This window comes from Juglans regia, chromosome 2, assembly GCF_001411555.2.
Source record: "Juglans regia cultivar Chandler chromosome 2, Walnut 2.0, whole genome shotgun sequence".
In the NCBI taxonomy this organism is placed as follows: Eukaryota; Viridiplantae; Streptophyta; class Magnoliopsida; order Fagales; family Juglandaceae; genus Juglans; species Juglans regia.
In genome coordinates, this window is record NC_049902.1 from 14,900,934 (window position 1) to 15,045,112 (window position 144,179).

The 144,179-nt window shown below is 36.4% G+C and overlaps 3 protein-coding genes across 17 annotated transcripts; 1 reads left to right on the top strand and 2 right to left on the bottom strand.

The window, feature by feature from the left end:
* Window positions 1–6,357: 6,357 nt before the first annotated feature.
* On the bottom strand, window positions 6,358–67,442 carry LOC108995674 (protein RRNAD1). 13 transcript variants are annotated; one of them, XR_004800829.1, is made up of 14 exons: window positions 67,261–67,442; window positions 67,081–67,176; window positions 66,581–66,664; window positions 64,533–64,607; window positions 64,309–64,389; window positions 35,125–35,264; window positions 34,249–34,494; window positions 26,923–27,097; window positions 17,569–17,652; window positions 13,918–14,107; window positions 13,387–13,592; window positions 11,516–11,752; window positions 7,180–7,228; window positions 6,358–6,888 (listed from the first exon to the last, which is right to left on the bottom strand). XR_004800829.1 is itself a non-coding variant. In XM_035687308.1 (13 exons), exons 1-12 carry the CDS (start codon window positions 67,384–67,386, stop codon window positions 7,184–7,186), a joined length of 1,548 nt encoding a protein of 515 aa, XP_035543201.1. In that variant the 5' UTR covers window positions 67,387–67,442; the 3' UTR covers window positions 6,358–6,888; window positions 7,180–7,183. The 13 variants fall into 13 exon arrangements, 11 of the variants coding, with proteins under 11 accessions (XP_035543201.1, XP_035543202.1, XP_035543196.1 ...); XR_004800830.1 differs by lacking the exon at window positions 34,249–34,494; XM_035687308.1 differs by lacking the exon at window positions 11,516–11,752.
* A 29,763-nt stretch (window positions 67,443–97,205) lies between these two features.
* On the top strand, window positions 97,206–108,654 carry LOC108995661. Of its 2 annotated transcripts, none has more exons than XM_018971263.2 (7): window positions 97,206–97,591; window positions 98,114–98,441; window positions 98,526–98,576; window positions 98,817–98,868; window positions 99,348–99,406; window positions 101,393–101,438; window positions 108,295–108,654. In XM_018971263.2, the coding sequence occupies exons 2-7, from the start codon at window positions 98,373–98,375 to the stop codon at window positions 108,420–108,422; spliced, it is 405 nt and encodes a 134-aa protein (XP_018826808.1). In that variant the 5' UTR covers window positions 97,206–97,591; window positions 98,114–98,372; the 3' UTR covers window positions 108,423–108,654. The 2 variants fall into 2 exon arrangements, with proteins under 2 accessions (XP_018826808.1, XP_018826817.1); XM_018971272.1 differs by having other exon boundaries at window positions 97,222–97,599.
* Window positions 108,655–108,678: 24 nt separating this feature from the next.
* LOC108995648 (myb-related protein 2-like) lies at window positions 108,679–111,765 on the bottom strand. 2 transcript variants are annotated; one of them, XM_018971251.2, is made up of 7 exons: window positions 111,582–111,765; window positions 111,265–111,481; window positions 111,090–111,166; window positions 110,178–110,235; window positions 109,961–110,045; window positions 109,777–109,846; window positions 108,679–109,679 (listed from the first exon to the last, which is right to left on the bottom strand). In XM_018971251.2, exons 2-7 carry the CDS (start codon window positions 111,476–111,478, stop codon window positions 108,909–108,911), a joined length of 1,275 nt encoding a protein of 424 aa, XP_018826796.1. In that variant the 5' UTR covers window positions 111,479–111,481; window positions 111,582–111,765; the 3' UTR covers window positions 108,679–108,908. The 2 variants fall into 2 exon arrangements, with proteins under 2 accessions (XP_018826796.1, XP_018826788.1); XM_018971243.2 differs by having other exon boundaries at window positions 111,265–111,486; window positions 111,582–111,744.
* Window positions 111,766–144,179: the final 32,414 nt, after the last annotated feature.

The following is a 144,179-nucleotide window of genomic DNA, read 5'->3' on the forward strand; positions in this document are numbered from 1 at the left end:
GAACCAAACTCAACCCCAGTGTGCTATCCCAGAAAATCCAAATCTTTCCCCCGTCAATCTCATTTGAAATGAAGTTATCAAATTTCAGAGTACGTGTCAATCTCCTAGCAACATCCAGATTTTGAAAAGACTCCAAGAGAGTAATGGTTTTCGGTCTCAACTTACCAAACAGCTTTTTTAATCTAACTTTAAAGGTCCCAACTCCCCTAATGTTCCATACAAAAATGGGATCAATCATTGAGAAGGGTTAGAGACTCGAGCAAGAACCCGAGAAGAACTTCTCATTTTAACAAAACTCTTTTTCTTATATTTTCTTTTACCGTCATTGGCCTCAGATTCTGTCAGATAATTTTTATCCTGTGGAAAAACTTCAAGATGTAATTATGTCTCTGGTTCGGAAACAATGACATCCACACTCAGGTGCTCCTCAACAGGTTCTACTTCCTGTTCCTCGGCATCCAATTCAACCTTCTGGGCTACAAACGTGACAACGGGCGTAGACTCCTTTGCAAAGGCCATCTGCACTGGTTCACACTCTGTTTCATCTTCCATGACCGAGATCATTGTACTGTCTGTAACTCATGGTTCGGCATCATTCTCCTTAGCGACATCATTGTCAGGAATTATTGGAACTTCCCCATGAACATCTACCTGTACCATGGACAATATAGGCACTGAAACATCTTATTTATGTGGATTACCCCCTCTAGATCAGACAACAGATCATTCACAACTAGACTCGGCACCGTCACATGACTGCATCAGGTTCCCCATTCGCATTTGTGTCTTTCAGGCCTTTCTTCCATGCCCGAGTCTTCCCCAACTCCTCAAGTTTCTCAGCACGGCAGGTCTGCAAATTATGGCCTTGCATCCGACACTTACAACAATAGGCAGGGAGAGTCTCATAAACAACTTTTTGTTCCTACTCGAAGGCAAGCCCGGTGCTCCAATCCAGAAATGAGTTAGAGGATGTTTTGCCGCATCAACCTCAACACACAACCTCGCCCCATCCATTCTCGTGGCACAACACATCGGATTATCCCGACGAATTAATGTACCAATAGGAGCCATGAGAATACTAAAAAATGCTTCACTATAAATATTTGGAGAAAGTCCCGGGAGAGAAATCCATACCGAAACCTGGGAGGGCTCGTCATCCTCCGTGAATTCTGGTGTCCAACAAAAAGCTCGATAGAAAATCCCATTGATCTCGCAAACATCCTGCAATAAAGCTTTTGTGAAATCAACCTCGTTTGTCATATGTACAAACACGTTCCTCAGCCTAAGCATAGAAGAGACAATCAGAGTGGACGAAAGGCCCCAACGATTGTGTATGAACGCACGGACTGCATCCAGGGATGGACGTTGTTTTAAAAACTTGAGAATCACCGAGTAACGGAAGAGCTCTGCTGACTTGATAATCTCTTCACGGGAAAACTAAAAGTAAACCTCACCATCCAAGACCTTCGAAGGTCTAGGCGGCAGCACCATCTCAGGTATGGGCTGTGGGATAGTAGCCACCAAGTCGGCAAAGGAAGTCCGACTGATGCCCCCATCTATGGCTGCCATGCAACTAGCCGTGGAGGACCACGCATGAAACAAACGGAAATCGTAAAACTCACGTGGAGAGAAAAATGGCAAAAATGGAAACTTGTTACTTCAGAAACACTTTAGTGATATTCTTCCTACTAGCCTTTTATAGCCAAACATGAAGAAAAACTCAACTTTTCTATGTAAAAAAGTCTTTTTAAGGGCGGTTTGGACACAAAAATCCCCTCATCTTAACTCATCTAATAATTATAATTTTTTCAAATTTCCACACAAAACATAATAAACAATTCAAAATTTTTAAATCTCAAAATAATAATAATATTAAAAAATAATATTCTAATAACATTTTATTCAACTTTTATCTCAACTCACTATCTAAACTTCCCCTAAGTTTCTATAAGAGGGGTTTTATTTAAAACCTCTTTCTCCGACCATATTTGGAGGTATGTGAAAAGTGCAACTACTTTACCTAAGATGAATCTTACTGCTCACAAATTTCTTTCTTTCCATCTCTATCACGACCTATCCAAAGCTTCATCTTCAATACTTTCTTTCCACCATTGTCAATCTGTAGGAGAGCTCAAGTTAGATTCTGCTTATTTCTTCCTAAACTATTTAGCCTACCTGTGTGTTGCTAGGTTAATCTATGGTAGACCTACCATCAAGCCCTCGCCATCAACATATTATGCAACAAAAAATAAAACCGCATTTGTATCATCGACTCGTAGCTACTTTTGTACGCAAACTCAATCAAATGTAGATGATCCACTTAGTTTTCTTTAAATTCCAATGCATATACCCTCAACATATCTTCTCATGTCTATATAGTGCACTTTTATTGACCATCTATCTAAGGATGATATGCATTGTTAAACTTAAAATTATTTATCAATCCCAATTAAAAACTTTTCCAAAACATAGAGGTGAACTATGAATCCTACATCTCTATTGGACACAATAGCCTTGGTACCCCTATGCAGATGTACTATTCTTTTTACATACAACTATGCCAGCTTCTCTATTGATTCAGAGTTACTGATAGATATAAAGTGAGCACTCTTTGTTAGTCCACCAATATCCACCTAAATTGAGTTATTCTCACTCTTCGTCCTGGGTAACTCGATTATGAAGTACATTACAATCTCATCTCATCCCTCTTCCATTCTAGGATGGACAAGGCTTTTAGAGTTTCTGCTGTTTCTAATGTTTTTCCTTTAACAATTGGCAAACTTGGCACTTGCTAACATATTCAGCTATTTGCTTCTTCATCCCGTCCCACCAATAACTCTATTTCAAATTCTGGCACATCTTGATATTGCTTGGATGCATAGTGTAAGGAGTGTCATGAGCTTCTCACAAAATTAGCTCTTTAATTTCCATATTAATCAATACCATCTTCCAATCATTGTACATAAGTATACCATCTTCCAATCATTCCAATCTTTCACTACATCAACCCTTCTTTTTATTTTATCTAATATGGGATCTTTCTTTTTAGAAAATCCACCAATTAGGATAAATTCATTAATTGCAATTCATGGGCCACTACGAATAGACATTTAAGTGGGGAGTCTTCTAGTGTTAACTCTTGTATACCTCATAGGATTAAGGACATGTATGTAGGCAGAGTAGCTAGGTATGGGTGTAACTTTTGACTTAATGCATCAACTATCACATTCTCATGTCCATGATAGTACTTAATTTCAAATTGATAGTCGCTAATAGTTTTCAGTACATTTTTGCCACATGTTCAATTTTCTTTCGCTGAATGAATATTTCAGACTATTTTGATTTGGATAGACCACACAATTTTACCATATAATTCTTGTTTCTTCCTCAAATGAACTTACTCTTAAGTATTTTAGACTAATAGTTGCGAGTTTGAGATTGTGTGCAAGAAAATTCTTTTCATGCCCCTTTAGCTATCGTGAAGTCTATGCTAATACTCGTCCCTCCTGCATCAAAACACGTCCAAGACCATACTTGAACGCATCATTGTGACAAACCTAGTTGATTCATCTCATACTGGTCACGTGTTCCATTTTAATGCCTCAAAACCTAAACATCATTTTAATTTAACAAATGATTTTTAAATAAGTCAGTTAATTTAAAAGTTTTAGAGAATTTTTAATATTCAACATTATTTTAAATGAGGTATTTTTAGTTTTATTGAAACTAAACCTAATTTTTAAACAAAACATGTTTAATTTTGGAGCCCAAAAATAAAATGATTTTTACTCCTATTTACATTTCAAAATTATGAGTTTTAATGTCCATAAATCTTTTATCATCCATTTCTTATAAATTTATTTTATCCTGAGAAACACTTTTAAAACTCCACTATTTATTAGTGTATATTAGGCTTTTGAAAAGTGAAGGAAAAACTCAAGTGTAGCATCGGAAATGCCCCTCACATCTTCATTTTTTTCCTTTATTTTTCCCCAAGTTAATTCCTCCTCCACACAATTACTAAGCTGACAAGTCAAAAGTCTTTAAGAACCAAGAAACTTTAGAGTTCAAGCCTTGTTTTTTTTTTTTTTTTAGATGAGATAAAATGAGTTGAGATAAAAGTTAAAAATTAAATAAAATATTATTAGAATATATATTTTTTAATATTATTTTTATTTTTGAATTCAAAAAAGTTGAATTATTTATTTTATTTTGTATGAGAATTTTAAAAAAATTATAATAATTAGATGAGATAAAATGATATGAGTTGAGAAAAATTGTAAAAACAAATGAAGCCAACTCTCGTAGAAAAGTACTAAGAGGGAAATCGAAATTAGAAGACTCCGTAACATTCTTTTGAAATCTTTTTAGATAAAAAAAATATGAATTTATTATATTTAGGATTCTTATACCTAAGAAAAAAAATGCGTGTGGTGCCACTAGCAGTCACGTGGCAACTCCTAGAATGCCACTAGGTGTTGCGCCATGTTCCTCAATAAAAGGTCTGGCGAGGATCTTTTCCACAATTGCAGCAAATAGGTGGTGGAACTAGAGTTTGGTGTTGGTCTCCCCATGACAATACCCTTTCCTTTATCAGCACTAACCACCATCCTTCTCTTATCATCATTTCCTCTAGAAAAAGAAGGAAAAGCTCTCTTTCTTCTCAGATTTATAGGTGCAATCAAACTTCCTTGCTTAGTCTCGGCTAGTGGCAACATCCACCAGTTCTTAGAAATTCTCAATATGCAAATAAGCAAAATGACTATGACAAATTCTTGGTTGCAAACCTCTTTAGAACTTCTGGGCTTGCATTTTCTTAGTGGTAATCAGGTAGGGCAAATCTCTCAAGTTTCATGCAACAGGTAATGTATTGTTCCACGAACATGTTCCCTTGCACACAAGTGTTGCAAACTCTTGTGGCTATTGTTTAATCGATTCTAGAAGAAATGATTATCAAATTCTTTCTTGAACCTTTTCCACGCCAACGCTGCTATGCTTCCCAACTGACTTATCAACAATTGTTGCTTTGTATCCCACTAGATTCTGGCCAATCCATGTAACAAATGTCCAGGATATTGAAGTTTCTGCTCCTCTGTACATCCACTAACCTCAAACTTCTTGTCGAAATCGATCAGCCATTTGTTAGTCCTAATGGGCCCTTTAGTACCCATGAAACTAGGGTATCTGTAGATTAGGAACTTTTCATAGGAACAGGTTCTTGCCTCAGCTCTCTATTGTTCATGTCCTTGGGCTTGTTGTTACTCCATTTGCCTATGAAACAACTCCTATTGTTATCTCATCATTTCCGTCATCTAACGGATGATTTCAGGTATTGCTTGTAGGATTACGCTCATTCCTATCTTCTTATTTGTGGTTTTCTTTTTGTCTATGAAGTTGTGTAGAAGATGAGTAAGTGAGATAGATGAGTTCAGTGTTCCGTCAAGCAACAGATTACAAGGAAGCTATGGACGAAACGGTGCCATGTTGTAATACTAGTAGCGTGGGTATGTAAAATAGCAGATGGGGGTCACGGTTCTGAAGGGCAACGTGGGCTTCTTTGTAATTGTAGTGTAGTTAGTCTATTAAGTTTTAGACTCGGTGGTTAGAACGGGACTATTAGAGGGTCCAATGTTTCAAGAAGTAGGGCCTCTTTTGATTACACAATCAAACATTTTAGATGAGAGGATATGTTTTGTTAAAAATTAAATAAAATATTATTATAATTTAATTTTTTTAATATTATTTTTATTATAAAATTTTAAAAAATTAAATTATTTATTATATTTTACGTAGAAATTTAAGAAAATTATAATGATTATATGAGATGAGATGAAATAATTTAATTTTGTATAACCAAATTAGCACTAATTGACGAAGTTTAGATCAATTTTCCCTCTCTCTCTCTCTCTCTCTCTCTCTCTCTATATATATATATGTATATTATATTTTATCTATTATTTCGGATAGTGACTCAAATCAGTAAATTTATTTACAGACTACAAGTTGCACAGGTTTTGTTACGAAAAGAGTAGCTTCATTGGCCTTTCAGTTTCGATGTGTTTTTTTCTTGATAATAATAAGCAGTTGAATTGTAATAAATTGGCCTTCGCAATTGCAATTAGTGTATAAATTGTATTTACCCTATTTTGATAATAAAGGTTTTAAGATTTAACATGAGGGATTGGAATCACTATTAAGGTTCAAGAGTCTGAAGTTCAAACCAGAAAATGCCTTGAACTTTGTTTTTGATCAAGTTCTGGACAAACTATAATTGTGTTGTGCAGTTTGTTACTTTGAACAAGTTGAGAGGTGTAACACCTCCAGTTGCCAGGTATAAAACATTCCACAAGACCGAAACAATGCAAATTTTATTAAATGAAGTGTACAAACAGTTCAAATTGTTCATGTCTAGTGTTGATTCACAAAATTTCCTCACTAATTACGAAAACATAAACTGAAAATCTCTTGGAAAGCTGTAAAGTTCTAAGATCCAGCCTCATCTACAAAAGCTTCACCTGGTCCTAAAGTCCCTACTCATCATAAGATTGTTCACTTGGGACGATTAACATATGAAACAATGGTAAGTAACCACTTCGAACAGTAAGCATCATAACAACATACGACTTTTGTTTAGAAAAGAACATGTTCATACAGGATTTGTCGTACATACATGCATACATAATCTGGTGAGAAAAAGTTGTACCGTTTGAAAGTTGGGAATAGTTCTGTTTTACCACTGGCCAATATCAGCCTAGGCACCAAGAGAAAATTGGCGTGGTTTATTGGCATGGGCAGTGCCCAAGTGTGGTGGGGAGTGGCTCGGGGGCACAGGAGCTATGTTCGACGAGATGGAGAATGGTTGGAGACAAGTTGTGTAACGTCCAAATTCTGAAGGTCCGGAGATTTAGCTCTTATTACTTAATATCAACTTCAATATCACAACTATAAAATTCAGAAAACTCTATAAAATATTAATTCATTTACTCAACCCAAATATCCATGTTCCTTCGTAGGGATAACAAAGAAATTCTCAATAACATAAATTAAAAATTTCTCAAAAACTCGAAAATATCCTTAACTCATCAAATCAAAATAACCGAAAATAAATCAACTTACTAACTACGACTCTCAAATAAGCACTTGTACTATCAGACACTTATTCCACTACAGTCATCATACCTTACTAAAACTTCATATTCTTGTTCTTCAACTGAACCATCAAAATTATCTGAAAAATATTTGGAGATAAGAGGTGAGTTATCAACAATTTAGTAACCAGAGAACATATACAGTGTAAATATGAGTATTTATAGAGTTCAGAATGCATAACAAAATACTTTCTTTCAGAATGAAGAATTAGAATATTTGTTTTCAGAATACAGAGTCAAAACATATTATCAAAAATATCAGAGCAAAAGTTCGAAAATATTCATAATCAAAATCCTTTTGGCATAGCATAAATTGAAACATCACATCTTATCTTATCATATCAAAACAGAGACCATGTTTAACCCCCGTAGTAGGGTTGTGTAAATCCCGGCGGCCAACCGAGCAGAAACATAATGTGAATTTTTTCCTTATTATCCTCGAACCTCCGAGTGTGCACACATGAAAGACCACGCAGAAAACCACTTTGCTTCTAAAGTAGGTGTACTGGAAATAGAAAAGTTGGTACCAACCCGAACAGAGGCCATAGTTTTACACCCGTGGTAAGGTCAGAACGGAACAAAAACAGAAAGAATGTTATGCCAGAGGTTTTCAGAAATCACATCATATCATATTAGAGTACAGAACATTTTCAAAACAGAACAAAATCAAATCACAAAAACATAACTTATGCACAAAATTTCATATTCGCTCTCTTTTGCACAGTTCAAAAACAAAATACCAAAATAGCTCATATCTACACCAGTCATGCCAGAAAAAAAATACTTTATTCTTAAACAGAATCTCATGAGTAACAGAACAAATAACTAAGGTAGTTCAAATTTCATTTCATAACAAAACATGCATACTTTTCAAAAATCAACCTCAGCCCATTTTATTTTTATGCAAAAGTCTAGCATAGGAATCCCACTTACCTAGACTTCTTAGCTTATCAGAAATTCCCCACAACAGTACTGAACGAAAATCAATCATTACCAATAAAATTGTCATGTAACTCCAATAAATTTCAATCGAACAAGTATTTCGATTCTTAAGCCTGAAATACTAAAATAACCTATTTTTCCTAAATGTCTAAAATTCTCTTAATCCTAAAAATACCAACACTTCTCAAATTCATCAATATTCACTTATGTCTCTGACTAAAATATTAAAACCTAACTTATTTACTATTGAAAACAAACTATAAAGTTTAATACTAGATAATATAATAATCCCAAAATAAAGTTTACTAAGTTAGGTTTCTCTTAAAATAAATCTTTACTTAATAACATGTTAAATTACTTAAATGATTTATGTAATCATAATTAAAATAAAGTTTATTAACATTAAAAATTTTAAAACACATTAACACAACTTGCAGTTCATAGGGTAAAAAAAAGTAATTAACGATATTAGTGTAAAATATGGCTTAGAAGCATGCAATTACACTCACGTAAAAACCAAATTCTTTGAATGAAAACAGAGGTTACGTATGCAATGGAGGTTCACCGCGAAGAGTGGAGCTGTGACAAAGTTCGGTGCGGTGGGCGGCGGTGGTTATTATGACCGTGCACTGGAAGAGAGAGAGTGATGAGCGAGAAATAGAGAACAGAGAGTGAGAGATGCGCGAGCGAGAAATAGAGAGCGAGATTACCGTGAGGCTACAAGGCTGAGGTGGCGTGAGGCGGAAGGAGCTCTTGGTGGAGGACGGTTGCAGTGGCTCTTTGCTGCGCTACGGTGGTGAGGAGTACAACTGAGTGGACTGGGTTGCGCTCATGTGAAGACCTGCGGTATTACACGCTACCGACACCTTGCATCCGGTGGCTTGCAATGGAATGCTCTCGAAATGGCCCAAAGAGGTGGCCAGCGCTGCTGGTGGGGACGCCAGGAAGGGTCTGCAGTGGCTATTTGCCGTGCTTGGAGGAGCAACTGTTTGCTCTGATTTTGGGTTGTAAAAACAGACTTGCGGTTTTACAAGGGCAGGGCAGTGGCCAGTGACAACGGGGAGAGGGAGAGCTGGAGCTTCCATGGTGGTCAAGTGGAGGTGGCGCACGACGCAACGCTGAATGAGGGCTGAGCCGAGAACGTGGAGAGGCAGCGGTGCACTGTTAGATTTTCCTGGTGGACAGTCACGCAAGGGCTATGTGCATGGATGGCTTCAAAGGGGTGTGACTTAGGGTTTCGGTTTCATGCAGGGGTGAGCTTATTATAATAAGGCGGTTTCATGCAGGGGTGAGCTTATTATAATAAGGCGATTTAGAACCCAAAATAAAACCTAGATAAAAAGAGACATGCATGAGAGTAGAAACGTGCGTGGCGGCGAGATTGATCATAAACTGATAGTTGGTTTTCATGGTTTAAAACAATCGGGTGTGGGCATGGGTCTTGGGCTTTTTCTTGAGTCATGAGTCTCGACTCAATTTCTAAAAATAATCCAACTTGTCTTAGAAAATTCTCAGCTCAATTCTCACCTTGGCCCTTTAGAAAAAAAAACCTAATTATCAAGTCCAATAAAATCATAATCCACCAAAACAAAGATTTTAGGCCCGTAATCTATAAAAAAAATACTTGAAAAAATTAACTGGACTCTTCATACGTATAAAACCAAAAACAAGACTTTTAGAAAACAGCTCGTTGTTGGACCTGGGTGTTACATTCTTCCCCCTTTGAAAAAATTTCATCCTCGAAATTTGCTACACCTAAAGCAAAGTCCAAATATTTAATCCTTCACACTTGTTTGCACACATTGTCTTGCACTTCGAAAGATCATATTTAAACTATAAACCTCAACAATACAATTAAAAACCTAAAACAATTCCAAACTCTCCACATAATCCATGAATCTTATACATATAGCGAAATAGACTCTCAAATTATCACATCACCAAAGCCACGCTTCCGCTGCGCACTCTAACAGCTTATAGCCCTAAAAACATTGTATCTCAATCACATACATCGGAAAAGAACTAACCTCGACATTTAACCAGTCCATACATTTTTTTTTCTTAGCTAAATGTCACAAATAACTAATAGATAACTCCCAAAATAATATTTAAAAGCTCCGAATAATAGTATAATCAAAAGTTCCAAACTTAAGTCTTGAATAACTTCAATTCACAAATTCTGAATCCTCATAAAATCTACTTTCAACCAAACTTCAATATTCTAAGCTATACCATTAGAAAAGTTCCATGTAAGCATGATTAATCTCGATTCAACTAAAAATAAAAAGCTATCAAGGAGAAAAGAGTGGGGTACCTATGATCTCAAATGGTATAAGAGCTTATCCCAACTAGAAATGTGGGACTTGAGTCGTGCCACCTACAACGGATAGGCCAGACAAAGACATCGGGAATTTAAGAGGGGAGATTGTGATACCCCATATGATAAGGATAAGGATAGGTGGTGAATGAGATCCCACATTGCTTGGGAAGTAAAAGTTCTTGTTCTTTATAAGATTCTAATGGGGTTCCAATTGTATTATTGACTAGCTCTTTTGGAGTAGAGACCATGTGGTTTAGACATTCCATTGGGGCGTTAGGTTGTGTGCTAGCTGGCCTGTCCAACTGGTGGCTGGTCAACAAACTCACCATCAGCATTGCACAGAGAGAGGGCCGTGTGAGACAAAGTGAGACAGAGAAACACAGAGAGAGCAAGAGAGCAGGAAAGCTTGAGGAAGAAAACTCATCTGGGTTTGTCAGTTCAAAGGTATGTCATGAGTTCGAGCTTGCGCTGGTCTCATCAGTGTGCGCAAAGCTTCAATTGTTATTGCCAATGCAGCAATGGGTAAGCCGGTTGGTTTTCATGTGCAGAGAGTTGGACGTAAGCTTGAGAGCTGACCTTTGCTCACAGCGAGAATGAATGAGACGGGGTAGAGGGAGAAACAACAAAAGCTTCAGAGAGAGAGAGAGAGGAACAAATGGAGAGCTTTGTGCATGAAGGGTTGTTTTTAAAGGGGAGGAAAGGGCGCTTGGCATCAGATAAGCAGAGTGGAGGGCTTGATCATAGCGGGAGAGAGTTGAAAGTGGTTTCCTACGTTGTTGGGGTTCCAAATGCCTAGAAGGCAGTGTGCTAGGGACGATTAGGCAAGTCTTGAGGACTAACACTGAATGGTTCAGATCCTGTTGCTGAAATATCAAATCCATTCATCAACCCAATATACCACATCAAAGAGATTTGAACAAAATTATAGGCCTGACGTCCTAAATCTAAAAATGCAGTCCTAACCCTAAGATATAGGTCTTGGGGTGTGACAAAAGGTCAGCCTGCTGAAGAATTAAGGAAGACAGGAGAACAAAAACATTTCCGAGAAATACACAAACAAACAAGAGAGACAGTGGTTTTTTGGGGGGGGGTGCTTAGATGTTACCTGTTAATACTGCAGAGTTTTTCCCCTCTTTTGGCTAAGTTATCATATTTGTGGCAAATTCTTTCTTGCAATTATAGCAACATTTCTTGGGGATACCTCTGGATCAAAAATAGGTAACATCATAACCTCAACTGAATGGCCTTGCTCCTGGAGGAACAATAATCGATCAAGCAGAAGAAAAGTTTCCAAAAGAGGCCCCAAAGCAGCTCTAAGGGACCAGTAAGGTCCTATAAGTTCCTGTATGCCATTGGTAAATAAATCAGTGCTTGCCCAGAATAGGCTCAATAAGGCATTTGCACCCAATTAATGTAACGAAACCTTTAAAAAGAGTAGCCTAGTGACTGTTGTGCAACCGGATCCTACAATCCAAGAAATCAAAGTGCAATGATTTTCAACAATCAAATCTTACACAAAGATTTGCGGTTTATAAGAGAATGCAATATCCTGTTCATGTTATGATAGGTGACCTCAGTTCCAAGCATATAAGGTTTTCGAAAAGATGGCAAAGCATAGACTACAAATTGTGAGAGTATAACTAATAACACAAACCTTAAAAGTTATAAAACAATTATTCTATTGAATACTTATCTAGAAAATCTAATGCAAGATATATGGTCATGTATGGGAACAAAACGTTTCTCAAAATTTCCCAACTTGCAATCCAAAGATCTTTACACCAAAAAATTATCAATTATCAAAACTTCTTACCTCCATTTAAAAAATCTACCACAAAACTAAAAACAAATGCCCCAAATTAATGGGCCCACCATCTTTTAAATCCTGATAAAAACATCTATAAAATCTTCCTCCATCCAAATATATTTTTAATGGGTCCCATCACTTTTATAAATCTTCATAAAACCCATCTTTAGAAGTCTTCTCAAAAGTTTCACAAACTGACAAGAAAATTTTACATCCATACATTTTGGAGGGTCCTTTTCCCCCCTTTTTCTGATTTTTTTCTTTCCTTTCCTCTTTTTTCTCCCTCCTTTAGAATGATGGAAGAGCTTCTGTTTCAATATCATATATATATATATATAAGTAGACATGTATTCGAAAAAACTGAAAAACAAGGAGTAAACCCGTGTGCTTGGATGACTTACAAGAGCAGCATACACTCAAAAGTTAAAAAAAAAAAAACAAAAAACAAAAAAGAAAAATAATAAATAACAGAATACTCTTAACTATAAGAATTGAAGTGTTCAAGAAACTCAAGGAAAGTACAAAGGGAAACGATTAGTAACAGCTGTACTAAAGAGATGTAGAGATACTGCATAAGAAGCAAAAAAAGCAAAAAAAGCAGCAAGATACTGAAGCATGGAGGTCAAATAGATTTCTCATGGCCCTTCCAATGAATTATTTTATGCTATGCACATAATTTTTTTTTTTTAATAAGTATGCACATAAAAATTAAGGTAAAAGAAAGGTGCTTCAACCTCAATGAAGGTAACTCACAACCCTCAAAAGTTTTGAGCATCCCCCTCTCTCCAAATGCAAACGCATAATGGAAGGAACCACCTTATAATCTCCTTCTAAATCTATCCACTTGCATAATTTCCAAAGTGTTCCTTCCAACAAGCCAAGTGCTCAAACACCATCCTAGGCATAACCCAATCTCCCCAAACAATTAAATGACAGGAGAGTAATAAAAATAAGACTACAATCCCAATCTAGTCATAGGCATCACGTATGCATGCCAGTACAACTTTGAAAGTGATATACCAATCTATTGTATTGATACAGAATGCATACAAATGTTACAAACAAGACTGAAATTATATACTTTCCAAAATAGATGCATCCCAGTTTTTAGATCGGTTGTCAGAATGTTATGTAAATGCAATAGCAAATACTAGGGATCAGTAACGTACAGTGAATGGCTCTGCTTCCTTCCATATTTCATGAAAATTTATCCTCTCCAAAGGTTTGAGACCAAGACGACATAATCCAGACCGGGTGAACTTCTCAAAATGTTTATATTTGTCAACAGATTTAGGCCCTACACATCTTGTACTCTCACAGGATGAAATTCCATTCAATAAGGCATCTTTGTCTGTTGCCAAGCGTGATGTTTCATCTGCAGCATATTTTAAGTAAGTATGTAGATGCTACCCATCAACACAGTAAATAACCTGAGCTATAAGCATTTCAAGCATGACACACCCATAAATCGCAACCAAGCTGTTTGAGAATTCATTAATTATATAACTATGCTGCCGATAAGGTTTTTGCTAAGCTAATCAGTTCAAGCTTCTCTTCTTGTCATATAATTTTATTTTATTTTTTCTGTTCTAAGTTATTCCCCCCCATGGAGTAGGGGTGAAACAGAAAGCATAGGAGGGTGATCTATTTCTACTGGATTTCTGATAAACCTATATTAACTAAACTGAACTTTCATTTACCTGTTTCAGGTTCATTGGGGTCTATGTTAGGGAAACTTCCTTTCTGGTTTGGATGAAAATGTGGACATGCAACTTCTTTATGATGCAATGGAGCTTCCACTTTCCTCTGCTGTCTGCGACGCAAAGCCTTTCCTTGACGACCAATAGAAGGGCTTGTTTCCATGACTTCTGGATAATATTTAGAAAGAACCTTCAGGAGGAAAGATCAACAAAATATAATTTTCAGTATGATGGTATGGAACTAGTTACAAGGACAACATACATACGTAAAATGTACTGCTCTGAAAATAGAGTCACATAAATAAAGCAGCAGATGGATTTGCCTTACTCTTTTTTAATGAAAGCTTGTGACACCATTTTGAAAATATATTCTTATAAAAATTCCACATAATAGGAGACTTCTGCCAGCAAAATAAGGGCATTCACATAAATTCCAAGAAATACAATATGGATCATAAAAAAATCAAGACTGCTAAAGGTTTCTAGTGCAACACAAGACGTACAAATGGAAAGATCAAGTTAACAAGACAGTTATTCCAAATAACTTGAAATGTAACACCCGACCCTAGTCCCCAAGGGCTGGGATGAAATATTTTATCTTTGGCCACTGGCCTATGATCTCTTGCACCATGGACTGAGTGACTTCCATGTATATTGGGCTAATTCTTGGCCCAATCTTGAATGTGGGCTGCCGGCATAATGACTAAATTAGAGTCTTGCAAAACTCTTGTATTTGAAGCCCAAGAATCCTACCAAATGCACTGGCTGAAACTCCCACCCTATGAGGAATCAAGTACTAGCAAGAATCCAAGGGCACTAGAAATCCAAGCCGTTCTGCCTTGCAAAGTCTCGGCAGCCACACTAAGGACTTCTAATCATGGTAGGAAACCAAGAAGCCCAACCTGGCCGATACATTTAGGTGGATTAGGAGAAGAAATCCTCACAAAACACTCAAGCCATCAAGATCATGTACTGCCAGCACCTCTGCCACCCCTTCTGCCTCTATAAAACCCTAAGGATCAAAAGCACCTCCAGTTACCAATTTCAAAAGCTACAGTTTCAGATTTTAGAAAAAGATGCTAGATGCCACAAGACTCATCTTGGTATCATGATCAAACCAAATCACCTCCCTGCCACACCCATCATCCTAGAATTCTAATCCCTAACGAAACCCTAAGATCCAAACCCTATAAACACAGTCTGCCGCCCCTTTCATTACGAAAAAACTAGAAAGACTTCTGGGAAACAGCCCCACAAAGCTGCCACATCCTCCTCTTGAATAACTGTAAAAATTTCAACTCCCTTCAATCAGGAAAATCTTCAAGAACCAAACCCTACAGCCCAGCTTTGCACTGCCAGCCCTAAGATAAGGTAAGATCTGAAATTCTCCCTTTCCTTATAGTCTTAGCCCTTGAATACCAAGGGAGAATGGCACAGCATCCTCACTTTCTTGAAGATTTCTTGACAAGTCTTTCTCAAGAAGCTCAAGGAAAAGCTGCTAACATCCTAGGAAAAAACATAACTCATAGAAAATTTCTCCTTCTCTCTTGTATGTATCGAACATCCCAATTAAACTTCGCATTTAGATTAACCAGGATCAAGAAGCCAAGAAGTGGAATGTGTAACCTGCCTGCTGTCTCATTCCTTTGCTTTTCTTTTCTTTACCTTATCTTAGGGTTGGGCAGCGGGGGCCCGCCTCCAACTACCCTGCCCCCATCCGCCCTGCATAAATGATACTAGTGGGGGCGGGGGGCGAGTTGACCCCAGCGGGGCCCCGCCCCCCGCTCCACCCCCATTTAAATACTTAATATTTATATATATATTTATATTTTACAAATTGTATATATATAAATATATATTACAATTTGTTAAACTTGTTCACAAGAGTGTAAAACTTGCTTACAAGATGTACATGTATTGCATTGGGCACCTAGGCCAACCATTATATGGGAGGCCAAGGCAATACAAGAGTCTTACTTGAGCAATGTGGGACTCACTATTGAGTCCCACATTGCTCAAGTAAGACTCTTGTATTGTCTTGGCCTCCTATATAATGGTTGGCCTAGAAGGCAAATCCAATGCAATATTGTAAACAAGTTAACACACTTGTGAACAAGTCTAACAAATTAGCATATTGACAGAATATATAGTTTCCATAGAAGGCTAGAATGCTAGAATCACTCAGCAATTAGTTTTTTTCCATGTATAGTTCTCTTGTAAAGTTCATATATAATATACAGATCACTCAAAGGCTATTCATTTGGCTATTCACACAATATTTTGACTTACTTTGACACACCCTCCATAAAGCTCCCCTCTCATCGTGGTATCTCTACAACCATTTACCCAATAAAGCCTTATTGAAAACCAACAAGTTCGGAATTCCCAGCCCACCTTCTCGTATAGGGGTACAAACCAACTTGAATTCTTCGTCTATTCCCCAAATGGGAATTCTCCTTGCAATTTCTCTATCCGGTGAACCACTTTGCATGGTATTGGAAATAAAGATAAGAAGTAAGTTGGCAGGTGGATAGAGTACTTTTTATCAACATAACTCTACCACCTTTGGACAAATAAATCTTCTTCCAACTCGCCAGTTTATGCTCCATTTTTCCAACACTCCATCCCAAATAGACAACGATTTAAAGGAAGTACCCAATAGAAGACCGAGATACTTCATTGGAAAGGTGGAGACTTTGCATCCCAAAATATTGACCAAGCTCAAAACACTTGGAACATTTCCAACCAGAACTAATTCTGACTTGGCGAGATTCACTTTCAAACCCGAAACCACTTCAAAGCAAAGTAAAAAAGGCTTGAATATGATTATGACTAGCCCCACAAAAGACAAGAGTATCATCTGCAAATAAGAGGTGAGTCATCTCAAGTGTGCCGATTCTGGCATCCCCTACGACAAATCCAGATAGAAATCCACCTTGCACAAGACCTGCGATCATTTTACTAGAAGCATAAAATGTTCATTTCGAACGTACGAAGGATTCCCAAACAGAGGAAGAGGGCCAGAGTGAGCTGGCGACCTTCTTTGACACAGTTGGAAGTCCTATAGCTGCTGTGCTTGCACAGGAGGATTCCAAATGAACATTAATGACCATGGCTTCATAGACCACGTAAGACGTTTGACTGCACACATATCCCTTACTTGGATGTTACTGATTTCAAAGCTCATAATTGAGATAAGTGCATGGATTCTTCCATTTTGGCTGGGTAATTAATAAAATACTAAAATTTCAAGCAATGTTTCTTGTAAACTGGAATGAAACAATAAAAATATTTGGCACTCCACAGTATTTTGATGACAGACATAATAAATTACAAACACGTGCAAAAATGCTGCATGGCCAAGCAGAAATGTGACTACATCACACATGTTCACAGAAACAGACCTAGAGCAACACTTTGATTACAAAACTGCCAAAATGTCAAAAAGACAGATTTTCACACATACATGTGCACACATAGAGGGATCCCAGGCAGCACAAAAAAAATAGCATTAAATGTAGCATCCCGCATATTCAATATTAAGTATTGAAAAATAATAATATAATAATAATAATAATAACAACAACAACAACAACAACAACAACAACAACCAAACAATAAAAGAAAATGGAAAATATTAATATTGCATACCAACTGGAAAGCAGCACGAAAAGAATGCAACTCAAAATTATGAAGGCCGTCATCTTTTTCCAGGCTTCTCCATCGCTCAGCACTCTAACAAGATAAAGCAGGGTCATGAGTTTATGTTTACATGGAAAAAAATAATATTGCTACGAGCAGCACCCATAGAAATAATTCAAAAAATCTTCAGTTGATACTACTTTCCAACTGACTGAAGGGCAAACATCGAGGCAAGAGCTCCATATCGTTTAACTTAAACAACCAATACAACCAGATATGGTAAAATTTGATGTGGATACAGCCATATGGCAATTCTTGAAAAAAAAAAGGGTAGAATCTATGTCATTAAATAGTTAATTAATACAGGGTTTTTGGTGCAATTATCATAATGTTTTAACAAGTAACATGTACCAACATAAAAAAAACACGTCTAATATTAAATTCGAAACAATAATAGACAGCAAAAAAGTATATTTACATTGACATAAAAATAAACTGAATATAAAATAAATTGAATATAAAATAAAGCTAATACAAAATGCCATGGGAACATAATTCATTTCCCAAGTAAGCCTCTTCAGTTCTCTTTCTCTTTTTTAGACCGAATTAAAAATACGGTAAGATATTGGATGGGAACATCCTGCCTCACATGAGACACCTACACAATGCTTAGTCTCCATTGCTTTCTGTATTACCCAATAGGACACATTCAGGTGAAACGAGCTCAGAGGGAGTGGCTCCCCCTTCGTCTACCACCCTGCCTATTGAGTTTACTGACCCATCATGCTCCCTCCCTTCCCCCTCCACTGCAGATGCATCCTGCCTGTCCCAATCTCTATTTGAATCAAACAACACCAATTTTCCTTCAATTTCAGCATTCATCGCACTACTCTGAGCTTCCCCAAGCTTTCCTTGTATTCATCACGGTTTTGAACATATAAAAGTGTAGCACGATCCACCTCAACTTTTGTTGGCTCTGTCTGGCCTCTGTCAGGCAGAGCACCTTCGTGCACTGTGATCTAGCTTCCTGCCTACAGGTTTCTTGATTAATTTGATCTTTGTCTATCCGTGGTGCCCCCATCTGCACTTCCTCTATCTTGTTTAGGCCTCTAATACACTTCTCAGCATCAGACTGCTTTTCCTGGGCTGAACCATCTGTTGCCGGCATCAGTACCGTTGACATAGCGGCAATGATGCCAGTCATTGTCCCTTACGCCTCCAACGAAGGTTTCTGTGCCACCCAGACCACTGGCGGTTCCGCACTTCCACAATCACTTTTGCATTCACAATCGTAAAGCCCATTTTGTTCGTTGAGAATCAAACCCGTTTCAGGACCAATTTCTTTATGAAAGATAGGATTGAGAGTGATTGAGCCATTCCAATTTTTTTTTTTTTTTTCCTTTCCTCTATCAAGCCTGTTGGGCTTCAACCCTTTAACTTTCCTCCCTTCCCTTCCCTGGCCCAGACCAATATTGACTTTGTCTATTAGACTCTACCGCCTTCTTCAGCTATTTCAGCTCCTCTTTCAAACATTTTAAGACACTCTGCTCCTCACTTTCTGCTGAGCCAACCTTGGACAGACCACCACCATACCCTGTTGTGTAAACTCAGGGATTGAAGACTTCATGCATGTCAGAGCTCCTTAGCCTGTACCTCTCTTCAACAATAACACTCTCCCCTGCCCATCTTCCCTTTCTACCCCTACTCTTTTGCTGTATCATGGATGCATGACCTGCTCCTCCCATCGCACCCCCAGCTTCCCTACTGTTGCGGAGGCTACCACTTCTGCCCATGCTTTGTGGCCACTCCACCAATCACTGCCTCTGCAAATGACTTAGCCCATTTCCCCTTGTTTAACGTCATGCCCGAGACATTTGTAAGTAGAGAAGACAAGGCTTGAGATTCATGCTTGCCCTAGTTTAAAGCCGTACCAGTCGAGGCAGTATGCAAAGACAAAGCTCGCCTTAGCCCTACTGCAAAGCTTTTCCACCCCCTTCCCTCCCATCCTTTTGTATTACCAGAAGACCCAGTTGTCCACCTCCACCATATTCTTCCATCCCCAAGTAACTCCCATAAGCATTAGAGCACCTTTGTGCTATATATGATTTGATGTTGTTGCAATACGTTTTTGTGACCAACCGGCCCAACTTCTTTAGGGTTGGTCAAGTATTCTATTTCAAGCCACATATCCTAAGCCCCATTTTAATTTTAGTAGATATTTCCATGAACCAAGCAATATAATTTTTCCAGAAAAACTTTAAAGCCCAAAATTTATATTTAGTGGGGCGTTCTAATTTTTGTTAAACCAAAACCACATTAGGGTTATGTTTGGGCACTTAGATGAGATGAGATCACCTCATCTAATCTCAAAACCTTTCATAATTTCCTTCCCAAAGATCACTCAAAACACAAAATATTTTTCAATTTCAAATTTTAAACTTTTTCATCTGATCATTACCTAATCAATAGCTCTTTCCCAAACTTCTAAAAAAAACAAAAAACAATACAATTTTTTCAAATTTCAAACAAAAATAATATTAAAAAATAATATTCAAACATTATTTTAGCTTTATAATATTTTATTCAATTTTTTCTCCCTCATTTCCCAAAACCCAATAAAACATCTTAACTCAAAAAATTTCACTACTACACTTAGAATTCTCATATCATCTCATTACCCAAGCATGCCCTAAATTGAGCCTATTCAATTTTAAAGCCCCAAAAATAAAATTATTTTCACTGAAACATTTTTAAGAAAATTGATTTTATTTCTTTTAGATACTTTTTACAAAATTAGATTTTTTGCATATTACTCTATTTCCTTCTTCCCTTTCTTTTTTTTCCTTCCTTTTTCCTTATTTCCCTACTTCTATTCTCAACCACACAAAGTCAACCAGTGACTCACTTGAATCACCTTCTCCCTTATCCCTTTCTTCTTCTCTCCATCTTCTCTGCCAACACACACAGCAGCTCTCTCTCACTTTCTCTTTTCTCCTCCATCTTCTCTTCTTTTCACTTCTCTCACTGCAGACAAATGCTTCAGCCAGCTCTCTCTCTTTTCTACCTTCCATTGATCAGCAGCAGCAGCTCGAGGAAAGTTCACCATGGAAGTTCACAGACAGCTTAAGCGAGCTCCATCCCCACACGACAGTAACTCCTCTGGTTTCTCCTTCCTCAAGCCACAGCAATGCCACCTTCCACCACCATGGAAGCACGGAACTTAGCCTCTCCTCCCACTGTTTCTCTCTTCATCGTGGCCAAGCCTTGCAGCAGTTAAACAGCCAACACACAGCCTGAATCGGTTTGCTCCCTTCTCCTCTCTTTTCCTCTTCTCAAGTCCCTCATTCTCTCTTTAATTATCTGCCCCTTAAACTCAGTCTAGTGCACTGAGAGCCACCGACAGAGGGCCCACTGTGAAGAACAAGCAGCAAGAGGTTCAGCTCATGGCAGCAGTAACTGTCCAGACCTGTTAAATGCAGCAACTTCAGACCCTACGACTCTCAGTTTTGCCTTCAGTTTCTACTTCTTCCTTTGTTTCTTCAGCTTCTACTTTGATCACTCTAGTTCTTCAAGCTATAGCAGCAAGAAACCAACCCCTGCGAACTGAAATCAGCCACAGCACTGCCATCACCTGGGCCATGAGAAACAGCAACAAAGTGAAGCCCGATTGCTGCTGCTCCTCTGCAGTAGAACCATGAAAATGGTAAGCCTCTTCTCCCTGAACAGAACTGTGAATCCCCCAACCTCCACCTCGCGCTGGCATGACAAATAGTATGCAATGCACCTAGTATGCTTCTAGCAATAGAGCAATAATCACAGCAGTTTTTTTTTTTTTTTTTTTTCAAACATAAGTTGCACCAGATAACTAAATCCCAAAATAACTTTCATAATATTAATACTTAAACAAGTTCATCATCCATTCAACATGTCTTTAACACAAAAGAGGCATCGTACTGGTGTAAGAACTCCTTAATTACATACATCATAGAATTCTTAACTACAAGCCAAGCCGCTCGTGCAGCTCGGCTATCAATGTCAAAATGACATTCAGAAACTGGAGTATGATCTCCAAGAGCTCTCCTCCACGCTTGTTCCCATCCTATTCAACCTCATCCAAATGGGGAATGTTGTGCTCCATGCGGACTTGTCACGGCTTCTACAATTCTAGGTGGGAATAGTAGTTGGGACTACCACTGTGAGATTTTTAATCTCAGCAAGTTAACCTCTAAGCTACCATCAGTTTATAAAGCCTGCATGATAATAAACATGACATGTAACGCCATCAGAGTTTTCATACTTCATAACATCCTCATGCAGGTATTGATCATCTTCAACCAAGACCTAGGGTTGTAGCAAACATCAAGAGCTTTTCCCTTCACGCATGGAAACAACAACCTCACATCCCATTCACCGTAGCCCTCCTCTCCACCATGTAAACAGCCACAAGCGCACGCCTACCTCACACTTCCACCAACCACGACCAACCTCAAGCTCTCGATGGTTTTCTCCCCACTGTGGGTTGAAATCGAAGGCAATCACCACGGCAGAGCCTCCCCATCCCAGGGCAACACCCTTGACCATCTTGGTGCCTCCACCGCATGATGCTCTTCTACGTCCAGCAACCCCGAGGCATAGGAAGCCACCAACAAGCTTTACACGGCCACCACACACTCAGTCTGCCTGGTTCTTCCTCACAGCCCACAGTCAAACCATTCACAGCACACGTCTGAGATCCAACCTCCACACCGCTGCCACCTTGCACCACCCTCCATGTAAAAACCAAAACCACCTCCTAGTGAGATAGGCACAGCCCCTGTTTTAAGCAAGAAAAACAGAGCATGACACTTTCCTCCAAGCACTGCAAACCAGCAAGCCACAACCCTCCAAGCATTGGGGTTCTCACATGAAACCCAAGTGCCTTATATCTAAATTACAAAAATACCCCTGCCCAATACGTGTTGATAGTAGGATTTCTATTTTATGATATTTTTACGATAAAAATCAAGGGAAAATATAACTTTGGACGTGGAAATATTTTTATGGGTTTAATGAGGAATATAGGTTAATTTTAGGGTTACGAGGATTTTAGATATATGGAAATATAGGTTATTTTAGTATTTTATGTTTTAATTATGAAGTACGTATTTAATTAGAAATTTAGCTAAGTTACTTGCCTATTTTATAGGAAATCAGTCACGCCCTGGAAATATTGGATTAACGCTACAAGGTAAGTAGCATGATCATGCCCTTACACGTATGAATAGTAAACATGTCTTTTACAATTTTATGGATAAGTTTCATGTTAGTTGTATGACATATACATCAAGATATATTATGAAAATCCATAATTTTATGTGAAGACTTATGCATCAAAATATTTATGAAAATCCATGATTTTATGTGAAGATTTATGCTTTAAAATATTTATGAAAATCCATGATTTCATGTGAAAATCTATGCATCAAAAGATTTAAGAAAAATCATGATTTTATGTGAGAAAACATGTATTACGACATTTTATGAAAGATCACAATTTCATTTGAAATCTATGATATGATAAAACAAGATATGACAAGAAAACATGCATGTATGATTATGATGAAGTTGAATGTTAAGATATGTAACGGCCTATGTTATGATATGAAGACGGTACCATATGTTATGAGCATATTGCATTGCCAGGTTGTACATTATGGTAGTGCACCCAGTGTGTCTTCCTTATGTATGGATTCAACAATCCGCGGCCAGGGACGAAATCGGAATCTACTTAGATTCGCTAACCCTAACTCATGGGGGTCAATAATCGGTACCGGCCTATGACAAGTGCAAGGCAAGTTAATGCATTTCACACACAGATAAGGTTCATGTTCATGTTATTTACGTATGTAACTATGAGTATGCATGATTTTCAAGAAACCTTATGTTTTATTATGTTTCCTATATGATGTGTTGCTTATTGAGTATTCAATTCATTTTTGTATTTTTTTATGTTTTAACCACCCCAAATGAGGATCTTTATGGGGATGGAGCTGCAAGATAGGACTTGGCCTAAGGAGGCGAGGCAGAGGCCTAGACAGTTTATGACATGCTCAGTGTTATGATTTTTAATTTTAATAAGACATTTTATTAAGCACAGGGGACTTGATTGATTTTAAATAAGTGCTTTTGTAGACTCTCTTTTGGATTTTAAGTATTTTAATAACGATGGACTTTATTTATTTTATGGAATCTTTTGCATTTGGTGCTTCGTTAAGAAGAAAATTTTTAAGTCAAGTTTAGTCGCACACTGTTTTCTCGAGATTTTTAAAAATGACTTTATTATTAACCCTAGGGGAATGGGGTGTTACATGCTAGTTACTACATCACATCACAAGTTCGTCCACCAGTTGTATGTAATCAGAGTCTTACCTCATGGTAATTCCTTACCATGAGTCATGGGTGGCACCCACAAGTGTTAGGTGCCTTTTTTACTTCACTCCAGAAATCTTTTGGTCCCATTCGAAGTTCGTTGACTATTTTTCATCAACCTAGGGGATTTCACTCCATTTTATTCACTCTAGAGTGAACAGGGGTGTTCCACTAAGATAATTCTTCGTCCTAGCATTTGGGGTCATGATCAAACTTAACATTTCATGCTTGACTCAAAAACGTGACAGACTCACATGCTTCATGACATAAGTTTGTGCTATGTAATATAAAGTTTAAATTTGGGATGCATTTATCTGGTACAAAATTATTAGTGCATCTAACTTTCCACTGCGAATTATTTCATATAGTTAGTTTCATGCTAGGCGCATGCATCTTTATTGTCAAAGGCATGGGATGTGTAACCAATGTTGCATATATCGACGTCACGATTACCCGTCAAATCCCAAGCAGGGGTCAAGGGCATTACATATATACAAATGTGTGTGGGATGCACCCTCTTATAATAAGCGTGATGCATGAATACGATGGACTGGATGTTTCTTGATTGTTATCACAAGGTTATATAGAATTGCTATAAAATTAATGGAATGGATGATGAGGAAAATGCAATCAAAGATGTGGAAAGGAATGAAATGAAAGGCCTGTTTGGGGTTGCGTTAGAGGTCGTAAAAAATGTTTAAATAGATTCAAAAGCTCTTTAATGATAAAATTAAATTGTTTGGTTGTTACATATTAAAGTACTTTTTAATCTCAAAAAAACTAAAAAGTACGTTTCAAGAAAAACATCATTTTGATATTTTCCTCAAACGTGTTTTTTCCAGATAATGCGGAACGTTGTTCTTATTTTAAAAAATACTGTCTATAGGTGAAAATACCTATACAACTTTCAGATAATTACAGCTTTGCTCTTTGTCCTATGAATATTGAGCATAATTGTATTGCTATTTCACTTACGAAGCATTGAAAGATTTTTTTTTTCATTATACTTACTGAAAATTCTATTAGACTATTTTCATTGTTATTTGATTATACGATTTGATTTCTATTAATAATATGGTCATAATCTTTAAAAAATCAAATGACTCTCTCTGTCATTTCTACATCAAAAAATACTTTTTTATATTGTTTCTAAACAAATGTAACATGCTTAAAAGTGTTTTAGACATATGGTTACCAAACAGAAAATATCTTTTTAATAGTAGAGCATATTACTTAAGCTCTAAAACTAAAAGACTTAAAGCTAAAAGCTATATTACCCACTGCAATCCCAAACATGCAAGAAATGAAGGATTAAAAGCATGACAGCTTAAATGGGGGCCGCATGAAAGTTATGATGTTATGGTACCAACTCAATGGGCAAATTCCCAGGTGGCTTATTAGGTGCACCTAATGATGACCATCTCGATGGGCTAAATTCCATTAGTCAGTCCTAGGTGGCATTGTGGACACAAGGATTGCTAACCTAACACACGGGGTGTAACAATGCGTATTGCCAATGAAAAGGAAAACTTTTAATGTATATGTAAATGAATGTTGAAGAATTGAATTTCTTTTTATAAAGAAATGAATTATTTGAAGTGACAAAGGATTTATATGCACTAATAAGACTGAAGTGAAAAATGTGACAAAATGTGACTATGAATGAAATTGTAAAACTAGAAAACTATGTTTATATGTTTACAATATGAAGTAATACTTACTAATTCAACTCATTTCGTTTTAATGTGTGAATGTCCCAACTTAAAATTGTAGTCGAAGCTGCAGTACAGGACTTGGCCAAGGGAGAAGGGACAGAGACTTGGGCACACTTACATAAATTTGTAAAATAATTATTTTTTAAGTTTTTAACAAATGCTTGCGCACACTCTTTTAATTTTAAAGTATGTATTAGTTTTATTTATGAAATCTTCTATTCCTGGTGCACAAGAAAAAGAAAGAAATATTTTAACAAGTTAGTATCATCCGGTCCCTCACGTTTCTAAAATAATTGTTTGTATCACTCCCAGTAGGACGGACGTTTACATTTTTAGAGCACCAATGCTTTGAGATCGAAATGAATTCAAAAGAGGAAATTGAATGGAATCAAAATTGCAACCATTCCAGCGAATGGCGGAAAAATATGGTGTGGAATAAAAAATGTGGCGTCCGCACTAAAGAAATATCATCCAAAGAAAAAATCTAGTAGCGACACCATTTCGAGTGTGAGAGTAACCAAGGAAGAAGCATTTAATAGCATGAGGATTGAGCTTGTCAATCCGGGACCAAGATCATGCACAAAGCAAATACATCTTAAAATATTAGTGTATAGAGAAGATTGAAGTAGTAGGCAGTAAGAGTGAAAAAATGCCCCATCAAGTACAGAGGAAGGCATCTGATTAATTAAAGAAAATGCAGTAACAACTTCATACCACATTTAACAAATGTTTTGGGGACATGCATTTGAAATATCAAAGTTCAATAGCAATTCTTCAGTTCAGCAAAACCATTTTGTTGTGGTGTGTGAACACGAGATGTTTGATGAAGAGTCTTTCTCATACATATAGGTTGAAAAAAGAAAGAGACCCATACTCTTTGGCATTATCATAACTTAGAATTGAAATTTTGCTACCCAATTGGGTTTTAACTCATAGTGAGCAAATGATTCCCCTTCTTTTTCCCATTGGACTTCCCAATTGTCACAACACTCATAATGACCAACTTTACGAAGATCCCATTATATTCCGGAAACTATCAACATTGGTCCTGATAAACCCCAATTTATCACTTATACATTGGGTTTGATAATCATGTTAGATAGGAATGACCATCCACAAATGTAACACAAAAGTGATTCAAATTAGTTTTACAAAAGAAAAATGGATTCATGCATATAAAATTCGTATGATGTTGCTTTAGTATTGAGAAAAAAACAAGAAAAGCAAGATATGCTTATACCTGGCAAGCAAGATCACGAGAACTCTTTCCAAGTGGAAAGACAGCTGACTTAACACCACTACTCATAGGAAATCCACAGTGGGTTTCAATATTGTCAGCACCTTCTTCGGACAATAAGTTGTAACAACACCCAATGCTAACAACAGCTTTAGCTTCTTTGCACTCCAAAAAGGCCCTGATCCAAAAAAGATAAACATTCCTTTTTATCAGACCCTGAAAAGTAATTTATTTTAGTTGATGAGTTTTAGTGTTTTGACATTATGTATTGCAGTTCCTTGAGTAATTTACATTTTCATGGTTTATCTAATTTTATTTCACACTTGCGAGAGGAAAACTATTAGGTACTTTAGGAGTATGGATGATGTAGTACTTCAATCCTGACACATATCTATGCCATTAATATCAAGACTTGAATAATCGGTATCGGGTTCGAAATCAGGTGCAAATCGAACTATTCATGACAATTTTGAATTGGCTATTTCATTCTTGATAAAAACATTAAAAATCATATATAATGCAATTCAAGCATTTAATATCATGTATAAAAGAATATAAAATATAAATTTATTGACTAGTTTCAGTAAAAAATATGATATGAGCCCAAATAGTTACAATAAACATGTAATTCACGTATTTAATCTCAATTGTCCACTTTTTTTTGCCTCATATACGAAGAAGACTATTAAGTTATAAGCACATGGAAAAGTTAGTATTTTATGTCTCAACGGACAGCTTTGCTGTCCACGCTTCTTTCCTTATTTTAGCCCACAAGTGTTTCCTTATTTCTCCATTCATTATTCTGTACAGTTAGCATACATTATTTGACAGATTATAGTTTACATGTATAGGGCTAGAATCATGCGGGAACTTATTTGCTTTTCATGTATAGCATTCTTGTAAAGACTATATATATAATATACAGAACTCAAGGCCATTTAATTTCGGCCATTCTCGCAAACTTGACATGGTATCAAGAGCCATCGACTAAAAACTCAAGCATCTTTTGAATTTTTTTTCTCTTCTCTTGGCTTCGGTGTCTCTGTGCAGTTTCGACGTGCACTTCTTCTTCTCAATGGCTTCTATGCTGGTTTCGACGTGAACCTTCTCTGTTTCGGTGGTCTCTGTGTTGTTTTTGGGTGTCTCCGACGTCATCTTCTCTGTCTTTCGGTGCAAGTCTATTCTCTGGGTCGTTTTTTTTCGGTGCAACTCTTTCAGTGGTCTCTCGTTTCTGTTTCGGTTGTCTCTATCGGTGGTCTACAAACACAGTGGCCGTCGGTGTAGTCTTTCCTGGTCTTTTTCGGCATCTCTGTGGCTAAGTGGCTGTCAGAACAATCTTCTGGTGGTATTTTCGGCATCTCTGTGGCTGAGTGGTTCTCGGAACAATCCTCTGTGGCTGTTAGCAGGTGCTATGTGACGCATCTTGCAGGTTTTGGTTCTTCAGTCTCACGTTTGTTTGCTGCTTACAATTTTTTTTAGGTGCTCTTGCTTCTCGGAACCATTAATATTGGGTGCTATTTGCTTCTCGACTTTGGTTCTTTTTTGGTTATTTTGGCCTTTTAGTTATTTTTTGGCTTTTGTCTCGGCTTTCATTTATTTACCATGGATTCTGCACCCGTGTGCGTCAAGTTTACGGGCAAAAATTACTCTACTTGTGCTTTTCAATTTGAACTTTTCCTTAAGGGAAAAGATCTTTGGGGCCATATTGATGGCACAAATTGTGCACCTAATCATGATAAATCCAAGGATCCAGTCTCTTCTCTTTCATGGGTTGTGCTTGATGCTCGGATTATGTCTTGGCTTCTTGGCTCGGTCGAGCCACATATTGTCACCAACTTGCGGCCTCATCGCACCGCACAATCCATGTGGACTTACTTAAAGAGGGTTTATCATCAAGATAATGCTGCTCGTCGTTTTCAGTTAGAGCATGCGATTGCCATGTTTCAACATGACACTCTTTCCATCCAAGATTACTATTCGGATTTTCTGACACTTTGGAATGAATATGCTGATCTAGTTACTTCACGAGACTAGTCGTCGTGATCAGTTTCTTATGAAACTACGTCCCGAATTTGAATATGTTCATTTCTCCCTTCTGAATCGCTCTCCTGTTCCCTCTCTTGATGTGTGTTTTGGTGAGTTACTTCGCGAAGAACGTCTTAATACTCAAGCTACTATGGAGCATTCCCATAGTAGTTCAGGATCGACCACTATGGCTTATGCTGCCCAAAGATGACGACCACTTGTGAATTCTAAAAACTTGCAGTGTTTCTGCTACAAGGAATATGGACATATTACTGCCAATTGTCCTAAGAAATACTACTCTTATTGCAAGAAGAAGGGTCACATTATCAAAGAATGTCGCATCCGCCCCCTAAATCGTCAGGCCTAGGCATTTCAGACTTTTGTTATTGTAACCCTCCGCAGCTCCTGGCTCTCCTTCCAATGATTCCTCAGTTCCGGCACCTCCTGCAATGAATTACTACAGACCCGACATGGTGCAACAGATGCTGATTTCAGCTTTATCAGCAATGGGGTTCCAAGGTAACACATCTACTAAACTTTGGTACATGGACTCTAGTGCCTCTAATCACATGACAAATACTCCCATTGCTCTATGTCATGTTCGGCCCTACGCTGGTCAATTTGCTATTCAAACTGCAAATGACAGTTCTTTTGCCAATCGCTGCTGTCGGAGATGCCTCTTCTAAGTTCACTGATGTGTTTCTTGCTCCTCAGCTTTCCACGAATCTTATTTCTGTTGGTCAATTAGTTGATAACAATTGTGCTGTTAATTTTTCTGGGGATGGTTGTATTGTGCAGGATCAGGTAACGGGGGAGCCGATCGCGAAGGGACCTAAAGTGGGGCACTTGTTTCCACTATTTTGCCTGTTCCAGCTTTTTCTCCAGTTTATTCTATTAAGTCTTTTGCTTGTAATAATGTTTCAAATCTTAGTATAGTGTGACATCGTCATTTAGGCCATCCCAATACTCAGATATTATCTCATATATTGAACTCTGGTTTACTTGGTAATAAAGATCGTTCTTCTTTATCTCTTGAGTGTGCTTCTTGCAAACTTGGTAAAAGCAAAACTCTTCCCTTCCTTTTGCATGCTAATAGAGCATCTCATTGCTTTGATCTTATCCATAGTGATGTTTGGGGACCTTCCCTAGTTAGTTCACATGAAAAATTTAAATACTATGTGACTTTCATTGATGATCATAGTAGATTTACTTGGGTCTACTTTCTTCGCTCCAAATTTGAGGTCTTTCGTACTTTCACTGAGTTTTTAGCGTATGTTGACAATCGATTTTCTGCTTCTATTAAGACATTACGCACAGATTCCGGTGGTGAATATTTGTCTACTGAGTTTCAGGCATTCTTGGCTTCTAAGGATATTATTCTTCAGCGATCATGTCCCTCTACTGCTCAACAAAATGGAGTAGCAGAACACAAAAATCGTCATCTCCTAGATGTGGTACGTACTCTCTTGTTAGAATCTTCTGTTCCATTCATGTTTTGGGTAGAGGCTCTGAAAACTGCTACTCACTTGATTAATCGTTTACCTTCTCAAGTCCTACATATGGAGTCTCCTTATTTCCGCTTATTTGCTAAGCAACCTAGTTATGATAACCTCCGTACCTTTGGTTATGTATGTTTTGTTCATTTACCTCCTCATGAGCGACATAAATTATCTGCTCAATCTGTCCGATGTGCTTTCTTGGGATATAATGTGTCAAAAGGGATTTGTTTGCTACGATCCTACATTACATCGTACACGCATATCTAGGAATGTTATTTTCTTTGAAGATCAACATTTATTTCCTGTGTCCTCGGTGCCCTCTTCTTCTACTGTGGTTCTTCCCTCCTTTAAGCAGCAGTTCTCGGATCTTCATCCAGTCAGCTCTCGCTTTAAACCAGGTATTGTGTATACAAGACGCTCCCGCCCACAGTCTCTTCCGGTGGCTCACCCGATATCTGATCCTACCACGCTCCAGATTCAGTCAGTTGCAGCACCTCCAGCGCCTTTGGTACGTCGCTCTCCTCAAGTGTCTGTACCCCTGGATAGGTTTGGATTTCCCTCTTCTAGTTCTAGCAATTCTATTTCAGCTCTTAATGCTACATTGTCCAATTTTGATATTCTCACATGCTACTCACACGCTGCCAAGCAAGATTGTTGGCGATAAGCTATGCAGGAAGAAATTGCCGCTCTAGAGGCCAATTACACCTGGGACATTGAGCCATGTCCTCCCACTATTGTTCCTCTGGATTGCAAATGGGTTTACTCAGTCAAGGTCCAATCTGATAGAAGTTTGGATCGTTAAAAAGCTAGGCTTGTTGCACTTGGGAATAATCAGGAATATGGTGTCAATTATGAAGAGACATTTGCTCCTGTGGCTAAACTGATTATTGTTCGTACGATTTTAGCTCTTGCTGCTTCCAATGATTGGCCACTACATCAGATGGATGTCAAAAATGATTTTCTTCATGGGGATCTTAAAGAGTGTATTTATATGAAGCCACCCCCCGGAATTGTTTCCCTCTCCGACTTCACATGTGTGTAAGCTTCATCGTTCTCTTTATGGTCTCAAACAGGCTCCGAGAGCCTGGTTTGATAAATTCCGCACCACTTTATTACAATTTTCATTCAAGCAGAGCAAGTATGACACTTCCTTGTTTCTTCGGGAATCAGACATGGGTATTGTTATTCTTTTGGTTTATGTTGATGATATTGTGATCACTGGTTCCGATTCTGCTTTACTTGGCCAGCTCAAGACTCATCTCTTAGAGTCCTTTCATATGAAAGATCTTGGGTCTCTCACATATTTTCTTGGTCTTGAGGTGCATCGTAGTCCTTCTGGTATTTCCCTCAATCAACATAAGTATGCTAGCGACTTGGTGGCTACAGCTGGCCTACAAGAGGCTACTTCTGTTGATACTCCCATAGAATTAAATGTCAAGCTTCGCATAGAGGAGGGTGACTTACTTGCTGATCCCAGTTTAAACCGGAAGTTGGTGGGTAGCCTTGTTTATCTCACCATTACTAGACCGGACATTTCTTTTGTTGTGCAGCAAATCAGCCAGTTTCTTCAGACTCCTCGTCATCTTCATTTGGCTGCTGTCCATAGGATCATACGCTATGTTCACGGCACTTCTGCCAGTGGCTTATTCTTCCCTGCAAGCAATTCTACTCGCCTTACTACTTATAATGATGTTGATTAGGCTAGTTGTGCAGATACCTGTCGCTCCATCACTGGTTGGTATGTGTTCTTAGGTGATACATTGATCTCCTCGAAAAGTAATAAGCAAGACAGAGTCTCTAAGTCATCTACAGAATCTGAGTACCAGGCGATGTCTTTTGCTTGTTCTGAAATAATTTGGCTTCGAGGTTTGCTTGCTGAGCTAGATGTTGTTGAAACCGATCCTACACCTTTACATGCCGATAATACAAGTGCTATTTAGATCACAGCCAATCCTGTCTATTATGAGCGCACAAAGCATATTGAAGTAGACTGTCACTCTATTCGTGAAGCCTTTGAAGCTCGTGTTATCACTCTTCCACATATTTCCACTGAACTACAAATTGCTATTATCTTCACCAAGGCTCTCACTCGTCATCGACATTGCTTCCTAAGTAGCAAATTGATGCTTGTTGATCAACCTGCATCAATTTGAAAGGGGCTGTCAACGGACAGCTTTGCTGTCCACACTTCTTTCCTTATTTTAGCCCACAATTATTTCCTTATTTCTCCATTCATTATTATGTACAGTTAGCATACATTATTTGACAGATTATAGTTTACATGTATAGGGCTAGAATCATGCGGGAACTTATTTGCTTTTCATGTATAGCATTCTTGTAAAGACTATATATATAATATACAGAACTCAAGGCCATTTAATTTCGGCCGTTCTCATGAACTTGACATTTTGCACAATCACAAATTTAATGCAAAATACTCGTTCATCTCCTAATTTTTTCTGTTCAACTAAAGAAAATAAAGAACTACATGTTTTATATTTCAATTTTTCTACCATTCTTAATGAATACAATAGGGGTGTTACCCGCATGGTGCAGGGCAGGGTGGACCCATCCCCGCACCCCGCCCCGCCCTGGTATCGGGAGGTGGGGTTGAAACTGCACCCCGTCCCACATTGCTTAAGTATGACTATTATATTGCCTTAGCCTCCTATATAAAGGTTGGTCTAGGAGGCCAAGGCAATCCATTAACTTGAATTCAACTTTAAGTTTTTAACAAATTGTATATATCTATATTTCTATAAATTATTTATTAAATATTAAAAATATGATTTTTTATATTAAATATGGGATGGGTGGGGGGCGGGCTGACCCTAACCCACATGGGCGGTACAAGGTAGCCCGCTTGCTCATGTGGGGGCGGGGTAGCGGGGGGCCCACCCCCTGCTGCCCACCCCTATAATACAATGATAAAAAAAGTTTATATAAGTTTAGTTCTATCATATTTTTGTACAAGAAAAAAACCACAATTATCAAACACAACTTAAAAAGTAACTACAGTTTCAATCGGATGGAATATCCTCAAATCAATTTGAAATCAGATAGAATTGGTCTGAATCTGCCTAAATAGGCCAATCAAAGTGAACGATTCAAAAAGTTCAAAACAATCGATTCAGTTTTTGACCAATTCAATTTGAATTGGCTTGAATTGAACCGTTGTTTCAAGCTCCGATTAAAATTGCTTTTATATAAACACTAATTTTTGTAACCTGTCATCTCAAGCTATGGGTCCTTTGCACATTAGAACTTGAAATGGCCTATTCCATTTCGACTTAAGAACGACAAAGCCACTTATCAAAGGCTGGTGAATTTGATGTTCACAGAGCAGATTGGCAATAATATGAAAGTGTATGTAGATGATGTGCTGGTAAAGAGCCTGAAGGCCACCTCCCATATAGCTGACCTCACCGAATACTCAAGTGTCATCCATTGTGACCTACTGCACCCCCCATTGCCTCATTTGATGACCCATCTACATAGATCACCCAATTATCTACTTCCTCGATAAGTACTAGTTGCTCACACTCACTTCCAATGAATTCAGCTATGAAGTCGTGTTACCTGCCCTTTCAGCTGGGTAGGTTGTCAAGATTTCCTAGCATATTTTTCTATTTCTTATCAGCTGCCCCTCTAGTATACATCCTGTGCACTTAGACTACACCTTTTGCGTTAAAAAAAAAAAAAAAAAAAAAAAGTTCATAATCCCCCAAGTTTATTGGAGCAAACACAATGTGCAATGAAATCAAAATGTAAAAGGATAGAGTGTAAAACATGTTTTGACACTCACTTGAGCATTGTTACTGAAAGATCACCGCAAGCATGAAGTCCTGCAAGTACCAATGAAGTACCACTGTTTGCAACACATTGAGATTTTGGTTTTTCTTCTATAAGTTTTGTGTTATCTTCTTCAAAAAATCCAAGGTGCTCAGCATCGCCTTTATGAAGAGACATGCCCGTCAATGTTTTCAACATGTCAATGGAAATTACACGACATGTGACTGTCTTGGGCACATTGAACCTCCCGTTTCCTGATCTAACAAACAAGTTTTATAAAAAGGGGGGGCTTCTCAGGAAGTGAAAGGCAAGCAAACTGACATCCCAATTACAATAGAAAATTAGCATCACCAAGCTAGACATCTTAGAGACTTTGTGCAATAAGTAGAGAGAGAGAGAGAGAGAGAGAGAGAGAGAGAGATTGCCCACTTCCATTAACAAATGATAGCATTTCCTAAACTACAACCTACTTTGATGATCAAAGAGAGAACAAGTGAGGGGGTAAATTAATAAGCCAAAGAATGTTTTTTACACCTGCTTGCTTTTTAACAACACTCAATGATTGACAGATGGCATTATATTAAAAAACAGTAGCAATTATTTCTCATTTATGGTAGAAGAAATACTGCTAACTGCTAAATATGTAAGTCCATAGACTGAATTACTAGTTCATAAAGGCACAAAATCCACAGTAGGAGACATCAACTGAAGTTTCAATTTATTAACATGAGACATGCATTGAGGCCTCTGTACTACCTGGAAGGTACCATAGACTTACCAATTGCAAGAAGCAACAAATAAAAGCAAATAAGAAAACAAAAAAGATATAGCAATAGCATAAATAAAGACAAAAGGGAATTCAAAGGAAAAGAATTTGTGTATCCCATACTTAGATTTACGCATTTGAGCTGCATAATGCTTCTTTATTCGTTCTGCACGTGCATCTGTGACCCTTCCATGGTGAGAACATGCATCAATCGCAATCACAGAGTGTTGATACTGAAAGGATAATACTTGTGCAAGATAACCCTACAAGAAGATTATAATCATGGATGCTGAAATACAGGATTAATGAAAAAGAACCATATGATTGATGAGATTATGACTGAACCCGGCATATGATTGACTTGACTTTTCTTATATTTATGAGATATCTAAACTCTCTTGAGCCTTGTTGGGAAGATGTTAAGGTTCATAAAAACATTCTACAACAGGTTTAAAACCCTCAGCAGAACTCTCAAACAAACAAATCATCAGGAAAGAATATGGTCTATATATCAACTTCTTACATTAGTCAATCTATATTGGCTTCATGAGCAAGTGGTACAGCAAGAATAAGTTAGCTACAGTTAAGCAAAGATCTCAAACTAGTCAGACATTATATACTGGAATCCCACGCCACAATTCTTTGCACATCCCTCCCAAATAGCATCATGTGTATCTTGCGCTGAGTGGCCACTTGCATACAACTGGCTCTTTCTACCCCACAGATTCATATTCTTATGTATTACCTCTTCATAAAAGCTCTCTTCTCCTTTCACATTCATTTATGAAGGATGAGACCAAGCATCACTCATGTACAAGAACTGAAGCTATGGTGAAGATGAAAATTCACATGAAAATAATAAATTAAAAACATATTCTAAACAGGAAAAGCATGAATCGTACAATGGACAAGGTTTTCAAAGTGCGAGAGTTTGAACAATATTCTTTTATTGGCACTGGGTGTCCGGAACGATGTCTTGACTAACCCTAGGGGTGCATAGGCCCTTGGCAAGGAGTTTCCAGCAAATACACCTCCAGTAATGCAAGGAGAAATTCCCCTAGTTCCTAGAAATTGTTTGCACCCAACGGTTCGGACCTTAGAACTTGAGGGAGTATACCACCAAGACCAAGGTTTTTACCACTTAAGCCACCCCTAGGGGTTGAATTTGAACAATATTAAAGATGTGCTAGCCAAAAGTTAATACTTTCAAACCACGAAGTGTGGTCTTGATAATTAGGGATTCAATGGACCTCAAAAGTGATTAACTGGTTCACTTGAGAAAGAGTCAAACGAAAAGTTGTGAGAGGTTTTAAACTTGAAAGCATTCAACCAGTTTGCTCAAGCTAATGTCACACGAATGTCAATGTGAAGTTTCTGTGATAGCATTATGAATGTTTGTCACACAACTAATCAAACTGAAGTTTCCATTGGACATGTCACATGATCACGCAAGTACTAGTCAAGCAAATGCCAAGCAAGACCCAAGAATTTCAAATCTTGAGCCCAACCAATCCTCCATCGTACGTATGGATATAATGATTATAGGAAGCCACAAATCATTGGATACTTGTAAAACATTGTAACTTTGAATTGTGGACTTAGAAGTTATGAAATTTTAGATATGTCAATAATGTGGTATTATAAACCTCTATATTGAAATAAGTGAGCTACATGCAGGCTTGGTGAATGATAAGTTTATAGCAAGTAGAGATTATAATGTATGCTAAGCATCACAGTTCAATTGAGCAAATCTGAGATTGAGAAGTATGTATAACGGTGACCTATAGCTTGATGAAATGTGAAGTTGAGATTGGACAGCATGTGTTAATCCTTATGTGGAACAACCTTGAGTCTGTGCTTGAAATTTACATATTAAATGGAAAAAGGTAATTGTAGCATGAATTTGAAAATCCGTGTTCAAATATTTTATTAGGATATGAGATGTGGTATAATTGGATTAGGGAGTTTCCATTGAGTTGTAATTACTTGATCCAATTACATGCTTATTTATGGCGATCACTTCCCCATTATGTTGGATTCTGGTGGTATTGTGAGTAGAAGAAGTTATTTTAAATTTGAGAACATGTGGCTTAAGGTTGAAGGTTTTGGGGAAAAGGTTAGAGGCTGGTGGAACTCCTATAATGTTACTAGCACTCCTAGCTTTGTTCTGGCTAGAAAGTTGAAATATCTTAAGAAAGACTTGGTGAGATGGAATAAAGAGGAGTTTGGGTTGTTGGATACCAAGAGGAAGCGGCTTATAGAGGAGAAGCAATTTTTGGAGGAAAAGGAGGTGATAGGGTTGTTATCGGAAGAGGAAAGAATCAGAAAATTAGGGGTGGTTCTGAACTGGAAAATTTAGCCTTGATGTGAGAGATTTCATGGAGGCAAAAATCGAGGGTGTTGTGGCTGAAGGAGGGGGATAGGTGTTCTAAATTTTTTCATCAAATGGCAAACTCTCATAGAAAATATAATGCGATTGAGGTCCTTCGTGATGGGGACAGGTTGATTACGGATCAAGAAGAAGTAAAGGCCCACATTGTGAATTTCTATGAGCAGCTGTTTTCAGAAAAATTTTCTTGGAGACCAAAACTGGAAAGTCTTGCTTTTATCAAGATTGCTGGAACGTTGTTAGAGATGATATCATGAAGGTGTTTGCTGAGTTTCATTCGTATAGGAGGTTTGAGAAGAGCTTGAATGCTACTTTTATTGCTCTTATTCTGAAGAAGGCAGGGGGTGTGGAGATAAGAGATTTTAGGCCTATTAGTCTGGTGAAAAGGTATTTATAAAATTAACTCTAAGGTGCTAGCAAATTGTTTGAGTAGGGTGATGGAGAGGATTATTTCACCATCTCAAAATGCTAGAGGAAGGCAGATCTTAGATTCTACTTTTATTGCTAATGAATGTTTGGAGAGTAGGTTGAAGTTGGGGAAAGCTGGGATTCTTATTAAATTGGATATGGAAAAGGTTTACGATCATGTAAGCTGGGATTTTCTTGTTTATTTACTGAGGAGATTTGGTTTTGGTGCTAAATGGAGCTCATGGATTAAGCATTGTGTTTCAACTTCAAAATTTTCTATATTGGTGAATGGTGAACCGGCTGGTTTCTTTTGTAGTTCTCGCGGTTTGAGGCAAGGTGATCCCATTTCCCCCTTTCTTTTTGTTATGGTTATGGAAGCTTTGAGTAGAATGATTGAGAGGGCTGTGGAGGGTAATCTGCTGTCCAGTTTTGTGGTGGGTAATGAGACTAGGAATTGTTTAAAGATCTCTCATTTGTTATTTGCTGACGATACCTTGATTTTTTACTGAGCCTGATTCGGATAATTTTCGTGTTTTAAGAGCACTTTTGCTATGTTTAGAAGCTGCTTCAGGGTTAAGAGTTAATTTGTCAAAGTCTGAAATTGTTCCTGTGGGTGTTGTTCAGAATTTATCAGACCTGGCGAATTTACTGGGGTGCAGAATCTCTTCTTTGCCTTTGAGGTATCTTGGGCTTCCTTTGGGAGCCTCTTTTAAAGCTGTTCATATATGGGATGGGGTGATTGAAAAAATTGAAAGGAGGTTAGCGGGTTGGAAGAGGATCTACTTGTCTAAGGGGGGAAGATTAACTCTTATAAAGAGTACTTTGTGTCAATGGACAGCTTTGCTGTCCATAATCAATCTTCTTTCCTCCTATTCTTCTTTCCTTATTTCATCTTTACTTCCGTTACTTAGGCTTGTACAGCTTGCATATTGACAGAATATATAGTTTCCTTATAAGGCTAGAATGCTAGAATCACTCGGCAATTAGTTTCTTTTCATGTATAGTTCTTTGGTAAAGTTTCTAAATAATATACAGATCACTCAAAGGCCAATTCAATTCGGCCATTCATACAGAACTTTGATCTATTTTGACATGGTATCAAGAGCCGACTACTAAATTTTTTTCCTTCTTCTCGGTTTCGGAGACCTTCGGCACGTATTTTTTTCGGGTTTGGGTGTTCTGCCGTTGCAGCAGCATTTCGTGGGATTTTTTGGCTTCGTTTGGGTGTTCTGTTTTTGTTTCGGCTTCGTCTGGGTTGTTTTTTGGTGAGTCCGACGTGCAGTTCTCATCTTCTTAGAATTGCGCTTCTTCGTTTGGGTGTTTTCGGCACTTCTGTGCCTTCGTGACTGTCGCGGAATCTTCTGGCTGGTATTTCGGTATTTTTTGCATCTTCGTGCCTCTCGCAACTTGTTTCTGGTGGGCATCTCGGCACTTCTGTGCCTTCATGGTTATCGCAGCACCTTCTTCGGCTTCTCTGTGTGTGACTCTCGGTTTCTCTTGCTGAACAGTGACTCATTTGGCTCTCGGTTTATTACTCGTGCCCCCTGCTTCCTCTCACAGACAAGTCAAAGGTCTTATCCCTTTTTTATTTTTTGGACTGCTTTGAATTTTTTTTGGTTGATTTACTTTGTCTCAAAATTTATTTCTGATGGACTTGCCACATGTGTGTGTTAAGTTTACGGGCAAAAATTACTCTACTTGGGCCTTTCAGTTTGAACTTTTTCTTAAGGGAAAAGATCTTTGGGGTCATATTGATTGTCCCGATGTCGCCCAAACATCCAATATTGATAAATCCAAAGATCTTGGGGCTTCTCCTTCATGGGATATCCTTAATGCTCGGATTATGTCTTGGCTTCTTGGATTGGTGGAGCCACATATTGTTACCAACTTGCAGGCTCATCGCGCTGATCAATCTATGTGGCAATACTTGAAGAAGGTTTATCATCAAGCTAATGATGCTCGTCGCTTTCAGTTAGAACATGCGATTGCCATGTTTCAACACGGTAGTCTTTCAATCCAAGACTACTACTCGGCATTTCTGACTCTTTGGCATGAATATACTGATTTGGTTACAACGGATGTTCCTGTTGCCGCTCTTTCGACTATTCAGACTCTTCACGAGACTAGCAGGCGTGATCAGTTTCTTATGAAACTACGCCTGGAATATGAATCTGTTCGCTCTTCTCTACTGAACAGATCTTCTGTTCCTTCTCTTGATATTTGTTTTGGTGAGTTACTTCGCGAAGAATATCTTACTACTCAAGCTATTTTGGAGCACTCTCATGGCAGTTCCGGGACGACAACTGTGGCTTATGCTGCCCAAGGAAGAGGGTCGCCTATGAATTCTAAAATTTGGAGTGTTTTTGCTGCAAGGAATATGGGCATATTGCTGCCAATTGTCCTAAGAAATATTGTTCTTATTGCAAGAAGAAGGGTCACATTATCAAAGAATGTCGTACCCGCCCCCAGCATCGTCAAGCCCAAGCATTTCAGACTTTTGTTATTGTTCCTCCCACAGCAACGTCTATAGCACATGACTCTTCCTCAAGTGCTTCCTCTGATCTTGCACCTCCTGAAGCAAATTACTGCACACCAGAAATGGTGCAACAGATGCTAATTTCGACCTTATCTGCAATGGGGTTTCAAGGTAAAAATTCTACTAAACTTTGGTACGTAGACTCGGGAGCTTCTAATCACATGACGAATACGCCCACCGCTCTGTGTCATGTTCGGCCCTATGCTGGTCAATCTGCTATTCAGACTGCCAATGGTAGTTCTTTGCCAATAGCTGCTGTCGAAGATGCCTCTTCTAAATTTACTGATGTGTTTCTTGCTCCTCAGCTTTCCACGAATCTTAGTTCTGTTGGTCAATTAGTGGATAACAATTGTGCTGTTAATTTTTCTGGTGATGGTTGTGTTGTGCAGGACCAGGTAACGAGGGAGCCGATCGCGAAGGGACCTAAAGTGGGGCGTTTGTTTCCACTATTTTTACCTGTTCCAGCACTTTCTCCAGTTTCTTCTATTAAGTCTTTTCCTTGTAATAATGTTCCTAATCTGAGTATGGTGTGGCATCGTCGTTTAGGCCATCCCAATACTCAGATCTTATCCCATGTATTGCACTCTGGTTTTCTTGATAATAAAAAACGTTCTTTTTTATCTCTGGAGTGTGATTCTTGTAAATTTGATAAAAGCAAAACTCTTCCATTTCCTTTGTGTGCTAGTAAAGCGCTTCTCACTGCTTTGATTTTATCCATAGTGATGTTTGGGGACCTTCCCCAGTTGGTTCACATGAGAAATTTAAATACTATGTGACTTTCATTTATGATCATAGCAGATTTACTTGGGTTTATTTTCTTCGTTCTAAATCTGAGGTTTTTTGTACTTTCACTGCGTTTTTAGCGTATGTTGACAATTAATTTTCTACAACTATTAAGACATTACGTACAGATTCTGGTGGTAAATACTTGTCTACTGAGTTTCAGGCATTCTTGGCTTCTAAAGGTATTACTCATCAACGTTCATGTCCCGCTACTCCCCAACAGAATGGAGTAGCTGAACGCAAAAATCGCCATCTTCTTGACGTGGTACGTACTCTCTTGTTAGAATCCTCTGTTCCATACATGTTCTGGGTCGAGGCTCTAAAAACTGCTACTTATTTGATTAATTGTTTACCTTCCCAAGTCTTACACATGGAGTCTCCCTATTTCTGCTTATTTGGTAAGCAACCTAGTTATGATAATCTCCGTAAATTTGGTTGTGTATGCTTTGTTCATTTACCTCCTCATGAGCGACATAAATTATCTGTTCAATCTATTAGATGTGCATTCTTGGGATATAATGTGTGTCAAAAGGGATTTGTTTGCTATGATCCTACTTTACATCGCACACGCATTTCTAGGAATGTTATTTTCTTTAAAAATCAACATTTATTTCCTGTGTCCTCTGTGCCCTCTCCTTCTACTGTGGTCCTCCCCTCCTTTGAGCAGCAATTCCCACATCTTCATCAAGTCAGCTCTCGTTTTAAACCAGGTATTGTGTATACAAGACGCTCCCGCCCACAGTCTCTTCCCGTGGCTCACCCGATATCTGATCCTAACATGCTCCAAAACCAGTCAGTTGCAGCACCTCCAGAGCCCTTGGTACGTTGCTCTCCTCGAGTGTCTGTACCTTCGGATAGGTATCGGTTTTCTTCTGGCCCCTCTATTTCAGCTCTTACTGCTGCATTGTCCAATTTTGATATTCTCACATGCTACTCACAAGCTGCCAAGCATGACTGTTGGCAACAAGCTATGCAGGAAGAAATTGCCGCTCTAAAGGCCAATCATACCTGGGACATTGAGCCATGTCCTCCAACAATTGTTCCTCTGGGTTGCAAATGGGTTTACTCAGTCAAGGTTCGATCTGATGGAAGTTTGGATCGTTACAAAGCTCAGGAATATGGTGTCAATTATGAAGAGACCTTTGCTCCTGTGGCTAAGATGATTACTGTTCGTACGATTCTAGCTCTTGCTGCTTCCAATGATTGGCCACTACATCAGATGGACGTCAAGAATGCTTTTCTTCATGGGGATCTTAAGGATTGTATTTATATGAAGCCACCCTCGGGATTGTTTTCTTCTTCGACTTCGCATGTGTGTAAGTTTCGTCGCTTCCTTTATGGTCTCAAACAAGCTCCAAGGGCCTGGTTTGATAAATTTCGAACCACTTTATTACAATTCTCATTCAAGCAGAGCAAGTATGACACTTCCTTGTTTCTTCGGAAATCAAACATGGGTATTGTTGTTCTTTTGGTTTATGTTGAAGATATTGTGATTACTGGTTCCGATTCTATTTTACTTGGCCAGCTTAAGACTCATCTCTCAGAGTCCTTTCATATGAAAGATCTTGGGTCTCTCACATATTTTCTTGGTCTCGAGGTGCATTGTAGTTCATCTGGTATTTCACTCAATCAACATAAGTATACTAGTGACCTGGTGGCTACAACTGGCCTACAGGAGGTCACTTCTGTTGATACACCCATGGAATTGAATGTCAAGTTTCGCAAAAAGGAGGGTGATTTACTTGCTGATCCCAATTTATACCGAAAGTTGGTGGGTAGTCTTGTCTATCTCACCATTACTAGACCGGACATTTCCTTTGCAGTACAGCAAGTCAGCCAATTTCTTCAGACCCCTCGTCATCTTCATTTGGCTGCTGTTCGTAGGATCATACGCTATGTTCAGGGCACTTCTGCCCGTGGCTTATTCTTTCCAGCAGGCAATTCTCCTCGCCTTACTGCTTATAGCGACGCTGATTGGGCCGGTTGTGCTGATACATGTCGATCCATCACTGGTTGGTGTGTGTTCTTAGGTGATGCATTGATCTCCTGGAAGAGTAAGAAGCAAGACAGAGTCTCTAAGTCATCTACAGAATCTGAGTATCGGGCAATGTCTCTTACTTGTTCTGAAATTATTTGGCTTAGAGGTTTGCTTGCTAAGCTAGATTTTTCTGAGACCGATCCTACACCTCTACATGCTGATAATACGAGTGCTATTCAAATCACGGCCAATCCTGTCTATCATGAGCGCACGAAGCATATTGAAGTCGACTGTCACTCTATCCGTGAAGCATTTGAAGCTAGTGTTATCACTCTTCCACATGTTTCCACTAAACTACAAATTGCTGATATCTTCACCAAAGCTCTCACTCGCCATCGACATTGCTTCTTAAGTAGCAAATTGATGCTTGTTGATCAACCCGCATCAATTTGAGGGGGGCTGTTGCTGTCCATAATCAATCTTCTTTCCTCCTATTCTTCTTTCCTTATTTTATCTTTACTTCCGTTACTTAGGCTTGTACAGTTTGCATATTGACAGAATATATAGTTTCCTTATAAGGCTAGAATGCTAGAATCACTCGGCAATTAGTTTCTTTCCATGTATAGTTCTCTTGTAAAGTTTCTATATAATATACAAATCACTCAAAGGCCAATTCAATTCGGCCATTCATACAGAACTTTGATCTATTTTGACACTTTGTCCAACCTTCCCACCTATTTCCTTTCTCTTTTTCCTCTTCCGGCAAGTGCTGAAAAGAGGATTGAGAGTTTATTTCGAAATTTCTTATGGGGAGGCTAAAGTGAGGAAAAGAAGTTTCACTTGGTTAGTTGGAAGAAGGTTTGTCAACCACTCGATCGTGGTGGTTTGGGGATAAAAGATTTAAGGGTTTTTAATAGAGCTTTATTTGGAAAATGGCTTTGGAGATATCATTTGGAGAGTAAAGCCCTGTGGAAAAGTGTGATAGAAGTGAAATATGGAAGTTTGTGGGGCAGTTGGTGTTCTAAAGCTGACAGTGGTGCTTATGTGGTTAGTTTGTGGAAATTTATTAGAAAAGGTTGGGATTCCTTCCCCAATAATTTCAGATTAAAGGTGGGAGATGGTAAGAGGATTCTTTTATGGCATGATGTGTGGTGTGGGGATACTGCTCTCAAGCTGGTTTTTCCTTCAATTTTCAGAATTGCCAGAGATCATAATGCATCTATTTTTTATTCTTACTGCAGTAATAATAACCAGGTTGAATGGAATATTATTTTTAAAAGGGATGTCAATGAGTGGGAGGTGGATGAAGTTAAGGCTCTGCTGGTTAAACTCTACAGTTCCAAGTTGGTGCTTGAAAGAGAGGATGGTATGGTGTGGATCCCTGCTGGAAATGCTAAGTTTTCAGTCTCATCTTATTACAGATTTTTGTCAAGTCATAGTAGTTGTGTTTTTCCTTGGAAAAGTATATGGAAAGTGAAAAGTTCCCAGTAAGGTTGCTTTTTTCTGTTGGGTGGCATCTTTGGGTAAAGTATTGACTACTGATAATCTAAGAAGGAGAGGTATGTTTATAGCTGATCGGTGTGTCATGTGTAGAAGGGCAGGAGAATCTGTAAATCATCTTTTTCTTCACTGCAAAGTGTCAAGATTCTTGTGAACTGAGGTTTTGAGTTGGACAGGTTTACATTGGGTAATGCCTAGAGAAGTGGTGGATTTATTAGAAGGGTGGAAGGGTTTGAAGGGCTGTAAGAAGGCAGTGAGAGTTTGGATGATGATACCTCTTTGTCTTATGTGGTGCATATGGATTGAAAGAAATGGGAGATGCTTCGAAGATAAAGAACGCTCATTGGGAGATCTTAGGGATTTTTTCTTGAGTACTTTGAGTTCTTGGGTTAAAGTGTTTGTAATGGAGGATAATTTTCTGCACTTGTTTTAGTTTTCTGGCGTTTAGTTTCTTTTCGTTTGTGGAAGTTGTAGGTGTTTCCTTTGTATACGTCCTGTGTACTTGGGCTTATGCCTTTTTCTTGAATAAATTATTACTTATCAAAAAAAAAATATGGCGTTCTAGGATCATGGACAGATATTAATAGTATTGTGACGTATTCAAGTTTACTGATGTTAAAGTATGACTATAGCATGCAAGTTGGTTGATGAAATTGCCCAACTTTTACTTTCAATGCTCATGGTTTGAGAAATACTAAAGTGATATGTTAATAACCTCTAGCGTGAGAATTTTTTAGGAGTATTGTGTAAGAAGTTTTTTAGGGTTAAAAGCAATGTTGCGATGTTTATGAAAATTTCTAAAAATACTGCGTTCATTCAAATGAAGGCCAAGCAACCTCTGTCTGAATTTCATCAAGTGGACTGTGAGTGCCCAGTAACAGTCGAGCAAGTCTTCTGTTAAAAGTGAAAATTGTCTCCAATACTCAGATTTTTATGTTGACCAGTATCTAATATATTTAAATGTTTTGGGCTTATGTTAGCTAACCCTTTGATTCTTAGCTTCTGATAGTATACCATCTGTATGGTGTTTTGATTACTTCAGTTCCCGTGTTTTGTTATTTGGTTGGTACCCAAGCATTGATGAAGTTCATACTCTATTCTAAAATTCTTGAAATTGGCCATTAGTGTTTGTTTGTTATTAACCTAAAGGATAATTCAAATTTAAAAGTATAAACAGCAACAGTGTAGGAGTTGGACGCCAAAGTTGGTAACCCACATCACAAGGTAAGCAGATAAACCATGCAACTTTCATGAAAATTAACCTGTATTGTCATCACACTGGGAAAACCTAGGGCTTTTATTTTGGTAAACTAGGGTTCAGTATTTTAGAACGTAATTTTCTGACGTGGATGTCAATAGATTCCTAGTGTTTTGTTCATTGGTTTTAAGAAATCGGTAAAACTACATTGTGTGAGGAAAATAAGTGCAAAGTAAGAGAGAATAAGGGTTGCCCAAAGGAAGCATTAAGCTCCCAGGAGTCTTTTACATGAGGCTGTGTGCCCTAGAAATACCAGTTTTCGTGAAACCTTTTTCCCTACCCTTTCCAACCTTATTAAAGGGAACCTGAAGCCTGTTTGGTTCAAAAGATCTCTCACAAAAACAAACTGATGTGACTTGTTGTGACACGTTAGATTTACTTTATGGTAAAAAAAGCTTTTACAATCTAATGTGCCACAAGAAGTCACATCAGTTTGCGAACTTTCTTTTGTGAGATTTGTTTGTGAACCTAGCACTTCTCAAACCAAAAATAATAACTGCCCTAGCCCAGAAAAATATTGTTCAAGCACCTACATGAGTTCCTTCAAGAAAGTCAAACCCTAGCCTCTCCAGAATTTAAATCTGCCCTTTACCGTATCTGCAGCCACTTTTTAGCACCATAAATCAAAAAAAGAGGAAAAGTGACAGGAAATCAATCAGATCTGTCACAACTCTGAGGAGATTCTATGATTTTTCCATCATGTTTTCTCTACAAATTTCTTAAAAAACAAATCTGCTTGTCCTCTTTTATGTTCTGTCCAGACTTTTTTTGAATCATAACTTCGAGAAGATGACTTCTTGCTCTTCTCCTTGCTGCCACTAATTGAAAGGTAAACTCTGTTCAAGATTTACATCAATGATTTACTCAAAAATTGAAATCCTACATGCTGGTATGATCTTGATCATGCTTTATATCCTTAGACATCCAAACACGTCAAATCCAAAACCCTATTTAACGCTCCAACGGAAGGTTCGAGCCACATTTGGGCCATACTCTAAAATGACTAGTCAATGGTACAATCTGAGCCCCTTAAAATCATTATAAAGGGCAAAAACTTCTCCCTTCCAAGCAATGTGAAATCCTATTCACCGCCTATACTCCCTCAATATGGGGTATCATAATCTCTCTCCTTAAATTTCCAACATCTTCCTTGGGCCATTCCAATTATAGTAGCATGGCTCAAGTCCCACATTTATACTTGGGATAGGCTCTGATACCATTTGTAACACCCAATGGGAAAGCCCAAGCCACATCTGGGTTATACTTCAAAAGGACTAGTCAATGGTAATATTGGAGCCCCTAGCAATATTATAAAAAGTAAGAACTTCTCCCTCCCAACCAATGTGGAATCCCATTCGTCACCTATACTCACTCAATCTGGGATATCACAACCTGTGTGAGTTTCCTTTTAAGATTCAGTCAATATTTGAAGTTCTTCCTTTTACAACAAATCGCATTCCTGTATTGGGAGCCTATAACAACCCAAGAAGGTGCAAGAACTTGATCCTTTAACTCGGAATTCAAGAGGATATATGCAGTCACTTAGCTCTTTCACCAGAATACAGCCTATATAAGCCTTAACATAAGGCTTATATAGGCTGTATACATGCTGCATCATGATTACAAGCTAGATTAATGACAAATGACAAGTTACAAAGCGAGGATTTAATAATTGTTTGAATTCCTATACATGCTGTCCATACTGGCTCCTTACAAGTTTTGATGTAAAAATCTATTCAAAAGAATGATCATATCATGCCCAAATAGTCAACAATGAATTTGCACATAACTTGCGAAAGGAAGTCCAAATTATGCATATTACAGTTCAATAGAGCTGTGTCTCGACCCCAACAGAAATTCTGCATCATAGCCATAGACATTAAAGGCTGCTGTTAGGCCTTCATAAGGAATCCTACTATGTCTTTAAAGGCCATGGCTTAAGCCACAATGAGTCATCTCTTCAATAACTAAAATTGAACTAGTTTTGGACTTAGAAATTATGGTAAGTTAAACTCCACGGATGCATTATTGGTTTGACAACATGCACAAGCCAACACTTTACAACAACTTCATGGTTTTAAAATGAGGTTTTGCCTATAATAAAAGTGGTAGAACAATGAGGTGGTAACTTAGGATTGGAGGGTGTAAAACCTAGAATTTACACCAAGTCCTGACAGTAGTTACATTAAATTGTCTAGTGTGATCATTCATGAATAAAAGGGTTATTTTTCTTAAAAAGCACGTGTTAAGTAAAAAATACAAGACCTGTCCATGTGTAAAAAAGTATGTATAGAAGGGTTCAAACACCAGTACAAAGGAAAATAATTGTTAATAAATATTATAAGTGTTTTCCCCAGGTTGCAAAGGAGGTGTCTTGACTACAAGCTGGATTGCACGTGGCAAGTAGTATGATGATTCCTTTTGTTGAGTATTGTAAAATGTTACAGTTTTCATGAGAGTGTTGTTTGATTATTATGCTATGTAATTTCCCTTTCATTGAAAGTCCCTTTTTATGTACCTATTGTATGGATATGATATAAGTGAATTGTGATTGATACGATATCATGTAAATGAATTGTGAATGTCATGATATGATGTGTGTAATACTTATTACCACGATTGAGTTTATGCCACAAAATACCATGCAATGTTTGATATGAATGTTATGGGACTCATGTTAATATAGATGTCATAAAAATCTTATAAAGGCAAGATAAAAGCTATGTTGTATGAATGGATGCCTTAAGCATTAACACGATAGCTATAAGAGATGCATGGTACAAAGGAAAGAGAGAGGTGGGTGTGCAAGCCACAGGGAAGTACGATTAAAGGTGTGGTACACCTGAGATGAGTTGATTTACTAGCAGTCTAGAGATCTCCCCAGTGGCTACATGCTATGAGACAGGTGCACAACCTCACACACAAGTGTTAATATGTGTTGGCCATAAAGCAAGTGAAAGAAAAACATGATATTTATTTGGTTGAGATGTTGGTGTACTAATTGTTGGATATGCCATGTACCTGTTGATAAGTTTTGTATGCCATGTATGTTGGAAGTGTGCAAGTGTGACCAACCGACCTGACTCCTCTAAGGTTGGTCAAGTAGCATATTTTTAAGCCACGGACCATAAGCCTCGTTTTTCATTTCAGTAAATTATTTTAATTGAGCCAAGCCACTGGTTTTCTCTCACTCTGGAGGTCCACAGTCTCTACTCCCTCTGTTTTCTTCGATGTTTCTCAGCAGCTGCCACAGTCAATGACTCAACATAGCCACCACTGCACCACGGAAACTGCCGTGTAGCACCCAGACCACACCGGAAGCATCTTTCCTTTAAATCCAACACTCAGCCACAACCCGCAAGTCTAAAGTCAACCCCATTGAGCACAGAAACTGCTGACTGGCAGTTCTTCCTCGTCAGACATCACCCACAGCCCCAGCCACTCCCTCACACGACCAGCCAACAGAACCAGCAACAAAGTGCCTCCTTTACACCACAGGAAACATGGCCAGCAACCATCGAGTGCAAGCTTGCTCTCCCACCACACACAGCAAGTTTCTCCTCCTTTTCCTATGTGTTTACTGTCGAAGTGTTTGAATATGGCCGAAAATCTGCCTTGGCCTTGAGGGTGTTTTTCATTATATAGACTTCACAAATAAATGCTCTACATAGAAAGAAATAAATGCCCACATGATTCTAGCCCTATACATGGAAACTATAATCTCTCAACTGATATGCTAACTGTACAAAAGAATAATCTGCCGTTAAATGGAGAAATAAGAAAGGAATTATGAACAGCAAAGCTCTCCGTTGACAGCCCCCCTCAAATTGATATGGGTTGATCAACAAGCATCAATTTGCTACGTAAGAAGCAATGGCAATGGCGAGTGAGAGCTTTGGTGAAGATATCAGCGAGTTGTAGTTCAGTGGAAACATGTGGAAGAGTAAAAACACAAGCTTCAAAGGCTTCAGTGACAATCAACTTCAATATGCTTTGTGTGCTCATGATAGACAGGATGGTCGTGATCTAAATTGCACTTGTATTATCTACATGTAAAGGGGTAGGATCGGTCTAAGAGAAGTCTAACTCAACAAGCAAACCGCGAAGCCAAATAATTTCGGAACAAGCAAGAGACATCGCCCGATACTCAGATTCTGTAGATGACTTAGAGACTCTTTCTTGCTTCTTACTCTTCCAGGAGATCAACATGTCACCTAAGAACACACACCAACCAGTGATAGAGTGACGTGTATCAGCACAGCCAGCCCAGTTAGCGTCACTACAAGCAGCAAGGCTAGGTGAAGTGCCTGCAGGGAAGAATAAGCTACGGCAGAAGTGCCCTGAACATAGTGTATAAGCCTACAAACAACAGCCAAATGAAGATGACGAGGAGTCTGAAAAAACTGGTTGACTTGTTGTACAGCAAAGGAAATGTCCAGTCTAATAATGGTGAGGTAGACAAGGCTACCCATCAACTTCCGGTATAAACTTGGATAAGCAAATAAGTCACCCTCCTCTTTGCGAAGCTTGACATTCAATTCCATGGGAGTATCACCAGAAGTGGCCTCCTTTTAGTCCAGTTGTAGCCACCATGTCATTAGCATACTTATGTTGATTGAGTGAAATACAAGATGGACTACGATGCACCTCAAGACCAAGAAAGTATGTGAGAGGCCTAAGATCTCTCATATGAAAGGACTCTGAGAGATGAGTCTTGAGCTGGCCAAGTCAAGTAGAATCGGAACCAGTGATCACAATATCATCAACATAAACCAAAAGGACAACAATACCCATATCTGATTTTCGAAGAAACAAGGAAGAGTCATGCTTGCTCTGCTTGAATGAAAATTGTAATAAAGTAGTTCGAAATTTATCGAACCATGCCCTCGAAGCTTGTTTGAGACCATAAAGAGAGCGAGGAAACTTACACACATGTTGATTTGGAGAGGAAAACAATCTTGGGAGTGGCTTCATATAAATGCACTCGTTAAAATCCCCGTGAAGAAATGCATTCTTGACATCCATCTGATGTAGTGGCCAATCATTGGAAGCAGCAAGAGCGAGAATAGTACGAACGGTAGTCATCTTAGCCACAGGAGCAAAGGTCTCTTCGTAATTGACACCATATTCTCGATTATTCCCAAGTGCAATGAGCCAAGCTTTGTAACGATCCAAACTCCCATTAGATCGGACCTCGACTGAGTAAACCCATTTGCATCCCAAAGGAGGTAGGAGAACAAGGCTCAACGTCCCATGTGTGATTGGCCTCTAGAGCGGTGATTGCTTCATGCATAGCTTGTCGCCAACATTCATGCTTGACAGCTTGTGAGTAGGATGTGGGAATATCAAAATTGGACAATGTAGTAGTAAGAGTTGAAATAGAATGGCCAGAACTGGAAGAAGGAAACTCATACCGATCTGGAGGTACAGAAACTCGAGGAGAGCGACGTACCATAGGTGTTGGAGGTGTTGCAACTGACTGGATCTGGAGCATGGCAGGATCAGATATTGGGTGAGCCATCGGATGGGACTGTGGACGAGGACATCTTGTATACACAATACATGGTTTAAAGCGAGAATTGACTGGATAAAGATCTGAGAACTACTGCTCAAAGGAGGGGAGGATGACGGTAGAAGAGAAGGGCAAAGAAGACACAAGAAATAAATGTTGATTTTCAAAGAAAATAACATTCCAAAAAATACGTGTGCGATGGAACGTAGGATCATAGCAAACAAATCTCTTTTGACACACATTATATCCCAAGAACGCGCATCTAACAGCTTGAGCAGATAATTTATGTCGCTCGTGAGGAGGTAAATGGACAAAGCGTACACAATCAAAGGTACAAAGACTATCGTAACTAGGTTGCTTAGCAAACAGGCAAAAATAGGGAGACTCCATCTGTAAGACTTGGGAAGGTAAACGATTAATCAAATGAGTAGCAGTTTTCATAGCCTCGACCCAGAACATGGAGGGAACAAAAGATTCTAACAAGAGAGTATGTACCACATCCAGAATATGACGATTTTTGCGTTCGGCTACTCCATTTTGTTGTGGAGTAGCTAGACACAAACGTTAATGAATAATACCTTTAGAAGCCAAGAACTCGTGAAACTAATTAGACAATTATTCACCACCGGAATCTGTACATAATTTCTTGATAGAAGCAGAAAATTGATTTTCAACATGCGCTAAAAACACAGTGAAAGTACGAAAGATCTCAGATTTAGTGCGAAGAAAGTATACCCAAGTGAATCTGCTATGATCATCAATAAAAGTCACATAATATTTAAATTTTTCATGTGAACTAAAAGGCGATGATCCCTAAACATCACTATGGATAAGATCAAAGTAGTGAGAAGCTCTACTAGCATGCAAAGAAAAGGGAAGAATTTTGCTTTTACCAAGCTTGCAAGAAGCACACTCGAGAGGAAGAATACCGTTCTTTATTACCAGCAAACCAGAGTTCAATACATGAGATAAAATCTGAATATTGGGATGGCCTAAAAGACGATGCCACATCATACTAAGATTTAGAACATTATTACAAGCAAAAGACAAAATCGGAGGAACTGGAGAAAGTGCTGGAACAGGAAAAAATAGTGGAAACAATCGCCCCACCTTAGGTCCTTTGCGATCGGCCTCCCCGTTACCTGGTCTTGCACAACACAACCATCACCAAAAAAATTAATAGCACAATTGTTATTGACTAACTAACCAACGGAAATCAGATTCGTGGAAAGTTGAGGAGCAAGAAACACATTAGTGAACTTAGAAGAGACATCTCCAATAGCAGCTATTGGCAAGGAACTGCCATTGGCAATTTGAATAACAGATTTTCCAGCATAGGGCCTAACATGACACTGAGCAGTGGGATTATTTGTCATGTGATTAGAGACCACCGAGTCCACATACCATAGTTTAATAGAATTTTTACCTTGAAACCCCATTACTGAGAATGTCGAAACTAGCATCTGCTGCACCATTTTGGGTGTGCAGTAATTCACTAAAGGAGGGGCAGTAACAGAGGAATCACCCAGAGAAGGGGTATGTGCTACGGAAAGTGTTGTTGGAGGTACAATGACAGAAGTCTGAAATGCTTGAGCTTGACGATTCTGGGGGAGGATGTGACATTCCTTGATAATGTGACCCTTTTTCTTGCAATAAGAGCAGAAATTTTTTTGAGACAATGGGCAGCGAGATGCCCCTATTCCTTGCAGCAAAAACACTACAAGTTTTTGGAAGGCATAGGCGATCCAGGTCCTTGGGCAGCATAAGCCACGATTGCTGACCCTGAACTGCCATGGGATTGCTCCAGAATAGCTTGAGTACTGAAACGTTGTTCTTTGCGAAATAACTCACCAAAACAAACATCTAGAGAAGGAACAGGAGATCTATTCAGCAGAGAGGAGCGAACAGATTCATATTCTGGGCGTAGTTTCATAAGAAACTGATCACGCCGACTAGTCTCGTGAAGATCCTGAATAGTTGAAAGTGAAGCAACAAGAACATCCGCTATGACCAGATTTGTATATTCATTCCAAAGAGTCAGAAATGCTGAGTAGTAGTCTTGGATCGAAAGACTGCCATGTTGAAAAATGGCAATCACATGCTCTAATTGAAAACGAAAAGCATTGTTATCTTGATAATAAACCTTCTTCAAGTAATTCCACATGGATTGAGCAGAGCGATGAGGCAGCAAGTTGGTGACAATATGTGGTTCCACCAAACCAAGAAGCCAAGACATGACTCGAGCATTAAGCACAGCCCATGAAGAATAAGACACTGGATCCTTGGATTTGTCAGTGTTGGATGGTGGTGCGGCATCCCTGCCATCAATATGGCCCCAAATATCTTTTCCCTTGAGGAAAAATTCAAACTGAAATGCCCAGGTAGAGTATCTTTTCCCGTAAACTTGACATACACGTGCGGTGCCCATAGCAAATAAGTGAAACCCGAGACAAAGCAAGACAAAAATAACCAAAAGAGACCAAAACAAAGAGAGAACTCAAGACCTGTGATCATGTCTGCGAGAGGAAGCAAGAAGCAAGTGGCACTATAGGAACCAGAGTAATGTCGCAGAAAGCAGGAATCACCACCAAAGGGTTGCTCCAATAGCCACGAACACACAGAGACGCCGGAATCACCACCAAAGGCTGCTTCGACAGCCGCAGAAGTGCCAAAATTACCAAGAGAGGGCTGTGTCGACAGCCACCCAACCACAGAAGTGCCGAAATCACCAAACCAGAAACACAAATGTCGAAAGTCCCGAAAAAAAAAAAAAAAAAAAAAAATCAAAGAAAGCAAGAAAAACTAAGAGACAGCTCTTGATACCATGTCAAAGTGTTTGAATATGGCCGAAAATCTGCCTTGGCCTTGAGGGTGTTTTTCAATATATAGACTTTACAAATAAATGCTCTACATAGAAAGAAATAAATGCCCACATAATTCTAACCCTATACATGGAAACTATAATCTGTCAACTGATATGCTAATTGTACAAAAGAATAATCTACTGTTAAATGGAGAAATAAGGAAGGAATTATGAACAGCAAAGCTATTCGTTGACATTTTGTAACATACGGGTCCTAAAACTAAGAGTTAGAATTTAAAATTATTATTATTATTATTATTAAGGTTATGATTATTATTGGATCTGTTGAGATAGAGTCCGTGTTTTCGTGGGATTCTTCCACCCTTCAAGCCGTATGCCTAGTGTTTATCTCCTAGTTGGAATAGTTTCCTAATGGGAGACCAACTCACGTCAAAAATCATTCTATAAATCCTCTCTTCCTCCTTCACAATATTCCCATCAATAAACCCACAATATCTCACGGCCAGAACCCCTAAAGAAATCAAAATTTCCCCCCACGCTTCAAACCATAGCTACATAGTAGAAACCGAGAAACCACTTCCCAACAACCACCATAGTCACCCTCTCAGCAACCAAGCAGTCAACTCGCCAGAACCCACCACTGAACACACCGACAGTAAGCCTCTTCTTTTCCCCACTATTTTCTCTCTCCCTCTTTATCAGCAGTGATTCACTGGCCATGTACTTGTGATGCTGTCGCCAGCCACCTCAAGGGACGTCAAACCACCTCTCAGACAACACAAAAATTGCCGGCCAATTGTTTCCCGTCGAACCCGCATCTTCCCAGTAAGCCCATGCCGGAACCTTCCTTCCCTCCTCATTGATTTTCCCGTTTGACAACGTTTCTCTCTCTAAACCCACTCTCTCTCTCTCGGTGTCGCACCACCATATTCAGAGGGACCCTCTGGTTGCGTCCCCGTGACTCCCAGCCAATCACCCAGACCCACCATCGCAGTTGGTTCTTCTTCTCTCAGTGAGTCCCCTGTTATCGCACGATTTCCTAGTCTCTCCATTGTTCTGTGCAGACAAGCAGACTTCTTTTCTTGTTTTTGGTCTTCCCGTAATATACCCATAAGTTTACAACATTACAAAAATACCCTTCCAACCATGCACGTGGCAACCCACTTTTAATTGTATAATTCTGGGTCTGTCGCATGCACCTTTTATTTTTCAGATTCTTTTGATTCCAGATTGTTCTTACGTCTTTAAATTAGAGATGGGCCGTTGGGCCTTTACCCATCACCTTGATGCCCAATGTTTAAGTGGCTGATTATCTTGTGGAATTTAACTTTTAATTGGGCTGACCCCTTGCTGGGTATTTTTTATGTTAAGTTGGGCTTAATTTTTAAATAAAATAAAGATATTAGCCTAGAAACTCTATTTTTACAGAATATATGTTATAAGTATTAAATTAAGATTTTATTACAGTAATGGCCTACAAGAGTTTTAATATTAAGTATTATTAAGTCTATTTTATGACTCAAACATTTCCACTGTAACTTTATAGAATAGTTAAAATATATCCCATACTAAATTATATTTGAAGGACCAGATATGACATTATTATTATATGATATTAGTAATTATTGAATTCAGTATATAGTTGAAGACCTTATTAGATTAAAGTTCATGATATGTGTTCAATGGGGTAGAATGCTACAACACATTTTCTAAAAGTTTAATAACGTCTAGTACCTCGTATAGGTCATGAGCTACGAAGTGATATTGCGGAAGCAACGCTAAGAGGTAAGTAGGATGATCATATAATTGTATGTATACTGTAAATGTTATAAGTGTATGAAAAATGTGATGTTATCTACGCTACGCTACAAGCCAAGCCGAGGTTAGATCCCTTTTACGATCTTCGATTAATTATGACAATATGCTTGTAAGTGAGTCTATGTATGTATGGATTGTTGTTTGACGGATTGAATGTTATTAAAATCACATGAATGCCATGTAATGTTCACGTAGTATTCAAGTCATGTATACCATGTAATGTTCATGTAGTAGTTAGATCACGTATGTCATGAAATGTTCATGCAGTAATTAGATCATGTATGCTATGTAATGTCATAAAGTATTTAGATCATGTATATCATGTAATGTTCATGGAATGTTATGCTTAGACCCTATTATGCCATGCCATGTTATGCTATGTCATGTATAAGAGTATGTCATGCAATATTCTAGTGATTAAATCATGTATGCTATGTAATGTCTTGAAGTATTTAGATCATTTATGTCATGTAATGTTCATGTAGTACTCAGATCATGTATGCCATGGAAAGTTCTGCTTAGATCATGTTGTGTCATGCCATGTTATGCTATGTCATGTACAAGAATATGCCATGCTAGAAAAGTCCATGAAAGTCCAATAAAGTTGATGCTTTAAAGTAACACAGACCCAAGCGTGTTCACTACAAGTGATGATAAGCGATGCCACGAACCCAAGCGTGGTTCACCACAAGTTAAGTGAAACACGGACACAAGCGTGTTTCACTCTATGTTATGACACGATATACAAGTTAAGTGAAGCACGGACTCAAGCATGTTTCACTCCATGTTATGACAAGATATGCAAAGTTAAGTGAAACATGGATTCATGTGTGTTTCACTCCATGTTATGACAAATTATGCAAGTTAAGTGAATCACGGACTCAAACATGTTTCACTCTATGTTATGAAAAGTTATGCAAGATTAAGTGAAACACGGACTCAAGCGTGTTTCACTACAAGATAAGTTATGCGGTGTCATGGACTCCAGCGTGGTTCACCATATGTAAAAAGTGAAAAACAAAATGAACAAGTCATGTATGATTGTTAGAAAGCACATGTAGTCAGTCATTTATACAATCATGTTTCATGTTTGCCATGACTATGTCTGATTCCGCTCATTTTAATGATGAATAGATATGCTATGTGAATCTGTGAAGATATATGTATGTATGTAAAGTTTTTCAGAAATTAAGCCTATGTTAAATTAAGTTATGTTTACGGTATGATTGTGAATCTATGATGAACTATGTATGTTATGAAGAGTCTTCAAAAATTAAGTCTATGCTAAGCTGAGTCATATTTACAGTATGATGTGCTACTTATTGAGTATTCGACTCGTTTTTATTTATTTTTCTGTTTTCTTCTATGTTTAATTCTCACAAATAGTGATTATGATAAAGCAAAGCCGGATGGCCAAGAGTAGATCTAGTACAAAGACTTAGAAAGGAACCAGTGTTATCCACACAAGAATTAGATTTCTATTATGTTATTTGAAGAAAAGTCATTCATAGGACTAGGTTATGTTCTTTTTACTTTACGTTCAATTTCAAGACAATTATGTTCAGTTCAATTTTAATGTTTTTGATGCTTCCCAATAAATGAGGTACTTTTCAAGATTTCGAATCTCTTCACCGGGCATCATGTTATGAATGTTAGTAATATTCCTAACCTAAGGGAAGGGGTTTTACAAATTTACTCCACCATCTTCTTGCACCGAACACCAAACCCTCTGGTTGTTTCAGCCACCACAAGAGACGATCCAATAGCCTATCTCTTGCTACTGTAAACCGCCAACCCACATGGAAGCTGCCAATCAAATTCCCTCAAGTCCTTCATATCAGTTCAGTATATGGCAGTCTTGGTACAGCCCCTTTAACCTTCATACCAAATATTTTTGAGACTTGCTTGGATATAGGAGTCACGGGTAGAGCTTAAGAAACCTTTTACTTGTGTTTTAGTCTATTGTATGTTGGGTAAATTAAATGGATTGTGTTGTATACGTTATATATGGTTGGTATTGAGTGATGTTATGGAGGAGTTAGAATGTGGTGTTATGATCAAGAACTGGAAGTGTAATTTGAAAATATGAATGGGTTCTAATAGTATGAAATGGGTTGAAGTTGCATGTATGTTAGAGGGGGCAAATTGAGTATGAATGGGAGAAGGGTTTTGAGAAGATGAATGAAGTTTGGTTTGATATATGTAATGTAGTTTTGTGCTAAATTGTGTATGAATTGAAGGATTTTTGTGCATTGAATTTGGATTGATTTGTAAGGCATGGATGATGTTGTAATGTATTTTATATTAATCAATAGTATTGTGCTGTATATATTGTATATGGTTCATGTTGGATGATGTAATAGAAGTGTTAAAATATAGACACTCAATTGAGCATTAGAACTGGAATGATGCTGTATTGGAATGATGCTAGTGATGTATAGGGCCATGGATTTGAATGTAATGAGTTGGAAATGTGTGGCCTTAAGGGGTCCTTGGTTATGACCTTGAAGTTAAGAATGTGTAGTGAATGGAGAATGGAGGCTTGTCTAGGAAAATCGTATGGTTATGGGTAGTGATGTAAGTTGAACCACTTGGTTTATCATTAATATTGATGTGCACGAAATATTTGAGGTTATGAACGATAGTTTTTTTTTATAATTAATAAGAGTTTTATTATCAAGAATAGGCATCACCCAAGTACACAAGAGGTATACAAGAGGAAATACCTACATGCACTAGCTAAAAAGACAGAACAGACTAAAATAAATCCAGAATATCTTCACCATTCATTACAATAGCCTTAGCCTGAAAACATAAATTTTTGAAAAAAAATTCCTTCCAGCAACCATTCTTTATCTTCAAAACATCTCTCATTCCTCTCTAGCCATAAACAACACATCAAGCACAAAGGAATGATAGTTGGCAAAGTGTAATAAACACCATTCATTACACCACATGAACGATAGTTGGCGAAGTGTTGTAATTAAATGTTTAAGAGCACCTATAAGATATAAGTTATGAAGTCTTGGATGTTTATAATAATGTATTTAATGAAGGATGCTACAAGCTTCAGAGTTAAGGCTAGGATTGCTTAGATGTATGGAGGGTTAATTGAATGATGGCATGGGCTTAAGTGAAAAGAGTTCATGAATGCTAAAAACCACGTGAAAGTGAAGGTTTAACATGTCAAGGGTAAATTCTTTAAGTAAGTCAGAATTTTATTTTTAATTAAGCACTTGAATAGGAATTGACGTAATGATATATATGTGAATGTAGGTGTCATCTGACACAAGAATGAATAAACTGCATGAAGTGATGGAATTTCATGGATTACCAGGTAAATATATTATCTTCCTACCTTTTCATGGTTTTGTAAGTGAAAATGAAAGAAAATAAAAATAAAAATGCAAATGATATATGTATTAAAGTTTTAATGTTATATATGCATTGGCCTTCCTTTAGTAGCCCCTTTCAATTGCACCCTTATGATAAATTTAATGCATGATGTACGATGGAATGGATGTTTATTGAATGTTATTTCATGTTTAATGTATTACTATTTTATTGATGAAATGAATGATGATGATGAGGAAATGAAATGAAAGAAGGAAAGTAATCAAAGGAATGAAAGAATGAATGCATGGAGAGTTAAATGAGGGGTCAAATTGTTATGAGGTTATGGTACCAAATGATTATGGGTGAATTGCAATGCCAGGGTGGCTCTCTAGGTGCACTTGGTGATGACCATCTCAATGGACTGGGTTCCATTTGTCAGTCCCAGGTGGAACCGTGGTCACAAGGACAGCTAACCATAACGCACTGGAGTACTAATGTGTACCCACGTTACAACAAGAGTGCTTTCAAAGATAAAACCTAAGTATGCTGTATTATCTAATGGGAACTTGGCTCATTTTATTCATTGTATGTTTTAAATGTCTCAAGTAATGAGGACGTGGATGAGCAGACAGACCAGATCTCTACGAAAAAACCTAGTCCAATCAATAAGTGTTTCAAACTTAGGATAGTTTTGGATCTTTTAAAATATTATGATATTATCCAATGTAACAACCCAATCCAATATTAATAAGGATGGAATAAGGATAATTTTATTGGGCCTAAATTAGGTTTGATGGTCCATATTGGATAAGCCCACGAGCTATTCTTTATTAAGGTTGGCTTGGAATTTAGAGTTTATTTTAAGACTTGTTAAGGTTTAGTGGATGATTTTGGATGGAATTAATGGGCCAATACTTTTAGGACGCCCACTTTAGGTTTATCGAATAATTTTGAATAGGTCTTGTGCCCAAAATTTATTATGGTGGATTAATGGGTTTTATTGGGCCAATAATTGGATTAAAGCTCATTTGATATTTATGGAATAAGTGGACCCCTATTTAATTGGTATTAGGCCCAAGAATTTTTTTAAAAGCCCAAAAAGTATTTATTGGACGAATTGGGCTCATTTTCAAATTTAAGATCGGTCCATTAGGGTTGCTAAGCGAATTAGCAAATGAAATTATAGGCAAGCCCTATAATATATTTGGGCCATTTAAATGGCCCAACCCATTTATTAGAGCCTTAATAAGGACCCAAGTAAGACTCTAGGACCCATGGGCAAAGCGTATAAAAATTGGACCAGCCCAAGACCCAAAACCATTTAAAAGCCCAAACTCGATTCCTCTCACACTCAAACCCGTGTGCACATAAACCAAGCCCCATACACGTAAAAATATCATCCTCTTCTTCTACTAGTGTTGCCGCAACATGATCTCCCTCACGCATCAACCTTGCCTTGCCGTTACTAGCAATGGAGCAATCGTCAAACAGCACCCCTTCTCATTCGGTTTCAAGCAGTGTATCTAGAGAAGTGATAGTGAGCGCCACACTGCACCACCGAAGCTCTCCTTAGTGCACCACTGCCCTTAGCCACCACCATGTAGCCCGTGTACCTACACCGCCATAAGCAGCCAATCAAGAGCCTCACACCGTGTCTACACCCACACGTTACACAATACCTCTCCTTTGGCTCACACCGTTGTACCCCACCGTTCACCACCACCAGACTAGCCTTAAACAACAGTGAACCACCACTCTACACCCTCGGTTACAATTGTCCTAGGTTATGGTATGGCTCTCTCACTTTAACTATCAGTATCAGCTCTCTCTCTCCCTCTCTCCCTCTCTCCCTCTCTCTCCCTCTTGCAGTGACTATGTATTGGCATATATAGGAAGATTGATGTCTATGTGGGTTGTTACTTGTAGAGGATTTAAGGTCATGAGATTATGGGTTGGTTTGAGGTTTATACCAATAGGTGTTCATGACTTGGGACACGAATAGGTGGGTTGCATTGGTTATTAAGGTGCAGCCTTGTGATTTTATGTATGTGATCAGTTGAAGTTATACATTGGGCCCAAGAGTTTGTTGTGGTTTTATGTATAATTGTTATTTTATGGATATGTAGGTCATAGGTGATAGGTTTGGGTGAACTTGGTTCATGTTGCATGGTTTTATTCTTTTAAAAGCAAGGAGAAATACATAGGTCAAAGGGTTTAAGTGGATATTATGCACTTAACAATGTGTATTTTATGGGTCAAGATTTCATGTTCGCATGGACGATGCGAGTTTGCATGGGAAATATTACAAGACCAATTTATGGAGTTTATGTGATTTTAGGATTTATGGCATTAGGATGAGTCGTTTGGACGTGAAAACTATGAGGGTTTAGTCATTTTGGTGAAAGGATATTTTTGGGTGTCATGTGGATATTTATTTTAAGGACATAAATTATTGTGAGGTTTTAACGGCTAGTTTGAATATGTGCGCCCAAATGATGGTTATGATGAATTTTACGAGCTTAAGGTCGAAAGAAAGGTGGTCACTATTATTTTATCAAGGTTAATGATTTATGAACTACAAGCTGAAATAGGTTAAAGATTTGATGCAGAGTCAGCAGTTGGATATTTGAATATTTACAAGGTCAAATGGAAATTATTTGAGGACACATCACAGGTCGAAGGTCATGGGTAGTCTTATTAAGTGAAGTTCTAAGTCTCTTCAATTTAATGGTGCCCTTAAAAGGAAATTGACGTAATGACAAGTTAATTGTAGGTGCCAAGTGACATGAATGTGATATGACTGCATGAAAGGTGTTTTTCTGCATAAAGGTGATTTTTGCATAAGGCTCAAGGTAAGTGAATATGCTCATACCCTTCTTACTGCCTATTATAAACAGAAATGTCATTTTTGCAATCTATGCTATAAATACATGATTTAAGGATATATGTGCATAGGCCATTCATTGACAAACTATGCTCGTACCCGCATTATTACATGTGATGCATGAACGGAAGTGACTGAATGTCTGACTGTGTATATATATATATATATATAGATAGTATCACTAATATCAAATGAATAAAATATAAGAAAGGAAAGGAAAATATACTGAAATGCATGTTTGACTGTTTGAGGTAAAATACTTATTTTATAATAAAAATAGATGTAACCAAATACACTAGATGTATACAAGAGAAAAAAACCTAGCCCATAATAGTAAGCCCTTAATGAACAATAAGCCCATAATAAGGAACAACACCCAAGAGGGAGAAATTAGAACCCTATCCAATCTACACCAAGCCCGATTGGGACAAAACGCGCCTCCCCAAAGCAAAGCAAGTCACCATAAATACCCTAACCCCTTGTTTCTCACATAACTAATACTCCACCCGAAACTCCCTTAGAAGCTAAAGAGGATCATTCTACGTAATCTGAATGATCCTACGAGAACGGAGGAAGGCTTCATAATACAATTGGTCCTGCCCTCCCTGTAGTCCTCCCTCGACTTGGACTAGCTCCCTTAGCATCATAGTTGATTGCCCAAGTAAAACGCTATAACTCTCTGCTCTTCTTATATGTCTTGATTTTGTTTCAAGTAAGCGACTTGCCTCGATTGTAGTGAGCAGTGCTATGAATTGGTTGTCAAATCCTCCACATGTAATCTCCACACACTGTTGTATCTCATTAACCTTTTGCAAAACTCAATTCGATGATGAACCAACTATATTATTTATCGGTGGAAGAGATAACAAGGGACAACATCTTCCCCAAACTCAGCTCCCAATTGTACACCGGGCCCTAAATATTCCTCCTCACAAGGCACCAACGGCAAACCCATAATTTCCTCCACACCATCTTCTGCATACAAATCTCACACCTCCTCAACAGCTCCATTGTTGCTATCACAAGATGCCTAAAGAGATACTGACAAATTGGTTCTCTCCATCATGAGTGGTGAGGCCATGGTCGCCATTGGAGGTTTTGGGTTGGCGACAAGTCCATAAAGGGTGGTAGTGAAAACGGTACCATAAGGTTGGGGTGGATGACAATGATGGAATGTATCACTGGCGGTGCACCTAGTGATGACCCATTCTTGAGGAGGCTAAGTTCTTATCTGCTAGTCATGGGTAAAGCCATGACCGCAAGGATAGATAATCCTACACGAGGGTTAACAATGTGTACCGGCCATAAGGTTAAAGAGTAAAGAATGTTAAGGCATAATGAGGCTTTATGAGGTTAAAGAGGAAAGAATGTTAAGGCATAATGAGGCTTTATGAGATTGATTGTGATTGAATGCTAATGTATAACTGAACTATATGACTGAGGAATTTATATATATATATATATGTATAAATGTGCATGAATGTGAATGTGACTGCATGGCTGAAAACCTTTATTCTTATATGTTTACAGCATGAAGTAGTTCTGAGTATTCGACTCATTTTTGTTTCAAATGTGTGGCTGTCCCAAGTGATGCTTAAAGTGAGGTTTGAGGCTGCAGGACGTGCCTTGGCTCAAGGAGAAGAGGAAGAGGCCTAGATCATGTCTAGAGGTTTTATTTTATACTTTTGATAGAAAAAGAATTGAGAAATTTTCTAAATGCTTCTGCAAACTCTTTTAATTTTATAAAAGTGATAATTTTATGAAAGTGAATCTTTTGTACCTGGCGCATTGTTAAGAAGAAAATGTGTAACACATAATGTGCACAATGGCAATTAAGAAAGATATTAAAGAATTCAATATTTTTTAATTTATCCACAGAGGCACAAAGCATATATGCAGGATCAACATATAACAGGTGAAAGAATAGATGACCATCCGATTACAAAGAAACCCATTTTCTTTTCTTTTATAGACTAAGATGCAAGTAAACAGCTAGTAGACAAGTGAGGATGACGTGAAGATAACGATAGTCTCATATATAACTTCTTGAGGAAACGAAAGAGAAGAAATTGAGGGCACACCTGGCCAGCACCAACATCGACAATGGTATGAGCTCTTACACTGTCAGCAATTGAACTAACAATAGCAGAAAGAACTTCTACCTGTTAACAAAGTTGATTTCATACTTATCAAAAAACAAAGTTGATTTCATGAATAATATAAGGACCCACATTCACAGAAAAAGTGAGAATAATCATAAAATATGAAACATGAAATTAAGAAACTGAGTAAATCAGTGGCCTACTTCATGTTTTTTCTTCATATTCATGCCCTGAGCAAGAACGCTATTTACTGAAACCATGTGCATGCCAGGTAATGACTGCCAGAAATCAAGAGCTTATCTAGGTTATGTGTCAAGACAATGAAAGGGAACAACAAATATGCAAAAGAACAATAATAAATTGAAGAATTAAGCATAACCCTTGAATTATGTGTTTAATTGCACTTTCCAGGATAATTTTATTACCAACAAAAAAAAACAATGAAACATAAGTGTATCAAAAGCTTAACAATGTTAGCAAAATGGGCAAACTTTTCTACTTCTCACAGAATGAATAATGCTTTCATTAACAGTATTTTATACAATGTGTGGAGGAAATTAAAGAAACAAAAGCAAACATTCTAGAATTTGCGGTTTTCTCTCTGTCTCAACATCAAGTGTGATACCCCATACAGAGTGAGTATAGGAGGTAAATGGGATCCCACATTACTTGGAACGGAGAAGTTCTTGCTCTTTATAATGATTCTAAAGACATCTATTCCGTTGACTAATCCTCTTAGAGTATAGCCCAAATGTGGCTTGGGCCTTCCTTGGGGTGTTACATCCAGTATTCTAGATATTCTTTTTGATAAGTAGTATTCTAAATATTCATCACTGCCTTCTTTCACTAATTAAGGTAGAATAGATCATGCTCTCTAATAGCTTAAAAATCTTTGTTAATCTGTGAACCAACCAGTTGAATAGTAATTCATGTATATTTTGAATAAGTAAGATAAATTTGTAACCCCTTATATGATTTGGGGAATCATTATTAACATTATTACCGTGATTGCTATTATTTCATGTGTGAACTTTGGTTATTATTTTATGTTGGTTAATTAGTGAGCCATTGGTAACCATGTCATGATAAGATTTTAATTTTAGGAAGCTAACCCGGCTTTGGATATTTATTAGGTTTTCACCCATTTTATTGAGGTCACATAGGAAGTTTGAGATTTGGACCCTAAGGGATGCTAGGGTTTGAATTATTGGGTCTAGAATTGAGTGGAGAAGAAATTGGGCTAGGATAGTAACCTAGAACCCATGAGAGTAAGCCATTTCCCCATAATAGCTCAGCTAAAGAAAAATGATATTCTCACCCTAACCCACCTTGTATGATGAACTCATTCCAAGAGGGAAAGGCTACTATAAGTAGGGCATTTCTTCTTCCCATACAGTTCCTTACACGCCTAGACCACTTCACAAGATGGAACTTCATGTATTTTAAGCGAAAGACACAATACATAAACTATTACAGTTTTGAAATAATTTGGTACCAATGAAAGCGTCTACCAAACAACAAGAGACCCGGACGCTAGCGCTAAAACTAGAAATGCAAAATGGTTGGAGGGAGTGAGGGGAAGAGAGAGTTTATGTGGGTGTGTGGCCATGCTACACTACACTGTATACTACTTATAATTTGCCAAAGAGAGAATTTGTCAAAGCAGTTAATTATAGAAAAGCATCAATACTTGGGCATCATCAAAATACTTTGAAAAGTAGGAAACAACTCATTTTTTTCAATTTTAGCACTGACAACTAGTATTATGCCATGACCCACACCACTACTAGCAATCTTTACACATAATAACTTAATGGTATGACAAGATTTGAAAAAAAAAAAGGGAACAATAAAAAAATATTGTCAAACTTAACCATATGAGATTGAACCTATTATCCCACACTCCACCTCTTACATATATGAGAGTAGATGTCATTTTGTACAAAGAAGTTTGGCGATAAGGACCAAATATATGATTAATCCGATTTACAAAATCGGATGTACATGCCAGTATCTCACATTGGTGTGTCAAACTCTCACCATCTACAAATCATTTTCCATTTTCAACTGATTATTCATGATTGTTGTTGATTTTTATCTTTGAATGTAGTTCTTGACCCTTTGTCACGGGAAGCACAATTAGACTCTGACTATCAAACAGCATGATCTCCAATAAATTGCAAATACAAAAGAGAGATACATACAAGTTTACACAAAGTAAGATGTCAGCAGCAGGTTGAAAACACCATACCATGTGCAAGTCCGCCGGCTCTCTTGGAAAGACAAGAGACCTCAAGTTTAGTACAAAATCCTTCAGTGAAACAGGCCAGTGATCCTACCATCAATGTGGGTTATGATCAAATGACACTATCATATTAACACAGGTACTAGCTGTAACCAACAGCGTATACCAACGGCAATAAATTAATCCGTATCATTGAAGACAACTAAGAATGCATGCAAATATATCAGACCTACAAAGAAGAACCAATGGCATAGGCTATGGGTATAGTTCCAATGGAAGCCAGCCAGTCAAGATGAGACTGCATTTGAACATTTGAACGTTGAATTGAGTTGAGTGGAGGATATAAAATATTGTTAAAAAAATATTTTTTGATATTATTATTATTTTAAAATTTAAAAAAGTTGAATTGTTTATTATATTTTATATTGATATTTGAAAAAATTGTAACGATGAATTAAAATGAGATTACCTTCCTAAAAGAAAATTTGCGATTAAGAAGAGCAGACCTGGACCACTCCAGAAGGAATAAGCAGAAGATTTTCGACAGGGTCCTTCCTCAGGCAATCCATCCATTCTTTATCAACAGCTTCCCATTGTCTATCCTGGTAACATCATCAATTTTGTCACAATTATAGGTAATGACTCCCCATTCGGCCGCCCAGAAAATGAAAAGGAAATTTTGGGACCTTGAAGAAATTGACCACGTGACTATGTATCAAGAAGGCATAGGGTCTGAGGAAGTCGATGATGGCGTTGATCCATTGGAGGGTGTGTGTAGCAGTGTCACACGAGTACTTGCAAGTCCCGCTCATTGTCGTTACAGACGATTGAGACGAGGAACCGATGATACTGCGTCTCAATTATTGTGAGTTGGATTATTATACAGGAAAATGATATTAGGTCGCCTCATTTTGTGACTATTCATATATTTTATTTTATTTTTTAAATTTTTTATTTAATAGTTAAATAAATAATTATGAATATATTAATATTTTTTACTTTTTATTTTTTATTTTTTATTTTTTAAAAATATTTAAAAGATATTTGAAAAAATATATAATTTACATTAAGAACACACCCAATAATCAAACCTAAGTGACATAGTTGCACTACCTTATTATATAACCAGTTATTCTATAATCTATTTGTGTCATTGATATAGTGTAAGTGCTAAGATTTAATTGTATAATTTAAATTTTAAAATTAAATTATGTTATGTAAATATTTTATTAAGTATGTTTTATCTATCTATTTGAATATTTTATTTTTCAAATTATATCATGTAAGCACTTTAGTTATCTTATATAATAACTATCAATATACTAGTGCATTGCACGAACACCTTATATACAATTTCTATTAAAGTTAGGCTTAGTTTGGATATAAGAAGTATTTCATCTCATTAATTTTTTTAAATTTTTACACAAAATATAATAAATAACTCAATTTTTTCAAATCTCAAAATAATAATAATATTAAAAAATAATATTCTAACATTATTTTATTCAACTTTTATCTCAACTCACTATCTAAACCACACCTTAATGATAACAAATTAAATTTTTAAAGTTTTCTTTGACTTTTGTTTTAATTTTGATATTTTTGAATTCTTACAAATTTTAGTTTATTGTAAAGTGGTCGTATAAATGTGGACTAATTGTTAGGCCTATTTGGGATTGTGTTAAGAATCTTAAAAAGTATTTAAAAAGTCTTAAAAGCTCTTTAATGACAAATCAAATTGTTTTGGCATTACATATTAAAGTACTTTTTAATATCAAATAAGTTAAAAAACACATTTGGGGATTTTGATATTTTTCTTTAAACATGTTTTTTTGGATAATTTGTAATGTAATTCAAATTTTAAAAAGTGTGTCAATGAGAAAAAATATCTATACAACTTTTAGATAATTATAACTGTCAAACTTTTAAAGATATAATCATAATTTCTAAAAAATCAAATGATCATTAGTGTTTGGTGCGCTCCGGTGACCAGTTACTTAGACTTCATTAACAACTTGTTGACTGTACTTTGTCAACCTAGAAAATTTTACACTAATTTAGACACTCCAGAGTGAACAAAAGAGTTTCACAATGATATTAACTCATCCTAGCACTTAGGGTCGTGATAGACGTAAACAAACTTGACATAACTTGAAACGTTGTTCCCAAGATACACAAATTGTATTCGAGATTAAACATGACATGAAACAAAAGGATAGAAGCCCTGACGTGACATAACATGACATAAACGTGAGGCGAAAGACATGACGTACAATGAGCCAGAAAACATTTTGTAATATATAACAGACAACATTTCATAATATGACATAACATGTAACAGACAATATTTCGTAATATGGCATAACATGTAACGTACAATATTTCATAACATGACATAACATATAACATACAAAATTTCATAACATGATATAACATGTAATGTACAATATTTCGTAACATCACATACGTGTAACAAATAGTATTAGGTAACATGATATACTTATAACAGATAGAAATATATGACAGAATAAATTATATAACAGATAATCATGGAGTGACATGGCATAGTATGACATATATGATAACATATATACGTAGACTATAGTTTCATTACCCATCACACATACGCAGTAATCTGATATTAAGTTAAGAACTAACTTACAGTAATCGTTGTATTTTACGAGGTAAAACATGAAATTCGAGAAACTGTAAGTAGGAGTTCTAAATGTTAGAAACTTAATTACTAACAAATAGAAATATGAAGAAATAATTACTCTTTATATGTGAAAACTAACTACTTTACCCATGATTTAAGAATTTCACATCCTAACTCCGAAAATCATCAATATTTACATAGAGTTACATTCTCTATATAAATATTGTCCTAAACTCAACTATCAACTTAACAAAATTTAAAACCAAACACAACTATGAGAAACACCATAGGGCCGAAACTATCAAAAGTCATTTCTCTTTGATTTTTGTTATAATTTTATCGAACTCCAAAACTCATAATTAACCCGAAATATTTCAATAAAGATCCTCATATCCTAAGTTTAAAAAAACATGTTTAAAACATCCAACAAAATTATACTTCACATAATCACAAAACTCTTTAGTAAAAATATTCAAACTTTTTAACTAAAATACAACTCTTGAATCTCAAGATTTGACCTATTTCAAAACATTTCCAAGAACTCCAAAAAATACAAAACATCCAAGAAATCCTGGGTGCATCTTAAGTATGAGAGTCTGCCTTCTTTCTGTTTTAAATGTGGCATCATCAAACACTCCCACAACCCTTGTTCTTATGGCCAGAGTGGGGGTGATCAGCTTCAATATGGTGCTTGGTTAAGAGCTCCAACAGTTAGGGAGAATGAGCTGCAGTTTAGAAGATATGGTGAAGAGAATAGCTAGTCTGCTCATCCTGAGTCTCAACCATGGAGGAAGGGAAGGGAGGACAGGGATGAAGCCCCAAATGGTAAAGCAAAAATTAAGGAATGGTGTCAAATGGCTGTTAAGGAAACTGATTCCCTTGAGGCAAAAGCAGCTGGCATGGAAAAGGTGCAGGATCTCGAGGATTTGACAGGATCAGAGACAAAGCTAGAAAAGGAAGGTGCATAAAAGCTGAACAAGAAAGTCAATGCATTCTCAGGGTTGAGCAATGGAGACACTACAGCTAAAAACACAACACACGACCCCAGCAATGGTTATAGACCACCTAAGGGGAATGATCTAGTGGACCAGTTTTACTCAATTGATCAATTCATTTCAAACCAAGTTAGAGTGCTCGAACAGTCCAAAAAACTGCCAGCTGGAAGAGGAGGGAGGGCCAAAGACATCTGTTTTGAGAGCTTCTCCTTGAGCTTCGAAGGTAGACTAGGATTACCAACTAGTAACAAGAGTAATAAATCAAACCTCTACTACTGATGGCCAGATCATTAGCAAGAGGATCAGAACCATGGGGAATGGCAGTTTTGGCTCTAGTAATTCAGAAATGGTGGAGACTGTTGAACTGCCACACCAAGCCCAATGTGTTGCCTTAGCTGAAACTATTGGAGGCTTGAAAACCCTAAGACAGTTCATGATTTGCATCAATTGGTGCTAAACAAGCTCTTATCCTTTGTTTTCCTGATGGAAACAAAGTGTAAAAGAACTAAAATCGAAGCCATCAAAAAAGTTTGAATTTTGACAATAGCTTTGTTATTGACTACAAAGGCTTGAGTGGAGGGTTAGCCTTCCTCTAGAAAGAGGATATTGAGGCAACACTGCACTCTTATACCCAACATCACATTTCTCTTTTGGTGAAGGGAGTTGCTGAGGGAAATGAGTGGCTGCTGACTGGATTTTGTGGCAGCCCCATTACTATGAAGAGAAAGGAAAGCTGGCAACTACTCAAAGCTATCAAACCAGTGAGTCCTAGAGGGTGGATGTACGTAGGGGATTTTAATGAAATTCTCAGTTTTGGTGAGAAATGGGGTGGAGCATTAAGACCACATAATCAGATTGAGGCTTTTAGAGATGTTGTTGAGGCCTGTGAACTTTGTGATTTGGGTTCCATTGGTAATAAATTCACTTGAACTAATGGGAGATATGCGGAGGCCTTCACTAAAGAAAGGCTTGACAAAGCCCTATGCAATGCCTCTTGGGCTGAGACCTTCCCTGACTCAAGGGTGCACACTCTTCCTGCATTGAGCTCAGATCATTGCCCTTTGCTTGTCTCCATGGAGGTGAGTCAGCCTTACAAGTATAGGAAGGACAAGCATTTTAGATTCAAAGCTAGTTGGTCCTTAAAGGAGGAATATCATAAACTGGTGGAGGAAGTGTAATAACCGGGCTTTAGGCCCAGCCCCTTTGAAATTAGTCGGATGCTCGAAGCCCAGCCCACAAGCGTGTGATGCGAGACTGAGCGACGTCGTTTGGGTGATTGGTTAATTCCCTTTCCGGATGCACTATTCTTCGTCTTCGCGATTTCTCCCCCACTGCTCTGCATTTCCGCATCTTACTCAATCGTGTGCACCAACCCACGATTTTAGCAGTTCATTTTCATCTCTTACCACTCTCAAGAACCGGTTTCACTCACTTCTGTAGACATTTCAATCGGTCCCTCTCATCTGTTTTTCCACTTCTCCATTCCTTCACCGTGCGCTCAACTCAAGGTTTTGGAACTTCAAATTGTATTTCCACTACAGTTTCGTTCAGCTTCTGATAAAATTGTGGTAATTTCTTCCTTCAATCCGAATTTTTTTCTCTCTTTCTTTTTATGGTTATTCTTCTTTCTTTTCCCTGTTCTTCTGGTTTTGCTCGCGCGGCTTCTCTTTATTTTGGTTCTGCATGATTTTGCTCACACACACAAACCACTCCACTTTGGCTTGCCGTCGCCCACACTCAACTTCTCAAGCCTTCCTTGTGCAGGTCGCATTCTCTTTCACTAGAGATTACTGTGAATTTCTTTTTGGGGCGTGGATTGCAGTGAATTACAACGGCTCATTCGAAAATTACAGCGGCTCATTCGAAGTGATTTGAAGTTTTGTGATTTCTTTTCGGGTAAGTTTCCCGAAGCTTTTGGTGGTTTTGAATAATAGGTTTGAACTGTGAAGTTGTAATAGAGTTACTGATTTGATGGTGGTTGAGTATGATGGAATTCTTGATGTTGAGGAGTATGGTTTTGGATGGATTTGTGAGACTGTTTTGGACTATTATTTGAGACTATTTAGTGTAAATTGATGGGTGTTTTGAGTTAGTTGTTTTGAATTTTTATGCAAGTCTTAAATTGTTGAATGAATAAAATATTGATGCGGACACTGAAATTGTTTTATTCGAAGGTTGGAAGTGAAGTTTGGTTTTGATTATGTTTTAATTATTGGACTTGCAGTTGTTGATTTTGGAAATAATTATAGTTGGTTTGGTGTTAATAGAAGGTGGTTGTTTTGGATTTTAAATGCGAATGGTTTGAGGAGAGAGCTATTCGGGTTTAATTGTTATGATAGTTATTGAGTTGTGAAAGAACTGTTTTGATTTATTACTCAATAAATAGCAGCCTACTAGATTGGTTATTAAATGTTGGATATATGTTTTTGTTTAGGTGGTGTTACTACTAGAGTTCCGACTCAAGGTGTTGATAATACGAAGAAGTCAGGTAAGCAGGATTCATATACTAGTTTTGCATAAAAGAAATAAAATGAGGTTGACCTTGAAAAATAAGCATGTTTGTTTTGAAAAGAAATGATCTGAAAACAATCTCAGATGTTTATTCTGTATATGCATAAATTCAATATAAGAGAAAGTGTTTTCTGTCATGACTGGTGCAGACATGAGCTAGTTTTGTGCACTTTGTTTCTGAACTATGTAAAAGAGCGAATATGAAAATCTAGAAGTTTTGTTATGAACAAATGAGAATATTTTATATATGTTTATCTCGAACATGTGAAATGATCTGAAGCTTTTCAGTATTTTGTTTTAATATGATGTGTCATCTGAAAACCTTGGCATGAAGTTCTGATTCTGTATATGATTGTGATCCGGTTCTGATGATATCTATTCTGTTTCTGTTAAGACCCAGCCACGGGTATAATGGTGGTTTATAACCCTACCACGGGGGTGAAACATGGAATATGGCCCAGCCACAGGTATAATAGTGGTTTATAACCCTACCACGGGGGTGAAACATGGAATATGGCCCAGCCATGGGTATAATGGTGGTTTATAACCCTACCACGGGAGTGAAACATGGAATATGGCCCAGCCACGGGTATAATTGTGGTTTATAACCCTACCACGGGAGTTAAACATGATATTGTCCCGATGTGATGTTAAGAGATGATTTAATTATAATGTTTCAGTTTGGAAATGCTAACGGATTTTCTTTTTGGAATAAGTTTATTTTTCTGGAAATTTCGCTCTAATGCTTTTGTACAAAGTTTTGTTTCTGCATTCTGAAAGTAAATGTTTTGTTCTGCTTATCAAATGTTATAAATGCTCATGTTTACATGTTAGTATATGATTTCTGCTTGCTAAGTTGTTGATAACTCACCCCTTTAATCTTCATAATATTTCAGATGACATTGATGGTTCAGCTGAGGATCAGTATTAGAGTTTATGAAGAAGATTAGCAGTGAATGGCTGTTGGGTATCTCGTGGTATTAGTGTTGATGTTGGAAGTTATTTATATTTCTTAAGTTTGATTCAATGGATTTAGACGGTTTATGGAGACTTATGTTAATATTTCATTATTTCTAGTTTGTTATTTGAGACATGAAGAAGAGTTGATTTTATTTGGGTTGTTGGATTGAAAATTGGATAGATGAGTTTATATGGTTTATTTAATTGAAGTATTTACGTTTGATTTGAAATTTGGAAAAATATTTATTCTTGAATTTGGAAGTACTCTAGCCTTGTTAGAGTTGGTTATCAGGTTATATGAGTTAACTCTCCGAATTCTCGGGGACGGGGCGTTATAGGAAGCATGGCATAAACCCAAATAGTCAAAGAACAAACTGAATTCCATTAATGAGGGCAAGTAGAAACTACTACAATGGAGTAAAGGAGTCTGAGGCAAATCTAAAAGAGAGATGGCTAACCATTTAGCTCTTTTATCTAAACTTCAAATAGACAATAGAGGTCTCCTTAACAAGCCATCAAGCAAGCACAAAATGCAATAAACAGATTGCTAGATGAAGAAAACACCAAAAGGCAACAGAGAGCTAAGTAGAGGTGGTTGAGGGACGGTGACGGAAACACAAATTTTTTTTATCAATGTGCCTCTCTAAGAAGAAAGAACAATGTGATCAAGAAGTTGGTGGATGAATATGGGCAGGAAGTGCAGTCCAAAAAGGGTATTAGCTCCCGTTTCCAAGATTACTATAAAGAGCTTTTCACCACCTCTACACCAAAAAACATTTATGAATGCTTAGAATCAATGAAGCCACGTGTAACAGATGCTTATAATGCCATGCTCACAAGACTATACACCCAACAGGAGGTTGAAGAGGCTCTCTTCCAAATGGATGGCCTCAGTTTCCCATGCCCAGGTGGTTTCCCAACAATCTTTTACCAAAAACATTGGCCTCTCATTGGAGCTCAAATTTGTGAAACTATTTTACATGTATTGAATTCTAATGGTAGCCTCTCTAATATTAATAACACTTACATCTCCTTAACTCCTAAGAAGAAGAACCCCACTAAAGTGGCTGATTTCAGACCTATATCTCTTTGTAATGTGATATATAAGCTCCTCTCTAAAGTAGTGGCAAACATGTTAAAGATTGTTTTGCCCCTCATCATTTCTAGCTCTCAATTTGCTTTTGTTCCTAATAGACTAATTTCTAATAATGTAATAGTGGCTTTCGAAACCTTGCATACTATGAAGTGTAAAATGAAAGGCAAGGAGGGCTACATGGCATTGAAGCTGGACATGAGCAAGATGATAGGTTGGAGTGGAGCTTCTTAAGGGTTGTGTTACACAGGATGGGTTTCTGCAATCGATGGACAGATTTAGTGATGAATTGTATTGAGGAAATGGTATCCCTCAAGAACCATTTCCTCAACTAGAGGTATAAGAAAATGTGACACTCTCTCACCTTATCTTTTTATCATCCTTGTTGAGGCCCTTAGTAATCTGATTTGTAATGCTGAAGGAAAGGGTTTGATCCATGGGGTTCTTATTGCAAAAGGCCATATCAGATTCTCTCACATCTTCTTTGTTGATGATTGTCTTCTTTTCTGTAAGGCCAATGCCATTGAGTGGAGCAGGTTACTTGGCTTATTGAAGGTATATGAAACAACCTCAGGTCAAAGGCTTAATCTTGAGAAAACTTCCATCATTTTTAGGAAGAACACATCAAAGGTGACTCAGTAATGCATCCTTTCCATTGTTGGGGTGAGGCATGCCATGTCTTATGAGAAATACTTGGGACTGCCCTCTTTGGTTGGAAGAAATAAAGGCAAGTCATCAACACTAGATCAAAAATCAGTAACCATAGAGCTAAAATGTTGTCTCAAGCAAGAAATGAGATTTTTATTAAAGTTGTAATCCAAGCTCTCCCTACCTATACAATGAGTGTATAAACTACCTAACTCTCTCCTCAAAGACATCAGCAGTGTGATCCATAATTTTTTGTGGGGGCAACAGGGTAGTGAGCATAGGATCCACTGGATCTCTTGGAAAAGGATGGGAAATGCTAAATCAGAAGGGGGATGGGGTTTAGGGACCTTGAGGCTTTTAACAAAGTAATGCTGGCCAAACAATGCTGGAGACTGATCCAACACACAAACTCTCTTACAGCTTAAGTAATGAAGGCTAAGTACTACCCAAGATCTACTTTTCAAGAGGCAAAGCTAGGCTCAAAGCCATCCTATGTCTAGAGAAGCTTCCTAGCAGCTAGGCCCCTTGTGGAGGCAGGATCCTACTAGAGAATTGGGAATGGGAACAATGTTCAGATTTGGAAGGACAAATGACTTGCTTATCCCAATCCTAGTAAGATCCAAAGCACTGCCAGGTGCTGGAGATTAATGTAAAAGTCTCAACCCTTATTGACCCAATCACTAAGCAGTGGAACAATGGCCTTGCGTAGGAGATTTTTGACCCAAGAGAAGCTTAGATCATCTTGAAAACTCCTATAAGCTGCCTTAATAACAAGGATAGACTTATTTGTCAAGGCTCAAAGGATGAAAATTTTTAAGTGAGAAGTGCATATCCCAAGGAACTCGAGAGGAGCCTAGTTGAACCGGATCAAGCTTCAAGTAGTAACTCATTCAAAGAAGTCTGGCAACAGCTATGGTGTAACAACCCGCTAGAAATTCACTGGTGGAATTTCTATTGGCTTTAGGAATCTCGTGAAAACTCCATAAGTTTTTACGAATCGGCCAATCGCACATATTTTAGTTTGTTAACATAGTGTTATTACTCAATATTGTGCTAGAAATATGAGTTTAATTATTTGAGGTAGTTAGAAGTGTCAGAATGTGTTTTGGTCTACGTCATTAGACTCAGTTGATTATTTAGGATTTTATGGTGCAATAACACATTTTCATAATTTCAGACGAAATGCCTGTTCAAAATTGTGAAATTATTTTTACGGATATTTTGGGGTTGAATTTCAGTAAACGATTTTCACTATAGGTTAATATGAATATTTATAATTTTTCAGTACTAAGTTTATTATGCATTTTTTGGAGTGAATAGTAATCTCAATAAGCGCACTCAGTGCAATATTTTCAAAATTACAGTGTGGAATGTCCAAATTAGGTTAGAGAAGTTTTACTTTGACACTTGGCAAAATCTTAGCCACATATAGTGAATAGTATTAGACACTTGCCATCTAAGCAAATCTTTGTTTCAACTTATCAACCGAATTGTGTCAAACCAAATAGGATTTCAATCCTAGCGAAACCCTAAATGAATGGGATCCAATTGAAACTCAAAAAACTTGGTTGAAACTGAAACCCTAAACAGTTTCCTCAAACCCTAAAGTTGGCCTCCAAACCCTTTCTAATCTGATTTCTAGCATTATGTTTAATCACTTGATTAAATCACTTCCACATACTATTAATTAATCAAATCATTGTTTTAACATCATTATCCAACCTTTTAAATCTTAAAAATTTGATTGGGTCAAGAAAAATTAGATTTGAGCATGATATCATCTCGAACCCTAACCCCCCCTCTAAACCCCAAATTAAAGTCCACTTGGTTGAGGCCCAACAAGGGATGAATTTGGGCACATTGGCAAAACTTCTTGAAGAAGTTTCCTCCCCCACATGGCAGATCATTCACTGCCATTGGCTGCATCCAATAGTGCCTTGATGTGAAGAAGAAATCCACCACATAAACCTTCATATCTCACAGCTGCTGCATGCAGTTCTTGTTCCTCACTATTCTCCACTTTATGTCACATAGTCACATCCAATCAAGGGTCATTCAAGCCCATAACTTTCCCCCTCCAGAAGTCTAAAGTCGTGCAAAACACATTTCACTCCCTTTCATCACATCTTCACCCCGTTCTTAGAGAGAAACTCAAAAGAGCTTTATCGGGTAGATTTCTGAGTCTTTTTGTGTGGAGCTTTTTGACCCTTTATAAGTATTTTCGCATGATGACTCCTTCATAAAAATTGTTCGTATTTGAGTGTAGTTTTCGTGAATATCTTATTAGTCTCATTCCATGCTCATTTTGATGGTCAAAAATATTTTTAACCATGGAAATATCATTTTGGACGTGAAACTAGAGAGTATGTTATGTTTTGATAATTTTGACCAAGATAATGGGCACATCTTGGTCCAAAAATTTAATGGAGTATTGTTAGTATGTTTATGAATGTTCATTGAGGTTTTATTGCATTACTAAAGTTTTTGATGATACATTTCCTTAAATCTAGAAACTTGAAAATTAGAAGTGGAAAAACAGTTTTTGTTTTGAGAGAGTTTGAATATTTCGTGGTTTAATCTTACTCCAAAAACTTTGATATTTTCATATGATGATCATAAGCCTCTTATATACATGTTCGGATGTTATTTTGAAGATATTTAATATTAGTTTTAAGGATATGATTTTCCTATGTAAAACGATTTCAGTTAGGCCTAAGATTTGGTATGTTTTGGTTAGATCTATGTTTTATTAAGTTTTAGCCATGTGATTTTAAGTTTGATGGTTGGATCTTCTTTAGGACATACTTTTAAACCATGTGATGTTTTAGTTTGAAGATCATATGCCTTTAAGCCATGGATCAAGAGATTGATCAAAGTTAGTTGAGAGAAAAGTTTTTGTTTTTGGACCAAGTGTAAAACCAAAAACTCCAAGTGTTATTTTGTGAATTTTTGTGACTTTTGTTTGATCATTTAAAGCATGGTTGATTTTAGGATGATGTTATGAATATTTTAGAAATAAGATTTGATTTTGTTAGAATTCTTGGAGATATTTTGAATAAGAGTTCAAGGGTTTGTTTTTAGTTAAAAAATTTGGGTATTTTTACTAAAAGGTTTTGGGTTGATGATTAGTTTTGAAATTAGAAGAAGTGCGACAAAAATCAAGGGAAAAATGTTATGGATGTTTTGGCCATAGTGTGTTTTCTATAGTTGTGATTTGTTTTAATTTTTTTTGAATTGATATTTGAATTTATGACAAAATTTACATGAGTGATGTAAGTTTTGAAAATTTTTGGAATTAGAATGTGAAATCCTTAAGTTTAGGATAAAATAGTTATTTTTTCATATGTAGATGGTTAAATAGTAATTTTACTCTAAGTTAGCTTGTTTTCATGCTTCTAATTGTTAGTGATTAAATTTCTAATTTTTAGAATCATTATTTTCAATTCCTCGTGTTTCGCGCTTTATTCTCGCAAAACGCGACAATCAAGGTAAGTTAACTCTTAACTTACTATCAATTTACTATGTATGTGTGATGGGTAAGAAAACTACGAATTATGTTCATATGTTGTTATATATGTCATGCCATGCTATGTCATTAAATGTTTATCTGTTACACCATCTATTCTGTCACGTATTGCTATAAATTGCAAATATGTCATGCTACGTTATGCTATCTGTTACATGTATAACACGTCACATAATCTACATTGTTACATGTATGCCATGTCACGTAATATTCACTACTACGTTCGTATGTTGTTATATATGTCATGCCATATCATGTCATTACATGTTTATCTGTTACACCATCTATCTTGTCATGTATTGCTATAAGTTGCAAGTATGTCATGCTACGTTATGCTATATATTACATGTATATCACATCACATAATTTTCATTGTTACATGCATGTCATGTCACGTAATATTCACTATTACATGTTATGTCATGTTATAAAATGTTGCATGTCACATGTTATGTCAAGCTATAAAATATTTTTTGTCAAGTATGTCATGTTTTTCGACTTACGTACATGTACGTCTTCGTACATTTAAGTTATTGTTCAGTTCATGGTTTTGTTAAATCATGGTAACCCCATGAGATAAGAATACTCAATCATGATAATCATATGAAACAAGAATATGTAATCATGAAAATCTCATGAAACAAGATTACACAATCATGATAATCTCATGAGATAAGAATACGCAATCATGGTAACCCCATGAGACAAGAATATGTTTCAAGTTCATGTTTATGTCATGTTATGTCCAGGTTCATGTTATGTTCACGTTCATGCTATGTTTCAAGTTCATATTATGTTTCAAGTTCACGTTTATGTCAAGTTATGTTCACGTTCATGTTATGTCATGTTCACGTTCACGTTATGTTTCAAGTTCACGTTTATGTTATATTATGCTCAGATTAATGTTATGTTCAAGTTCATGTTCAAATTATGTATGTTTACGTTCATGTTATGTTTCAAGTCCATGTTATGTTTCAAGTTCGCGTTCATGCTATGTTGCTAGTCTATGTTATGTTTTAAGTTCACGTACATGTCATGTCACGTCAAGTTAAGTTTCAATTTCAGTTCAAGTTTTGTCAATTATGTCATGTTATATGTCAAGTTATGCTATGCTTACTTACAACTTTGATTATGTGTTCATATTTTTGCTGTCATGCATGCACCATTAATCTGTGAAAAAGTTTCCTGTTAGTTTGCTGAGATTTGTAATCGAATCTCATCGTGGTAGTCCTAACTACCATTCTCCCGAATGGTAAGCGATGTGTCAGGATCAGAGCAGGAAGCAGATACTGGCAGACTGGAGGAGGTTGACTAGACGCCATAGATGCAACACAGAGCTTGTAGCCTCCATAGTTAGGTCTTTGGATAGTATTATGGCATTGTTAGTCGAGTTACGCGAGTTACTCAACGAACTAACTTAATAGTGTATTTTGGCAATGTAATTATAGAGTCAGGTCTTCGTTGTTTTGAGATTATAGTCTTCTGAGACCCGTGCTGTAATCATGGATGTTTATTTTGTTAAGTATATATAGATTATGTTTTAACTATTTGAGATGTAACAAACAGTATTTTAGTGTATTTTTAATTGAAAAATTATTTGTTATTAATTTAAAAATTTATTCTCTTGTTTTAAAATTGGTTGGATTTTTAATGGGTTTATTTTTATGATTTTAATTTTGTGAAAATTATTTTGAAGTGCTTTCTTATAATTGATTATTGTAATACATTTAAATTGTTTTTTCATATTTAATTAACTTATTGTTGGGTTTAATTATTTATTTTCATTTAATCACTACGTTTGAATTATTTTATTTTACTTATTGTTTTGAAATGGTTTCTATTGGATCATTTTTGTGACCCAAGATGTGGGGATTGGATCTCATTTCTTTCCCTACATTTTCTCTTTCCTCTTTTCTTTTTCTTCTTTTCTTCTTTTCCTTTCTTTCTTTCTTCTTTTCTTCCCTGGCCTCTTCTCGCCCGCACGACTCTCCCCCTCCCTCTCTCCGTCCGTTCCTTCATCCACCCAGCTCCGCTGCCTCGCGTCGCCGCCCGGCCCACCGTCCTCCCCAGCCACCGGCGACCACACCCTGTAATTTCAGCCCCAACCGCGCCACCGTTAGCTCCCACGCGCATCACCAAGCCGCGGCACTCCTTGTGTCACTGCGCCACCGTCGCGCCACCTCCGACCACCATCTTCTCACCACATCATCATCGACCTCCTAGCAACCCAATGGACCCAACCCCACCTCTAATCTGTCATCGGTGAAGCCCCACCATCAACATTTCCGTTTTGGATATTTTAGCATTCGACCGCCCTCTACGCCGCCACCCACGGCCAACCACCACCACCACTAGCTTCACCGACATCCCTAAACTCTACCCTATCAATCTCGGGTCTTCGTTTGCACCCGTTCAAAAGTGAATTTTTGAGACCCACTGCCACAGTGCATTTGGCACTGTTTTGTTGCTGCGTTGCAGCTTCTAGCACCTCCGTGATCTTTCAAAAATTATATTATAGCATTGTAAGTATTTTTCCCAAAGAACTTTTGAGAATTAAATGTATTTCTGTGCTAATTCATATTTACTGTGAATTGGTTGGTTGTGTCAGACTGAGTCCGAGGAGTAAGGGGGTCGGTTGGATTAGATTATGGAGTTGTTTGAGTGATTGGTTTATGATGTGAGATTTATTGACAGTTTCGGGTTTAAATATTGGTGTTTTAAGTTTGATTTTGTTTATGGTGGATATTGATGATTTTAGAAAGTGATGATATATTTTTGGAATTATGAGGGTTTTAAGTTTCGAGGAATTAAAATAGGTTATTTTTTAAGTTTAGGCTTAAATATCGAAATACGTGATTGATTAGAAACTTACGAAAATTACGTGATTATCTTTATAGGTGACGATTTATAGTCGACTCGACATATTTGAGGAAAATTCTGAAAAAGTTAAGTCGTCCAGGTAAGCGGGGTTCCTTTGCTAGATTTGCATAAAATAAAAAATAAAAAATAAAAAAAATGAACTGAGGTTTGTTTGTAAAAAAATGTGCATGTTGTTTTAAAAAGAAAAAGTGAAAAACAACCTCAGTATATGTTTCGCATTCCATCATGAGATACATATGAAAGAGAAAAGAAATGTTTTTGACATGAAATGTGTAGACATGAGCAATATTTGACATGTTTATGAAATATGCAAAAGAGCGAATATGATATCATTGAGATTTTTATGCATGTGATATGAAATGATTTTGATCTGTTTTTGATCAAATAGAAATGATATGAATATGTTTCGCACGTGTTTTGATATGATATGGATATGATAAAACTTTGACATACTTATCTGTTCTGAATATGGTTCTGAGATGATGATACTGGTTCACGTGATATGTTTGGTACCACCATGATATGATATGATATGAGTGCACCCACTTTGGAAACAAAGTGGTCTTTTTACGTGTTCTTTCTTGTGTGCACACTCGGGGCTCCGAGATTGAAAAAGGGGAAGTTCACCACATAATACTGCCTGGCTTGGCCACCAGGGATAGCACAACCCTATCACGGGAGTTAAACATGGTATATGATATGATATGATAAGATGAAGATGTTCAGTTATGTTATGCCAAAGTGTTTTTGAGTGTGAAATGGATCCTTAAATGTGAATTGTTGATTTTGAGTATGAAAAGATTGAAAATTCGCTCTGATTTTATGATAACACATTTTTCTGAGATCTGCATATAAAAATAAAATGTTTTTGTTTCTGCATGCTGAACTTTCTGAAAAGGCTCATGTTTACATACTAGTATATGTTCTCTACTTACTGAGTTGTTGATAACTCACCCCTTATCTTCACAATATTTTTCAGATGATTTTAATGTTTCAGTTGAGGATCAAGGATATGGAGCATGGGTGAGAAGAGTTAAGAATGATGGTTTAAGCATAGAAGGTTTATATGGGTATTGAGGATTTTCATTTAGTAAGCTTGTTGTCCTCTGATGATGTGATTTGTTGGGAGATTGATGTTTATATTAAGATTTTGTATTGTCTTAGAATAGTTATTCTGGAGTAATTGATATAAATATATGAGTATTTTGTGCGATAGAGAAAAATTAGAGTATGTACTATGTGGAAGGAAAATGATTTTTAAGTGACCTGAGTTCACTCTCCAGACCCTCGGGGATGGGGCGTTACAGTTGAGATATTATAAGTTTGGTATATAGTATTGCTAAATAAAAAATATCTCCAGCGAATATTGCATAATACTATATGCATATTAGAAACATTGTATCTTATATGTCATGAATGAGGGTAGGTAACCTTATGTTGTATGTCCCGATGTTTAGGATATCCATCCAATCCCAAGCGAAATTTGAGGGCGTCACATATGGTAGATCAAAGTCCAGCCTAGAGATAAAGTTTTCCTTTAGAGATCTGCCTTGAGGCTCTCCCTACTCAATCTAACATCTTCAAGAAGAGAATTGTGGATCATCCTCTCTGTCCTATCGGCAGCATGGAGGAAGAAGATATAGTCCATGCTATTTGGAGATGTGAGTCTGCTAGGGACGTGTGGAGTCAGTGTTCAAAAAGTTTACAGAAATGCAACCTTCCACATATGTCTATGATGCAGTTTTTTCAAGCCTTATTAAAGGCCATGGATAGCCAAATCATTCAAGAGTTTGCTGTTGTGGCCAGAATGATATGGTGGAGAAGGAACAACTTCATTTTTAAGGGAGATTTTGTTCATCCAAATGCTCTTGTGAAGGAAACTAGAGGCATCCTCGATTTGCTTAATGAGGAGGTGATGGGAACAAAGGTGCCCATCAGGAGGACTCTAGCCATGGTATAAAAGCTAGCAAGGTTTGTACATTAGCTGAGGTTTGGCAGGCCCCTCCCTCGAGCTAGTTCAAGTTGAATTGAGGGTTCAGAGTGTCATTGGAGTGGGAGTGGTAGTAAGAAACAATGCAGGCTAGGTAATTGCCACTATGAGGACAAAGAGAAATCTCTTCCCTGATCCATTGCTTGCAGAGGCTTATGGAGCCCTTAAGTCAGTTCAGTTTGGTCTAGAACTTGGTCTAACACAAGTGATTATTGAAGGAGATTCATTACAAGTCATCAATGCTCTCAAAAGGAACAATAAAGGCTTCAATAGTGCTAGTATGTTTGTATGTGAAGCAAAACCGTTACTTAAAAATTTTGCTAAGTGGGAGGTTTCTCATGTTAGGAGAAATGACAATTCTAGGGCTCCTTGTTAGCAAAAGATGCTCTTTCCACTAATGATCACATTGTAATTTTAGAGGATAACCCTTCTTGTATCTCTTTGGTTGAAGAGAATTGAAATGAGTCACTTTGTTTTTTTTTTTTAAAAAAAACATGTTCATAACACATTCCCAAGAACTAACATGCTTGGAATCAATACATAAAAGTCACCAAGAATTACAAAACACCACTTGAAGCACTCGGCTCCTACCCTTAGCCAAAAACATAATTTATTTCCCAACTAGTTTTGATCAAACACTTTATCTAAGGCTTTCTGTGGTGAGATATTCAAACCAAAACATTGCATGGTTTAAAAATGTGTCATAAAGAAGATCCAAACATTAAACTTAAAATCACATGGCTAAAAATAACTAAAAACATGGATCTAACTAAAAAATGAAACTTTTGACCCAACCCGTATAATCTCTTGCATAAAAATTCACATATTAGAAACCAACATAAAAAAGCTTCAAAATAACATTTTAACATGTAGATAAAAGGCTTAGGGTCATCAAATAAAAATATCAAAACCATTGGAGTAAGATTAAACCATAAAAGACTCAAACTTTCTTAGAACAGAAACTGTTTTTCCTCTTCCAGTATCTAAGTTTCTAGATCTGAGAAAATCTTTCATCAAAAGTTTTAATCATGCAAATACTCTCCAAAAAACATTCATATATACATGTTAATAACACTCCATAAAAATTTCAGACTAAGATTTGTCCATTAGCTTGGTCAAAAACTCCAAAACTTAACACATTATCCAGATTGTCGCCCAAATTAACATTTTTAAAGTTAAAACAACTTTTGATCAATCAAACGACCATGAAACCAAACAAACAAGATATCCACGGAAACTAAACTCAGAGAAGAAGAACCTTAAGGATTATCATTGTGAGATGAAACTTACAAAGGTCCCAAAAATGGCACGTAAAAAGCCACTAAAATCTGTCTGAGAAAGCTTCTAAGGGTTTCTTTGCAAGAATGTGAGTGAAAAGTGGTGAAGTGAATGAAGTGAAAGGAGAGCTTGAGTGACATCTGAGTGATGATGGGTTTGGCCAAAACAAGGGGCAAAATAATGAGCAATAGTGAGTGGTTTTCAGCTAAAGAAATATCCAAGAGAAGGGTGGTGGTGAGATGGCCTTTGGCCTCACAATTCACATCATGCATGACTTTGGGGCATGCTTTGAGTAGAGATTGGTCTACCATGGGTGAGGGAAAACTTACTCAAGAAACTTTTCCAAGTGGCCAAAATTCGTTGGCCTTAATGGGCCTTGAACGAATGGGCTTCATTTGGGGTTTAGAGAGAGTTTGGTTAGGGTTTGAGATTCTATCAAGCCCAAATTCACTTTTTCTTGACCCAATTAAATTTCCAAGGTTTAAAGGAGTAGATAATAATGTCATAACATAAACTTGAGGAATTAATAGCATGTGGAATTGATTTAATCAAGTGATTAAACACAATACTGAAAATCTTATCAATTAGGGTTTGGCTTAGGTGGCTTGATCTCACACCTTAATTTCCTTCATAATCCATCTCATTGTTCCTCTTGATGACAAGTGTCTAATACAATTGACCAATTGTGGCTAAGATCTTGCCAAGTGTCCAAATAAACTTCTCCAGCCTAATTTGGACATTCCACACTGTGATTCTGAAAACACTACGCTAGGTGCTACTATTGAGATTACTATTCACTCCGAAAAAGTATAGAATAAACTTTACACTACAAAATCCTAAATATACATACTAAACTAACCGTAAAATTCGTTTATCGAAATTCACCCCGAAATACCTTGAAATAATCAAAACTTGTTTTCGAACAAGCGTTTCTGAAATATCTCAAACTGAGTCTAATGGTGCAGGCCATATTGCATCATGATACTTCTAACTATCTCAAATAAATAAAATAGCGCTTCTGGCACCATAGTGAGTGGAAACACTGACTATGCGGCAAAACTAAAACCTAGGGTTCCTAATGCCTAAAGAAACATTATGGAATTTTCGTGAAAACTTATGAAATTTTCACATGGTTCCTAAAGCCTAAAGAAATTCCACATTGAATTTCTAGTAGACTATTACAACAGCAAGCAACACATTCTTTATCCTATTTGCAATAACCATAAACATTTGCTTATAAACCACGTTATTTAAACTAATAGGTCTAAAATCATTTACTTTCAGATGGCACTTCTTCTTTGAAACAAGAGTAATAAATGCATGATTTACAGCTTGAGGGAAATCACAAGAATTTAAAAGCATGTAAAACTATAGCGGTAATAGAGCTACCAATATCACGCCAAAACTTTTAGAAAAATAAATGAGGCATGCCATCAGGCCCTGGAGTCTTCGAATGGTGCATTTCCTTGAGAGCTCTAACCACTTCATTAGCAGTGTGATCCTTTATAAGCTCCTCATTCATTGAATCTGAAACTTTTCTCTCCATTTTATCAAGAGTCACACCTTTATTTCGAGTGTATGTAGAAAGTAAACAAGGAAGAGAAATGGTTAATAATAAGACTATCACATTGATCCCCTTCCTTCCTGCAACCTCCATCATCCATAAGTTTCAAAATGCTATTCTTCTTCTTCTTCCTTAAGTAGAATTTATTACTTAAGCTATAAGTTATAGGCTATATTTTTCGCTGCAATTTCAAACATCACTTAAGCCTCGTTTGGGTACAGAAACAGTTTTATCTCATCTCATCTCATCATTACAAGTTTTTCAAATTTTCACATAAAATATAATAGACAATTCAACTCTTTCAAATCTCAAAACAATAATAATATTAAAAAATAAAATTCTAATAATATTTTTTTTCAACTTTCAACTTTCATCTAAAACCATCTCATTTCATCTCACTATCTAAATGAGTCTTAGTCTATCCGTATTCATATTTTGTATTCATCTATTGATTTCATAGTCACAAGAAACTTAACTTAATTATCAATTTAGACATAAGAAGAGAAAAATAAAGTTTAAAAGAGAAGTTAATGACTATGTTATACATCTATGTGGGTCATTGAATTTAAATTACTATAACTCAGAAAAAAACCAAAATGTCAGTTGCAAGAGATGGAAAGAAAATGGGTACAAATGCGATAGCTTCTATGTTGGGATTGGCACTAGAATTTCAATTGTCTTAACTCCTTACAAAGGAGATGACCACCAAAATTTCCGCAAAGAATTTCATCTTTAAGAGGGATGTGACACCCCAATCTCCGCTTATGGTGGAACGAAGACTTGGAGTATCAAGACATGTAACATGGTCACATATCCTCATTAATAACAGATATCATGTAATGCAATCCTAAAATTTATTTAGCAGCATGTAATAATCGTAGCAGAAATGTAACTTGTAAAAATTTTGCACTGGAATAACTAAAAACATTCATTTATGCCTATTTAAAGTCTGTAACATGGGGCGGATACATAGTACTTGAATGGAGAACACATCTCCATATTCAAGTCATGGTTGATGAGGGTTTTAAAACATAACATTTTCAAAGCATCTCTCAAATGCACTGAATGGCTTGCAAGACCATCTCTAAGAACATCATAATCAACTCCAACTGGTGGTCTGGATCCAGCTCCTCCTCAATCATTCTCAGCCAGGGATGGAACAGAGACTTAGAGCGTTGGGACATGTAACACATGACTACATACCCCCGTTTATGATAGTTAATATGCAATGCATCCTAGTATATAACTAGCAGTATGCAATAACCGCAATAGATAGAAGGGTGAAAACAAAATTTACACCAGAATAACTAAAACATCACAATGCATTAGTGATTATCATAAGTTCAAATCCAAATTGTAACATAACTTATTACAACTAAATATTAAAAGCCTTTAAAGTTAAATTAATCGCTTCATGCGTTCTAGAGCATGAAGGACTATGGCTATAAACATGAGGATCAAATCTAGTCTCTTCTCTAGGTCATGCTCCTCCTCAATCAGTAAGATTTAGTGCTCCATCTAATATGTCGTCCTCATATCCTAACACAAGTTCAATCATAATGGGTCCACAAGGGGTGAGATTTACATGCAATCTCAGTAAGTTAACAACCAACTTGCATAAAGATAAATTATGCATGAAAAATGATAAATACAAAATGTATGAAATGTAGAAAAATATGTGTTTGTCTCCCATCCAGATCCCTCAACATTTTCAGAAAACAGAGACACAATTTCATTCAGAGAATATTTTTACTTTAATTGTCAAGAGATAATATTTTTATCATAACATTTTATCATTTTTAACAATTTATAGATGAATTATAACGTGTTGTATCCTCACAGTACCCCATGTGCACTGTGAGTACCTTCTAGTAACCGTAGTACAACTCACGTTGAAACTACGTTGTCTATAAACTCATTCTCAATGCATTAGTAACATAACATAACATTATAACATCATAACGTGTACACCCATTAGTATTAGGTGTCATAACATATTGACTTCACTTCAGCATTCTTTAAATAGAACCCATTCGAAATCCGTTGACTATTTTTTATCAGCTCAGGGGTTACCACTCCATTCTTAAACACTCCAGAGTGGACAAAAGTGTTTCACTAAGATAATTCATCATCATAGACTTTGGGATTGTGAAAAAAACTATTTTCATACTAAGTTAAAAATGTGTTTCATGACATACGCATATATAGTAAACTTTCTATTTGAAATGACATTTGTAGATAGAATGTGTTAAAATGGTAGGAATATCACATGTCATGTAAATATACATTCAATATATCATATAACATGATATTTTATACTCAAAATGATAATTGAAATATGAGTGAGGCATTTATCAATAAATCATAAATAATCTATCAAGGTATAAGTTAGAGGCCAACCTATAAACTTCCTGAGTAATTCAAAAATGTCGTAACAGTTGAAACTAAGTGCGTACTAAGTTATGATTAATACTTCTATAGTTGAGGTTCAAAATCAAAGATTTCAAAAATGGGTATTTACAAAAATATCCCTAGATTTTCAAAAATTGACATTAACGCCCTAAATTTTCACTAATTGTAAATGGACTCCAAATTTAACCAAAACTCATGGACTTCATATTTTTGGCATTTTAAAACAATCTATGCCCTTGGATTTTCAAAAATCAAAGTGTAACTTGCCCAAACAGCCCAACCCGTGGCATGCACTCGAATTGATGCCTAAGTGTGTTTCAACTATTGATCCCTATGAATGCATGCATATGAGATTTTCTTTAATCACAAATGATCACTAGCATCTTTAATGACATAATTAAGGTTAATTATTGGATAATAGAGTTCATCTCAACACTTAATCATGGCTAAGATATCTTTAATCTCTACTTCATTCAAAACCGATTCATACTTGATGATCAAAACAAGATGGATTCAAAACCTATCATGGCATGCTTCTAATCATGTTTAGGACATGCTATAGCTAAATTTCCAAATAAAATTATTCAATCATTTAAATCATCTCTTAATTGGCCCGGTTTTGAACTAAGCTTGATAACATTCTCAAAACTAAACCAGATTTCGTACCAAGACTTGGAAACAAAGCTTGACATACTAAATAAGATCAAAATCAGGAACAATTAAAAATTTTGTAGCCTTCCAAGCACCCAAGACAGCCTTACACAAGAATACTCAAGAACTCATCAAGAACTCACTCGGTTTCACTCTTGATTTTTAAGAGTGAGAAGTGCTCTTCAAGGCTCAAGAGGAAACTTAGAGTTGAGGTGTGGAGGAAATGAGGAGGTGAGGTGAGGGGGCCCTTTATATGCAGCCAAAGGAGAAGGGACGTTGGCCTTGGTCCAAGGGAATTGATGGAAGGTGTATGAATCTGAATTTTTCAGATTTGCACTCCATCACTTGTGTCATCTTGTGCATGTCAAAACAGTGCAGATGATGGTCGTGGGGCCCCTTGGGGATTAGGTGGTGAAGGAGGTGGCATGGGTGGTGGTTTAAACCAGTGCAGATGGTTGGTTTAAATTCAATCCAAACAGCTACAACTTAAACTGAACCAAGGTGCACTCGGTTTGGTTGTTTGGACTGGTTTGTGCAAATAATTTCATCGAAGGCTTAAAATTGATTTAGGAGGGTCTCAAGAGGTGTTTTAGGACCATATTACCCTTGAAGATAAACTACAAAAATGTTGGGCTCAAGGGCAAAACAGTCTAAGCATTACAAAGGGCAATGCAAAACTGATTAAAGCATGGTTTGGGCTTGCAATGTCATTTTTCCTAATGACATGTGGGTTGATTTAGTTAGGGTATTAAAATGTTCTAATCATGGTTTAATAGAGTATTAATTCAAGAAAATTTGAATTAAAAAGTTTAAGAAAAGATTAAGCTCAATTAAGCTTTAAAACATGGTTTAAAGTGCACTAACCTCAAGTATGATTGTTAACGGCCTTAACCAATTTTTAAAACTTAATTTGGGTATGATTGGGCTTAAGGAAACCAATGGTATGGTGTATTGGGCTTTCAAGTTGAACAGTAAAATAAACCCAAACATGACTTTGGGCCTTGTGAGCTTAAGAGGGCCAAGTGTGTGAGTTCATGGCCTAAGTGATGTTGGGCTAGGCCCATGGATGTTCTGAGGTCCTAAAAACCTCACTAAATTCACTAATGGATATGTTTTTCTAATCATTAGCTTAACGGTACTAATTTCAAGATTAAGGCTAACCTTACCATCAACCCTAATGTAAGTAATAACCCAAAATTATAAGTCTAGTCTAAAATGTTTAAAGGTTGATTTAGTAGTTAATTAAGCGGGGTGTAACATCCTCCCCCCCTTAAAACATATAATAGGCAAAAGTTGAGTGTGACTCACTAATTGTGCTACTACTCAGGGCTCGATGGGGGCCTCTCGTCACCATCTTCTGATGTCTCATATTGGCTGTTATAAAAGTACTCATCCTCATCTGAATCGTAAAAGGTGTTAACTTTCTCTCGTGGCATCTCCACTGCCTATACTCCTCATCCTCAAGCTAGGGGTTTCATTCCTTGTGGAAAAGAACACGACTCGGGAAAGAGTCAGAAGTATCAGATGTGTCGAGGGAAGTGGGGTCAGGAATGAGCGGCTCCTGCTCAAACTGACGCTACTCTACTGCTTGGTTCGACTCAGGCTGATTTGGTGCAACTGAGAAAGTCGATCTCATATGGCGGATCACACAGGTGAAATGACAATGGATGCCATGCATGAATGGATGTCAATGTGATGTCAAACAATGCCAAACAAGTAGGGGTACTTGCTTCTCATATCGGATTCTTTTTCCCACGTGGCTTCCTCAATATTGTGATTTCGCCATAGAACCTTAACTAAAGGAATTTTTCGATTCCGAAGTTCCTTATCCTTCCAATATGTGATCTGAATATGAATCTCTTCATAAGTTAGGTCATAAAACTTGGTAAAATGGCAATGATGGACCTTCACCCCTAGTGGTGATCACCTCTCTCTCTCTCTCTCTCTCTCTCTCTCTCTCTCTCTCTCTTTCTCTCTCTCTCTATATATATATATGTGTGTGTGTTTGTAGGAAGGAGATTGTCTTCTCTAAGCTATTTTCAATTTGTGATTTCCGTTGACCAGTTGAGAAGAGATGGCTTGCCAAAAAGAAACCTTAACAGCTACCCACGGAAAACAGCAACAAATACAAGAGCCCTAGGTGATTTCGTGATTTCCTCTCACACAGGCGAAGAGCCCTTTCCTCTCGCAAAGGTGATTCCGCGATTTGTGATTTCCGTCTAAGGGTCCAACATGTAGGTGAAGATCCCTTCACCTCTGTCCAGAAGTTCTCTCAAGCTAGTGGAGGAAAAAAGGATGAGTTTTAATTAAAGGGCAAAATTGATAATTTACAACAGCTGACATGGAAGGTGTGCGGGGTTTGTTAAATGGATAGTACCCTATCACTACCCATTTACTACTCATACTTCATTTCAAATTTTTTATTTTTTTATCATTTTATTTTAAATATTTTTTTAACATCCTTAACCGTTAAGAAAAAAATTAAAAAAATATATAATTTTATTAATAGTCATTTTTTTAACCATTAAGTAAAAAAAAAAAATTTTAAAAAAAAAATCAAATATAAAATGAGTAGTAGGAGGGTAGTAACCCTATCATTTTCCTTGTTAAAATGGAAGGCTCCTTAATAGCATTTTTCTTATATATTTATCATAACAAAAACTCTACTCATCATCTTCATACTAAACCTATAATTTTTTATTTATTTTTATCAAATATGTGATGTATGAATGATGAGTAGAAAAATTTAATTAATTTAGAAAGAATAAAATAAAAAATTTAAAATAAATAAAAATAAGTATGATATACGGTGTGTGAGAATGACAAGTAGCAAAATTTTTTGAACAATGATAGACTTACTACCCTCCTACCACTATTTTACTATTATATAGTGTATTTGAAATTTTTATTTTTTATTTTTTATTATTTTTTTTAACATTCTTAATCATTAAAAAAAATTTTAAAAATATACAACTTCACTAATAGTTACTTCCTTAACCATTAAGTAAAAAAAATAAAAAAATATATAATGAGTGGTAAGAAGTAGTAAGTCTATCATTATCCAAACTCTTTTATTACCATCCTCTCAATATCCTTGACGTGGTATTAAGCCTCAATTTAGATTGGAAATTCATCTTAACTGATGTCATTACAATTTTTTAAAATTTTCACACAAAATATAATAAACAATTTAATTTTTTTAAATTTCAAAACACTAATAATATTAAAAAATAATATTCTAACAATTTTTATTTTACTATTTACAAATCATCTCAACTCATCTTTGAATCTAAATGAAAAATGATAGCTTTATAATTAAAATATAATAAATTATCTTAGATTATTTAATAACACATTATTAAATGATGAAAAGATAATAATAAAAAAGATGTTAAGTAGCATTATTCATACAAAATATAGTTAATAGTGTCATCTAAATTTGATAGTCAATTATACCCCGACTCATTTTAATTCAATCACTTAAATCTCCTAATAATTATACAACAAACTCGACTATATAAAATTTTTTTTTGAAAAACAAAAACTCTCATACTAATAATTTTTAGATGATCACCTAATACTATTTTGACTGTTGCTCTGCTAGCTGGATAAATAGTTAAAATAATTATAAAAAAGTAATTCGACCTTTGTTCGGGATGGTAGTCGACCACTTGCCGGATTGGGGTACTGGGTCCGCCACCACCTAGCACCAGAGGTGGCGACAAACAATTGGGTCGTTTTTTAATCTTAATTTAATTATTTCAAATTGGAAAATTATATTTATAAGTTTTTGGGTAGATCACACAATTTATATAGTTGACATCTCAATACTTGATTTATAATAAAAATTTAAAATTTAAATCTCTTATAAATTAAATCATGTTATGTCAATAGTGTAAATAATGCATTCTGCATAATAACTTTTGTGAATCTCTTTTGAATGTTGAGATGAGATACGAAATTTCTGAATAATAGTCAAATGATTTGAATTAAGATGTCAAAGAGATTTTGGAAAATGAGAGGAAAAAATTGAGTAAAAATATTATAAAATTAACATATTGTTAGAATTTAATTTTTTAATATTATTTTGTTTTGAGATTTGAAAAAGTTGAATTATTTTTTATATTTTATTTTAAAATTTAAAAAAGTTGTAATAATTAAATAATAATTATGTGAAAATGTTAAAAATTTATAATTAAAAAATATTTATATTTACGATACTTAGATGTTAAAATGAGATAGAATGAGATGAACCATATTACAATCCAAACAAGCCTGAATTTATTTTACCTTCCAAAAAAAAAAAGTTGATGTAAAGGAAGACGTTATGTTGTAGATAAATCAATCGTGAAATGTAAAGAAAATAAGTAATAAATGAATTATAAGAATCTTCAATAAACTTGTGTGCTCTCTTAACTTATTATTTTTTGGATATTTCTCACGAGAAGTTAAGCCTTGATTTGGATATATAGTTTGGATGAGATGAATTATTTTGAATAGTAGTGAGATTTTTTGAGTTAAGATAAAATAAGATAGTTTGTAAAAAAATATATGTTTAGAAAGTGAAATGAAATGAGATAGTTTTGACTTTTCAGAATTTGATAAAGGAAAATACTAAAATCGCAACTGGATATTCCTAACTGGGATTCCGACTAACCTTTTTTTTTACTTAATGATTAAATAAGTATTTTTTTATTGATGTTGTAAATTTTTCTTTAAAAATAAAATAAAAAAAGCAAAAAAATAAAAGAAGAAAACACACTAGGCGGGATCCGACTCGGGATCTCCATGTGTGGGTGTAGAAGTACTCTTTGATAAGGGGTGAGTCCTATCAATAATTGCGTAATAGTTATAAATATATTAATAAAAAATAATATTTATGAGTAATTAAAAAATCTATCATAAATAAATTTAAATCCCAAAATATATTGGGAAGTTGTCGGCCAAAAGTACTCTATGATTCCAAAAAATAATTTCTCTTTTTTAAAGATATTATTCTTATAGATATTATTATTTTAATAAGTAATTTAAATCTCAAAATATATTGAGAAGTTATTAGGCGAAATTTATAATTTCTCTTTTTTAAAATATATTTTTATCTATTTATTTTTCTATATATAAGAAATTCGTCATTTTTTTATTCTAATTATAAATTATAATAATTTTGATTATTGTAATAAATAAGTATATGAATTATGTTGTAGATTTGTTTGCAATAATTTATTAATTTCAAATTTTCTAATAAATCCCCAAAATGCAATTCTATTCAATACTTACAAAATTATCAATTTTTTTTGTAAAAATATATTATTCTAATATTGATTTATTGATTATTCTATTTTAATTATAAATATATATATATATATATTTTTTACTGTGTGGGATTCATTTTACTGTTTATGTAAGAAAGTAACGAAATATGTTTGAAAACTTAGAGGTGAAATAGAGATGTGAAATTAATCGTTTGGATAGACAAAACTATCTCATTCATACAGACTTATCTCATCTGGCAAACTAAACAGGGCCTAATTATTTTTTGGTTGTTTTACGTGAGAAGTTTTCAATAAGGTCCAGTTTGAATAGTGAGATGTGATGAGATAATTTTAGATAAAAATTAAAAAATGAATAAAATATTACTTTTTAAATATTATTATTATTTTGAGATTTGAAAAAATTGAATTGTTTATTATATTTTGTGTGAAACTTTGAAAATTTTATAATAATAAAATGAGATGAGATGAAATACTTTTCACTATCTAAAGGGGCCTAAATCTAGTGCTATTTATTCTTTCGTCTTTTTTTTTTTTTTTTTTTTCGTTGCTATTTTGGATAAAATTTAGTTTCTGATCTTACGCCTTTTTTTCTTTTCCACATTCGGTTTTTGTCGAGTTTTGGCAACATCAACGAGCAAGGAAGAAATAGATCGGTATTCAATGTACAGCATTTCGAATGAAGTTTTTTCTCCTACAAAGTGATGGACCCGGATTTATAAATTGGAAAATGATAGTTGTACCGATAAAAGTGATTGATGTAAGTATTCCATTGAATTTTTAATTTTTAATCTTTGTTTAATAGTTAATGAAGTGATTATTAGTAAATTAATATATATTTTTATTTTTTTAAAATGTTTAAAATTTTATAAAAAAAATAATTAAAAGAAAAAAAGTTAAAAAATGCATTTACAATTATCGGTCGTTTTTCTCGATTATGTGCAATTTGGATAGTGAGTTGAGATGAAATGAATTGAGATGAAAGTTGAATAAAATATTGTTAAAATATTATTTTTGATATTATTATTGTTTTGATATTTGAAAATTTTGAATTATTTATTATATTTTATAAAAAAATTTGAGAAAACTCTAATGATATGATAAGATGGGATAAAATATTTTTATATCCAAATGAGCATAAATCTCTCAGTTCGAGTAGCACGGTCTATATAAATTATAGTGGTGAAGTTTAGAGCATCTTCAACACAAAAGATGAAGGCATGTTGCTTGTAATCGTTGAATTCTCATTCATGTTCGAGATATTAAAAGTAAATTTTACAGGAGCTACTAAATTGGCAGTGCAACTTATTCCGATTTCTCCTATTGATTGCTCATGGCAATCTGGCAAGAATATGAGAGCCGCAGGTATCTTTCTGACCATTCCCTTCTGATGCAAAATTAGCCGAGAGTCGTTGTTTGTAAATGATACGTCTAGGATTGAACCTGGCAATAGGTCATTGGGTTTCTTAAAATAAATCGCTCTCCCTCTAACTGGACATTCAAAATCGTTTGGGTTCAAGGTAGTTAATTTCCTTTTATTATTGGGGCCAAGAGTCTAAGGGCAGTTTTGGTAGCCCAGTTCATCTAGGCCGGTCCAAAACTTGGTTATCCGGGTTCATAACTGGGTTCTAGCCAAGAAAAAATTTAGGCCAATACTCGTCTTCCAAAACTCGGTACCCAGGTTTAAACCAGACTATTGAAACTCAAGCCCCTCCCTACTCCTTGAACCCCTCTCTCTGAAATTCGAACTCGAACTCGAATCCTTTCCCTCATCTGAAACTCGATTCCCTCTTCCTTTCCATCTTCAAATTGAAACTCTCATTCTGAAACCAATGAAACCAAAATTGTTACCTCTGAAATTGTAACACGCTAATATTTCACACACTCAGAAAAGCTTTCCTAAGGGATTCTTTCCCACAAAAGGTTGAGAAAGAGAGGAGAGAGGAGAAAATCAGGCTTTCATTACATTTTGCATAAAAAAGAAAGCTACATTACGGTGCCTTTCATAAGCAGAAACCCTACACATAATAAAAGGCCATGGGCGTGTACTGGACTTCCTGAAGTAACCCAGACTGAAAAACAAAATAAACAAAACAAAGCTGCATCACACGGCCCAGGGACAGTCCCCTTAAGCCCACGTCTGCTGGGCCCAGCCCAACCCCTTCAGTCAACACCTCACTTGCACTTCAGTTCAGACACGCACACCACTTCAGTTAACACTTTAGATCCCGAATGCCCCCACGTGAACCCCTTACATCCCCTTCCCGAAGCTTCTTCCTGCCGCCGCCGCTAGTTCTCCCTGGCCAAGCTGTCGCCGGCGGCCGTATCACAGAAACCGGAATCCTTCCCTAGACCCTTTTAATCGAAGAAACTCCGTCCATTCTTCCCATCATCTTCTTCCATGCCCCATTCTGAAACCACAATCACCCCAAATCTGAAACCAAAAATACCCAAGCCCATCCGAGCTTGTGAAAATCCAAACCCAAGCAACAATCCCTCCCGATAACACTTTGTCCAACCCGAAGCAACCATCCCTCGTGGGAACACGAGTATTTTGCGAGCAGGCAAGCACTTTTGCATTTGGTGAGTAGGTCTGCTTCTATAGCTTTTTTGTTATTTTTTTGGAAAATGGGCTTTGAAATTATGATAGGTTCAATGTGGAATTGCTGGGTATTTTGCGTAAATGGCGGTATTCAAACTGTGAATTTTTGCTGAGCTTGAACTGTGTTCGAATTCTTCATCATTGCTGTTGTTCTCAAATTTTTTTTTTTCCGAATGAACTGTGTTCATGTTAGGCTTTAAAAAAAAAGAAAAATCTGATACAAATCAGAAGCTTTCTGATATCCCACAAGCCTTTCCAATAGCGGAATATCTCACCCATTTCAATACGGCATTATTTTATTTACAGCAAAGGTTTCTCGAGCTCTGGGAAATGGCCATTGAGAGGTCCTCCCTCCTCCCAATGGCCATAAAAAAAGTTTTTCCTATTTATCGGTTAACTGCAAATTTCTGTGGTGTTGTGTTCATCAAAGTCTTAAGCTTAACGCTTCTCCTGACTTGCTTCGGTTGTGTTTTGCTGCGTTGTGTTGTGTCGAATGGCTGAAGGAAAACCGAAGGAAGGAGGAGCTGCTGGAGAACCGAAGGTGGAAGGCACGAAATATGAGCTGGTGGAGAAAGAAGCCATCTTTTTGAAATAAGGGTAAAATGGACAATATACACGTTGCTGAGGTGGAGGTTGTGTGAGGTGTGTTAAGTGGGAAGGCTTTTGAATCATTTTTCAATTTTATTAGGGGTCTCTAGGGGTTTAGTCTGGGAGAGAGGTAGAGAGAGAGAGAGAGGGAGAGGGAGTAGTTAGAAGGGAATTATGGGGGAGTCGAAGCATGTTAGCAATATGAGATGCCATCACTGCGCTGGTCCCCTTTCCAAGGAGATGGTTCGTGCCTTTTCCTCTATCTTTCTTTTATCTCTTCACTGTTTCTGCTTCAAAATTCAATTTCCTGCGGCCTTTTGATTGCAGGAAACTAGTCAGTGGACTGTTCCACCTCTTATCAGGGATAGCTTTTCCATGGTATTTTTCTCATACCCTTTTCTCCTTCATAACCAATTTGGTCGTTTTTCCCGCCTAAATTATGATAATTCGACAATTTGAGGATCTTAGTCAAAGGTCTGTCTAGATAATCTTCTATTTTCACATACCCACCTGTGACTTGCCACAATTATAAAATATTTCAATAAGCTTCTTCGACTATCTCTTCTTATTTTTGAGTGCTGGCTTTTAATAATGTTTTTTTTTTTTTTTGTGATGCAGATTGGCTCTGCTGTTGGTGGTACAACTAGTGCATTTTATGGATTCAACCACGGTACTGTATCCCAACGCTTTCTTTTACTTTTTTTTATTCTTTATATAGCTTGTTATTCATTAGATGTTTGATATATCGGTTTTTCTTCTCTACATGATGATTTTTGTTTCTCTGGTGAGTAATTTTTGTTTTTGATAAGTAAACGATCGTATTAATAAGAATAGGTATAACCCAAGTACACAAGATGGTATACAAGAGGTAAATGGGTTTTATAAGTATGCAGTTGAACACTATTTTAACCCACACATGTATCTATATGTAATCGTGAACATGAACCACAAAGCTTAATGTTTAAATATTCATTTAATGGTAACGCATTTATGATTTGAAAATCAACTATTATCTCTGTCTTCTTATGCAATATTTGGCTTTTGTGCATATATATGGACTTAGTGAGCAAGTTAATGCATTATTTTTGGGGGCGTGAACATTGATACAGGCTAGATTCATTGTCTTTATTTGTTTATTTGCCATTTCAGTGATGCCAATAGTCCGGAGATGTGTAAAAGGCCCTATGTGGTTGCATTTTCTCATTGGTGTAAGCTTCTCAATGCTTTCGTAACGAGTACTTTTACTTAATTCTCTCCTTTTCCTTCTTGTGGTTTTGTTTCTCGTGAAGTCATTGCAGGCCTATGCTTTGAGGGTGTATGTTAAAATCTTAAAATCTTCATGAAATTTTCTAGGTGTTTTTTTATAGAAGTTTTATGAAAATAGCGCTAGACCTCTTAGTTTTTCTAGGGGTCCATGAACTATGTTTTTCTTTAATAATGGACCTCTTAGGAAACAAGGTGTCCAGAAAACTATGTTAGTCTTTAATAATAGATAATGGTGTACGGGTCCCAGAAATAATGTCAATATACAATATACATGTAGAGATGCCTGCATGCAGTGTGTTTGTGGGTCTTTAATTTAATATATTTTTTGATAATTTGTTTTTTAACCGATTTAGCCAACATGGGGGAATTGAATTTGACAACAATATATACACAATAAATTGCTTGTTTATTGTTGGAGGTGTCTCTGGGTAAGTGCATGTGCTCTTATTTGCCTTTTTACACCTCTACTAAATTTTTCCTTCTCTTTGGTTTGCTTGGTTGTATGCAACTTAGGCCTGATTTGCTTTCAAGACTAAAACCCAAAACTTTGAAAACCTCTCATCTCATCATTACTACTTTTCCAAATTCCCACACTAAATAAAATAAACAATTCAACTTTTTCAAATTTCAAAACAAAAATACTATTAAATAATATATTCTAACAATATTTATTCAACTTTTTAACTTTAATCTCAACTCATCTCATCTTATCTCTGAAAACAAATGAGGCCTTAGGGTATGCCTGTGGCAGCTCCATAGGTTATCACAAATTGGGGGATTATCACAAAAAGGGAACTACGGAATGGGATCACATGGACAATTTTTTTTTTTTTTTTTTGGGGGGGGGGGGGGGGGAGTGAATGAAACATCAGGGCTAGGATAGAATGGTGAAGGGATGTGAGCTTGCTTGTGGTGGTCAGCACAACAAAAGAATTATTTAGATTTGCTTCCAATTATGTATCCAGGATAGATATGCATGGATCACTTCTTTGTGCATTTGTGTACTTGTGATCAATGGCACATTCACAGATAAGAAATAAAATGCTGATAACCCTATCTCTCGGATAGGACAATGTTTGTTGGATTTCGAAAAACCTTGAAATTATCAACTGATTTGATTACCTGGGGCCACTAGGGGCTTGTTTGTTGCTCTCAAAGCTGATGTTATGCTTTTCAAGTTATGACTTACAAGTCCTCTCTAGCTCATTGATTTTTGTTGGTCATCGTCTCATTGTGACCTCTTTGTCAAGGTTGTTACTTTGCATTCCTAGAATCAAGACCCATGGGGCTATCGCAGGATTAAGTTTAATGTATTTGTTATGATCTTGTGATTCCCCCCCTCGATCACAACATCCATTTGGCTCAACCATGGGTATATCGCTTTTGGCATCATGATACGTTCGCACAGGCGAATTTTGTGATTTGTTGACCCAAGGGTCATATGACTCATACCTCATCTGAAAAAAAGAAAAGATTTTTTTAAACATTGTTTTTGTGAGATTCTTTATTATCTTGGAAAAGGAAAAGAAAAAAAAAAAGGAGCATGATATCTCATGGTGTGAAGTTTATAGTCTTTTGATAGTTATGTTTTGGCTTAGTGTCATGTTGGTGCTCATTAATTTTGTTCGTTTTTTAGAGAAGTGATATCATGTTGGTTGTTTGAGAGGTAAATGGGGGTACGACTTTGGATAGGGTTGAGTGGCATAAAGGAATTGCTGCCATCCTAATTGGGATAAGAATTTGCCGAGTTGTTGAGTAGATTATATTGGTTCTAATAATAGATGTTCTTCACACACACACACACAACTTCATAATTTTGGATGCTTATGATGATCCTATTTTTTTCTTTGTATTTTTTCATGTGTTTTGGTTAGATACTGTCGAAGCATACTTTGTTCTGAACCTAAAACTTCATTGTTCAACTGCAGGCACCACCTGTTATAGTATTCTCTTCCGCTTGTGCAGGATTGTCAGGTCAGACATTTTTCTCATATGTCAATTTTTGTAGTCTTAGTTTAATATGTTAATGATCTCAATACCTGTAACTCCCTATTCCCGTAGGCTATGAGTGTCACGTGTTTTTCATAAAATAAGCCTGACAAGAGATCTCATATTTAATAAATGAATTTAGGATTTATTTTGTAAAAAAAAGTCTAATAAAATGACTTCCAAAAATATTAAATGAATAAATTGAATAAAATTTATGTCATAAGAGAAATTTTATTCTAGAAAGTCTGAAACTAAATCAACTGCTCCTTCTAATTCTGGCTTGCTTGCTCGTGTTCATTATCCTCACCTGGGTGGTTAAAAACATGAAATAAACTAAAATAAGTCGAAGACTCAGCAAAAAATCCATCACAACGTAAACATAATAAACATAAGGTTTTCGTAAAAAGTTTTTATGCTGAGAGTTTAAAATCATGACTGTTTATACTGATGCTTATGCTATGCATGATTTTGATTTATCTGAATTAACTGACTGATCTGACTTAACTAACTGATCCGACTGGCCAACATACTTAACCCTGTGTATGAGGTTGTGCACTGGCCTCATGTCCCGAGGCCGCGAGGGGAGCCATTAATAGTATTCTGGCATGCTATGGTGGACCATGCTTGAGTCCGTGACTTGCACATGCACCCTGATCTGAACTGCATTGTTACCATGCATCTAAATGGTCATTTGATTAACTGATATGATCATCTTGCATTTGAACTTAAGATAACTTACGTGTCTTATGCACATGAGATGCATGACATAATACATACATAATTATAATTTCTGAATTTGAACATGATGCGGAATGACATGATCGTATTCTATGTTGGATGACATGTTTACATATGACAGGAGTGGTACATAAAAGTGGCTGTCAAATAACTGGCGTTAATAATAATCTATATAAGCTGAATTGTGATGATCCTTATTTGTGATCAAATTACTTACCTCGCTGTGCTTATTCTTGAATCTCACTTAGTAGCTTGTCACCTATATGCAATATTAACTATCACTAAATCTGTCTAGGAACAACATATACTGATATCTTACTTTATTAAATTCATAATCTAGAAGATAGTTAAATAAATATTTTGTTTAACACCATAATCTATGATCCTGATATTTTAAATTATTTAAATACTAATAACATATTATAATTTAGTAGAATACTTGGGCTATTTTAAATAAGTCATAAAAATCCCAATTCTAAAAGTAGGTTTTTTTTCTTAACATAATTATTCAAAACTCATAACATATTCTTTAATTTTTTCTATTTAAAATATAACATAAAAATCTTAAAAATCTAGTCGTATAGTCAATTGAAATAAAAATAATAGGCTCAATAGTATAAAAATATACTTTAATTCCTTTAAATACTTTCTATAATAATTTAAGTCTAATTGCTCATATTTATTTAAGTGAAACTGAACTCAACTTAAAATATTAAGCCCAATAAAAATCACTAAAACAATTACTGAAACATAATAAAATCAAGCCCAATTTGAAATACAAATCTATCACAATCATACATGTCTAATTAACCTCAAGCGCAGCCCACAATTAAGGCGAGTCTAATTTAAAATACTCCAAAAGGTTTCTTCAAGATGATTTACGGGAGCCTTCAAAGCAAGGGTTTTAAGGGCATAAAAGTAATCTTATTATCACCTGCAGTAAACGGAAAAACCTAAAAACACAAGTTATAATTTGTAGAGAAACAGAGGGTAACGACGAGAGGCGTGCGAGGCAGGGGACTCACCGAAAGAAGAAGCTGACATGCGGCGGCTCTGGGTGGCTGGGGAAGGACTGGCGATGTGACTGGGTGGTCCTTTGGGCAGGGTGGTGTGACGTCGAGAGAGGAAGCGAGAGTTAGAGAGAGTGTGTGATCTGTCAAGCCGACAGGAATAGAGGGAGGAGGCTGAAGGAAGTGAACCATAAAGTAGTTTCTGTGGCTTCCCGAGTGGTTTTTCGACATCCTGAGGTGGCTACCGTGCAAGAAAAGCAGAGGCTTTGGGCTTCACGTTCGTGGCTGCTACGGCATGCCTTGGCGGCTGAGGGTGGTCTGATGTCTTCTAATGTGGCCAGTGGTGGCGTCGGAGTGGAGTTGCCGCGGAGGAACATGGGTGATGGTGGTTTGTGGTGCGATAGGTTGTGGGGGTATCGAGTTTACTTGTATGGGTCCACCTACGGTAGTTCTTGGTGTGCAAGTTGACACGGGGTGGAAGAGATGTGGCTGGCCGTTGGCTTACGGTGGTGCTCTAATTGGGGTGGTCGAATTAGAGCTTTGGCCTTCACGGTTGTGCTCTGTTTTAATGAGAAAGAACAGAGGTTGCGTCGGTTTCTATACTTGATTTGTGTTGTTTGCTTGAGGCTTTCCTGAGATTGAATTTACTGACGGGGGGAAGGGATAAATAGATGAAACCGTCTTGAACGTGCACCAATCAAAGAGCTTCAAGGAGTTTGCAAGAGAGAGAATCGGTGATCATACCAAAAATAAAGGGATAACGTCGGGGTGACGTGCAGTGAATAGTGAAATATTTGAAATGAAATTCTACGTAGTTAAAACTGACTTAGGCACGTTTTTCACATTTAGAGAGAATTTGGTAAATCACTAGAGATTCAGTCTAGTGTTTACATCCGATAAAACTTAATATAGATTTTGGGTTAAAAAAATTTCCTCTAATATTCAATAAATAAAACCTTAATAATAATAATAATAATAATAATAATAATAATAGTTATATGAAAATACATAAAACTTATCTTATGACCTAATCTTATGATCGGGTTGTTACAATACCATCAAAGTGACAATTTTCACCTCGTTTTTTTTTGTTTTGATGACTAATGGCTCAAAAAATTGTTATTCCATAACTAAAAACACCCTTGTGCATCAATGCCAATAAACTCTTATGCTAGAGACCTCTTAGGGCCCATCTAGATACTTAGAATATCTCAATATATATGTGAATAGTAGTGAAATGATTTGAATTAAGATATTTTATTGGGTTTTGGAAATGAGAGAAAAAATTGAATAAAATATTATAAAGTTAAAAATTTTTTTGAATATTATTTTTGAATATTATTTTTGTTTTGAAATTTGAAAAAGTTGTATTATTTTTTGTGTTTTGTTTGAGAATTTTGAAAATTTGTAATGATTAGGTAATGATTATTAAATGAAAAGTTGTTGTAACACCCCGTTCCCGTAGGATAGAGATGTTATTAACATTTATAACATAGTGCCTGGTAAAGAGATTCATATCCTGAAATACCTCATTTATTGAAATTCATCAAAACGTTAAAACTGGATTGAACATGATTGTTTTAACAACAGAACGTAAAATAAAAGAACATAAACTAATCCTATGAATGAAATAAAAAGGAATCTAATTCTTGTTTGAATATCACTTATTCATTCCTAAGTCTTTGTACTAGATCTATTCCTGACCATCTAGCTCTGCATCATCATAGACATCATCTGCGAGAATTAGACATGGAAGAAAACAAGAAGACAAACAAATAAAATGAGTCGAATACTTAGTAAGTAGCACATCATACCGTAAAATATCATTTTTGCCTAATATGCAATTAATTTCTATGAGACTCTTCAAAACATACCTACAACTTCATAGATTACAATCAAACACGTAACATGACTTTCTGAAGGATTTTACATACGTATATCGTCACAGACTCACAGCATATGTTTTAATCATTAACCAAAAGCGGAAGCATACATAATCGTGGCAAACATGTAATCGTGAATGCATAATATGTTGTTTATCTTGTCTTATCATGGAGTGAAACACGCTTGGGTCCATGTTTCACCTAACTGGCATAACTTGGGTCTGTGTTTCACTTAACTTGCATAACATGGAGTCAAGTTAAGTGAAACACGTTTGAGTCCGTGTTTCACTTAACTTATGGTTAACCACGCTTGAGTCCGTGGCACTGTAATATTTCTTAACTTTCTTAATGCATGAAAATTTATTAGGTTTTCATGAATATTTCTAACATGGCATATTCTTGTACATGGCATAGCATAACATGGTATAATATGTCATATTCTTGTACATATCATAGCATAGTATGTCATATTCTTGTACATGGTATAGCATGACATAGCATAACATGACACTTTCTTATACATGGCATAACATAACATCGTACCTTCTTATACATGGCATAACATAACATAACATGATCTGAATATTTTATGACATTTCATGGCATACATAATCTAAGTACTACATGAACATGGCTTGCATAATATGGCTATTCTATTACATGGCATACTTGACTTGAATTACTACATGAATATCTCATTGCTTTCATACGATTTTTAGTAACATTCAATTAATCAAACAAATTCATTCATTCAAGCATAATCTCATATTCCCTCAAGATCATGAAAGGAATCTAATCTTGGCTTGTCTCTTAGCGTAGCGTAGATAACCATCATAAGCACATCATATTTTCATACATGACAATAATATTCACAATACGCATACATTTCTATTATCATACTATTTACTTCTTAGCGCTGCTTCTTGATTTCCAACTTGTAGCGCGTTACCCTTACAAGGTTCTAAACGCTATTAATTTCCTAGCGAAACGTGTCGTAATGCTCTATGTAAGGGAATTTGGCCTACTAATACAAGGTGCTGAGAGGAATAAGGATTGGGCCTAGTACAGGACAAAGCCCATATGATAGTTCAGCCCTTACAAGAATAAATAACCAGGCCTAATGGGCCTTAGAGCCCAAGGCCCACTTAACATCAAAAGAAGTAAACATAAGTTTGAGAGGAGTTGTGAGAGGGAAGGTGTCGTGCGATAACATGGAACTCACCGAGGGAAGAAGGCTGAGGTGACGACGGCTCTCGAGTGGCTGGGCGACGCGACTGGGACCTCGGAAGGGAGTGCGAGGCGGAGGGAGGTGCCTGGTCGGCGGGTTCTGTGGCTGTCGTGAGGTGACCCGACTCTTCTAGTGGCCAACGAAGGGCGTCGGCGTGTTCTGTGGTAGTTTTCGGCGAGGTGGTTGATTTGGTATGAAGAGTAGTGCTAGGGTGGCTGTTGGGAAGTGGTTTTCTCTGTCTGCCGAAGCTACTATGGTGGTTAGTGTGTGAGAGTTTCATGGTTTTTGCTAAGGGTCTCGTGGGTTTATAGATGAGGGGAGGGAAGCTATCGTGAGTGACCTGGAGGGGTTTAAGTTTGACTAAACTTTGGAAACTACTCCCACAAGGAAAGGAACACTTGAGAGGATATTAGAGTTTTGAAGTGTTTTGAATTAGAGATAATTTCAATTCAGAAAACTCCCAGACCAAACAGAAAGATAAAAGAGGCGTATAGTAGAGAAATCCTATTCAAAACAAATTACTACCTCAAAACATATCTAATAAAATAATAACAATAACAAAAACAATAATAATAATAATAATAATAATAATAATAATAATAATAAATCACACTTTTGGACTCGGGGTGTTATAGTTGTAGATTTGAATTTGAATGGTGTTATGTGTTTCGTGATGTTTGGGAAAGAAATATATGAGAATACTTGAGAATAATTGTGTTGCCAAACAGACCCTAGGGGATGATTGGGGAATGAGTTGAAATGATAATTCTGTGAATAGTAGTGAAATGGTTTGTGAATAGTTTTTTTTTTGTTTTTTTGCGGAAATGAGAGAAAAAGTTAATAAAATATTATAAACTTAAAATATTGTTAGAATATAATATAATTTGAAAAAGTATTATTATTTTTTGTATTTTGTTTGGAAGTTTATAAAAGTTGTAATGATTAGATAATAATTAGATGAAAATGTTAAAAATTTGAAATTAAAAAGTATTTGTATTTGAGTGATGTTTAGGAAGAAAATTATAATAAATTTTGAGATGAGATGAGATGAGATGAAATATGTTTCCCTAACAAGCCCTTAGCCATTGATAGGCTTAAGTTTGGGGCCTATTAGGCATGCTAAATAGTTTTTATATGGATGAGTGACTTAACCTAAATACATGGAGTTAAGTTTACATTAATCCAATCTATTTTATTTGAGGAATCTTCTTCTTTATGGGTGCCCTCATAACTTTTCTTGGAAATATCTTTGAAATCATCAAGACATGTTTTATATTGTCAAGAAAATTACTTGGGTAGAAAAGCGAGTTATTATAAGACCAATAATCATGTTTTAGACATGAATTTCTCCCATATGGGGGGGTCCACCTTGATGTAAGTGGGTTCCTTTATTCGTGCCAATAGTAGGATGTCAGGGTTTTACTAGAATGCTGAAAAATGTATTCTGGTTTCGTATGTAGTTTGATGGTTCATCCTTGAACGACTTGTTATACGATTTGGTCACTAGTGTTCATAGGTATACCATCTCGGACAACCCTTTTTTATTTACATATTGTAGAAAGACAGAGAAACTTGAATTGAGAAAACACTTCAAGACCTCATGTTTTCCCCCACAAAATGCTGGAGAGCTCACACTAGCATTACACAAAGCTAGTCTTAGGAAGTGTTGCCAGGGATTGTTGTCTTGATGCCGGGTGAATGAAGCTGTTATGCATTCCAGGTGCTTGCATTGGCTAGATAAGATGTATACCGAACTTTGAACTTCAGCTGTAATTGACACTATAGATTTTTTCTTTTGTTTAGATGTGGCTTGGTCGTTAGGCATTTACTTGATGCTGATTGAACAGTTTTATAAGGACTGAGATCTCTTGAAAATTAGGATTATTGTGATTTTTGTCGTCCTAGTAGCTGATTACTATAGCACCGTCTATGTTGCTTGCATCAAAGGATCTCTAATGAAACTATTAGAAAAAATTCTGCAGGTGGTGCTGTTCCCGCCCTAGCCCAACTTGCTTCTTCATCTTATCATGCAGCCGTCTCAACTCCTCCATTGCCTCCACCTTCGCAAGATGATACGCTGCACAAGTCTCGAACTTCCTCTACTCTCTAATAAGATCTGCTTTCTTGTTCTGTGTGAGTTTGAGAGAGGAGTCAAGTACACGTGGATGCACTTCAGTAAGGTGCCCCGCGAAGTTCCATAAGCATGCATCCGTGTGCTCTTTTGATTATATAGAATACTAATATTTAATTGGGTTAAAAATTTTGTTTGATAATTATTTATTATTTAAGTCAATAAAACTGGCATGAATAAATCAAGGAGATGAAAGGAAAGCATTATAAAATTTCGACCATGGATGCAATCTGTCTAGGGAAAGCAATTAAAAATTGAATTGGTTTTCCGTCGACAATAATTGGTAGTGCTAATTTGTCAGTTGCTTTATCTCAATTGAAAACTTGAAGCATGATGATATCGAAATGGTTCTTTTTGGTGAAGAGATATATCTCGTGCGGGCTTCTCAAGAGTAAAAGCCGACTGCAAATCTAATCACCTAACCTTGCCTCTTTTACTTATCGCTTCGTTTAATACCTCTGGCTCTTAGCTCCAGCTGAAACCATTCAAGTCGAATTGCTTGCAACTTCCAGCAGCAGCAGCAGCAACATCATTCTCATCACGGGCATTTAGGTCCAGTTTGGATGCAAAGTAGGGCACTCTGTATCTCTGGGAATTTTTCTCATTTTCTAGTTTACTTGATTCTGCCTTATTATTGATTCGGTCTAGAAAATTGTCTTCCAAGTCCCTTCCTTGAAATCTTCCTCCAAAACAGCTGTTGCTGCCATTCCCCTTTTCTCCTTGAAATCCAATTCTCATGGACAAATCGTTGGAGCTTCTATCAACAGGGAACATTCTTCTTTCTCCATCTTTAACCATCGAGGAATGAAGCATGCTCTGTTTCAGGTCTTCAGACCACTTGAGTTCTGTCTTTTGTATCATGTGGCCATCAGACATCTCTTTTTGCTCCAAGAATGCACTTACAGAATAAGGTCTCATCCCCATTCCCCTATTGTGCATTTCTTGATCCTTTTGAGACCCTTCACAGGAAGTCAGACAGCTATCCATTGAACAGTCAGTGGGCTGGGTTACTAGGGCTTGCTGGGGGCACAACCCCTGCAACTCTTTCAGCTCTGAAAATGTAGAATTTAGACATTGATTGGATACTTTGGACACCAGTTCAGAGAGTTGCATTTTAGCAGCTTCAAGTCCCACAGTACCTATGTTCTGTCTTCCGAGTGTCTCTTGGGCTTTTTCAAACACTGCTTGCAGGTATTTTCCTTGAGCCTCTATCCGGAGCTGCAAGTGTCGCTGCACCTGGTTTAATTCCAAACAGATGATCAGAATTCTGCTAAATAATCCTTAACAAAAACAAAAAATGCCCATATATACAGAAATTTCTGGTATCATATACCTCAAGCTGCTCGTGTAATCTTCTTTGCACTTCAATTTGCATTTGTAGCGCTTCACTTATATGCAAGTTTCTGAAATTCAAAGTTTTAGTTGTTAAAAGTGAATTTGAATAGTGAAGCTGATTTTAAACAATAGATTTATAGATAACTGAACATAAAGAGCGTGAGATGCTATTGTGTTCCTACTTGTTTGTCTGGGGTCCAATACTTAAATTGTTCGAAGTTGTTCCGTTTGCTTCAGATACTCTGTCACACCCCAGTCCAGCCATACCTACATGCAACGAGTCAGATTTTGTTCCACCTCAAATGCTTCGTAGGAAAGATGTCCATTGTAATTCTAAAATTACTTGTAAATAAATACTTGGAAGTGTTTAGACAGAATCTTATGAGATCGTCCTCTTACCTGTTTTGTTGGCCCCACTATTAGCCTGTCCATGCAAATTCTTATTGAGCCTGTACTTCTGCTAGCAACAAGGCAGAGTTAGCATTTATTTTATTTAATTATTATAATTTTTTAAAAATTTTTACATAAAATAAAATAAATAATTCAACTTTTTCAAATTTAAAATAAAAAATATTAAAAAAATATATTATGATAATATTTTATTTAATTTTTAATTTTTATCACAACTTATTTCATCTACAAAAACAAGAGAACATGTGTTTTGGGCATAAAATACTCCATCCCTTAGCCCTTGAAACCCCAAATTAAATGAAGTGTTTTGTGTAGATTTTCATTTGCACACTTGACTCTTCTCCTACCCAGTCAAGAAAGACACGTGGAGGCCCAAACCTCAAATTTTTTGTAATACTCTCATGTTTGGGCATAAAGAAACGGAGAAAATCTTCAAGAATCAACTTGCCAAATGTGGGTCACCCTTGTCCACTCCATTCCATAGGTGGCTTGTCTATGTTTGGAAACTAAACTATTTTCATACTTCATTATTATTAATAAATAATTTACTATTATCTTTAAACAATTCATTACTATTAATAAATTATTCATAAATTATTTCACTATTATTTACAAATAATTTAAAATACTCTTAACAATTTTTCTTTTAAGTGTTTTAAATAAATTAATGTTCGGATTTAAAAATGATATTTTGTGTTTTGATTTTTATTTCAATGATATGGTTTAAGTGTAAGGACAACGTCCATGTGTCAGCTTTTAATTGGCTAACACTTAATAATATTCACCTGGGAATTATTTTACAAAGCCGTAAAAATATCAGGATTGGTTCTACGATTAATCCTAATAAAAGATAAGACTATGAAACTTTCATAAATGACGTTGGCTAGTATTGATATTCACCTGAAGATGACTTTTGAGGTGGTATAAGGTGAGTCCTGGAATCCCCATAAGTTTCATCACTGTTTTTGGAGTAGCCTCTGCATTGAAAGAATGATATGTAAATTATTAGCTGAAGTTTGATGATCATCTGTAATTACTCTCTCATTCTCCGTAGGTTGTTATATACACTACTCACTGTCTGCTCCTCCTAGCTGATTTACTGCTTCTATGAAACGCTCGTGTAGATCTGGGGTCCATTTAAGTCTAGGCTTAGCATCAGTTGAGAGGACAAGTCCAGAATCTCCAGGACTGTTCCCACCTTGCAGGAATAAATGTCTCTCGGGAGGAGTGGACATTAATCTTGAAGAAGAGTGGGTGTTCTTTCCTTGATGTTGGTGATGATGGTACATCTTCTGTACTTAAAACAAACAAAAACCTGACATAAGTTTATCTTGATGTAGAGGCTCTAACATGCAACCGAAGTGTTGTGCTCAAGATCAGTACTAGTTTTACCTTTTGTGCGTGCTTTCTTTTTTCTTCTCCTGATCCAAAATGATGGCCCTGAATTTTGGAGCTTGATGATAGTCTATTCTTCAGGTACAAGACAACGTCTTGATTTTCAGATAAATAGAACTACGTACGTACAGTTGCTCTTGCTGCTTGTCTGCCTTCTCCTTCGCCCACTTCCCACAAACGTACCAAAGGTGTTCTAAGGCGCGGGCTTTATAAAGCAAATGCATGGGCCGGGTGTGGGGGGCCACGAAATGGAGGTTTCGAGGCATAGAATCTTTGTTAGAGCCATTAATGGAGTACCTGCTCCAATGCAATATTTACAGTGACTTGAAAAGAGATTTTGTCCTTCCTACTTTACTAACTGTGGGTCCTGTCCTCAGGCTCCACTTTCCATTCACAGAATTGCTACCTATTGGAATTCTTCTGCAGTATAACTACTTTTTGTAACACCTCACATGCACGTTGTATTAGGTACCAGAACTGATGCGCCACAAAGTCTCTGTTTTGCGTTCGTATTATAAGTCCGCCCGGCATAGGCAGGCTAGGAATCTTATTCCAGGCATTAAGAGACGAATTTTAAAGCAGCTTGGATTAGGAGAATCCACAATTGCTGTTGTCTTGAGAAGAAGATTCTGTAGACTGGAGCACCTGCAAGCTATGGAATTATATAGTTAAGAAAGGAAAAAATTTAAAAAGTGGTGGAGGTGCTCCTTGGACATTGTTTGGAGGCAAGGAATGGAATAAGGAATACATTCGATCTTGTCTCCTTCAGTAAGTTTGGTACTTATTCAGTCCATGCACGCATATAAAATAGAAGAGGGCCCCAAAACTTTAGCATTCTTCAATTGGCATAATTAAGACAGCCAGTCCGGCACCGACGAATCCTAGTAATCAACTGGCCGGGACCCGGTAAAAAAGAAAAAGGAAGAGTTGTACTTGCTTCCATACTTGCATTTGATGATAACCATGACAAGTCATGCCTTGAAGAGGACCACTTTCCTTGCTCTCGACTCCTGCCTTAGCTTTGGAGATTCTCTTGTTTGAATCTATGAACTTTTCTCCCTCTATTTGATTACTGCTTTTCTGTTGCTGCATTTGTCAATATAAGGGCTTTTTTTTTTTTAAAAAAAGAAAAGTCAATATATATATATATATATATATATATATATATATAAGCTTTTAAACATGTTTAATTTGTAAATGTTCAGTGACTGAAAAAACAAATAGATAAATTTCTTCATATTAAGTATGAGTGGCTCAACAGTCACACATGAGGGATCCCGACACTACAAGAGATTGGATTTTTTGAGATAAAAAAGTTTGTCTCAAAACCCCCAAATTTCGTCCCAAATTGCTTTTGGAGACGAAAAAATTTGGTCTCTATTTTTGTCTTTGAAAGACCATCTCAAAACATTTCTGATTTCGTCTCAAAAAATTATTTTTAGAGACAAAATTAGGCGGAATTAGTCGAAACCGTTTGAATGGAATTAGTCGAAACCGTTTGAATGGAGCTATTTTTTTTAGAAGAACCAATTTCGTCTCAATACATTGTTCGAATGGAAAATTTCTCCGTTCGAATCGACATGTCCATTCGAAAAATATAAATTACTCATTCAAACTAATGACCATATTTGATCCTGTTCAAATAAACAAAGTGTTCGAAAAGATTTTAAGCTTCGAATTAATAAATTTTTCAAATGACTTGTGTTCGAACATAAATTATGTCCGTTTGAACATCAATTTTATTTTTGTAAATTATATCCGTTCGAATGAGGTTTTGCATATTTTCATATTCTCACATCCAAACAGAAATATATTTTCATATTTGTTCAAAAACACAAATATATTCCCACATCCAAACACAAATATATTTACATGTTTCTCATATCCAAACACAAATATATTCTTCTAACCTTAAATTTTTGTACAAAAACAGAAGAGAAAAGAACTAATTTGAGTTTAATGTGTTTGGATGTTGAAATGAGTTGAATTAAGTTGAGTTAAGATGATAAAATATTGTTAGAATATTATTTTTTAATAATATTATTATTTTGGGATTTGAGAAAGTTGAATTGTTTATTATATTTTGTATTGGAATTTAAAAAAATTGTAATGATGAGTTGAGATGAGTTAAGATGAGTTAAGATGAGTTTGAGATCCAAACTCACCCTTTAAGAGAACATAACTTTGAGTTTTTTAATAAAACAATTCCATGGAATTAGAATATCAAAGTAAAAGAACTTACTTTAATTGAAGAGAGAGAAATAATTGATGTCCAGCACAAGCATGATCTCTCTATCTCCCAACGCTCACGGTTTCTCTCTTTTTCACGCTCTCTGTATCTCAAGACCAGTTTTCCCAAATATCCAACACGTTTGTTCTTCTGGACGTCGTATTTTTGATTTTCCCGTTCGAACATAATTTACTAATTGTTCGAATCCGAAAACAGGGAAGTGGGAAAAATTTCCCGCCTAGACCAATTTGGCTCACACCCGTTCGAATGTCAATTATAGATATTCAAACGGATAATTGAAAGTGTAATATGGTGCAAATTGATCTCGCCACAACTTATCAATGGCGCCAACATATTATATACATTCGAATTCTATAAATTTTCATTTGAACGGGTAATTATACTGTTCGAACATGGATAATAGGCAGTTCAAACGTACAATATATATCTAATTTTATTATATATCTAATTTTATTATTATGTATATAAAAGTATAGGTATATAGAATACTCAATATTTATGTTCAGAATATATATAAAGTATAAGTTTATAAGTATAATATAAGTTAAGAATATATATAAGTCTAAATATATAGTAGTGTACAAAACTATATACTTATAGTACACCCATATAAGTATTATAAGTATATTATATAAGAGTATATTATATAAGTATATTAAATATATACAAGTATAATATATCGTAGTATATAAGTAGATATAGCTGTATATCTATCTATAATATAAGTGAACAAATGTATATAAGTATAACTATATAAGTATATTATATATATAGTAGTATATATATAACTATATATGTAAGTATAACTATATATAAGTAAATAAATGATATATCTTCTTATTAGTCTAAGTATATGTATTGATCTTATACTTATAAGTATGTATTATATATAAGTATATTATATGATAGTTATAATATATAACTATATTATATATTATAGTTGTATATCTAACTATAATATAAGTTAACAAATATATATATAACTATATAAGTATATTATAATTATAGTAGTATATAATTATATAGTTGTATGTTTGAAGTATAATATATTGTAGTATATAAGTAGTATATAAGTATTAGTATAAATATAAGTATATAATAATTAAGTATAAGTATTATATATTAGTATAAGTATATATACTATATTATATAACAAATATAATAATAACCTACGCAATATTTTTTTCTCATTGGAACGGTACTTGTAACCTTTCGAACGGATAAAATGAATGCGTTCGAATGTCATTACTAGCCTTTCAAATGGGAAAAAAAAAATATTCGAGATTGTGTCTAGACCCAATGCCGTTAGAACGCACCAAACCTACTCTCGTTGCCACTTCGCCGCTCTAGTGCCACCAGTTGCCAAATGCTGCCGTTGAAGCCACCGTCCACCACCACTCTCCAACTAGCAACATGTATGTTCTCTCCCCAACGTTTTTACCGATTAATTTCTCTTAAAACTTGTTTTAAATGGTTTGAAAAAAACCCCACTTTGATCCTATAGTTGGCTGGAAATGGAGGACGGGATGGCTCTATGGTCATCCCGGCCTCTCATTGTTGTTGTGGGAGAAAAAATGAAGGTTTTAAACCAATTATTTACGGTTTTGGCAATTGCTGAGTCGACTCAGCCATTAACGATTTCAAACCTCGAACATGTATAATTCATTCAAATGGCATACGAATGGTTTTCATTTGAACCATAATTAGACGATTCGAACGTCAATTTATGAGCGTTCAAAAGTATATTTATTACCGGGCGAACCCACTATAACATCGTTCGAACATGTTAGTAAGCATTTGAATGGTACATTTTTATTTTAATATTTTTAGATATAATTACCTTGATCTAATTATAATTATGACATTTTGTAATCATTGTCCTTAACTTTATATTATCAATTTAGCGTCATTCCAATGGCTTCTCGGGGAAAGAAGTAGGTTGCGTCAGGGCAATCATTTAGCAAAGAAGTCCGTGAGAGGACTATTTTGTTGGAGATGCAGGTGAAGATAGATGATTTTAGGGATCTTCTGTGGGAGATACATTCTCTTGCATCTGTCTTTCTCGATCGTGGTTGGACACCGATCATCGATCAAAATGACAAAGGCACATACAAGATAGTTTTGTACATCAATATTGTATCTGAGTTCTATAGAGAACTTGGTGGTGCCCGCTAGGAGGATGAGGCATACACTTTCGCCATCCGAGGCGTCTCGGTACGATTTTTAGTTGATGCAGTTGATGATTTTCTAAGTATCCCTCGACTGCCCACTGCATATCCTAACTGGTGCCTACAGATTAGTCTACACCTGCAGGCGATGGGGAGACTGTAGAGGAGGAAGATATTGTGATGCATGATGAGATTGATGACTTTGCTAATCATGAGGTTCGTGAGTTGGTTGTTGGTCTAGATGCTCATTTCTATGATGGGAGCAAGAGCATCAAACATGTAGACTTATCTAGTTTTTTCAAGATCATGAACATTATAATAACCAACAACATCGATCCTCGACTGCACAAGACTAAGGTGAGCATGGACCGGACACGATTTATGTTATGGGTCGCTCGAGGAGTCCCTATCGACTTAGCGAGATATATATTTGCTAGAATTTGATCAGATGCCACCTATATTACGACATGCAGAGTTTTATTTTATTTAATGTACTTGATTACTCATTTTGATATATATAATACTTGTACTTTTGAAAAACTTTTTTATGACATATATATTGCCGTTTGGAGTAATGCTCACACGATTCCTTTTAGCAAAGGAGTCAGGCCAGGCCAGATGAGTTTGAGCATGTTTGGGAGCCGATTGGACCAATTAACTCGACGACCTTGTCTCGTAGTACCGCAGAATCCAGATTTCATATTCGTGCACCAACTACAGAGGCGGTTGACACTCAAGGAGGTACTCAGGGCATATCTGGTGAGGCATCTACACAGAGTGCATCGCACAGTGCTACTCGTGAGGAGATTGCAGATAACGTGCGTGCATAGATGTGCGCACAGACATCAAAGATCATTGATGCAGTCCGGGTCTCCCTCACAGAGTCTGAGTCGAAGATTATGTCTAGAGTGACTGATATGGAGGCACGCATTGCTTAAACTTTATTGGGCAAATTTATTGATGGGGCTAATACATGAAATATAAATAATGAAATCTATCCCTTCCTATCCATTTACTTAAACTTTTAGAACAAGTAATAATTTCATACATTTTTGTATGAATGAGTGACTAAAATGCAGATTTAGATACATAAAAAGATTCATATTTACATGACATATATGCATTCACGCATGCATGCCAAAATATTTACATGACATATATAAACTAGGATTGTTCTTTTGGTTTTGCCCCAAGCAAGCTGTGCATGTGTGGCTTGTACTAGTGCATTATGCTAATGCTGTGATTGTCAGGGATATATTATGCTAAATCAATTTAAAATTACAAGAATAATATCCATATGATCAACATGAGCTAATGCAGAATAAATTCGTATATATATAAGTTATAGAGACCAAAGCTCCATCAAATTAAATGCGATACAAAAACAAAACTTATTCATGATTAATGAGGCCAGACAGAGCTGATACGAAGATACCAACCTAACGAGCACTGATCTAGATATGTTTAAAACGAGCATTTGCTAAACTGATTAATGATTCTGTGAGAGGCTAAGAGCTCGATCATTAAAATAAACAAATCAAAAAGAAAATAATTCGTATTCCTTGAATAATATCTGCAGATTACTTCCGATCGACTGGCCTTTCATAGAAAGATCGTTGATTCCGATTTGTGAGGATCGATTTTTAATGCAGTTTGAGAGAATCTATAAAACCGGCCTTTATGTAAAGCGCTAAAGCAAAATTCCTAAATAGTTTGCTGGCATGTGGATAGGAATAAATTGCACCAGAGGCAGGGATTTGGTACCATGCCAGATACATATAGCTCTAAATTGCTTCGGTATTTGAACTTATCATGTCTTACCAAGTACTTGGCGAATTCTCTTGGATTTTGATGACTCGCAACAAGGACCTTCAATATTCTTGGACGTTGCCAAAGACATGTTGCTTGATTGGTATAACCCCAGTCTTCAAAATGGAGGTTTGGAGTTCGAAACCCCCCTCCACCAACTCATAAAAAAAAAAAAAAATCCATATAATGTAAGGTAGTGTAGGAAATATGACAGATTTATGGATCAGAATCATTTAGAGTTGATTGTCCGAATTGTAAGGTAGATTTTGAGAGAGAAAAAAAAAATATGTGGATCTTATATATGTTATTCAAGTGGATGTTATCAGACGTACGTAAATAGAGTAAACATGTTGCTAGCTAGCTGCAACTTTCATTTCATGTCTCTCAACAAGGACCCTGCATGCAGTGATCTTTCTGATATTAATATTGGTACGTACATGTAAAGTACTTGGCTTTCCTAGCTTGATATTGCGGCATTGCCCAAATGCTCTCACATACTTCAAATCTCTCTCTTTCTTTCATGCTCTTCTGTTTTGAACAGTATCACGAGGGAATAGTACTATATATGCTTTTACTGATCTTGTTAACTGATCTTCTCTACGATGTTATTCTCTCCTCTTTGGAACAGAGAAGGATTTTTGTTCTCGATCGTACTTACACAGCTTCCTTTTGTGGATTTTATATCAATATAAATTTACTTTTGAGGACGAGAAGAAACTGCAAAAAAGAGAAGCTAGCACATCATATATATATATATATATATATGAGACGCCTATATATTGGCTGTGACAGCTTTTCTGACCACACATATATGCATGCTGGCAGTGGCTGAATTAGAAAGTAAGAAATGACCGCGGAATAATGCTATTCCTTGTGGAGAAAAGTTGGGGGCCGAAAAAACTTCTAAAAGATTCCTATGGAATAGGAATTTTAGAATCCTAACTAAAACTTTAGCTAAAGCCAATATATAGGTCATATTCTCAAGTCAAGAATTTAGTTATTCTTCTCTACTCAAAGCCACAAAAAATGGGTTCTTAGTTCCCACCCAATTTTTCCACTTTATAAGCTAGCTAGCTAGTTTAGTTAGATGCCTTCCAACAACATTCAGGATCATGAGGGCTGTGACCCTTACTTGTATATATATATATATATATATATATATGTAATGTCACTCTAGTACTAGAATATTGCCATGTTAATTTAGAGAGTACTGCTTAGTTTTGTCCATTATTCTTGATCTGCTGATGAGCTCATAAGTACGTACGTACCATATATATATATATATATGACATGCATTAACGTACGTAGCACACGGCTAATATATACAATATCCATTCATGTCTATATTGGAGAACCATGCAACTTTGCATGCAACGGACAATCGTGTACCGTCGATCAAATAATCGTACGCAAAATGTAAATATTGGAGATCCGTTACTGGCCGACTACTTAATTTTTCCGATCTAACTGTCCCAGCTGCTTCCATCCATTCACCTTTTCCATTTGACAAAAGAGATATGGTGTCATTATGATGCATGGGGAGCATAAGGAGGGAACCAGTACTACTTTTTGGTCCAATTAACTGCCTCGTACTGCACGCAGTATTCGGAATATGTTGTGTATGTCCCGTTTGTTTTCAGAGATGACATGAGATGAGATGAGATGAGTTGAGATTAAAGTTAAAAAATTAAATAAAATATTGTTAAAATATATTTTTTAATATTATTGTTGTTTTGGGATTTGAAAAAGTTGAATTGTTTATTTTATTTTGTGTGGAGATTTGAGAAAGTTGTAATGATGAGGTGAGATGAGATGAGATGAGATGAGATGTTTTTAGAAAACAAAAGAAAGAGAGTACTGATCATGTTCTATACTGCATGCATGATCAATTATTCAGGTAGGGTTGGGAAGAGTGAATGTGATGCGCATGCGACGAATTGTTTAATGGTTTGGATGCTTGGAATATTTACACTTTTTACAAGAAGTGCCACACGTTTGAAGGCCACTTTGTGTGACCCTGGTCGTTATTCTTTCAGTATATATAAAAATTATTATTATGCTTTTGATTTTTCTGACCCTGAATAAGCAAATAGATTTTGGGATTTCAACTTGGTTATATGCCATCCAACCCCCATACGGAAGGAAAGGACTGGGAAAAATTTGAAAACAAAAAGGAATGTTTTGTTTTAAATCACTCATTCACTCACACTACAACAATTTTGAGCTTTTGGAATGAAATTATTTAGGGATGAAGTTCATCCCTAAAAGTAATTTTTTAGGATGAAATTTAAATTTTGTCTAAAAAAATTGATTACTTTACAAAATCGTTCGAACGGTAAAATAACCGTTCGAATAGTATTTTCTGTGACAAATTAAATCGTTAAAATTTTTTTTTTCCATTCAAATGGAAAAAAATACGTTTGAACAGTAAAATCTTGGCGGTGAAGTAATTTATTATGGCGGGGAAAGTTCACAACCGTTCGAATGGTAATTATTTTTGTTTGAAAGAAAAATATTTGGTGCAAAACCTGGCGGAAAGGTTTCTAAAACGTTCGAATGAAATATATTTAGTTTGAACATATTTAAGCACCACATTTATACATTCGAATGTATAGTATTAATTTCGGTACGAAACTCAAAATATAAAAAATATATATATCATATGTTCAAATTCATTAATTAATTTTATGTAATTAATTTAAAAAGATTTTAATGATTTATTTTATGTTAAATAAAATTTTTAGTTAAATAAATATTATCAACCATACACCACATAATATAAATCAATAATTACTCCAGAAAATATAAAATATTTAATTTACAACTAAAGCAAATTACCAAAACACCATATATACTGTCTATAATTATAACAAAAAAAAATTAAATAAATAAAAAATAGAAACTACTGTGTTGCGGGGTCTCTACACACATCCTCGACTGCAGCTAATTGTCTCTCTATGTGTGTGATACCCCATATTTACGTATATTTTGACTAAGTAAATTATTTCATTTATTAAGATTATGAACTTTCTTGTTTTAAATTTTAGCTGATTTACGTTATATTATTTTAAGATTTTTAATTGTTAATTCAATGTATTTTCTTGTTATTAATTATTGTTCATTATTTAAATTGTTCTCTAATTTAAATTAGTTGTTTGTGGGTTTTAAAATTTATTGTGTCGTTGGATTTATTTATTTTATTTTACTTAGTCTTTGTGTTTGAATTATTTTATTTTACTTGTTATTTTGAAATCATTTCCGTTGGATCATTTTTGTGACCCAAGATGTGAGGATTGGACCTTATTTCTTTCCCTCACTTTTTCTTTTCTTCTTCTTCTTCTTCTTCTTCTTCTTCTTCTTCTTCTCTCTCTCTCTCTCTCTCTCTCTCTCTCTCTCTCTCTCTCTCTCTCCCTAGCCACCGCCGCCGTGGCCACATTGTGTCTCATCGCCCAGCCCACCTCCTTCCCCACCCACCGGCGACCCCACCCCTGTGTTTTCAGCCGCTCCAGGGCCGCGAAACTCCCCCACGCGTGGCTTCAAGCCGCACGACTTTTGGTGCTCGTGCGCCGTCGTCGCGCCACCGCTGGCCACCACATTTTCACCACACCATCCTCGACCTCTCAGCTACCTAATGCACCCCATCCTTGGCTCCGATTTGCCACCGGTGAAGTCCATCTATCTCCATCTCTGATTTGAGCATTTTGGCCTTCAACCGCCGCCACCCACGGCCAACCACCACCACCACTAGTTTCACCGAAATCCCTAAGCCCTTCCCTATCAATCTCGGGTCTTGGTTTGTCCCCGTTCAAAAGTGAGTTTTTGAGATCCACGGCCACATTGCATTTTGCACTATTCCATTGCTGTGCCGCCACTTCTAGCATCTCCGTGATCTTTCAAAAATTATATTATAGCATTGTAAGCATTTTCACAAAGAACTTTTGAGATTTAAATGTATTTTTGCGCTAACTCATATTTACTGTGAATTGATTGATTGTGCCGGACTGAGTCCGAGGAGTAAGAGGGTCGGTTGTATTGGATTATGGAGTTGTTCGTGTGATTGGTTTATGATGTGAGATTTGTTGGCTGTTTCGGGTTTAAATATTGGTGTCTTGAGGTTGACGTTGGTTATGGTGGATATTGATAATTTTAGAAAGTGATGATATATTTTGGGATTATGAGGGTTTTAAGTTTTGAGAAATTAAAATAGATTATTTTAGAAACTTAAGCTTAAATATCGAAATACGTGATTAATTGGAAACTTACAGAAATTACGTGATTATTTTTATAAGTGACGATTTATAGTCGACTCGACATTTTTTTTTTGAGGAAATTTTCGAAAAGTTAAGAAGTCCAGGTAAACGGGTTCCTATGCTAGATTTGCATAAAAATAAACGAACTGAGGTTGGTTTGTAAAAATGTGCATGTTGTTTTAGAAAAGAAAGAGTAAGAAACAACCTCAGTATATGTCTTGCATTCACTCATGAGATATGTATGAAAGAGAAAATAAATGTTTTTGACATGAAATGTGTAGACATGAGCAATATTTGATATATTTCTAAAATATGCAAAAGAGCGAATATGATATCATTGAGATTTTTATGCATGTGATATGAAATGATTTGGATATGTTTTTGATGAAATGGAATGATATAAATATGTTTTGCACGTGTTTTGATATGACATGGATATGATAAAACTTTGGCATACTTATCTGTTCTGAATCTAATTCTGAATATGGTTCTGATATGATGATACTGGTTCACGTGATATGGTTGGTACCAACATGATATGATATGAGTGCACCCACTTTGGAAACAAAGTGGTCTTTTTACGTGTTCTTTTCTGTGTGCACACTCGGGGCTCCGAGATTGAAAAAGGGGAAGTTCACCATATGACACTGCCTGGTTTGGCCACCGGGGATAGCATAACCCTACCATGGGGGTTAAACATGGTATATGATACGATACGATACGATATGATAAGATGAAGATGTTCAGTTATGTTATGCCAAAGCGTTTTTGAATATGAAACAGATCTTTAAACATGAATAATTGATTTTGAGTATGAAAAGATTGAAAAGTCGCTCTGATTTTCTGATAACACATTTTTTTGAGATCTGCGTATAAAAATAAAATGTTTTGTTTCTGCATACTGAACTTTTTGAAAAGGCTCAAGTTTACATACTAGTATATATTCTCTGCTTACTGGGTTGTTGATAACTCATCCCTTATCTTCATATTTTTTCAGATGACATTGATTTCCCAGCTGGGGGTCTGGATTAGAAATTGGAGCTTGACTAGATATGGATAGAAGGTCGAGTCCCATTGTTAGTAGAAGGGTATAACTTGAGTATTTGAAGTACTTTGAGTTGTTTGGACCTATTGAGATTTAAAGATGTATCATTTTATTTCGTTAAGATTTTTGGAAAATTGTGGACCCCTTTGGTTTATGCTATTTTTGTAATGATGATTTATGGAGTTTGTATTATAGTTATTTGGAAATATGAGATTGTATGTTATTTATGAAGTCTTTGGAGTTTTAGGTGCTTGGAGAGACAAGTTTGTAAGTGACAGGTAGTAATTCTCCGACCCTTCCAGGTACGGGGCGTTACAACGTGTGCCAGTCGAGTATTGAGCGTGACTTGAGTTGCATTATTGGCATTAATCTCTATACGTAACCCATTAACCTTTGTACGTAACTCAGAGACGCTAGGCATAATCTCTGTACGCAACTCAGACATGGCAGTATGCACTGCATCAACACTACTGATGTGTGCATGCCGATCTCAGCATGTAGTATGTCGGCCATCTCCTCGCGAGTAGATGTGCATGATGCCTCGGCCTGTGTAGATGTCTCACCAGCCGATACTCCAGTATCTCCCGATTGTGCATCTCTCTGAATATCCGCCTTGTCAGGAACAACTCCACAAAAATGAAATCTCGAATGTCCCGTGCTCTGCGACAGGGTGGTGTTATTGATCAGTTCCATCGGCTCTCGGGAACGCTCGACAACTTTTGGCATGTAGCAAAAATCGAGTGATGAGGATCCCAAACGGCAGTATATCTGTCGTAATGAACCGAGCCTCTGATCGAATCCTCTCAAATATATACCCCACGTGGTTGATCGGAATGCCACGAGCGACCCATATCATAAATCTCGCTCGATCCATGCCAACCTCGGTCTTGTGTAGCCGAGGGTCAATATTTTTGGCGATGATCAAATTCATGATCTTGAAGAAAGAAGATAAATCTGCCTGCCTAATACTCGTCTTCCCATTGTACATTGGAGCATCTGGACCAACAATCAAGTCTCTGACCTCATGATTAGCAAGTGTATCGATATCATCTGTGTAAACTGGTCCCTCATCCTGAGACATCTTTGCATCACCTGAAAGATCAGACTCTTTAGGCAGCAAGTTCGGATAAGCATCGATAAGCCTAAGAATATCGAGATATGCAGCGAGTCCGTTCGCTGAAAATATAACAGGAGCTCCTGTATACCATTCCATCATCTGGGCTGGCACTACTGAGCTCTTTATAGAACTCAATAACGATCTCAATGTAAGAAATGAGCTCCATTCTTTCTTCTTGCTGATCTAAGATTAGTGCACAACTATGATCATTGAATATTGATGGGAGGGAATGACCCTCCCATATAAGAGCCACAAAATCAGACAGTTTTACCTGCCACTCAAGTAAAACAATCCACTCTCGAACTGTTTGGATGGAAGGTTCCCCTGATCTACCACGTTTACGGACCCTATAAGACATTATTATGAACCTGAAATTTTAAAAATAAAATATATATTCAACATTAGTGATAAAATCTAATTACGACGAAAAGATTTACAAAATTATATACTAATAGCAATTTAATAAATTAATTGATAGAACAATTCAATGAAACGATGAAAACAATTTAATAAGCTAATGCAAAGTAAATGGTTCGAACACAATATTAAGTGGTTGAACTACAAATTTACGTTCTAACGATAAAATATATGGTCGAACGGAAAATTGCACACTGTTCGAACATTTTAAAACTGTTCGAATGTCAAGGTTAAACTCGTTCGAATGCACTTGAACGGAAACCATATCGAGCTCGGCCATGGCTGAGTCAACTCAGCGGCCATGAAAACACTTAAAAATGCATTGATTTCGTGGGTTTCTTCGACAAAACACATACTACTCTTCATTTCTAAACATCATACGGTGAATTTGTGATGTTCTACGATGACTATTGATGAAAAAATATAACTTTTCTAGAGAAAACAAATAAAACCATAAAAACATAAAATAAACAGTAAAATAACTTTTAAAATGCATACCTTCACTTGGGAGGAAGAATGTTTGACGTAGATGCTGATTACGACGGCATACGGCGGCGATTGATGGGCGTTCAAACGTTTTCTTTCGTTTTCAAACAGTGGGGACGGTGACGTAAGAGAAAGTTCTACCCGCAATAACTTATATGTGTATAACTATTCGAATGTTATATTTGACCATTCGAATGCTTTTAAATTACTGTTCGAACATTAATATTTACCGTTCGAACGATATTTGTTTCATTTATATTAAATGTATATGATATTTATAATCCTATAATTTAATATAATATATATACTATTATAGTAGATTATATATACTGTAATATATATGTAATATTATAGTATATTATAATATATATATTATGATAGTATAATACTTTAAATGAAAACATAATAACTTATATACATATATTTTATTATAGTATAATAGTAATATATCATAATACTTTATTATCAAAGTGTATGATAATATATATATATATATATATATATGATAGTATATAGTACTATATACTATGAGTTTATACTTAACTAATATATATCACACTATATATTCCAATATACTTTACTATATATGTTATATATGATTGGTGGGATTTACTAATACACATGATCTTATATTTTCCTTATATACTAATTTAGTATAGTATAATATATATGATACTATATATATGATATATAGTCTATATTACTAATATATATGGTAATATATATTACTAATAGATATCATCTTACATTTTTATAGTATACTTTAGTATAGTATAATATATACCATATTATATATATGATATTTAGTATAGATTACTATATATATGATAATATATCTTATTATATATATGATAGTATAGTATAATATATACTATACCATATATAGATTACTATATATATGATAGTATATATTACTATATATATGATATTTAGTATATCTTACTGTATATATGATATTTAGTATATCTTACCTATATATATGATAGTATATATTACTAATACATATGATCTTATAGTATTTTTCATTTAAAGATGAAAATAAATATATTTAAACATTAAGGAGATGTGTTCGACCGGTTTATTGCAGTGGTGGGAAAATATCCCGCCAATTAATGACTCTGGATTACCGTTCGAATGTTTTTTGTCATCGTTCGAACAAATTATTACAGTGGTGGGAAAATATCCCGCCAATTAATGACTCTGAATTACCGCTCGAGTGTCCTTTGTCAGAGTTTGAACGGTTTATTGCAGTGGAGGAAAAATATTCCGTCAATTAAAGACTCCAAGATTACTGTTCGAACGACATTTTTCGTCGATTGAACGGCATTGAAGAAATTTGTGCGGGCGGGAAAATTGGCACGCTGAAATTATTTCACGTTTGACCGCACTTTATTTACGTTTGAACGGTTAGTGAGAACTTAAAATCTTCTCGCACGCCGTCAGTCCCTCATTTGTCTTTCATCTTTTTCTCTCTTCTCCGTTTGCTCTCCAAAATCTTACATTTTTTTTTTCACACAATCCTTCATTCTATCATCTTACAAAGAGGATTGCACACTTATTTTGCTTAAAGGTATGACTTTCTTTATCATTTTACTTCTAAATCTATTATTAATTTTATTTTTTTAATATATTGATAAGTGTTTATTAGATAAATTTACACTTTAATAGTTATTTATTGATTTTGTAGTTTATATATATATATATATTGTGTAGGCGTTTGTTAGATTAAACATCATATATGTTTGTTAGAGGGTTGCTATTTGAAATATATATGCTGTATGTTTGTAGTATTTTCTGAATATGAGTTTGTGATATTTTGTGAGATTGTGTCTCATTTGAACTGGCTGGTGTTTGGAATCTGGGTTGATACCCTCCGAATGAGGTAATATACCGTTCAAACGGATAAACATGTTCGAATAATATATTACCGTGTTTGAACAGTTGTAAAAACTATCTTAAACTATCATATAAATATGTAATATTATAATAGATTATATATAGTATATATATATATATAAGAATTAATAATACTTAAACTCATATTAATATTTAAATATAATAGTTGTAAAAACTATTTTACAACTAACTTCAAAGGGGCTAAAATTATATTATAAAAACATAAGATTTAATAATACTTAAACTCATATTAATATTTAAAAGATAATAACTGTAAAAACTGTCTTACATTTAACTTGGGGCTAAAATTATACTATAAAAACATAAGAATTATTAATACTTAGATAATAGTTGTAAAATCTATCTTCCAACTAACTTAAAAAATAATAAAATTAAATTACAAATAACTTAAAAATAATAAACATAAGAATTAATAATACTAAAACTCATATTAATACTTAAAAGATAATAGTTGTAAAATCTATCTTCCAACTAACTTAAAAAATAATAAAATTAAATTATAAATAACTTAAAAATAATAAACATAAGAATTAATAATACTTAAACTCATATTAATACTTAAAAGATAATAGTTGTAAAAACTATCTTACAACTAACTTAAAAGGGGCTAAAATTATATTATAAAAACATAAGGATTATTAATACTTAAATAAATTCATGTTAATATTTAAGTATTAATTAAACTATGAGGACTAACTTAACAAATAATAAAATTAAATTTTAATTAATACTTAAAATTAACTATAATGTATAATTAAGCTAATAAGTAATACCCATGATATATTTCGAATACTTAAAATTCCCATAATATATATAAATACTTATTGTAAGATCATTCTCACAAACTATCAAACTATATTTGTTGCATCCGACATTATGATTTTGGTAGTCATTCCTTATTGTTCTTTGGATATGCAGTTTTGGTGAATGTGCATCGATGTATTACTCGTCGGTGTGTACGACCAAACGAGCATATTTTGGAGAACTATAGGGAGATGCTGCCGAAATTAAGTTAGACGTGACATATAATAGTTGATAGGTTGGCGATTATGATATTACAATCCCGAATGAGATAGGACTAACTACCCGGTGAAATGAAGAAATTGCACAATATGTTAGATAATTGTTTGTTTGTTGATGCATGTGGCTGTTTGCAATAGGATATTAGACATGGATAAGAGTTGGATGTGAGTTAGAGATCGGTTGGGTGAGGATTACAATGTATATACTGAAGGAGTTAAGAAAATTTTGGAGTTCGTATCTTGTACAATTGGCAGTGACGGTCCTATTAGATGCCCATGTAAACTTTTCAAGAATTTGTGTTCTCATAAGATAGAGTTGGTGAGAGAGCATCTGTTTGTCAAAGGTATTGACCAAGGTTATACCGATTGGGTCTTACATGGAGAACCGTATCCAACGTCATTTGAACTTCGAGATGAAGAAGAAGACATCTATAAAGATGTACATCCCGAGGTTGTTGGTGACGATCACGAAGAGGATATGGAGCAAATGCTGGGCGACATTGGTGCAAGAATATTTATAGATGAAAGTGGAACAGATCCATCAAATTCAAATGATCCGTGCCATGACACTTTTACCCACTTGTGGAATGATTCACAGCTTGAGTAATATCTAGGGTGTAGAAGGCACAGTAAGTTTTCATTTACAGTTAAATTACTTCATATAAAATCCATGTGCCGAATATCTATTAAGGCTGTCAATATATTGCTCGAGCTTTTTAAAGAGACACTTCCATAAGACAATATTTTACCCCGCAACTTCTATGAAGCAAAACAGTTGAAAAAAGGACTCGGGTTTGATTACAATGTAATACATGCATGTAAGAATGATTGTGTGTTATTTTGGCGAGAGAATGAGCAGTTGAACGAGTGCCCCATTTGCCATGAATCAAGATGGACAACTGAGAAGCAGAATGTGCCGCGGAAGGTTGTATGTCACTTTCCATTGATACCTAGATTACAACGGTTATTTATGTCACGTTCAACGGCTGTGGATATGATATGACACTCATCATCTAGAGTCAAGAATGATAATATTTTGTCACATCCTGCAGACTCTCAAGTTTGAAAGGAATTTGACTTGGAACACCCATGGTTTGCTGAAGAACCTCGTCATGTTCGACTTGGGTTCGCAACATATGGATTTAAGTTCAAATGTTTTGTCACGTCCACTTGGTGCTCAGCGTGGTTATGATTTGTGTGAAAAAGAGTTCGAGAAAACTCAGTTGTACGTGCTAAATAATTGCTCGGAGATAGAGAGCCACTTGAAGTAAGTTCAAATTAATTGTTAATTAATCATTGAATTTACTTATTAAACAATTATACGAATATACTTATTGTTGGTAATTTTTAATCTAAGTGATCATATTAACACTATAAGAAAATTGCTTATTTGTGACTAGTTATTTTAAGCAAAATGACTATTTTCAACTAAAATAAGTTTATTTTCATCACAAATAGTAATTTTTGTCACAAAAAAATGTCATAAATACCCGTTTTTCTTGTAGTGTAATGTGCTAAAATATTTGTGAGTAAATGATATAGACCAGAGACATGAACAAGAGTTCCCGAAATGGTTTGAACAATGGTAATGACATTAATACAGATGCAATTTTGCACTAACATATTTAAAATAGAGATGATTGTTAATGGTTGAATGTTTATACTTTATTTAATATGTAGGTTGTACAAATGCATGTGAGTAATCCGAACGATATATCAGACGAACTATATGCACTGGCGCGTAGCCCCTCGAGACGCGCTGCTTGATATTCTGCATGTATTTCTCGAGGAAGTATGTATCACACAATTGATCGAGAACTTTATAGGAAAACACAAAATAGTGGTGTCCTTGTCAAAGGGAGTCATGATGGAGACAATGCTGATTTCTATGGAGTTATCGTAGATATAATTGGAATGAGATATGTGGGAGAGCTTATGGTTTATATATTTAAGTGTGATTGGTGGGATTTAAGCAATCCTCGAAGGGGAAAATGCCAGGATGAATATTTTTCGAGTATTAATACATAAAAAAAATGGTATGAAGATGATCATTTTATTTTGGCTTCCCAAGCTTCCCAAGCATCTCAAGTATTCTATTTAGACAATCCTTAGTTAGGAAATCAATAGCAAGTAGTACAAAAATTTTCTCATAGAAATATTTATGACGTTATCCTTGAGGCGGAGGGACACGATGAAGAAGAAGATGATCCCTCTACTCAAGAAGCATACCAAGAGAGTCAGCCTGCCTTTAACTTATTTGTGGATTTGAGCTAGTATGAGATGATCCCATTACATAGGGAAGATATTGAAGCTGAAATAGTTGAGGCAACAGTTGATCAAAGTGTTGACTCATCTGAAGTATCTACGGATGATGAGAGCGAATCTATAGATGAAACTGATACATATGATTGATCGGTTTTGTGTTCACATTATATAGTATCTCGCAACTATGCCACCAAAGAGGAAGGAAGTTCGCATCCCATCTCTACCTGTTCCTAGCTCTCCGTTTGACTCACCATTAGAGACTGACTCTACGGAATAAGGTAAATAGTTAATACTCATTTTTTCAATTAAGATATATGATAATTGATACAAGGTAAATAACTAATATTATTTTATAGAGATAACAGTACAATCTTGTCACGGACGAGGCACAACTAGAGGCGTGACGTTGAAGAAATATCGTAAAGTAGGTAAGATTAAGGTTAACATTCCTAACGAACATACTGAAGGCGAGGGACAACAATCAGTTTGGCTTGAATAGCATGTGGGTGCTCTTACACGGACTTATGCAGATTTGGCTACGAGTTCATGGCATAAAGTCCCGCAAGATGTGAAAGAGCTTATAAAGAAGTGTTGTTTGGTACGTAATATTTAAATAATAAATTTATATTGATATTATTTAATATTCTAATTGATAATATCTTTGTGTATATATTTTTTCAAGGATGACTTCGAACTAAAGTTTGGTCGGAGAGAGGAGCGTAGGACTATCGAAGAGCTAATGTGTAATGAATTCCGCAAGTATAAGGCGATGTGTCACAAGCATTACAAGAAGTACGAGAACAAGGAAGATGCACGCCAGTATCCTTTTCATGATGTCCGACCTGAAGAATGAGAAAAACTTTGCGACATGTTTGAGGATTCATCATATAAGGTAAATTAAATGAATTCTTTATGTGTCATATTTGTAATTTTCACTTACTAACTTTTACAACTTCTATGCAGAAGCGAAGTTCTATAAACAAAACGAATAGATCGAAGTTAAAGATACATCATCATGCAGGCTCAAGATCTTTCTATTGCCTCTCTTAGAAATTGGTAATGTACTTATTTATTTATTTATTTTATTCTATATAGTTTGTTTTTAATGTAGACTTTATATCTTAACAATGTCTCTTGTAGAAAGAGTTAGACACAAATTATGATATGATAAAATTATATGCTGCATCACATATTAATAGTAATGGAGAGTGGACTTATTCTGATGCTCGTGAGAATTATTTAAGTATTATAATTTCTTTTAATTAACCATATTTAAATTATTGTGTCAATATTAATTTTATATGTTGTGTGTAGGATAAAATGGTTGCCCTCCGTGCTGAAACTACATCAGATCATAATTCATCAACAAGTGATGTTGAAATTTTTACACAAGTTTTGGGTCAACGTTCGGGCTACTTGAGGGGTTTGGGTCGCTATGTAAAGCCTTCAGGCTCTTCATCAACGTTAAGCACTACTGCCATTGTGTTAGAGAATGCAAATTCTAGGATCAAAGAATTGATGGCAAAACTACAGGAACTAGATGCTCAATTGACGAAACAAGCAGACATGAAGATGCTCATAAAACAAGAAGAAGATCAACAAAGAGAGATGTAACTCTGTGGAAAAATGACCATTTTACCCCTAACTTAAGGATTTTACATCCTAACTTCTAAAATTACCAAAATTTACATTTCTCATGAAAAATTTTGTCCTAAACTCAAATATCAACTCAGAAAAATTTAAAATCATTCACAACTATGGCCGAAACCTACATAGGCCATTTCTCTTGATTTTGGTTGCAATTTCTTCCATCTTCAAAACCCTTGATTAAACCAAAATTTTGTAACAAGGATTTTCCTATCCTAAGTTTAAAAATACACTTAAAATATCCATTAAGAAAAGCTAATTGTCAACTCCAAACCTTTTGTAAAACGACCCAAACTTTTTAACAAAAGTAAACACTTAAATCACAAGTTTTGACCTTAATAAAAATATCTCCAAGAATTCCAAAAAATCAAATCATACTTCTAACACATTCATAATATCATCCTAAGATCAACCATGTTGTAAATCATCAAAGAAAAATCACCAAAAACCACAAAACAACACTTGGAGTTTTTGGTTTTAAACTTAGTCCAAAACAGAAACTTTTCTCTCAACTTACTTTGATCAATCTCTTGATCCATGGCTTAAAGACATGTTATTTTCAAAATAAAACATCACATGGTTTAAAAATGTGTTCTAAAGAAGATCCAACCATCAAACTTAAAATCACATGGCTAAAATTCAATAAAAGATGGATCTAACTCAAAAACATCAAATCTTAGGCCTAACCAAAATCATCTTGCATAGAAAATCATATCTTTAAAACTAATACTAAATATCTTTGAAATAACATCCTAACATGTATATAAGAGGCTTAGGAACATCATATAAAAATATCAAAGCCTTTGAAATAAGATCAAACCACGAAATATTCCAACTTTCACAAAACAAAAACTGTTTTTCAACTTCCAGTTTTCAAGTTTCTAAATCTAAGGAAATCTATCATCAAAAGCTTTATCCACGCTACAAAACCTTAATGAACATTCATAAACACATGCTAACAACACTCCATAAAGGTTTCGGACCAAGATAAGTCCATTAACTTGGTCAAAAATTTCAAAACATATCATACTCTCCAGTTTCACGCCCAGAATGACTTTTCCATGGTTAAAAATACTTTTGACCAATAAAATGAGCATGGAATGAGACTAATAAGATATCCACAGAAACTAAACTCAAAGATGAACAACTTATGTGAAGGAATCATCGTGCGAAAATACCTACAAAGGGTAAAAAATGGCCACGCAAAAAGACCCAGAAATCTACCTGAGAGAGCGCTTTTGGGATTCTCTCTAAGAACGGGGGAAATAAGTGATAAAATGGAGAGAAGTGTGTCTTGCACGACTTTAGAATTCTGGAGGGGGAAGTTATGGACTTGAATAACCCTTGATTGGAGGTGGCTATGTGATATAAAGTGGAGAATAGTGAGAGGCATAGACTGCCTGCAGCAGTTGTGAGAGATGGAGGTTGATGGAGTGGACCTCTTCTTCACATCAAGGCACTATTGGGTGCGGCCAATGACAGTGGATGGTTTGCCATGTGGGGGAGGAAAATTCTCCAAGAAGCTTTGCGAAGGTGGCCAATTTTGTGGGCCTTGGTGGACCCCAACCAAGTGGGCTTCAATTTGGGGTTTAAAGGGGGTTTGGTTAGGGTTTGAGATGCTATCAAGCCCAAAACCAAATTTTATTGGCCCAATCAAATTTTCAAGGTTTAAAAGGTTGAATAATGATGTCATAAAAATGATTTGATTAATTAATAGCATGTGAAAGTGATTTAATCAAGTGATTAAACACAATGCTAGAAATCAGATTAAAAAGGGTTTGGAGGCCAGCTTCATGGTTTGGGAAAACGGTTTAGGGTTTCAACCAAACTTTTGGGGTTTCAATTAGATTCCCACCATTTAGGGTTTCACTAGAATTGAAACCTTATTTGGTCTGGCACAATTTGGTTGATAAGATGAAACAAAGTTTTGCTTAAGTGACATAATCTCACACCTTGATTCCTTCAAATCCAACAAACGTTCCTCATGGTGTCAAGTGTCTAATATTATTCACTAAGTATGGCTAAGATCTTTCCAAGTGTCCAAATAAAATTTCTTTAATCTAATTTGGACATTCCACATTGTAATTTTGAAACATTGCAATTGGTGCGCTTACTGAGGTTACTATTCACTCTGAAAAAGTGAAACATAAACTTAGCACTAAAAATTCCTAAATATTCATATTAACCTATAGTGAAAATCATTTACAAAATTCAACCCCGAAGTGCCCCTAAAAATAATTTCACAATTTCGAACAGACGTTTCGTCTGAAACACATTCTGACACTTCTAATGGGCTATTGAGTCTAATGGCGTAGACCAAAATACATTCTGACACTTCTAACGACCTCAAGTAATTAAACTCGTATTTCTAGCATCATAGTGAGTGTAACACTGACTATGTTGACAGACTAAAACCTGTGAAATTGGTTGATTCGTAAAAACTTAAGGAGTTTTCACGAGGTTCCTAAAGTCAGTAGGAACTCCACTAGTGAATTTCTAGTAGGTTGTTACACTTTCTGCTACTTAGCCATCTCTGGAAAGAAACTGTTGTCAAACTCTGTCTTGAATTGTTCCCAAGTGAGTGCGGTCAAACTTCCCAATTCTTGGTCCAAAAGCTGCCGTTTATTTGGTTTGCCACCAAATTCCAGGTACTCCCTGAAGCATATGACCCGCATACTGGACCTTCTGCTCCTCAGAACATCCACTTGTTGGCCTTCAAAGGTCCTTCCGTTCCAACGAAGTTCGGATATCTATAAACCATGAACTTTTCGTAAGTACATCATTGTTCTCCTCTAGGCAGTACTTGTCTGGCATTCTGTCCTTGTTCCACCAGAGTACGCACCATTTCAGTCATTTGGCAAATAGCTTCAGCTATAGCCTGTCCCCCTTCCATTGGAGGATCCCTAGTCTCTTGATCTCTGCCTCTCAGAGATGTATTCTCATGCCGATTTTGGACCATAATTGCCTTTCTGAAAATGCACAAAACCAGCATGGGTCAGTCCCATTCTAAAGAAGAATAGCCTTTCCTCCCTTGAACTGGCTATCTTATGGTGTAGCTCCTTCTTCCTTTCCATTCAAGCCTAAAGATATAAGATCCAAGCCTAAGACTACAGATCTCAAGCCTAGTTAAAGGTACCATGCATTCCTAGGACAACGTGTGGGTCTACCCAGAGAAGTAATTGCTCTGATACCATGCTTTGTGGCGCCCCCAGCCCCCGCTTGGGATTGAATAGTGATTGAGACGCTGAGACATGTAACACAAGGCTATACACCCCTCGTACATGATAGATAATATGCTATGCACCTAAGTACACTAGCAGTATGCAATAACGTAGCAGCGGAAAAGTTTAATAAAAGTCAGATAAACTAAGCAACGCAATAAGCAATTGCAAAGCACATGGCATCACAAACTAATATCATAACCCAAAACATTGTCCCAAATGTAAACATAAGCCATAAAGGCATAATATCCCAAAAAGCATGAAGCATAACTTTAAAATTCCAAAAACTCAAGATTCCCACAAAAGCAACATAAATCCACAAAAGTTAGCCATAATATATTGTTGCCTTCTTCTTCTTTTTTTTTTCTTCACAAAATACTTAAACTCCTGTACTCTTCAAAAAGATTCAGGCTTCATGAGCTTCTCTACGATGAATTCAAGTATACCCGTGATCTCTCAATCAATGGCCTCGAGTCACTCCCAGATGGAGGGCTCGGGCCGATTCATGGCCATTTTAGGCACAATCCTCTCCGGAGGGGGAGGTGCCGTTCTCTTCCTCTTGGTCATAGTCGCCTCTTACTAAACCTGTCATAACTTTTACCATTCTGGTTGGAGAATGGTAGTGGAAACTATCACAATGAAATTTCAAGAAATCTCAGCAAGTAATCACACAACATACCACAATTAATACAAGCATACAAAAAGTATATGATGATATGCATGCATGGACATGTACTAGACTTATGCCTTAACAAAAACTTGACTTATGCACTTGACCATTTGCAAAGGACTTGTAACAAAGACTTAAGCTTCTCATGAAAACTTCTTAACTTTATCTTATTCACGTGATCTTATTAAGAACTTGTCTTATCAGAATATATCACAAGATTTACATCGAGTGATCCTTATCATATCACGAGATTTTCATCAAGTGATCCTTATCATATGAGCTCTTATACATATTCAGAGGGTGGACACAACATGGCTCCCCCCCTTGCACCGTGTGTTCCTGCTAGTTACCGCACCATCAATGGTTCGTACACCGTGATGAATACGTCATAAACAAAGAATCATATTAACTCGACCTTACTTCGTCGGGTTACTTCCTCACTCCGGCATCCTTTAAAAAGAGTCCATTTGAGGCTCATCGACTATTCTTTGTCGACTCAAGGGTTACCACTCAATTCTTAAGCACTCCAGAGTGGATAGAGGAGTTCCACTAGGACATTCCTCTGCCCTAGCACTTGGGGTCGTGATAAAACGTTTAGACTCTTTTCTTTGAAAAACACTTTCCTTTGAAACATTTTTCCCAAATGCATGTGACATAGAACCTAAGACATACGTACTTATAGTTGTCATGTGACATATGGAATGTTATGCATGAAATAACAAAACATAACATGTTCAATTCATGGCATGATAACATGAAAATCCAAACACATTCATGGAACCATAAGAACTTGCTTAGGCGGAAACATATAGGGGTAAAAATCATGAAGTTCATCACTTAAACATGTTCCAATCTTCAAGCAAATAATATAGGGATCAAAGCATAGTAAAACAATGCATGAAAACAAAACATTTGGCCAAGATCCAAATCATTCAAGACATGGTATGGCCGAAATATCACTATACATATTCCATCCTTCTTAAACATGTGAAAACCAAAACATATACAAGTATTTCATGGCATATTCATCACAATTTCAAAGCATATAATTTCTTCCATAGATTGATACAAGATCATATTAACATAATCAAACAATCAATCAAGAAATAGCAAACAAAGCAAACATGGCAATGAAAAGATTTACACATTCATATACAAGTATTAACCAGGGGAAGGTTGAGTGTATACTTACAAAATCCTCGTAAAGAAATGCTAGCAAGCTGTAAATCCGAACATACCATATTAGAAAGAGCATCTAAAACCCTATCTTATGTTCATGAGTGTGCGTGTTTCTAGGGCATCACTCGGTCTTAAACCATTCGACTTCTAGGGTTTTTAAGTTAAAACCCTCCTCATTTCACTCATAAGGTAAAACAAAACCTAAGGTGGGCAAGAATACATGTGATGGTTGAAACATGGAGGATAAATTCCCCCTTCACTATTCAGCCTCAAGGGTTTCTCTTAGAAACCCTAGGTTATTTCCAAGAAAGTAGTAGAAAGTGTGTGTTCTATTATTTTCCAAAGTCAAATGAGATTTGAATCTCATTTTTGGATTGAGAAAAGACTTGTGTATGAGTAAGACTTAGAAAAAATCGAACCTTACTTGCAAATCCTTGGGTAGTGCCGAAATCCTTCTCTTGCAAGGATCCTTCTTGTTTGGTTGGAGAGAAAACACAAGAAAATGAGAGAGAGTTTTCAAAGGAACATGAGAGATTTGTGTGGAGAGAGTGGAAACTCATGCAAAATCCAAAAAATGGCAAGGGAAAAGCATCCTAGGTGTGAACCTTTCTCTCTATATAAGAGACGCTTCACTTCCCTCTTTGTTTGTATCCAAACCCTTGCATGTAAGACAAGTGGCAAGGTTTCTTCTTCTCTCTCTCTCAAAAACCGAAAAGCCTCTTGGAGTTCCCCACTTACATTGCACTGGGAAGGGGCATTCTTGGAGGTGGCGTGGTGGCTTCCCTCCTTGGTCGAAAATCTCTTTCCCTCTTATGCCCTTCCTTTCCTTTAATAAGTCAATATCTTCTCAAGGGGTAACTTGGTAAAACCATGCATGTCTCTTCCTATTCCCAACAAGAAACTCTTGGCATGAAAGACAAGTGGCATTGGGCGTGTGCCATAGCCATAGCTGTCCTCTCCACTTTTCCATTCCCAAAGTATTGCTTCATCTTCCCAATATTCATTCCCTAGGTGACCCTTCACATTTTATTGGTCCAAAATGCACTAAGTGACAAGTGGCAAGCGAATGGAAGGCTTGGGGGTAGGCTAGCCGAAACCCTAGGGGCAAACTTGTGCTTGATATGAAAGTCTCATCACAAAAATCTTCTAGAAACTTGGTGCATGCTTGACACATGGCGAAAACATAGCAAAATTCGAAATCCCAAAGGCCTCCCTTCAGTTTCCTATGCAAAACTTCTTTTAAGACACCATTGCACCTCCCTAGGCTCCCCTTTCCAAGAAACCTACCTTGGAACTATAATTCTAGACAAAAGAGCAATGGGTTGGGCATGTAAGCCCATTTTGGTGCTTTCCTACACCTCTATTTCCCCCTTAACCCACTTTCAAGACTAGGTTCAAGGTATAACATTCTTAGGTCACATAATACTTAGCAATTTAGAATTGGATCATGGGCCTAAACGGTTGGACCTAAGTTCCCAATAAGGCCGAAATTCTAAGGTAAACTAGAGCCACTCTTCTCTTGGGGTTAAGTTACTACATCAATGGTTTATAAGGCCTTTCAAAGTAACTAAGGCTCCTAAAATGGCATGGCAACCTAGAACAAATTCTAAGGGCCAAGCCTAGACAAAACTTGGGCCATCACAGCTTACCATTGATTCTAATGTATTTGCTGAAATTTGTGCTATTTTTGTTAAATTGCAGGACTATAGAGGATCACCATGGCAGTCAAAGTATGAAGAATTGTCAGCTAGGAGCGAAAAACAACAACCATCAAGTGTGGAAATTCCTAAACTCGAGCTCAAGCTGCTGCCCAATAAGCCTATGCAATGTAATGTATAAATTGATATCAAAGGTGATTGCTGATAGAGTTAAAAATGTTCTACCATATGTTATCTCAGGTTTCCAGAGTGCTTTTATCCCAGGAAGTCTTATAACCGAATAATATCCTTTTGGCCTATGAACTTATTCATTTCTTGATAAAAAGAAGGGTTTCTAAGAAGGGATACATGTTTTTGAAGCTAGGCATGAGTAAAGTCTATGATAGAATAGAGTGGGATTTCTTGAACTGGTTATGTACAAGCTAGGCTTTGAGGAAAAGTGGATCAAACTTGTTATCCTGTGTCTCAAGTTAGTTTCCTTTTCAATATTGCTCAATAGGGAGCAAAAAGGTCCACTGATTCCAAGTAGGGGATTAAGAAATTGGGATCCTCTCTCCCTATATTTATTCTTACTGTGTACTGAAGGGTTGATATATGTACTTAATAAAGCTAAATATGATAATACGTTGTCTAGGATAAAAGTTTGTAGAGGTGCACCACGAGTCAAACACCTGCTCTTTGTTGATGATAGTGTTCCGTTTTGCAAAGTTGGCCTGGACTAAAACATGAGGGTGCATGGGTTGTTGTATGTGTATGAAAAAGCTTCGGGCAAGAAGATTAATAAAGAGAAAACCTCTATGGTGTTTAGTTAAAATGTGAGTGATGAGATCAAACAAAAGCTTTTGGATTTCTGGAGTGTTCGGGGTTTTCAACAACATGAAAAGTATTTAGGATTAACTCCTAAATACAAAGCTTTCTCTAAGCTCAAGCATATGTGGCCGAAACTCCAAAGTTGGAAGGAAAAACTGTTATCCTAGGGAGGTACTTATCAATGTTGTTGCTCTCTCAATACCTACATACTCAATGAGCTGCTTCTTGGAAATTTATGCTCTGGATTAGAAGCCATGCTGTCAAGGTTTTGGTGGGCACAAAAATAGTTTGAATCCTCTAGGTTCCGCTTGGGATTTGGTGGAGCTTAAAGCGTTAGGACATGCAACACAAGGTTACATACTCTCATGACAGTTGTGACACCCTGAGTTTTAGGCTTGGGGTAAGAGGTCATGATAGGTCTCTTTTGGGCCTGAGTAAATAAAGGATCAATAGACTTAGGGCCCATATCGTTGGAACTTGCTTGCTTAGAGGATTATTACCCTACTTTTTTGGAATAGATGGCCTATCAAGCCCATTAAGGCTTTAGGCCCTTGTGAATTTTGGTCATCAAGTGTACGTAGACACTTGGCATTCATCCTACATGTCCCTTAGAGATCCAACAAATCAACAATGTGATTGATGGAAGGAGACCCACGCATGTTACAAGAACCTATCATATTAGTGTTTCGGCTAGCCCAATCATTGATGTCAGTTGAAATGAGGTTTGATTGAGGGGAAGGAGAAGGGGCACACTAATGGCACACGCCCTTTAAATGGAATAACACCATCCATGCCCTAAAATGCCACTTGGCACTCATGCACAAGATGGCTCAAGTGTCTCTTAATCTCCCAAGATTTTGTAACCATGTGGGATCTTAGAAATAAGGATATGGGAATAATAAAGGGAGAGGATCTCGAGATTGGCCTAAAGGGGGGGAGGTACTCGGCCACAAGAAGAGGTGTCACTTGACAACCATGCATGTTTGTCCCTTAAGTTTTCAAGAAGGGTTTACTGATGGGAATCATGGAAGGTTCGGCTAACTAAGAGGAGGCGCCACATGGCACCCATGCATGGATGTTTCTTACATTTTCAAGGAATGAATAATGAGGGAGTAAGAGAAAAAATTTGATAATAGCAAAGCATGCCACTTGGCGCCATACTCATGTGAGGCTCTTAGGTTTCCAAAGAGAACAATCATGAAGAAGACATTGAAGGGTTTCAGCTAGTGGCACTTGGCACACATGCATGGGGTTCTTACGTTTCCAAGGATGGTAATTATGAGGAAGATGAAGAGGATTTTGGATTTCCATGAACCAATGCCACTTGGCATTTCCTTTCAAGAACACTCTTTTAGGCTGTGTTTGGATGTTGAGATGAGTTGAGTTGAGTTATGAATAGTAGTATTTTGTGGGTCCCATTAAGATGGGTTCAAGTTTTTTAGGTTGAAATGAGTTTAAATTTTTAAGTTGAAATGTATGAAGTAAGTTGAGATGAGTTTAACTTTTTTATGAGAAATTAAAAAAGTAGTGGGTCCCATCAATGATTGGTTTGAAATGAGTTGAGTTGGGTTCAAAACATAGCCTAGATTTTTGTTCCCCATGCCCTTGTCTAATGTGCCAATGCTCTTCACCAATAAAACTCACTGACTTTGGCCATTTTTTTAATCATTTTAGTTAGCATAATGATGAGGTTTCAGACTTTGTTGTTGCTTGTAAGGAATTTGGAAAATTTGAGAAGGAAGGGGCTAGGAGCTTGGTTGAAAATCACAAGCAATTTCCCCCTCACCCATTTAGCTATGCTGCCGCTCCTTTCCACCATGCATATTGGTTCATTTTTTTTGACTTTTAATTATTTCTGGTCAGTTTTATTTTTGGGAAGAAAGTCTCATTTATTTGTTGCATTGGCTGGAAATCAAACAAAGGAAGTGAAGCCATGAAAGCCTATGCTGAGCCATGCTAGCTGTCACACTCTTTTCCATTAATTCTCTACACAATGCCACCCATATCACCAATAAGATTAGGAGCTTTTGGTTAGTGGATAATCATGATTTGCCAGTGTAATTATTGAGGTTAGCTCTTGCTTACTCTCACAAGAAAGCTGGACAATATTTGAGAAGGGAAAGGCAAGAGTTGGCCGAAATCCTTGCTCTAGGATTCCATCATTACTGCTGCCCACCTTCACCCAATGGCACTCAAGCATTTAAAACTTAGTGATAGAGCATTTATGAAGAGTCATTAATGGAGCTAGTGGGAAGCTGTATAACACTTATGAGGAGTCATTAATGAAGCTCGTGGGAGATTTCATTGCACTTAAGGAGGAGCTATTAATGGAGTCATGGGAAATTACATTACATTTATGAGCCACTTAGGGAAGCACCAACCATGCTCTTGCCGCCCACTTCCACCAATGGAATTCATGCAGTAGCTTAGTTCTACTATGTGCCCCTTGTCCAACATGCAGTAGCTTAGTTCTCCTATGTGTCAATTGTCCAATATGCAGTAGCTAAGTTCTACTATGTACCACTTGTCCAACATGCAGTAGATTAGTTCTGCTATACGCCACTTGTCCAACATGCAGGAGATTAGTTTTGCACCCCCATGGAGCCTCAAGGTTAGCACAATCATTAGGTGATCTAAGATCATCCACTTGGCAATAAAGCCAAAGCAAGGACCAAGAGAGCTTGGGCAGGTTTTAGTATAAAACCAACCTCTAGTCTTCCATTTTAGGAGGCACACGAAAATCCCAATTAGTTCCTTCCTTTTCACTTCTTCTTCTCTCTTCTCATGTTCATACACAAAGCTCTAATCCCCCACTCTCAAATCAGGAGCAAGTCACATAAGAATAGTGAGAACCAAGAGCTGTAGGTTAGAGTAAGGAAAACCGAGCCTCATCTTCAAGGTCTTTGACTTGGTAAGTAATCTATATTTGTGACATCTCGGACTTTGCCAAGTCACCGTTCATATTTTTTATTTGGATATTATTTTAGTTATTGGATTGTGCTAGGTGTTTGATGAATGCCTTGAGATATGTTCTATTTATTTGGCCTTTGGAATCTTAAGCATAAGAGCCCACAAGGGAAAGAAGAGAAAAAGCCAACAAAGCCCATGTGGATTTCGACCAACCAAGCTAGGATTAGGGTTTGAAACCCAATGTTGATCACTACAGAAAGAGAAGGCACCACATGGCATGACAAGATCTTTTTATTTTTCTAGAAGCTTGTCATTTGAAACCTAGTGTGATGGCCCGAGTTTTTGTCTAGGCTTGGCCCTTAGAATTGTTCTAGGTTGCCATGGTATTTTAGGAGCCTTAGTTACTTTAAAAGGCCTTAGAAGCCTTTGATGTAGTAACTTAAGCCGAAGAGAAGAGTGGCTCTAGTTTACTTTAGAATTTTGGCCTTATTGGGAATTTAAGTCTAATGGTTTAGGCCCATGATCCAATTCTAAATCTGCTAAGTGTTATGTGACCCAAAAATGTTATACTTTGAACCTAGTCTTGAAAGTGGGCTAAGGGGTAAAAAGAGGTGTAGAAAAGCACCAAGATGGGCTTACACGCCTAGCCCATTGCTTTTTGTCCAGAATTCAAGTTCCAAGGTAGGTTTCTTGGAAAGGGGAGCCTAGGGAAGTGCAATAGTGTCTTTCTAGAAGTTTTGCATAGGAAACTGAAGGGAGGCCTTTGGGATTTCGAATTTTGTTAGGTTTTGCCATATGTCAAGCATGCACAAAGTTTCTAGAAGATTTTTGGGATGAGGCTTTTATATCAAGGACAAGTTAACCCCTAGGGTTTTTGGCTAGCATACCCCCCAAGCATTTCATTTGCTTGCCACTTGTCACTTAATGCATTTTGAACCAATGAAATGTGAAGGGTCACCTAGGGAATGAATATTGAGAAGATGAAGCAACACTTTGGGAATAGAAAGTGAAAGGGACGACTAGGGCTATGGCACACTCCCAATGCCACTCGTCCTCCATGCCAAGAGTTCCTTATTGGGAATAGGAAGAGACATGCATGATTTTACCAAGTTATCCCTTGAGAAGACATTGACGTGTTAAAGGAAAGGAAGGGCATAAGAGGGAAATGAGATTTTTGGCCAAGGAGGGAAGCCAACACGCCACCTCCAAGAATGCCCATTCCCAATGCAATCTAAGTGGGGAACTCCAAGAGGTTTTCGATTTTTGAGAGAGGAAGAAGAAGAAACCTTGCCACTTTTCTTACATGTAAGGGTTTTGATTCAAACAAGGAGGGAAGTGAAGGGTCTCTATATAAAGAGAAGGTTCACGCCTAGGAGGCTTTTCCCTTGCCATTTTTTTTTCAGATTTTGCATGAGTTTCCACTCTCTCCACACAATTCTCTCAAGCTTTTTGAAAGCTCTCTCATTTTCTTGTGTTTTCTCTCCAACCAAACAAGAAGGATCCTTGCTAGAGAAGGATTTCTGTACTACCCAAGGATTTGCAAGGTAGGGTTCGGGTTTTCCTAAATCTTACTCATACACAAGTCTTTTCTCAATCTGAAAATGAGATTCAAATCTCATTAGACTTTGAGAAATGATAGAACACACACTTTAAACTATTTTCTTGGAAATAACCTAGGGTTTCTAAGAGAAACCCTTGAGACCGAATAGTGAAGGGGGGATTTATCCTCCTTGTTTCGACCATCACATGTATT

What these genes read in the sequence shown, in the direction of transcription:
- LOC108995661 (XM_018971263.2), top strand. Translation starts at nt 98,373, where the DNA reads ATGGGGGAGTCGAAGCATGTTAGCAATATGAGATGCCATCACTGCGCT. An exon ending in TCAGGGATAGCTTTTCCATG is followed by an intron (nt 98,577 to 98,816) that starts GTATTTTTCTCA and finishes TTTGTGATGCAG; the next exon opens with ATTGGCTCTGCTGTTGGTGG. An exon ending in CGCTTGTGCAGGATTGTCAG is followed by an intron (nt 101,439 to 108,294) that starts GTCAGACATTTT and finishes AAAATTCTGCAG; the next exon opens with GTGGTGCTGTTCCCGCCCTA.
- LOC108995648 (XM_018971251.2), bottom strand. Translation starts at nt 111,478, where the DNA reads ATGTACCATCATCACCAACATCAAGGAAAGAACACCCACTCTTCTTCA. An exon ending in ACCTCAAAAGTCATCTTCAG is followed by an intron (nt 110,236 to 111,089) that starts GTGAATATCAAT and finishes TGTTGCTAGCAG; the next exon opens with AAGTACAGGCTCAATAAGAA. An exon ending in TAGTGGGGCCAACAAAACAG is followed by an intron (nt 110,046 to 110,177) that starts GTAAGAGGACGA and finishes CGTTGCATGTAG; the next exon opens with GTATGGCTGGACTGGGGTGT.
- LOC108995674 (XM_035687303.1), bottom strand. Translation starts at nt 67,386, where the DNA reads ATGAGCGGGACTTGCAAGTACTCGTGTGACACTGCTACACACACCCTC. An exon ending in TCGATGTTGGTGCTGGCCAG is followed by an intron (nt 35,265 to 64,308) that starts GTGTGCCCTCAA and finishes ATCTTCTTGTAG; the next exon opens with GGTTATCTTGCACAAGTATT. An exon ending in AGGAAGCAGAGCCATTCACT is followed by an intron (nt 11,753 to 13,386) that starts GTACGTTACTGA and finishes AATGGCATACAG; the next exon opens with GAACTTATAGGACCTTACTG.